A 139,764-nucleotide genomic window follows, 5' to 3' on the forward strand; every position below is an offset into this window, starting at 1 on the left:
ACACATATACACATATACACCTGGTATATACACCTGGTAACCTCCCCAGCGCTTAGAACAGTGCTTTACACGTAGTAAACGCTTAGTAAATATTATTATTATTGTTATTGTTATTATTATTAATGCAGTGAGGCCCGGAGGGCGAGTGCGGGGCGGAACTAATATTTCTGGGCCACATATGTACACCTGGTATATACACCTGATCACCTGGTAACCTCCCCAGCGCTTAGAACAGTGCTTTGCACGTCGTAAGCGCTTAGTTATTATTATTATTATTATTATTATTTTATTATTATTTTATTATTATTTTATTATTACAGTGAGGCCCGGAGGGCGAGTGCGGGGCGGAACCAGTGTTTCGGGGCCGCAGTTCCGGTCCGGACGGCCAGGCGGAAGTACCGCTCTGAGGAGAAGGCGGAAGCGGGAGGAAGATGGCGGCGGCGGCCCCGCCTGTGGTGCTGAAGCACCGTCGCAGCACGCTGGAACGGGTGGAGAAATTTATTTCCCCGCAGTATTTCACGGACTGCAACCTCCGGGGCAGGTAACGGGCCCGGGCGAGGTCGGGGCGGCCGCGCCAAGGAGGGCGGTCCGTCGCTGCCACCTTCCCTTCCGGTCGGGAAACCCAGCTCGCCTTCCGGGCCCCGTGTCAACCGCCACACTTTCCCAGAACCCCCCGGGGCTTGACATTCCAGGCCTAGGCATCCCCCTTTCCCCCGGGAAAAGCGGCTCCTTTTAATAATAATAGTAATAATAATAATAATGATGATAATGGCATTTATTAAGCGCTTACCATGTGCCCAGCGCCGAGAAGGTTACAAGGTGATCAGGTGGCCCCTCGTGGGGCTCACAGCCTTCATCCCCCTTTTCCAGATGAGGGAACTGAGGCCCGGAGAAGTGAAGTGACTTGCCCAAAGTCACACAGCTGACAACTGGTGGTTGACATGTTGCCAACTTGTACTTCCCAAGCGCTTAGTACACAGTAAGCGCTTAATAAATATGATTGATTGATTGATTGATTTCCTACTGAGCCACGCTGCCTAGGCCTCCCCCTTTCCCCCGGGAAAAGCGGCTCCTTTTAATAATAATAATAACATTTATTAAGCGCTTCCCATGTGCCAAGCGCTGAGAAGGTTACAAGCTGATCAGGTGACCCCTCGTGGGGCTCACAGTCTTCATCCCCCTTTTCCAGATGAGGGAACTGAGGCCCAGAGAAGTGAAGTGACTTGCCCAAAGTCACACAGCTGACAACTGGTGGTTGACATGTTGCCAACTTGTACTTCCCAAGCGCTTAGTACACAGTAAGCGTTCAATCAATCAATCAATCAATCGTATTTATTGAGCGCTTACTATGTGCAGAGCACTGTACTAAGCGCTTGGGAAGTACAAATTGGCATCACATAGAGACAGTCCCTACCCAATACGATTGATTGATTGATTGATTTCCTACTGAGCCACGCTGCCTAGGCCTCCCCCTATCCCCCGGGAAAAGCGGCTCCTTTTAATAATAATAATAATAATAATAATAACATTTATTAAGCGCCAAGCGCCGAGAAGGTTACAAGGTGATCAGGTGGCCCCTCGTGGGGCTCACAGTCTCCGTCCCCATTTTCCAGATGAGGGAACTGAGGCCCAGAGAAGTGAAGTGACTTGCCCAAAGTCACACAGCTGACAACTGGTTGACATGTTGCCAACTTGTACTTCCCAAGCGCTTAGTACAGTGCTCTGCACACAATAAGCGCTCAATAAATATGATTGATTGATTGATTTCCTACTGAGCCACACTGCCTAGGCCTCCCCCTTACCCCCGGGAAAAGCGGCTCCTTTTAATGATAATAGTAATAATAATGATGGCATTTATTAAACGCTTACCATGTGCCAAGTGCCGAGAAGGTTACAAGGTGATCAGGTGGCCCCTCGTGGGGCTCACAGTCTTCATCCCCATTTTCCAGATGAGGGAACTGAGGCCCAGGGAAGTGAAGTGACTTGCCCAAAGTCACACAGCTGACAATTGGTGGTAGACATGTTGCCAGCTTGTACTTCCCAAGCGCTTAGTACAGTGCTCTGCACACAGTAAGCGCTCAATAAATACAATTGATTGATTGATTGATTGATTGATTTCCTAGTGAGCCACACTGCCTAGGCCTCCCCCATATAGAGATGGTCCCTACCCAACAGTGGGCTCACAGTCTAGATGGGGGAGACAGACAACAAAACAAAACATACTAACAAAATAAAATAAATAGAATATGTACAAGTAAAATAGAGTAATAATAATAATGATATATAATATTATAGAGTAATAATATTAGAGTAATTAGAGTAATAATAACCAAAGCAGCAACGTAGCAGAGCACTGGACCAAGCGCTTGGAAAGTACAAGTTCCTGTATATATGTACATATTTATTAGTCTGTTAATTTTACTTATTTATATTTATTCTATTTTATTTGGTTTATATGTTTTGTTTTGTCATCTGTCTCCCCCTTCTAGACTGTGAGCCCGCTGTTGGGTAGGGACCGTCTCTATATGTTGCTAACTTGGACTTCCCAAGCGCTTAGTACAGTGCTCTGCACACAGTAAGCGCTCAATAAATACAAGGAAACTGAGACCCAGAGAAATAAAATGACTCATCCAAGGTCATCCACCAGGCAAGGGGTAGAGCGGGGATTAGAACCCAGGTTCCCTGAGGCCCCGGGCCCTGCTCTGTCCACTAGCTAGCTACTAGCTGAACTCCACCTCGAGGTGGCCCAGCTCTCCCGCCCCAGGAGATCTTCATCATCAACATCAGTGGTATTGATTGAGCACTTACCGTGTGCAGAGCACTGTACTAAGCGCTTGGGAGAGGGCAATACAACTCAACAGAGTTATTAGACATGTTCCCTGACCACAGCGAGCCGACAGTCTAGAGGGGAAAACAGGGTGAAGCGGGGAAGAAACCTAGAGACTGGGGATGAAAGTGGTTTCTAGGGACTCTGCCAAGAGAAGAGCTTAGAGAAGCAGCGTGGCTCAGTGGAAAGAGCCCGGGCTTTGGAGGCAGAGGTCATGGGTTCGAATCCCGGCTCCACCCCAAGTCTGCTGTGTGACCTTGGGCAAGTCACTTAACTTCTCTGAGCCTCAGTTACCTCATCTGTAAAAAGGGGGATTTAGACTGTGAGCCCCACGTGGGACACCTTGATCACATTGTATCCCCCCCCAGCGCTTAGAACAGTGCTTTGCACATAGTAAGCGCTTAACAAATGCCATCATTATTATTATTATTAGTGTGGGTGTCGATGTGAACAGGCAATGTAGAGGACCACTCGGCCTCGGCGGGAACTGGGATCAGGTTGGTGGGGTGGGCGGTGTCTGTTTGGCTCTGGTGTCCCTGAGTTGTGTGTGATCCCAGGCTATACGGAGCCAGCTGCCCGGTTACCTCCCTCTCCTACTTCCTGACCTCGAAACGAGTCCCCTACAGCCAGGCGATCCGGCAGGACTTCCTCCCGGCCCAGATCGGCGACTCTTTTGGCCCCACGTGAGTAGCCCAGACCATCCTGCTGGGAGGGAGGGCTGAAGCCTTAGCCCTGAGAGAAGCAGAGGGTCCCAGGTGGGCCCCCTCAGTCCACTATTTTGCCGGCTAGCCTAGAGCTAAGCATCTGAGGCTTTAGCTCGGCTCGGGGAAGTGGCGGCTGAGACTCTACCCTCTGGTCGTGCCTAGACGCGGGGGGCTCGGCTCTATGCAGAAGAGACTTGTGAGCATGGGACCTTAGTACATCAGAGGTCTGCACACCTGGGCCCTCCCTCTGGGCTCTGCAGCATGTTAAGAAGGGAGGGGAAAGGAAGAGGAGCAGAAGGCTAACTGCCCCCTGACCCCATCTGGGCTTCTCTGCTGCTACTCCTCCGTCCTGCTGTATGGGACTACTGCTCCCTAGAACCGCTGTTTCCCTGAGAGACCGCTCCCTGGGGACACCATTCCCTGGATCACCCCCCCCACACACCCCGGGAGAAATGTTTGTGTCTGTCATAGGTGGTACAGCTGCTGGTTCCGGGTGGAGCTGAATGTGCCCGAGGCCTGGGTGGGCCAGGAAGTTCACCTGCTCTGGGAGAGTGATGGAGAGGCCCTGGTGTGGCGGGACGGGCAGCCGGTGCAGGTGGGAGAGGCCAGCCCTCCTTCCTGGCTCGTCCTGAACATTTGGTCCCCTCAGGTGGCTCTGGGAAGACTGAGGGTTTGCGGGGTCCCTTCTATGCCTAGGCCTTCTATGGGCCCTTGGGCAGCACCCCCGTTTCTCCCCCTGGGAAACTGAAGCTAAGGAGTCGCAGGCCTGACCCTGCCAGCCTCAAATCTGGAGGTGGAGAGAGGTTTTCAGCTCCCAAAGGCAGCAAGACTGAAGAGCCCAATTGCAGAAAGTAATTAGGGTTGCGTATTCCCAATCCCACCCAATCCCCTCCTCTGGGTGTCTCCCATCCCCCAGCTGGGCCCCTCCCAGGTTGCGACTTCCCTTCCCCTTTGCAGGGGGGACTCCCCTCCACCTTAGTGTTTCCCCCTGCTTTGCTGCCTGGCCACTACCCTTTCTGGGCTCAGGTTTTCCTCGCCCCGACGACAGGCCAGTAAAGACAGCTGGGCAGCTGCACTTTGCCTAAGGGGAATGCTCCAGGGAACTTCACCAAATTGGCAGCTTCTAACTATCCATCTCAGTGGCCTAGGAGGCAATGGAGTACACCTGTTCTTGCTCCCTCCTCCTCCTCTTCTTCCTCATCCTCCTCCTTCTCCACCTCTTCCTCCTCTTCCTCTTTGTCCTCCTCTTCCTTTTCTCTCATCCTCCTCCTCTTTCCTCCTTTCTCCACCTCCTCCTTCTCTTCCTCCTCCTCGTCCTCCTCCTCTTCTTCCCTCCTCCTCCTCCCCCTCCCTCTTCTTACATCTCCTCATCTCACTTCCCTTCTTCTCTCCCCGTCCTCTTTCTCTCTCTCTCCTCCCTGGTCCTTCCTTGCTCCCTCTCTCCCCCATTGACTGTTAATAAAGTGTGCAGTAGTAGCAGCAGCAGTAATAATAATAATAATGGCATTTATTAAGCACTTACTATGTGCAAAGCACTGTTCTAAGCGCTGGGGAAGTTACAACGTGTTCAGGTTGTCCCTCGGGGGGCTCACAGCCTTAATCCCCATTTTACAGATGAGGGAACTGAGGCCCAGAGAAGTGAAGTGACTTGCCCAAAGTCACCCAGCTGACAATTGGCAGAGCCGGGATTTGAACCCGTGACCTCAGACTCCAAAGCCCGGGCTCTTTCCATTGAGCCACGCTGCTTCTCGCAGTAGTACTTCTCTCAGTAGTAATGGTAGTGGTAGCAATAATAGTAGGAGCAGCAGTAGTCAAGGTTTTTATGCACTGCCCACTGTGGGCAATGCGCCGCACTAAGTGGTTTGGGAAGTGCCCCAGAAGCGTCTCCCCCAGAGGCTCCCACTTTAAAGGGGAGCCTCTGAGCCGCCTCCTTTTCCCCGGGCCCCAAGATCAGGAGCAGGAGCCAGAAACAGCGAGAGTCCCCGAGGGCTGAGAACCCCTGGACTCCCTCTGCTCTGCCGGCTTCCCTGCCGGACACTTCGCAACCTGGTTTCTCCTCCTCCAGGGTTTGACCAAGACGGGCGAGAAGACCAGCTACATCCTGGCGGATCGGCTTGGGGAGCGTGATCCCCGGAGGTGGGGACCCGCTAAGCAGGAGGAGGCTGGGGGGCGGTCTGGATGCTTGGGACCGGGGCCGGGGGGGGGGACTTTGGGTCCTGACTTGGAAGGGAACACGATCTCTGGAGGCTGCCAAGTGGGGCTGGACTAGGGGATGGGGTGTGGCCACTCATGAACGGGGGGGGTCTTTGGGTCCTGGCCGTGACGGGCAGGTGGACAGATGGCTGCGAGGACTAAGGGGGGCACATTCCCGGGAGCCCCGTGCCCCAGCTGGATTCTTGCCCCCAACTCCCCTGGTGTCTGAGGCTCTGGCCCCGAGTCCTCCTCTCCTGGGATCTGAGCCTCTGGGCCCCGGGTCCTCCCCTCCTGGGGTCTGACCCCTGCCTCAGACCCTCCCCTCCCAGCAGCTGTGGACTATTCCCATTGAGAAGCAGCATGGCTCAGTGGAAAGAGCCCGGGCTTCGGAGTCGGAGGTCATGGGTTCAAATCCCGGCTCCGCCAGTTGTCAGCTGGGTGACTTTGGGCAAGTCACTTCACTTCTCTAGGCCTCAGTTACCTCATCTGTCAAATGGGGATGAAGATCTGATCACCTTGTAACCTCCCCAGCGCTTAGAACAGTGCTTTGCACATAGTAAGTGCTTAATAAATGCCATCATTATTATTATTATCTGGCTGTCTGGCCCCAGACCCTTCCCTCCCAGCATCTGACCCTCTGGCCCCGGATCCTCCCTCCCCACAGCATGTGACTCTGTGGTCCTGGGCCCTCCTCTCCACCCTCTAGCCTGACCCTGTACGTGGAAATGGCCTGCAGCGGGCTCTGTGGGGATGGCCAGGGCAGCCTGATCCAGCCCCCGGACCGCCACAAGAAGTTTGCCGTGAGCCGGGCCCAGCTGGCTGTATTCCATCGGGAAGTCCAGGAGCTCCTGATAGATCTGGAGACGCTGATGGACATGGCCGAGGTACCCACTGGAGTCGCTTCCCTGCCTCTGGGACCCGGAGGCCCGTGGCCATCTGCGTCTGGGAGCTTGGGGGGTTTGGAGCCTGGGCCTTCCTGGGGCCCAGGGTGATCCTTTTTGCCTGCTCTGAGGCCGGGTTCCTCCCTCCCATCAGCAGGAGCTCTTGGGCGAGTGACACCTTCACTGTCACAGCCTAAACGTCGGCAGGGCCTCCTCCCTCCCCCAGCTTCCCTCCTCCCTAGAGGAATCTGGCTACCCAGAGGCAGCCATGTGGCTGCGGTGGATGCCCGGAGTGGCCAGGGGCTGCCAGGCCTGAACCCCCATGACCGCGGCCTCCCCGCACAGTTCCTCGGGGAGGACAGCCAGCGTGGCTTCCAAGCCCTCTACGCCGCCAACCAAATAGTCAACGTGTGCCGCCCGTCAGAGCCGGACACCTGGGCCGAGGCCCGCTCCCTGGCCACCGCCGTCTTCCGTCAGCGCAACGGGGACAGCCAGCACACCATCCACGCCATGGGGCACTGCCACATCGACTCAGGTAGGGGTGTCGCTTGGCCCTTCTTCCATCCCCCTGCTCTTGGGAGACGAACCCGGGGACAGGCCGGGGGATGCTGGACCCATTAGCCAATAGCTCCTACCCTGAGGATCTTGGCCGTTTTATTCCCTCCCTCCCCTCCTCCAGGGGCACCTGCAGGGTGGGACGGGGGTGGCCGCAGGGCCTGGAGCAGGACGCTTTAGGAGAGCCTAGAACGCAAACCTGAGGAAAGGGACCCTTCCCTCTGGGGGGCCGTGGGGGAGGGGGGAGTCTCAAAACAGGAGAAATTCCCAGTTGTCTGGGATGTCTTAGGTTGGGTCTGGAGGGAGGGAATAGACAAGGTGACCTCTGAAGGCCCTGAAAGCCAGGGCAGGTGGGGAGGCAGACGGTTGGCCGGAGGGTTTGCGTGTCCCGTGTCCGGGACGGATGGACACTTGATTCCCGGGCTGAGCTCGGGGTGTGGGGTGCAGGGTACAAGATGTGGGTGCAGAGTGGAAGTAGAGAGGGAGGGAGAGTGCTCTGCACACAGTCAGCGCTCAATAAGTACGATTGAGTGAATGATTGAGAAGCATCGGGCTGGTGACTCTTAAGGGTCGCCTTGTGGCTGATGAAGGCCAGAGTTTAGCCTTGGCCCCGGGAAGGGGACTAACAGATAGGCCACCTGCACGTGACTCCCCAAAACCGTCTGCCCAGGAAGACCCCGCCGCTCCCAGCTGGAACTTACTGTGAGGACGCTGACTTGGGCTGGGGGGTCCAGAGCGGGCGGGGGCTGGTGGCATTTTTCATCCTTCCCCCGGTCCTCTCCCCTGCCCTCTAGCCTGGCTCTGGCCCTACGAGGAGACGATTGGGAAATGTGCCCGCAGCTGGGCGACCGTCATTCGGCTCATGGAGAGGAACCCGGAGTTCACATTCACTTGTTCCCAGGTGGGTCCCCTTGGGCTGCCGCTGGGGCTGCTGGGAACTGATGCTGTGGGCTCTACCCGGCCTGGGCTCCCGGTCTCGGGGAGGAAGGGCCTCCCAGGCGATGGCCCAGGTGGCCTGATCCCCTCTGAGAGCGATGCCAGAGAGGGGGCAAGGACTCCACCTCACTCTGTAGGTGCCTGTCTGCCCTGAGAGGACGTGGGAGGGTGCGAGGGCTGGGCTAGGGAAGAGAGAGTCGTGTGCAGATGCCCCCGAGGTTGGCTCGGGGCCCGGCCCCGTGGACGAGCTCCCCAGCCCCTCGCCCTTGGCTCCAGTGCCGGCCCACCCCATCCCTCCCGCAGGCTCAGCAGTTGGCATGGGTGAAGAGCGGCTATCCTGGGCTCTACAGCCATATCCAGGAGCGTGTGCGGCAGGGCCAGTTTGTGCTCGTCGGGGGCACCTGGGTGGAGATGGTAAGAGACTGGCACCACCTGGCAGCACCGTTATCTCATCGTTACCTTTTCTCCAAATCCCTCACCCCTCCTGCTCTCCGTTCCTCCCCGCAGATCCGGGTCCCACCTCTCTCCTCTCAGCAAGCATCTGATTGTTGACTAACCCCCTCCTTCCCCTGGATCTATCCGGGGTGCCCCAGCCAGCGCCCTTCCCCTGTGGGGCAGGCCCCTGGCCAGGGGTGCTTGGGACCTCGCTGAGTTTATCTGGGAGGGATGGGCACGGGCTCCCTGGCCCTGGGTCTCGTCGTCCTCCTTTGTTCCGTCCACCCCGGTGGGGCTGTGCTCAGAGGGGCCGGGGACCGGTTCTCCCCCAGGACGGGAACCTGCCCAGCGGGGAAGCCATGGTGCGCCAGTTCCTGCAGGGCCAGGCCTTCTTCCAGCAGGAGTTTGGAAGGATGTGCTCAGAGGTGGGTTCTCCGCCACCCCACGCTGTCTCTCCTCCCACCTCCCCTGGGCGCGGGCACGCAGTGCCACCGGTCTGGGCTCTGGGAAGCCTTGGGAGGCTTCGGCCTGGGCCTCGGCTGTTTGGGAGCCGTCAGGGTCGGGGGAGTCTCCGGGTCTCAGGATTCACCCCCGGTCCCTTCTCCCCTTCCCACCCCGCCCAGTTCTGGTTGCCCGACACATTTGGCTATTCAGCCCAGCTCCCCCAGATCATGAGCGGTTGTGGCATCCACCGCTTCCTCACGCAGAAGCTGAGCTGGAGCCTGGTCAACTCCTTCCCCGTAAGCCGGAGTCTGGGGGTGGGAGGGGGCCGGGGGAGCCGGGACTCGCTGCAGCCAGGGGAGGACTGGGGGCTGACATACGCACGCCTGATTTTAGGGGGACCCGGGCCACCCCCCTCTCAGCCTGAGGAGCGGCAGATGCTCTGGGTAAATGGCATCTCAGTGCCATGAACCCTTTTGCCCATTTGTTCCAGGAATAACCTTCCAACCGGGATTGGGGCTTCCTGTCATCCGGGACCTTGGGCCTGTCCCCCGGGGGTGGCCCACTGGGCCCCCAGGGTGGGAGGGACTGAGGCCTGTTTTCTCTCTCCCCACGTCCCCCTGCTCCGTGACAACACGTTGCTCTCCCCACTGTGCCCACGCTGCCCTTTCTGCCTATTCTGCCCTCTCTGCCCGGCAGCACCACACATTTTTCTGGGAAGGGCTGGATGGCTCCCGGGTGCTGGCGCACTTCCCCCCCGGGGACTCGTACGGGATGGAGGGCCGCGTGGAAGAGGTGAGCCAGGGGTGCGAGGCACTGTGGGTCGGGCCGGGGGCAGCCTCTGGGCACCGCTGAGGCAGGGAGGGAGGGCTGGGGGTCGGGGGGAAGCTGGGATCCAGTGGGCGCTTCCCCCAGGTGCTGAGAACCCTGAAGAACAACAGAGATAAGGGGCGGGTGAACCACAGTGCCTTCCTGTTCGGCTTTGGGGATGGGGGCGGCGGCCCCACGCAGACCATGCTGGATCGGCTGGAGCGGATCAAGGACACAGATGGGCTGCCCAGGTCGGAGGGGCTGGGCAGACATGAGGGCAGGAACCACGGGGCCTAGGAATGGCAGCGGGTGGGGGCGGGAGGCGGGCATCTCTGGGACTGGCATGACATCCTCCCTGCCCGCTCCCGGAAATGGGATTGGGGCGAGGGTCTGGGAACCAGAAGGTCACGGATTCCGCTCCGCCACTTGTTGGCTGTGTGACCTTGGGCAAGTCACTTTGCTTCTCTGGGCCTCAGTTCCCTCATCTGTAAAATGGGGATTAAGACCGTGAGCCCCGTGTGGGACAGGGACTGTGTCCGATCTAATTATCTTGTATCTACCCCAGTGCGTAGAACCGTGCCAGGCACATAGCGCTTAACAGATACTATAATAATTATTATTCTGATTATGCGCAGGGTGCAGTTCTCCAACCCGGAGCGTCTGTTCGCGGCGTTGGAGCGTGATTCGGGGCAGCTGTGCACCTGGGTCGGAGAGCTGTTTCTGGAGCTGCACAACGGCACCTACACAACCCAGGCTGAGGTCCGCGACAGAGGCTGGGGCGTGCTGTGATGGGGGGCCGCGGACCCCCCGGCCGGAGCATCGTGGGGATCCGGCCACCACTAGGAGAGGGGCCCGGGAGCCCGAAGGCGGGACGGAGGGGTGGGCCTGGGCTGCAGTTCTCACCCAGCCCCTCCCCGCCCCATTAATCCCGGGCACAGCTCAAGAAGGGGAACCGGGAGAGTGAGCAGATCCTGCATGACGTCGAGGTCCTCAGCTGTCTAGCCCTGGCGCGGGATAGCTCCTTCCGGTATCCTTCTGCGGAGCTGCAGCGACTCTGGCGGTAAAGTATTCCCTCCCGTGGCCCTGCCTGCCGCGGCCGGCCCCAAGGAACCGGATCGGAGTTGGGCCGAACCCGCCCGCTCTTCCCCCGTGGTCCGCGCAGGGCTGCCACCAGGCTGACGCAGAAAGCGGGCCCTGGCCAGATGGAGCAGGGGTCACTGCGTGTGTGTCTTCTTGATCCCAGGGTGGGAGGACTGGGGTGGGGAGCCCACGCTGTCCGGATTGGAGGCAGGAGGCGGCGCCCTCCGGTCCTCTGGGGGATCTGGGCCCCGCCACCTTCCTCACCACCTCTGACTCTTTGTCTCTTGGCCGACGGCCGCCAGGCTCCTGCTCCTGAATCAGTTCCACGATGTGGTGCCCGGCAGCTGCATCCAGCGGGTGGTGGAGGATGCCCTGAAGTTTTACGCAGGTGGGGGCCGGGGAAGGTTGGGGGACAGGCAGCCTACCGACCGCTCTCCCTGGTGCACTGGGCCTCCCGTGACGTCCCACCCTCGGGTCGGAGGGCAGAGACGAGAAGGGGGAATGCAAGAGGCTGGGGCCTAGCTGGCTGGGCTGGGGATTCAGGGTGCCTGGGCTCTTCCGATTTGGAAATTTGGGAGACTCACAGAGACCAGCCCCCTCTGTCCCCGGCCCCCTCCCAAGCCTGGGACAGTCAAAATGCAGACTGCCCGGAAGCTGGGGGATGGGCTGTATGATCTCCGGCCAAGTTTTAGGGATCCGAGAGTGCCCTCCGGTCTCCTCTTTGGTTCCTGGCCCTGTGGCTTCCCCAGGATTTCCCAGGCTCAGTGGGCATTCCTCACCTCCTCTGAGACTCTTAAGTCCTCTCCTCCCATCTCCCCCTCAGAGATTTTCCCCGCCAGACTCCCCCTCTCTCCTTCCTAGAGACTCACCATCTCCTCCCCACTGAGACTGGCCTTCTCCCCCTGCAGAGATCCGCCAGAGCAGCTCCGGCCTCCTGGGGGCTGCGGTGCAGTCCCTGTGTGGGCCACACCCCGGGGACGGAGACCGGGCCCCGGCCCAGAGCCTCCTCGTCCTCAACACGCTGCCCTGGGAGCGGACTGAGGTGGTGTCCTTGCCGGAGCCCGGTGGACCGGAACGTCTGGGTACGTGAGCACTGCCTGCCCGAGGCCTTTCCGGCTCTCCCAAAGCCAACTAAGATCCAGTGTTAGGGTTCGGGGCTGTGGGTGGGGTGTGTGGAAGCGGGGACGCCCTCACTTCATCCCCAACCTCAGCGGCATCGTGACCCGGTCCCCTAACCCCAGAGCCGGGTCCGGGCAGCCAGAAATCCGTCCCAGCCACTAGACCCTCCTCTCCCCTCTCCTCCGTCCAGCACTGGTGAAGGCACCCAGTTTGGGCTATGCCCCTGCCCCGGATCCCGGCCCCTGCCCGCCTCTCTGGTCTGTCCGCGTGGTGTCCGAGGTGAGTGTCTCCCCTCCGGGGGTCATTGAGAGACCCTCCCCATCCCTGTGGCCTCTGCTTCTCCCCTGCCCTGGTGGCATTTAGGTGGGAAGGATCAGGGATGCTAGCGAGGCCCGCAATTAGTCCCAGAGTGCCTTTTGTGAGCAGCGGGGGCATTGACCCACACCATCCTATGGGAATCTCTTCCGGGGGTCAGAAGGGGTCCGGGGGCTCTGGCTGCTTGGAGCGGAAAGTGGCCAGGAGTCTGGCTTCCCCCAACCCCCACCTCAACTCAGCTACTGCCATTGGTTCTGGGCCCCTGGGTTGAGCCTCCCCCTTGCCCTGCCCAGCGTCAGCCATGTGTAGTAGTAATGGTATTTATTAGGTGCGTACTGTGTGCAGGGCACTGTACTGAGTGCCAGAAGAAACCGTGCGTGTGTCCTGTCTGTCCCGCTCCCTTCCCTCCTCCAGGCTGACGGTTCCGTGAGGATGGAGAACGGCATTATCCGCGTGTGCCTGGACCGCACGGGACGTGTCACGTCCTTGGTTTTGGAGGCGTCGGAGAGGTCCCCGCCTCCCTCGGGGCCTGCCACTCCTGGGTCTCCCCGGCTCCCCTCCTCCCCACCCACCTACCCCGGGGCCCAGCCTCCTCTCGGCGCAGTATAGATTGGGATGAGCCCCTCGGGAGAAGTTGCCTTTGTGGCCTTGCCATGGGGCTGGGGTCTCCCCCTGCCTTTTCCCATTCCGGGGTCAGCTCTGGGGCATCTTGGAGGGCCCCTGGAAGTGGGGGGCGAGGAGTGGGAGAGCTTCCTGGCCCTGGTCTGGCCTGCTTCTCCCTCTCCTTTCCTTCCCCTTCGCAGCACTCTCTGTCCATAGCACCTTTCTAGTTTCAGATCCAGTTCAGTCTGTCCCGGCCGCCCCACCAGCCCCTGTCCCCCCGATTCCATCCCTCGGTCCCTGGGCTCCCCCGTCCCCCTGACCCTCCGTCCCTGCCCCCTGACCCCCTCCTTCCCGGGCCCTTCCAGAGAGACCCTGCCCGAGGGTGGCCTGGCCAACCAGTTTGTGCTGTTTGATGACGTGCCCCTCTACTGGGACGCCTGGGACGTGATGGATTATCACCTGGAGACCCGGTAGGAAGGAGGGACTGGAGGACTGGATGGGGAGTAAAGGAGGATGGCTCTCCCTCCCTCCACCCAGCCCCCTCTCCCCTGGATTGCAGAGGACTGGAGGGAGGGCAGACTGGAGGGAGGGTGAAGCCGGCTGCCGTTTACGGGCTTCTACTGGGGAAGGACCCCAGGGTGGGCTTAGTGGTGCTCTCCCAACAGCCCTTGGGAGCTGGTTAAGCCCTTCTTCCCCGCTTCCTTCCCGCCCTCGCCTCGCCACCCAATCCAGGAAACCGGTGACCCAATTGGCCCAGCCCCTGAAGGTGGGGAGCCCCGGGGGGCTCCGGGGCAGTGTCAGCTTCTCCCTGAGGCTCAGCGAGCGGAGTGTCATCACCCAAGAGGTGGTGCTGGATGCCAGGTGCCCCTACGTTCGCTTCCAGACCCAGGTACCGTGGCGGGGCCCCGGCCCCATCCCCAGCCTCCATCCCGCTGCCTGACCAGAGCCCCACCTCCACATCACACGGGGTCGGCCTGGGTTTGGGCCCGGGGAGAAATGGCCCTGGGTTTCACATCCCGAGATGTGGCCGCAGCCTGAGCTGTTTTGGGGATGGCGAGGGGGGCAGGGGCGGGGGCATCCCAGAGGAGCCGGGGAGATGCCGACCTCCATCAGCCCCCCTCAACTTCCCACCCCCCGCCCTGGCTAAAATGGGCCCCAAAGAGGGGAAGTCAAGTCCAGATGGAGAAGCAGCGTGGCTCAGTGGAAAGGGCTTTGGAGTCAGAGATCAGGGGTTCAAATCCCGGCTCTGCCAACTGCCAGCTACGTGACTTTGGGCAAGTCACTTCACTTCTCTGGGCCTCAGTTCCCTCATCTAGAAAATGGGGATTAAAACTGTGAGCCCCCTGTGGGACAACCTGGTCACCTTGTAACCTCCCCAGCGCTTAGAACAGTGCTTTGCACCTAGTAAGCACTTACCAAATACCATTATTATCCAGCCTAAACCTCCCACCTTTGTGTTGGCCTGGCCAGGCCCCGCTTCTCAACAGGCCACTCTCTACCCTGGCCTAGCCATAAGTCCCTGCTTCCTGGTGCCTCAGTTTCCCCAGCTAAGGGAACCTAGAAGCCGGGGCAGGACAACCTGCCCATTGGCCCTAGTGAGTGCTTTGTGGCTCAGGGCTCTGCCTTCCTTAGTATTGTGTGGCTAATGAGGGAGCAGGGGGTGGGGAGGAGAGTGGATCTGGGATTGGAGTAGGCCCACTGGGGACTCCCAATGCTTGGCTAGTGCCGGCTCTGATTTGAGCCAGAGGCCCCGGGGCTGGGCCCATGGTTTTCCCGACCAGAATGGGCCTGTAGCCAGAAGGATGGCCCTGTTTAGTTCATTCATTCATTCCTTCAATTCATGCAATCGTATTTATTGAGCACTTACTGTGTGCAGAGCACTGTACTAAGCGCTTGGGAAGTACAAGTCAGCAACACATAAGCCCACAGTCTAGAAGGGGGAGACAGACAACAAAACAAAACATGTAGACAGGTGTCAAAATCGTCAGAACAAATAGAAGTAAAGGTATATGGACATCAACAGAATAAATAGAATAATAGACATGTATGAGTAAAAAGAGTAATAAATCTGTACAAATATATACACAAGTGCTGTGGGGAGGGGAAGGAGGTAGGGCCGGGGGGATGGGGAGGAGGAGAAGAAAAAAATAATAATGGCATTTATTAAGTGCTTACTATGTGCAATGCACTGTTCTAAGTGCTGGGGAGGTTACAAGGTGATCAGGTTGTCCCTGATTGGGGGGCTCACAGTCTTAGTCCCCATTTTACAGATGAGGTAACTGAGGCCCAGAGAAGTGAAGTGACTTGCCCAAAGTCACCCAGCTGACAATTAGCGGAGCCGGGATTTAAACCCATGACCTCTGACTCCAAAGCCCGGGCTCTTTCCACTGAGCCACGCTGCTTCTCTAGTGCGGTGTGTGCGTTGAGGCGGCGGGGACCAGAACCATTTGCCCCAGGTCCAGACCAGGCTGTGTGTCGGGGGGCCGGCTGTCCCCGGGGGTTCCCACGGCTCCTCCGGGCATCCTGGCTTCCAGGTGGACTGGCACGAGGCCCACAAGTTCCTGAAAGTAGAGTTTCCAGCCCGGGTCCGGAGCCCGCAGGCCACCTACGAGATCCAGTTTGGCCACCTGCAGCGGCCGACACACTTCAACACCTCCTGGGACTGGGCTCGCTTCGAGGTGGGTGGTCGGCGCCCCCGCCTCCCTGTCCCCACCTTTCCCATCTCCTCCCCCCACTGCTCCTGACGCACTTCAGCGCCTCCCGGGACTGGGCTTGTTTCAGTGTGAGTAGTCTGTGCCGCTCTCCTCCCCATCCCTGCCCTCCTCTCCACCTCCTGGGCCCCCATCAAGGTGGGCGGCCCCAAGGCCCTCCCTGTCATGGAAATCCGGTAGAGCAGGAGGAGGGGAGGCGCGGGGAAGGGCGAAAGAGCTGGCGGATGCAGGGAGCAGGGCCAGGAGTTTTGGAGCAGAATAGAGCTGTCCACGTCTCTCCCACCCGAGGTGTGGGCCCACCGCTGGATGGACCTGGCCGAGCATGGCTTTGGGCTGGCGCTGCTCAACGACTGCAAATACGGGGCCTCCGCCCACCGCAACGTCCTCAGCCTCTCTCTGTGAGTCGAGACCGACTGACTGGTCTGTGGGGGTCCGGGGGCAGGCGAGGAGGGAGCATGCTGGCCCAGGTGGAGAGCTAAGGAGGAGGGGCTTGTTGAATGGGGAGAAGGCCGAGGGGAACCAGGGAGATGGGATCAGGGCAGGAGGCTCTGAGGAAGCTGCCTGCTTTGGGCAGGGAGAGAGGGCATTTGCTTTTGAGCCCTACTTTGGGCCAAACCCATTTTTTGGAGACACTGCCCTCAACAGTGGTGCTGGGCGAGTGGTAAAGGCTAAGATCCCAGCTCCTGTCGACACATCACTGCTGTCTTCCCCCTTGGTCGGACTGTTTCCATCTTGAAGAGTGAGGCTCCCCAGCTATGAGGCTGGAGGGAGAAAGGGGGTTTTCCTGACGTGATCCCCAGCCAGCCAGAGCCAGCTCCTGGGTGGGCAGGAGGAAGGGGCAGCCCATATGACCCCCGCCCCCCACCCCTTTCTGGGACTGCACCGAACCACTGCCTGTCCAGTGCCTGGGGGCCCAACCCGGCCGAGGACCGAGAGCAGATGAATCGGTTGCAGCCGGGGAAGGTCTTGGTGATCCCTGGGCTCAGCCTGCGCTTTGTAGAGGCTTGTTTAAGTCAGTCTGGTGGCATTGAATCTCTGTGGGCACAGAGAAGGAAGCTGCTTTCCCTTCCCCTACCCCATCCCCGGTGGCTGGGTACCCCAGTCCTGGGTGGGACCCCCGCCGGGGGAAGTGGTCCTGGGCCTGAAGAACAGGACTACGGTTGCCCTCCCTTTCCCTCTCCTTCCCCTTCCTCCTCAGCCTGAGAGCACCTAAAGCCCCCGACCCCACAGCAGACATGGGGCACCATCGGTTTACCTACGCAGCCATGCCGCATACAGGTGAGTGGCCGGGGCCCGGGCCAGGTGGGGAAAACCCCATCCCCGCATGGGGATAGGAGGAGGGAGAGAGGGAGTCAGGGAAGGAGGGGCGGGGGAGACGCTGAGCTCCGAGGCGGCAGCTGGGTCCAGGGCCCCTGCTGGTACGGGGACAGGGTGGGGGCAGCCCCAGGTCTCTCTCCACAAGCCTGGGCCATCCACCCCACCCAGGTTCCTTCCAGGATGCCGGGGTCATCCAGGCTGCTTACAACCTCAACTTCCCCCTTCACGTGGCGCCGGCCGGGCCCACCCCCTGCCCGCCCTGGAGTGCTTTCTCCGTCTCTTCGCCCGCCGTGGTGCTGGAGACCATCAAACTGGCAAGTGTGGGAGGGCCAGAGCCTCAGAGGTGCCCACCGATGCCCCGGCAGGGCTCACGGGGGAGAAGCCGGGGTGGGAACCTGGCGCTCCCCGGGGTCCCCCTCCCTTCATCCCCACCACAAAGGCCAACAGCCTGGGCTTCCTGCCTCTGGTGCATTCAGAGGACCGACCCAATCTGCGCCTCTCTCTGGGGCTGACCTGCAGTCTGAGGGCTGGGGCAGTGGGAAGGGAGGGTCCAGCAGGTGGTGACCTGGGTCCCCACCCCTCCCCTCGGTGGTGGGCTCTCCGTTCCCCAGGCTGAAGCGGAGGCGGAGCCCGATGCCTGGCCCGGTGCGCTGGTGCTGCGCCTCTACGAGTCCCACGGCAGCTCGGTGGTCACCTGGCTCCGGACCCCACTCCCGCTGCAAGAGGCTGTTCTGTGAGTGTGGGCCTGGCTGGGGTGTGGGGAAATGGGGCCTCGGGGGCTTCCCAAAACAGCCGCCCTCTCTGGGCATCTCTCCCTGTCCAGCTGTGACCTCCTGGAGCGCCCGGCCCCCGGTCGGCCCCTGCCCGTGGAGGGCTGTGGCCTGAAGCTGTCCTTCTCCCCCTTCCAAATCCTGACGGTGCGCCTCACCCTGCAGCCAGCGGCCCCTCGGTCCTGACTTCCAGGCAGCAACGGGCCGGGAATAGACCAGCCTGCTCCACGGCCTCTCCAGCCGGGGCAAGGGGGAGTCCTGCTCTGTTTTCTGGAGAAAACAGCAGTGAGCTCGGGGCAGCTCCAGGCGCTGCTGGGGAGCCGGACCCCCTCCCTGCTTCCCGGAAGACGCCGTGACTTCCAGCCCAGCCCAAGGTATGGGGGCCTACCAGGATCTGAGTCGTCACTCTTCTTCCCCCAGGGCCTCCATCCCAACTCCAGGGGCAGCTGGGCCCCTCCCCAAGATGGCAGGGGGCCGTGGGCACAGCTCAGTCCAATAAAGCAGTTATTTGGTAGCTCTCTCCCCTTCCCCTGAGTACCAGTAAAGCTGGGCCGGGGGTGGGGCATAGGGAGGGGAAAAATAACAGGTGCTGACTCGGAGCAGGAGACTCGTTTGGAGAACTGGGCTCTGCTCTTAATCCCTGTCCCTCATAATCAGAACAGACAGAGCAGGAAGATGGTCCACGCTGGTGGAAGACAGACAGTGCGAGAGAGCCACAGCGGGCTCGAATGAGCAGAGCAGGGGGAGACTGGGCCAGCCCCACACCGACTCCCTCCCAACACCCCCCGTGTGTATTCCACCTACCTGTGGGTCTTCCCTTTAACCAGCACAGCCCAGGCCCCCAGCCCTCTGATCTGCCCTCTGTGCCAGCTGATTCCAGACAGCTGTTGCGGCTGCCCCAGGGAGCACGAGAGGGGAGGAGGGGGCACAGGCCCGCTTCAGAAAAACTTTATTGTCGGTATTAAAAATAGAGCAGGGTCCCGCAGGGGCAGCAGAGCATGGCAGCGCACATCGGCGAAGAGGAACCCAAAAACCTCAGCAAGAAGAGGGTGCCGTTTCCTGGGCCCGAGGCTCCAGCCAGCCCCTCCTGACCTGAGCCACGAGAGCCCAGCACACGGCTACACGTTTAGGGCAGTCCAGAATAAGAGCAGAAAGCTGCGGCCATAGAGGGACTTAGTCCTGCCAGGAGCCAAGATGAGGGGAAGGGAAGCCTCAAGGGGTGTCGCGGGGAGGGGAGCCCTGGGTGCAGGCACTTTCGGCAGTCATCTCCCACCCCCTACTTTAGGAGGAGGAGTGAAGGCAGAGTAGGCAGCACGAGACAGTAGCAGGGGGTGGATGGGGACCCCACAGCCCAACACCCCCTGGCACAACCGCCAACCCGCGGGGGATCGGGCGGGGAGGGGCTTCCGCCAGCCCCCTTGCTCCAGCCCACATCTCACGTGCTTGGCGAGGTTCAGGCTGGCACCGTGCCCATCACGGGGGGCAGCGAGGGTGGGCAGAGCAGTTCGTTAGCTTTCTCCTTTTTGGGTTTTCGACGCCTGACGGCTGAGCCTAAAAGAGAAGAGGCGGGAGAAAGTGAATGGGGCGTGGGGCTCCGGGAACTTGGCACACAGAGGTAAGGAGGCAGGGGCGAGCTGGCCTCCGTCCCCTAAATCGGCAATCCTGTACCCCCCCTTTCCCACACTGAGATCTCCTTAAGCCCCCCACAAGTGGAGACCCCACCCCGGAGGGCTGACCAGTTTCCCCACAGGCCCCGCTCCGCCCCCACCTCCCAGCTGCCCACCCTGTGGGGGCCCCGCCCCAGAAAGTTCCAGAATAAACTTCCACACTCAGCCCCTTCCCTCTCCACCTTCCCAGTGTAGGCTAATGGAAGGCAGAAGGGGGTTTAGAACGGGAGGAGTGGGAGGCCCAGAGAATCATGCCTTTCCTGCTGAAGCCAACAGGAGTCTGCCTGGTCCAGGCTCCAGCCATCGGGCAGGAGAACGCCCCCACCATCCAAGCCAAGGGGGACAGCCCATCCTTTGGGAATCTCCAGGCGGGAGCCGGGAGAGCAGCTCTGGAGCAGGAGAGGAGAGGGTGTCTCCAGGTGGACCCCCCCACCCAAGCGGAACACCTACCTGAATCCCGGCGTGGCCGTGGTGGTACCCTCTCCCCGGTGGCCAAACTGTCTTCGGGGGCAGTTGGTTTCCTCCGGCTTCTGGTCCGGATTCTCGCCTCTTCCACCCGCTCCTCGGGCCCCGGCGTCCCAGTGCCGACCGTCTCCTTCCGCGGCTTCCTGCTCGAGCGTCGACCTGCCTTGGGGTCGTTTCTACGACGGGTGGGTTCCGTGTCCTGGACCCAGGGGAGTGGTCGTCAGCCTGGCCCTGCCTCAGTGCCCCAGTGCCGGATGCTGGGCACAACTGATTGGGCGGGTGAGGTTTGGAGTGGGGTGGATACCCGGGGTCACGGGGAGCCTACCTCTGCGTCGGTGGTGTTGGGGTCAGGCCTGGCTTTCCCCTTGGGGCGACTCCCTCGGCGTTTCTTTCCTGCAGGATGCAAAGGACAGTGGCCAGCTGTACTCACACGGGTTCAGCGGGTCAGCTCAGTCCTGGCTCAGTCCAACTGGTCCTCCCCCAAGCCTCTGGGCAACCTAGCCAGCCCCCAGGACGGACGGGGAAGCCCGACTCCTTGGTTCATTCATTCATTCAATAGCGCTTACTGTGTGCAGAGCACTGTACTAAGTGCTTAGTGCTGTACTTGGTTAAGGATCAAAGGTCCCCGGCACCAGAGACTCTCACTGCCCCAGTGCCCGCTCCCTTTACCACCACGCTTACCCAAAATCCCTCTAGGGAACGAACACTAGCTCACCTTTGGGGGCCAGGGGCCCAGGATCGCCCTGCGGGGAAGCAAGCACACATTCAAATCCCAGCCTCATCCATCACCCTGATCCCCCCGACCCCCGGGTTCACTCCCTTGCCCTCTAGGGGCCCAGCTTCCCCCTCCAGCCCCCACCAGGGCCATGCCCCTCGTCCCACCCTCCCCGCAGCGCGGCTCCTACGTAAAACCAGATGGTTCTGCCGTGGCTGTCCCGCAGCGAGCTCATGCCGGGCACGGAGTAGCAGCGCAGCCAGGTGTGGAAAGCAGCGAACTCATCCTCTTCCTCTGTGCCATAGCCCTTGCCCCCTGGGGACCGGGGGTGGGGTGGCTTAGGGCCTGGGGCAGCTCGCTCAGCCCTGCTCTCTCCCGCTTTACCTCCTCCCATCCCAACCCTGACCAGGGGTAGCCCGCCTCCCCGCACGGCTCAGGAAACGAAGCGGTCGGTGGGGCAACGCAGAGCCAGCTCCCTCCCTTTCCTCCTCCCCCCGCCTGTGCCAAGGCAGAGGCCCTCACCCAGGTGAGTCACCTCCATGGGCACCGTGTGGCACAGCTCCAGCAGGTCTGGGTTCTGCAGCTTGGCCTTCACCTTCTGACTCAGGGTCAGCTCCGAACTCTGGCCGGGAGAAGGGGGAGACTGAGCAGCTGCCTCCCTGTTGCCCCCCACCCTCACCAAGGGGCACCCTCCATGGTGGTCTCCTCCTCCTCCTCTCACCCACCCGCCCGGGCACCAGGCTCACCAGCCTGCGTTGCCGCAGGGCCTCCAGCACGGTGCGGGCCTTCTCAAAGGGTGGGATCCTCAGCCTAGCAAGAGGTCAGCGGTGGGGGGAATGGTGGAGCTGGGTTCAAATCCAGCCCAGAAAGTGCAGCTCCCCGTCCCTCCCTCTGCTGGGGTCTCAGGGCCGAGCCGCGGTTCCCCGCACCCCTCCGGCCGGCAGACGAGGGACCCCGGCCGCTCACCGGTACAGGATCTCTGCCCGCAGGTAGTTGCCAATACCATTAAAGAATCTCTGGTCCAGCAGGGCCTCGCAGATGGGCTTGTTGAAGACCTTGTCTTCCAGGTTCTGGAGTACATTCTCCCTGCGGGGGTGAGGGTGGGCAGGCTCAGGAGAGACAGGTACCACCCTCCTCCCTCCTCTCACCCCCACCTAGCCCCTGGCACAGAAAAGCCAGATTCCTCTTCTCCTGGCAACACGCAAAGGAATCAGCCCTGCAGCGGGTCTTCATAATGAAACTACAAAATTATAGGATGAAATTAGCTTTAATTCCATTCGTTCTGTCGATTTTGACCCGTCTACGTGTTTTGTTTTGTCGTCTGTCTCCCCCCTTCCAGCCTGTGAACCCGTTGTTGGGTAGGGACCGTCTCTAGATGTTACCGACTTGTACTTCCCAAGCGCTTAGTACAGTGCTCTGCACACAGTAAGCGCTCAATAAATACGATTGAAGGAATGAACTACGCTGATTCAATCCCAGGCGCTCCAAGGGATTCCCTTCAGGGAGAGAACGCCGAGGGGCGTGTGACTTTGGGCAAGTCACTTAACTTCTCTGGGCCTCAGTGACCTCATCTGTAAAATGGGGATTAAAACTGTGAGCCCCCCGTGGGACCACCTGATCACCTTGTAACCTCCCCAGCGCCTAGAACAGTGCTTTGCACATAGTAAGCGCTTAACAAATGCCATTATTATTATTATTATTATTAGAAGCAGGCTTGGGGACGCAACAGGAAGAGCCCAAACCTCCTAAGACTGTAAAATCCTTGAGAGCAAGGGGCATGTCCTCTACTGTGTGTCCCTATGGGCTTAGCTCAGTGCTCTGCACACAGTGGGCACCCCGTAAATATGGATGATGGATACAACCAGCACAGGCTCTTGTCACCCTCTCTGATAAAGAATGAACCTCTCGGCCCAGGTTCCCATAATAATAATAATGATGATGGCATCTGTTAAGCGCTTACTACGTGCAAAGCACTGTTCTAAGCGCTGGGTGGGATACAAGGTGATCAGGTTGTCCCACGGGGGGCTCACAGTCTCAATCCCCATTTGACAGATGAGGGAACTGAGGCTGCGAAGTGAAGTGACTTGTCCAGCGTCACACAGCAGACATGCGGCGGAGCCGGGATTCGAACCCACGATCTCTGAGTCCAAAGCCCGTGGGCGGGGGGCTGCTGAGTCCTGGAGGACAGCTTAGGGGTCAGCACCACGTCCGCATGATCCTGGCCCACAGGGGTCAACACCACCCTCTTTAATCGCTGGGCCCCAGGGCCCACACACGTGGGGAGGGTCAGCGGAGCGTGCGTGCCCTAAAGAGGGGCAGCCCCCCACCCTACCTACTGAGCCCCCCACTGAGCATGACTCAGTGGAAACAGCCCGGGCTTTGGAGCCAGAGGTCATGGGTTCAAATCCCAGCTCTGCCAATTGTCAGCTGTGTGACTTTGGGCAAGTCACTTCACTTCTGTGGGCCTCAGTTCCCTCATCTGTAAAATGGGGATGAAGCCTGTGGGCCCCCCGTGGGACAACCTTGTAACCTCCCCAGCGCTTAGAACAGTGCTTTGCACATAGTAAGCGCTACCTCATCTGTCAAATGGGGATGAAGACTGGGAGCCCCCCTGTGGGACAACCTGATCACCTTGTAACCTCCCCAGCGCTTAGAACAGTGCTTGGCACATAGTAAGCGCTACCTCATCTGTAAAATGGGGATGAAGACTGGGAGCCCCCTGTGGGACAACCTGATCACCTTGTAACCTCCCCAGCGCTTAGAACAGTGCTTTGCATATAGTAAGCACTACCTCATCTGTAAAATGGGGATGAAGACTGGGAGGCCCCCATGGGCCAACCTGATCACCTTCCTTCAATCGTATTTATTGAGCGCTTACTGTGTGCAGAGCACTGTACTAAGCGCTTGACCTTGTAACCTTCCCAGCGCTTAGAACAGTGCGTGGCACATAGTAAGCACTACCTCATCTGTAAAATGGGGATGAAGACTGGGAGCCCCCGGTGGGACAACCTGATCACCTGGTAACCTCCCCAGCGCTTAGAACAGTGCGTGGCACATAGTAAGCGCTTAACCAAAGGCCATCATTTTTTTTTTTTACCTAAACTTCTGGTACTCCTGGAGGACGCAGGGCCCGCGGCCCGCCTGCCAGGTCCCCTGGACCTCCCAGCGGCCGAAGCGGCGGACGTCCACGAAGCAGAGGGCGCGGCGGCAGGGGCCTGCCGTGTAGAAGCGCAGGTGAGCGTGCCGGGGCAGGGCATCGGCCGGGACCAGTCGGAAGGAGCCGGACATGCCGAAGCGGAACACCAGGTCCGTGGGGCCGGTCCCGGTCAGCGGGGTGAGGGTCAGCTTCACCTCCTTGCCACGCGACGCAGCCGAGATGCAGTAGGAGCTGCTGCAGAAGGGCACCTCGGGATTGCGGCTGACGGACGACTTCTCCACCGGCCCCGTGAACACCAGGCCCCGGCACGCCTCGTTGACGAAGCGGCCGGCCAGGTACAGCTCGGGGCCCTCGGGCATCCTGCGGGCAGGGGAGCTGGGCACCGACGGACGGAACGACGGGTCCAGTGGCGACGGGCTCCGGCGGCTGGAACGAGAAGTCCAGTGGCGAGGGGCTCTGGGGAGGCAGCTCACTTCGCACCTTTGGGCCTCCGTTTCCTCATCTGTAAAACGGGCATTCAATCCTTGGGCCCACTGGGAGCCCCCTAATAAGTATAATCAGTCACACGGCACGCATTAGAAGCCAGGTCCTTTTGCTTCCCAGGCCCGTGCTCTATCCACTAGGCCACACTGTTCTCCCAAACTAGGGTTGCTGAACATCATCATCAACATCATCATCAATCGTATTTATTGAGCGCATACTAAACTCTTAACTGAAGAGTTAAGAGAGGACACCTACCAACTTGAAACTCGCTAGGCACCAAGAGAAGCAGCGTGGCTCAGTGGAAAGAGCCCGGGCTTTGGAGTCAGAGGTCATGGGTTCAAATCCCGGCTCCTCCAAGGGTCAGCTGTGTGACTTTGGGGAAGTCACTTCACTTCTCTGGGCCTCGGTTCCCTCATCTGGAAAAATCAATCAATCAATTGTACTTATTGAGCACTTACTGTGTGCAGAGCACTGTACTAAGCGCTTGGGAAGTACAAGTCGGCAACACATAGAGACAGTCCCTACCCAACAGCGGGCTCACAGTCTAGAAATGAAGACTGTGAGCCCCACCGTGGGACAACCTGATCACCTTGTAACCTCCCCAGCGCTTAGAACAGTGCTTTGCACATAGTAAGAGCTTAATACATGCCATTATTTTTATTACTATTATTATAAAAATTACGGTATTTGTTAGGCTCTTACCACATGCCAAGCACTGTTCTAAGCGCTGGGGTAGATATAATAATAATAATAATAATGATGGGATTTGTTAAGCGCTTACTATGTGCAAAGCACTGTTCTAAGCACTGGGGAGGTTACAAGATGATCAGGTTGTCCCACGGGGGGGCTCACAGCCTTCATCCCCATTTTACAGATGAGGTAACTGAGGCCCAGAAAAGTTAAGTGACTTGGCCGAAGCCACACAGCTGACAAGTGGAGGAGCCGGGATTTGAACTCTGACCTCTGACTCCAAAGCCCATGCTCTTTCCACGGAGCCACACTGCTTCTCTATTATTTATTTAATAATTATAATATTTCTATTTAATATTAAATTAACATTGAATTATTTTTAATATTTATGTAATATTTCTTGAGCACTTACTGTGTGCAGAGCACTGTACTAAGCGCTTGGGAAAGTACAATATAGCAATAAAGAGAGACAATCCCTGCCCACAACGAACTCACGGTCTAGAGGAGGGGAGACAGACATCAGTACAAGTAAACAGGCATTGATAGAAAAAAGTAAAATTACAGATATAAACATAAGTGGCGTGGGGCGGAGAGACTGAAGGGTGACACAGAAGGTAGTGTGGGAGATGAGGAAAAGCGGGGCTTAGTCTGGGAAGGCCTCCTGGAGGAGGTACACCTTCAGTAGGGCTTTGAAGGGACACACACATATTTATATAAATATATATATATAATAATAGTAATAATGGCATTTGTTAAGCGCTTACTATGTGCAAAACACTGTTCTAAGCGCTGAAGCCCTGTTCTAATATAACGACGGTATTTGTTAAGCACTTACTATGTGCCAGGCACTGTAGTAAGCACTCAATTCAGAAATCATCGTGGAACACCTTGGCATTAAGACCGATAAGAAAACAGAAAGAAATGAGGAGATACTTTTTTTTAAAATTTAATTTAATTATTTTTTAGAAAAAAATCAGACATGAATTTCCCCCATTTTCCCTAGTACCTATGATGGCGGTTAAACAAATGTGAAAAGTACAAAGAGTAAGTGGAAATTCCATAGGCAAAAGATTTAAAATGAGTTCATACTGCCAAAAGAGATTAAGGGCTAAAAATATGAATTAAGCCTTTTAGGGTTTTAAAGATCCATCCAGCTTTTACGCCCTCCCCTCCCAACCTAAAAGAAACAACTAAATTGAAATCTTAAAGACTGGGACTTTTCTTCACATTTTCACTGTCAAATTTCACTTGGAGCTTTGTGAATCAATCTTAATTCCGCCACGATTGGTTGTTAATTTTGTGCATTTGGGTTACGAATGAGCATTTCTGCTGATGACCAGAGGGAAAACGACGCAGACATGGAAGGCTTGCTCAATTTTTATAAGCTTACCAATATTTGTTTTGTGGGAGCCAATTTGTACTTCCCAAGCGCTTAGTACAGTGCTCTGCACATAGTAGGCGCTCAATAAATACGATTGATGATGATGATGATGGGAGTCCTTTTCTCCAAGGAGCCTGGAGTTCTGGGGTAGCTCTTATAAATTTTTGCCTATCTTTTCCTTCTGTCATTGTGTCTGTGTCCCAGACTGAGCCCCCTTTTTCTTCTCCCCCATCCCATCCTCCCTGCCCTACCTCCTTCCCCTCCCCACAGCACCTGTATATATATATTTGTACAGATTTAATACTCTATTTATTTTACTTGTACATATTTACTATTTTGTCAGTGATGTGCATCTAGCTTTACTTCTATTTATTCTGATGACGACACTTGACACACTTTATTTTACTTGTTTTATTTTATTTCACTTTATTTTTTATTTTATTTTATTTTTATTTTATTTTACTTTATTTTTTATTTTATTTTATTTTTCTTTTATTTTACTTTATTTTTTATTTTATTTTATTTTTATTTTATTTCACTATTTTTTATTTTATTTTATTTTATTTATTCCACTTTATTTTTTATTTTATTTTATTTTTATTTTATTTCACTTTATTTTTTATTTTATTTTATTTTTATTTTATTTCACTTTATTTTTTATTTTATTTTATTTTTTATTTTATTTTTATTTTATTTCACTTTATTTTTTATTTTATTTTATTTTTATTTTATTTCACTTTATTTTTTATTTTATTTTATTTTTATTTTATTTCACTTTATTTTTTATTTTATTTTTTTTATTTCACTTTATTTTTTATTTTATTTTTATTTTATTTCCCATTATTTTTTATTTTATTTTATTTTTATTTTATTTCACATTATTTTTTTTTATTTTATTTCACTTTATTTTTTATTTTACTTTATTTTTTATTTTATTTTTATTTTATTTTATTTTACTTTATTTTACTTGTTCATATTTACTATTCTATTTATTTTATTTTGTTAATATATTTTGTCTTGCTGTCTGTCTCCCCCTTCTAGACTGTGAGCCCGTTGTTGGGTAGGGACCGTCTCTCTATGTTGCCAGCCTGTACTTCCCAAGCGCTTAGTACAGTGCTCTGCACACGGCAAGCGCTCAGTAAATACGGTCGAATGAATGAATAGTAAGCACTGGAGTGGATACAAGCAGATCGAGTTGGACACAGTCCCCGTCCCTTGTGGGGCTCACAGTTTCAATCCCCATTTTACAGATGAGGAAAGTGAGGCCCAGGAAAATAAAGGCCCATGGTCACACAGCAGGCAAAGTGGCCGAGGCGGAATTAGAACCCATGACCTTCTGATTCTCCCAGGCCTGTGCTTTATCCACTACACTTTATAGAGAGAGAGAAGCAGCGTGGCTTAGTCAATTCAATCGTATTTATTGAGCGCTTACTGTGTGCACAGCACTGGACTAAGCGCTTGGGGAGTACAACTCCAGGAGGCCTTCCCAGACTTATAATAATAATAATAATAATAATGGCATTTGTTAAGCGCTTACTATGTGCAAAGCACTGTTCTAAGCACTGGGGGATAGCCTCCTTCCCCTCCCCTACAGCACCTGTATATATGTTTGTACAGATTTATTACTCTATTTATTTTACTTGGACATATTTACTATTCTATTTTATTTTGTTAATATGTTTTGTTTTGTTGTCTGTCTCCCCCTTCCAGACTGTGAGCCCGGCATTGGGTAGGGGCCGTCTCTAGATGTTGCCAACTTGGACTTCCCAAGCGCTTAGTCCAGTGCTCCGCACACAGTAGGCGCTCAATAAATATGATTGAATGAAGTCGGCAACATATAGAGACGGTCCCTACCCAACGATGGGCTCAGTCTTGAAGCTTATCACTAGGGGTTTAGTGGTAAAATCCCAAATTTGGGAGTGAGAGATCATGGATTCTAATCCCCACTCCCTCACATGTCAGCTGGGTGACTTTGGGCAAGTCACTTCACTTCTCTGGGCCACAGTTCCCTCATCTGCAAAATGGGGAGGAAGACTGTGAGCCCCCCGTAGGACAACCTCATCACCTTATAATAGTAATAATAATGGCATTTATTAAGCGCTTACTATGTGCAAAGCACTGTTCTAAGCGCTGGGGAGGTGACAAGGTGATCAGGTTGTCCCACAGTCTTAATCCCCATTTTACAGATGAGGGAACTGAGGCCCAGAGAAGTGAAACGACTTGCTCGAAGTCACACAACTGACAAGTGGCAGAGCCGGAATTTGAACCCGTGGCCTCTGACTCCAAAGCCCGGGCTATTTTCCATTTAGCCACGCTGCTTCTCTAGTAATAATAATAATAAATAATGATGGCATTTATTAAGCGCTTACTATGTGCAAAGCACAGTTCATTCATTCATTCAATCGTATTTATTGAGCGCTTACTGTGTGCGGAGCACTGTACTAAGCGCTTGGGAAGTCCAAGTTGGCAACATATAGAGACGGTCCCTACCCAACAGCGGGCTCAGTCTAGAAGGGGGAGACAGACAACACCACAAAACATATTAACAAAATAAAATAAATAGAATAGAATAAATATGTACAAATAAAATAGAGTAATAAATATGTACAACCATGTATACCTAGAGAAGCAGCGTGGCTCAGTGGAAAGGAGCCCGGGCTTTGGAGTCAGAGATCATGGGTTCAAACTCCGGCTCCGCCAACTGTCAGCTGTGTGACCCTAGGCAAGTCACTTCACTTCTCTGGGCCTCAGTTCCCTCATCTGTAAAATGGGGATGAAGACTTAGTAAGCGCTTAGTACAGTGCTCTGCACACAGTAAGCGCTCTATAAATACGATTGAATGAAAGGACTGTGAGCCCCCCGTGGGACAACCGGATCACCTTGTAACCTCCCCAGCACTTAGAACAGTGCTTTTTTTATAGCATTTATTAAGCGCTTACTATGTGCAAAGCACTGTTCTAAGCGCTGGAGAGGTTACAAGGTGATCCGGTTGTCCCACATGGGGCTCACAGTCTTAATCCCCATTTTACACATAGTAAGCGCTTAACAAATGCCATTATTATTATTATTATTATTATTATCATTATTATATAGCGCTGGGGGATGGTTACAAGGTGATCAGGTTGCCCCACATGGGGCTCACAGTCTTAATCCCCATTTTACACATAGTAAGCGCTTAACAAATGCCATCGTCATCATCATCATTATTATTATTATATAGCGCTGGGGGATGGTTACAAGGTGATCAGGTTGTCCCACGGGGGAGGGGGGGGGGGCTCCCAGTCTTCATCCCCATTTCACAGATGAGGGAACTGAGGCCCAGAAAGGTGAAGCGACTTGCCCCCAGTCGCCCAGCTAAGTGGCAGAGCCGGGATTTGAACCCGTGACTTCTGACTCCAAAGCCCGGGCTCTTTTCCACTGAGCCACAATGCTTCCCTAGCATCTCCCCCAGCGCTTGGCACATAGTAAGCGCTTAAGAAATACCGTCATCACTATTAGGCTATTGTCCCTCTCCCTCCCTTCCTCCCTCCTTCCCTCCGGGCATGCGCAGTACCTGCACTCCGCTCGCGCTCCGGCTGGCAGTCCTAAAAAGTAGGACTTCCGGTGGGGGGGGCTGAGGGCCGGCTCGGCCCCAAGGCCTGCTGGGAGTTGTAGTTCCTCACCGGCCCCGGCACCCCCGATTGGCTCAGGGAGCGGCCGTGACGTCATGGGGGGCCGCGCGCAGGCGCGCCTGGGGGCGGCCGGCCTATAACGGGCGGCCTAAGAGTGGGAGGGAGGTGATAATACTAATAATGATGGCATTTATTAAGCGCTTACTATGTTCTAAGCGCAATAATAATGGCATTTATTAAACGCTTACTATGTGCAAAGCACTGTTCTAAGCGCAATAATAATGGCATTTAAGCGCTTACTATGTGCAAAGCACTGTTTTAAGCGCAATAATAATAATAATGGCCTTCGTTAAGCGCTTACTATGTTCAAATCACTGTTTTAAGCGCAATAATAATATTGGCATTTATTAAAAGCTTACTATGTGCAAATCACTGTTCTAAGCGCAATAATAATAATAATGGCCTTTGTTAAGCGCTTACTATGTGCAAAGCACTGTTCTAAGCACAATAATAATAATAATGGCATTTATTAAGCGCTTACTATGTGCAAAGCACTGTTCTAAGCGCAATAATAATAATGGCATTTAAGTGCTTACTATGTGCAAAGCACTAGTCTAAGCGCAATAATAATAATAATGGCATTTATTAAGCGCTTACTGTGTGCAAAGCACTGTTCTAAGCACAATAATAATAATATTGGCATTTATTAAGCGCTTACTATGTGCAAAGCACTGTTCTAAGCGGAATAATAATAATAATGGCATGTATTAAGCGCTTGCTATGCAAAGCACTGTTCTAAGCGCAATAATAATGGCATTTATTAAGCACTTGCTATGTGCAAGGCACTGTTCTAAGCGCAATAATAATAATGGCATTTATTAAGGGCTTACTATGTGCAAAGCACTGTTCTAAGCGCAATAATAATAATAATAATAATGGCATTTGTTAAGCGCTTACTATGTGCAAAGCACTGTTCTAAGCACAATAATAATAATGGCATTTATTAAGCGCTTACTATGTGCAAAGCACTGTTCTAAGCGCAATAATAATGGCATTTATTAAGCGCTTATTATGTGCAAAGCACTGTTCTAAGCGCTGGGGGATACAAGGTAATCAGGTTGTCCCACGGGGGGGGGGGGGGGGGGGGCTCACAGGCTTCATCCCCATTTTACAGATGAGGAAACTGAGGCCCGGAGAAGTGAAGTGACTGGCCAAAAGTCACACAGCCGACAGTTGGCGGAGCTGGGATTTGAACCCATGACCTCTGACACGTGCTTGATACATACTGAGCACTTAAATACCACAATTGTTCCTTCTTTCCATTCCCTTTACCTGCCTCTTCTCCACTGAGTCTGCTCCTGTCTCCTGAGGCTGACATAACATCACACTCTCCAGCTGCCATGAGGCAGTAGACCAGTTGGGAGTTGTTGGAGTGAGGTGGGCGATCACAGGAGCAGAACCCCTTCCCCACAAGCACCACAGATGGTACAGCAGCTCGTTTGGGCAAGTAAGTAAATCAGCAGAGAGTGGCAGGCTTGGCTGGCCATGCACTTGACTCCAAGGCCAAGAGTGTCTGCACAGGAAACACAAGCAGCAACAATATGCATGTGTGTTGTGTGTGTGTATATTTTTAACCTCCCTCTGCAGCTGTTTAGTTTTTACGGTACAAAGGAATACAAACAATAGTGTTTCAGATATAGCTTATAAGAATTTCTGAATATTAAATCGCGTAATTTCTCCCCCTGCAGCTCTTTGGTTTTTATGGTATGAAGGAATACAAACAATAGAGTGTTTCAGATAGAGCTTATAAGAATTTCTGAATATTAAATCGCGTAATTTCTGCACATGGAATTTCTCATCTCCCCAAAGTGTACCCTAGTCTTTCCCACCCGTCCCAGAAACCTACTGATTTTCCATCCACTGACCGAGAGCATCGGGGAACCAAAGGCCAGTTCTGGATTTAACTGAAATTCTTACTTCCCCCGGGCTCTCGGATAATTATAATAATAATAATAATAATAATGATGATGGCATTTATAGAGCACAGGCTTTGGAGTCAGAGGTCATGGGTTCAAATCCCAGCTCTGCCAACTGTCAGCTGTGTGACTTTGGGCAAGTCACTTCACTTCTCTGGGCCTCAGTTCCCTCATCTGTAAAATGGGGATGAAAACTGTGAGCCCCCCACGGGACAACCTGATCACCTTGTAACCTCCCCAGCACTTAGAACAGTGCTTTGCACATAGTAAGTGCCTAACAAATACCATCATCATTATTATTATTATTATTAAGCGCTTACTATGTGCAAAGCACTGTTCTAAGCGCTGGGATGTGCACACTGGTGTTGCTGCTTGGAAAATTAAATTTCAATTTATTGAGTATCCCCAGGTGATTCTGAAGCACGAAAATGTCAGAACAGAAGCAACACAAGCCTGGAAAAACTATAGTTCCTTCCCTGGGGGTACTTAATCTAACCGAGCCTTCCACTCAGGCTACCTTACGCCCACTCCTTAGCCTGCAAACATCAAGAAAACTGAAGAGGGCCACATTAAGCCTGTCTGACTTTAAAAGAAAAACTATTTGAGGGAGGTGGGGGGAGGTCAAACATGGACAGTCTCTTTTCTCCCTCCAAAAGTAGGGACACTTCATGAGTACTTTCAAATGACCCAGAAGCCCTGTTCCCTGAACAGTGAGACAGGTTGACGGTTGAGGTTGTCAGCTGTGTGACTTTGGGTAAGTCACTTAACTTCTCTGAGCCTCAGTTCCCTCATGTGTAAAATGGGGATTAAGACTGTGAGCCCCAAGTGGGACAACCTGATTACCTTGTTTCCCCCCCGCCTCTCAGAACAGTGCTTGGCACATAATAAGCATTTAATAAATACCATCATTATTATTATTATTAAATACCGCTGGTCTAAAGGGGGCCGGAAACCAAGACTCTCACACAGTCACCTGGAAACGCATGCCGCACACCTGCCCACGAAGCCATCAGTACTTTTCTCTCCCTTTGACCCACTTTATTTGTTTGGCTTCTGAGAAAATACACAAAATACAGATAGCAACCGGTGCGGATGGGAAAGGCACGCAGAGGCCAGAACTGCCATTCATAAGGTCCCGGGGGCTGAGCTGGACCCCAGGGGAGGAGGAGGGAAAACGGAATTTGGCTCAGGGAAGGGGGAGAGGTAACTGGAATCTTGCAAGGGGAGAAGGGAGGCAGAGATGAGGAATTCTAGACAAGGAGGGTGAGCAGGTCTTGAGGGGGTCTTCCCCTCCATCCCAAAGTGTGAGAAGAGGGGAACTGTGGAGGAAGTGGGATCAGGACCCTGGGAAGGGGAGGAACCGCCAAGCCGACAGGCACCACCCTCGTGGCGAGGACTCGGATCACAGACGTATTCCTTGTACCGTCACAGCCCGCGGCTTCCAGGTCCCTCAGCTGAGCGAGTTCATCAGGGCCTGGGCCTGCTTCAGTTCTGAAAGTGAGGGGGCCGGGGGGGTTGAAGGTCAGGCATGGAGTGCCACCGAGTGTGGGGAAACCACAGGTGGGTGGGGACACTCTAGACTGTAAGCTCCATCAGGGGACACGGTCCAACAGCTCCGTTGTACCGAACGCTCTCAAGCTCTGCGCGCAGTTACCACGCGATAAATACCGATGACGATGATGAGCGGGGGCTCCCGGTCCCCTCACCTGTTAAGAGCACTCGGAATTTGTCCGCCGACACGGTTAGGGCGATGGGCTCTGGCCCGCCTTGCCCTCCGCCCCGCACATCCAGTCGCAGATGAACCAGGGGCTCGTCGACGTGGCGGAGCACACTGGAACTGAGTGTGTAGTCCACTCGCCAGCCCACACCCTCCAGGCGGTTCACTGCGGGGGAACAGAAGCTTGCACGGCCCCCGGCCCCCAAAATAGGCGGCCCCCGGGGGAAGTCTCCCGTCTCCCACAGGGGTGGTCACTTGGGGGTGGAGGCGGAGAGGTTCTCCCAAGGCCTCCTCAACTGAGGTTACCCAGACCCAAGCTTCTCTCCCCTCCCGGCCCTCGGGGGTGGACTTACATCTCAGGCTGCAGGCCCGCAGGCTGTCCTGTAAGGGGCTTTGCTTCTCTTCATAACTCCGACATAAAGCCGTGGCGTGCTCTAAGGGGCCGATGGCAGAGTTAGGCAAACGGACTCCAACCCTGGAGCTGGAAGAGCACCATCCCCGAGGGAGAAACACCGGGCCCCCGAAGTTGCAGAGGCCCATTTCACGGATGGGGACACAGGTCAGGGAAACGACTCGCTCAAGACTACTCCGCACGTCGGCGGGAGCGTCAGGTTCGGACACCAGCGTCGGTCACCCTGGGTTTTGGGGAAAGCGGGAGTGGGGCGGGAGGGGTCTGGGGAGAGACGCCAGTGGGGAATCCCAGACTCCGTCACCGTGTCTGGTCTTGGCAGCGGATTTCTGGCCTGGGATCCACCTCAAATTAAGTCTGGGGACTGCGGGGTCCAGATCTGAGGGAGCAGGACCCTATTTCTCTAGGGCAGGACCCTAGAGAAGCAGCGTGGCTAGAGAAGCAGCGTGGCTCAGTGGAAACAGCATGGGCTTTGGAGTCAGAGGTAATGGGTTCAAATCCCAGCTCCGCCAGTTATCAGCTGTGTGACTTTGGGCAAATCACTTAACTTCTCTGCGCCTCAGTTACCTCATCTGTAAAATGGGGGTTGACTGTGAGCCCCGCGTGGGACAATCTGATCACCTTGTAACTTCCCCAGTGCTTAGAGCAGTGCTTTGCACATAGTAAGCGCTTAATAAATGCCATCATCATCATTTTGAGCAGTGGGATTGTGTGTAAACAATGCATCTCTGAGTATCCCAGCAACTTGCAGAGTGCGTCTGTTGTTATATTGTGCTCTTCCAAGGGCTTAGTACAGTGCTTTGCACACAACGGGCTCTCAATAAATATGACTGAATGAACTTGCAGAGTAACTACCTGTGGGTTATGACACCCTTCTGGCCCATGAAAGCCCACAACACTTGGGCCCAAGTCCCTCCTACCTCAGTCTGCGCCGGCCTGCCTTGTGTTTTCACCGAGTCGGGTCCACCCGGGACACCCAGTCGCCTCTCCCCCAACCTTTCCAACCCATAACGCTTCCGCCCCCCCGGACCTTTGGGCAGCCCCAGCTGCTGCAGCTCGCTGGACAGAGACTCGCCGTCCACATTGTGCTTGGCGGCGCTGGACAGGATGAAGCTCAGGACGGCCACGGTAGCCTTCACATCTCCAGACTCTGGAGCGGGGGAGATTGTCCGGAGTCAGGGTCAAACCAGGGCTGGCTGAAGGACTGGGGGGCCTCAGACCACAGCTGGGGCGTCCACCTCGGAGTCTGGTTGCCAAGGAGGACGCCGACGCGGCAGATGTTAAATGATTTCCCTCTCCCGGACCCCCTCCACCTTGGGGAGTGCTTTTCCGAAAAGACGTGCACTCACCAAACTTGGCGTCTGCTGTCAGCTTCAGGACTTTCTCATACTGCAAGAGAAAGAGAATAAATCATGCCTTGCCCATACCTCACGGGGGGCTTCTAGTTTACGAAGGGAGAACAGCTACTGAATCCCCATTTGGTAGATGAGGAAACTGAGGCACAGTAAGCGCTTCCATATGCTCCAACTTAGCCGCCTCAGTTCCTGGGCTTCAGGAACTGGGAAGCAGCATGGACTAGTGGAAGGAGCCTGGGCGTTGGAGGACCCGCCCCTTGCCTGCTGGGTGACCTTGGACAAGTCACTTCACTTCTCTGAGAAGCAGCGTGGCTCAGTGGAAAGAGCCTGGGCTTTGGAGTCAGAGGTCAACGGTTCAAACACTGGCTCCGCCAATTGTCAGCTGTGTGGCTTTGGGCAAGTCACTTACCTTCTCTGGGCCTCAGTTCCCTCATCTGTCAAATGGGGATTAAGACTGTGAGCCCCCCGTGGGACAACCTCATCACCTTGTAACCTCCCCAGTGCTTAGAACAGTGCTTTGCACATAGTAAGTGCTTAATAAATGCCATCATCATTATTATTATTATCCTCTGTGCCTCAGGGTCCTCATCTACCAAATGGGGATTCAGTAGCTGTTCTCCCTTCTTAAACTAGAAGCCCCCTGTGAGACAGGGACTTGGCACATAGTAAGCGCCTTAGAAGTACCATAATTTGTATTATTATTATCCCCAGCTAATAACTTCAGTTATCTTTCCCAATCCTCTTTTCTCCAGGAGGGTCCCAGGCTGCTTCAGGGAATCTGGGGAGGGGATTAGCGGCTCGGGGTCAAATCCCATTTGGAGACAAATCCTGGGGTCTGGCAATAAATACGATTGATAATGATGATGATGATGGTGGGTGTGGTGGGAGGTGCCAGGCATGCCTCTCCAGACTGAGAGCTCATCTTGCCGTGGCACTTGTCCTCCAACTCTGTTGCATTGTACGCCTCTCCTTCCCCTTCATCCCCCCAGCCTTACCTCCTTCCCCTCCCCACAGCACCTGTATATATGTGTATATGTTTGTACATATTTATTACTCTATTTATTTTACTTGTACATATCTATTCTATTTATTTTCTTTTGTTAATATGTTTGGTTTTGTTCTCTTTCTCCCCCTTCTAGACTGTGAGCCCACTGTTGGGTAGGGACTGTCTCTATATGTTGCCAACTTGGACTTCCCAAGTGCTTAGCACAGTGCTCTGCACACAGTAAGCGCTCAATAAATACGATTGATTGATTTAATCAATCGTATTTATTGAGCGTCTACTGTGTGAAAAGCACAGTACCAAGTGCTTGGGAGAGTACAACATAACAACAGGCACAGTACAGTGCTAAGCACATAGCAAACGCTCAATAAATAATGATGATCTTAGAGAAGCAGCGTGGCACAGTGGAAAGAGCCCGGGCTTTGGAGTCAGAGGTCATGGGTTCAAATCCCAGCTCTGCCAATTGTCAGCTGTGTGACTTTGGACAAGTCCCTTTAACTTCTCTGTTGCCTCAGTGACCTCATCTGTAAAATGGAGATTAAGACTGTGAGCCCCCCGTGGGACAACCTGATCACCTTGTAACCTCTCCAGCGCTTAGAACAGTGCTTTGCACATAGTAAGCGTCTATTAAATTCATTCATTCATTCAATTGTATTTATTGAGCGCTTGCTGTGTGCAGAGCACTGTACTAAGCGCTTGGGAAGTACAAGTTGGCAACATCTAGAGACGATCCTACCCAACAGCGGGCTCACAGTCTAGATGCCATTATTATTATCTTAGCTAGCTGGGTTTGCGCCCCTCTACATCCAGGAAGGGGAGGGAGAGAGATTGGAGACCCAGGGGAAGGTATCTATCTATATCTATTCTATTATCTATTACATTATAAATAGAATATCTATTCTATTTATTTTATTTTGTTACATATCTATTCTATTTATTTTATTTTGTTAGTATGTTTGGTTTTGTTCTCTGTCTCCCCCTTTCAGACTGTGAGCCCACTGCTGGGTAGGGACCGTCTCTATATGTTGCCAACTTGGACTTCCCAAGCGTTTAGTCCAGTGCTCTGCACACAGTAAGTGCTCAATAAATATGATTGATTGATTGATTGATTGGAGAGAAAAACCTTCCACTTACGTCAATCCCCTGCCCCAGCAAATCCTTCAGCACCTGCGTGCAGATCAGCTTCAGTTTCACGGAGGACTGGAAGAGAAGATGCCAACGGAAACACGGTCAGATGCCACCCAAAGTCCCTCCCCAAGGCCCCAAACCAGGCAAGGGCAGTCATCATCATCATCATCATCATCAATCGTATTTATTGAGCGCTTACTATGTGCAGAGCACTGTACTAAGCGCTTGGGAAGTACAAATTGGCAACATATAGACAGTCCCTACCCAACAGTGGGCTCACAGTCTAAAAGGGGGAGACAGAGAGCAAAATCAAACATACTAACAAAATAAAATAAATAGAATAGATATGTACAAGTAAAATAAATAGAGTAATAAATATGTACAGTCGCAAACCCCTTCTGTGTCCTTACCCTCCCAGTTTCACCCAGGGTCCCCTTTCCTTCAGCTCCCTCTCTCCCCTGCATCACCTCGACTCAATCCCTTTGCTCTACACCACCCCCCTGCCCCACAGCCCTTCTGTAAATATCTATAATTCCATTTATTTATAGTGATGCCTGTTCACTTGTTTTAATGTCCATCTCCCCCGCTTCTAGACTGTAAGGCCGGTGTGGGCAGGGATCGCCTCTATTGCTGAACGGTACTTTCCAGGCGCCTGGTACAGTGCTCTGCACACGGCAGGCGCTTAATAAATAGGATTGAACGAGTGACTGATTGAATGAAAACCCAAGGGACTCAACGATCTTCGCCAAAGTGCTGATCTCCGCCAGGACCCAGTCGGGACAGTCCAAGTCTCCGCAGAACCGGAACCTCTGCCGGGGGAAGAAAGAGACGAAGAGAAGTTGTGGGTTCAGGGATGGTCAGCCTCGAGGATGAGGGCGTTGGGGCGGGGGAGACTCAGTAACCCCTCCAGCCTGGTGGATGATAGTAATAATAATGATGGTATTTGTTGAGCTCTTACTTTAATAATAGTAATAATGGTATAATAATAATAATGATGATGATGGTATTTGTTGAGCTCTTACTTTAATAATAATGGTATTTGTTGAGTGCTTGCTTTAATAATAATAATAATGGTATAATAATAATAATGATGATGGTATTTGTTGAGCTCTTACTTTAATAATAATGGTATTTGTTGAGTGCTTACTTTAATAATAATAATAATGGTATAATAATAATAATGATGATGGTATTTGTTGAGCACTTACTTTAATAATAATGGTATTTGTTGAGTGCTTACTTTAATAATAATAATAATGGTATAATAATGATGATGGTATTTGCTGAGCGCTTACTTTAATAATAATGGTATTTGTTGAGTGCTTACTTTAATAATAATAATAATGGCATAATAATAATAATGATGATGGTATTTGCTGAGCGCTTACTTTAATAATAATGGTATTTGTTGAGCTCTTATTTTATTATTATTAGTAGTAGTAATAATAATAATGGCATTTATTAAGCATTTGCTATGTGCCAAGCACTGTTCTAAGCACTGGGGAGGTTACAAGGTGATCAGGTTGTCCCGCATGGGGCTCACGGGCTTCATCCCAATTTTCCAGATGAGGTCACTGAGGCCCAGAGAATAATAATAATAATCATAATGATGGCATTTGTTAAGCGCTTACTATATGCCAAGCACTGTTCTACGCGCTGGGTGGGGGGATATAAGGTAATCAGGTTGTCCCACGTGGGGCTCACAGGCTTCATCCCAATTTTCCAGATGAGGTCACTGAGGCCCAGATAATAATAATAATAATAATAATAATAATAATGATGATGGCATTTGTTAAGCACCTACTATATGCCAAGCACTGTTCTACGTGCTGGGTGGGGGTGGGGGGGTGGGGATATAAGGTAATCGGGTTGTCCCACGTGGGGCTCACAGGCTTCATCCCCATTTCACAGATGAGGGAACTAAGGCCCAGAGAAGTGAAGTGACTTGCCCAAAGTCACACAGCTGACAAGGGGCGGAGGCGGGATTAGAACCCACGCCCTCTGACCCCCAAGCCCGGGCTGTTTCCGACTTGTACTTCCCAAGCGCTTAATACAGTGCCCTGCACACGGTAAGCGCTCAATATAACTGAATGAATGAATAGTGACCAGCCGGCTACAGAACCAGAAGGCACAGGCCGAGGTTGCAGCAGGAGGGATTAGAGAAGCAGCGTGGCTCAGTAGAAAGAGCCTGGGTTTGGGAGTCAGAGGTCATGGGTTCGAATCCTGACTCCACCACTTGTCAGCTGTGTGGGCAAGTCACATCAATCAATCAATCGTATTTATTGAGCGCTTACTGTGTGCAGAGCACTGTACTAAGTGCTTGGGAAGTACAAGTTGGCAACATATAGAGACAGTCCCTACCCACCAGTGGGCTCACAGTCTAGAAGGGGGAGACAGAGAACAAAACCAAACATATTAACAAAATAAAATAAATAGAATAGATATGTACAAGTAAAATAAATAGAGTAACAAATACATACAAACATATATACATATATACACTTATCTTCTCTGGGCCTCAGTTACCTCATCTGTAAAATGGGTATTAAGACTGTGAGACCCACGTGGGACAACCCTGATCACCTTGTATCCCCTCCCGCGCTTAGAACAGTGCTTGGCACACAGTAAGCGCTTAGCCCGTTGTTGGATAGGGACCGTCTCTATATGTTGCCAACTTTCATTCATTCATTCAACCGTATTTATTGGGCGCTTACTGTGTGCAGAGCACTGTACTAAGCGCTTGGGAAGTACAAGTTGGCAACATATAGAGATGGTCCCTACCCAACAGCGGGCTAACATACAAGTTGGCAACATATAGAGACGGTCCCTACCCAACAGCAGGCTGACTTGTACTTCCCAAGCGCTTAGTACAGTGCTCTGCACACAGTAAGCGCTCAATAAATACGGCTGAATGAACAAATACCACCATTATTATTACTGGGGTTAGAAGGGCACGCCGTTAAGCGGCCTGCACCGAAGCGCTTAGTACAGTGCTCTGCACACAATAAGCGCTCAATAAATACGATTGGCTTTAACCAAGCTTTCTAGACTGTGAGCCCGTTGTTGGGTAGGGATTGTCTCTGTTGCTGAATTGTACTCTTCAAGCGCTTAGTACAGTGCTCTGCACACAGTAATCGCTCAGTAAATACAATTGAAAGAAATGAATTTAAGCCAAAGCTTAGTGCACAGTAAGTGCTTAACAAAGCAGACCCCTAAGACTGAATCAGGGTATTGGTTCAGCGCTTACGACGCGCCGGGCACTGTACTAAGCGCTGGGGTGCTTAGAAGCACATCGGGGCACTTTGTAATCCCTGATCACTTTGTAACCTCCCCATTCATTCATTCAATCGTATTTATTGAGCGCTTACTGTGTGCAGGGCACCGTACTATGCGCTTGGGAAGTACAAGTTGGCAACATCTAGAGACGGTCCCTACCCACCAGTGGGCTCAGCGCTTCGCACATAGTAATGAATCAATCAGGCTCAGTGCTTCGCACATAGTAAGTGCTTAATCAATCATCATCATCATCATCATCAATCGTATTTATTGAGCGCTTACTATGCGCAGAGCACTGTACTAAGCGCTTGGGAAGTACAAGTTGGCAACATCTAGAGACAGCCAATCAATCAATCAATCGTATTTATTGAGCGCTTACTGTGCGCAGAGCACTGTACTCAGCGCTTGGGAAGTCCAAGTTGGCAACATCTAGAGACAGGCCCTACCCAACAGTGGGCTCACAGTCTAAAAGGGGGAGACGGAGAACAAAACCAAACATACTAACAAAATAAAATAAATAGAATGGATATGTACAAGTAAAATACATAAATAGAGTAATAAATATGTACAAACATCTATACATAGATACAGGTGCTGTGGGGAAGGGAAGGAGGTAAGATGGGGGGATGAGGGGGAGAGGAAGGAAGGGGCTAAGTAAGTGGTTAATAATGCCATCATTATTATATTATAATAATATATATTATCATATGTATTGTATAATAATACAATATTATTATATTGGACCCGACCATTGAAGCCTCCCCCCAGCATCCCCTCCCCACTTACTGACCCCGGGGTGACCTCACCATGGTGCCCGGCCGACTGCGCCTGCGCCAACGACCAGGCCGCTCCGTGGAACGGCGGGGCCCGGCACGTGACCCGGCCCCCTGACACGTGACCCGCCCTTCCCCGGCACATGTCCCACCCTCCCTGGGCACGTGATCTGGCCCGCCGACCAATCGCCTCTCTTCCTCCTCCCACGGCGACCCTCCCCTGACACGTGACCCGCCCTCCCCCGGGCACGTGACCGGGCCCGCCGACCAATCGCCTCTCTTCCTCCTCCCCCGGCCGCGAGGCGTCCCGTCGCCAGGGAAACCCACCGGCCCTCCCTAATGTTCATTCATTCATTCATTCAATCATTCATTCATCCCATCGTATTTATTGAGCGCTTACTGTGTGCAGAGCACTGGACTAAGCGCTTAGGGAAGTACAAGTTGGCAACATATAGAGACGTTCAGTCAATTAATCAATCAATCGTATTTATTGAGCGCTTCCTGTGTGCAGAGCACTGGACTAAGCACTTGGGAAGTACAAGTTGGCAACATCTAGAGATTGTCAATCAATTAATCAATCAATCGTATTTATTGAGCGCTTACTGTGTGCAGAGCACTGGACTAAGCGCTTGGGAAGTACAAGTTGGCAACATCTAGAGACCTTCAATCAATCAATCAATCAATCAGTCATATTTATTGAGCAGTTACTGTGTGCAGAGCACTGTACTAAGCTCTTGGGAAGTACAAGTTGGCAATATCTAGAGACGGTCAATCAATCAATCAATCGTATTTATTGAGTGCTTACTGTGTGCAGAGCACTGTACTAAGCGCTTGGGAACTACAAGTTGGCAACATATAGAGACGGTCAATCAATCAATCGTATTTATTGAGCGCTTACTGTGTGCAGAGCACTGTACTAAGCGCTTGGGAAGTACAAGTTGGCAACATCTAGAGACGGTCAATCAATCAATCGTATTTATTGAGCGCTTACTGTCATACCTCCTTCCCTTCCCCACAGCACCTGTATATATGTATATATGCTTGTACAAATTTATTACTCTATTTTACTTGTACATATCTATTCTATTTATTTTATTTTGTTAATATGTTTGGTTTTGTTCTCTGTCTTCCCCTTCTAGACTGTGAGCCCACTGTTGGGTAGGGACTGTCTCTATGTGTTGCCAACTTGTACTTCCCAAGCACTTAGTCCAGTGCTCTGCACACAGTAAGCGCTCAATAAATACGATTGATCGATCGACCATCTCTATATGTTGCCAACTTGTACTTCCCAAGAACTTAGTACAGTGCTCTGCAATCAATCAATCGTATTTATTGAGCGCTTACTGTGTGCAGAGCACTGGACTAAGCGCTTGGGAAGTACAAGTTGGCAACACATAGAGACAGTCCCTACCCAACAGTGGGCTCACAGTCTAGAAGGGGAAGACAGAGAACAAAACCAAACATATTAACAAAATAAAATAAATAGAATAGATACGCACAAGTAAAATAAATAGAGTAATAAATATGTACTAACATATATACATAAAGTGCTGTGGGGAAGGGAAGGAGGTATGACAGTAAGCGCTCAATAAATACGATTGATTGACTGATTGACCGTCTCTAGATGTTGCCAACTTGTACTTCCCAAGTGCTTAGTCCAGTGCTCTGCACACAGTAAGCGCTCAATACGATTGAATGAATGAATGAATCTGCCCCTCCAGCCCCAGGAAGGGTCTGAGAATACCCTCTACCCTGCCAGTGGAACTGGTGGCTCCCAGGGCTAGCCCATTTAGTCCACCACGAGCCCAATATTTGAGTCCCACAACATGAGCAGTTACAGCAACAGGAGAGGATAGTGTATTCTCCTGCCTCTCCCTCTGTACCCTCTTCTCGCACCGCACAACACAACAGCCAAAAAACCTTACTCTACTTTTCAAATCAGTGCTATTTAGTGAGGCCATAATGCAAGTACAGCCCTAAGTGCTTGGGATAATACACTGTACTCTACCTTTCAAATCAGTGATATTTATTGAGGCCGTACTGTAAGTATGGCACTAAATGCTTGGGATAATAATCAATCAATCGTATTTATTGAGCGCTTACTGTGTGCAGAGCACTGTACTAAGCGCTTGGGAAGTACAAGTTGGCAACATATGGAGACAGTCCCTACCCAACAGTGGGCTCACAGTCTAAAAGATAATACACTGCAACAGAAATTTCTAGGGTATTTTCTATGCACTTACTCTGTGCTGGGCACTGTACTAAGTGCCGGGGTAGATACCTGGTACTCAGGTTAGACAAAATCCATGTCCCACATGGGGCTGGGTCTTAATCTCCATTTTACAGATTAGGTAACTAAGGCCCAGAGAAGTTAAGTGACTTGTCCAGGGTCACAGCAGACATGTGGCAGAGCTAGGATTAGAATCCAGTTCTTTCTCACTCCCAGACTTGTCCTCTATCCCTTAGGTCACACCACTTCTCTTGGGCAAAGTAAAGTAGATAAGTAAATTACTGGTTGGAGAAACACAGTTTAGACATAGGCATTGTGTCGTGGGGAATACCTGTGAGTACTAAAGTGTTGGAGGAGGCTGGGACTCACATGCCATAGTGAAGTACCTTGTCCATAATAAATGCTTAAAATTTCATAATTATGAGATTAATCAGGTTAGAGGTCCTGAACAGGTCTGCCAGATAAGGAGAGGGAGGATGTGAGGAAGGGGTTGATGATGGAAGTGAGACATAGTGGGTAGATTGGCAGTAGACCAAAGTGGGGGAAAGGAGTGAAGGGATGAGGAAGAAGAGTTGATTGAGTGATTTAAAGTTTGCTTTAGCAGCCAGTGGAAGAGTGTGCACAGTGATATTCTAGAAAAGCGATCGGGCCTGCAAAGTGATAGATAGACTGCAGAGAGGGAGGTTAGTGAGGAGACTGATGTAGTAGTTGAGATTGGATAGAGAAGAAAGGAGGATTCTCTAAATGGTGAAGGTAAAGTGGTGTTAAGGAGCACGGCCTAGGGGAAAGAGCATGGGCCTGGGGGTCGAGACCTGGGCTCTAAACCTGGCTCCACCATTTACCTGGGAAGTTGCTTCGTTTTTTTTTTCAGTGCCTCAGTTCCCTCATCTGTAAAATAGAGATTCAATACCTGTTCTTTCCTTGTGAGCCCCACGTGGGACCAGATGATCTTGTATGGTAATAATAATAATAGCATTTATTAAGAGCTTACTATGTGCAAAGCACTGTTCTAAGCACTGGGGAGATTATGAGGTGAACAGGTTGTCCCACAGAGGGCTCACACTCTTCATCCCCATTTTACAGATGAGGCAACTGAGGCACAGAGAAGTGAAATGACTTGCCCAAAGTCACACAGCTGACAAGTGGCATAGCTGGGATTAGAACCTCTGACCTCTGCCTCCAAAGCCTGGGCTCTTTCCACTGAGCCACACTGCTTCTCATGGTATTTGTTAAGTGCTTACTATGTCAGATTCTATTAAACACTGCTGTATATACACACACACACACAAGCTAGTCAGGTTGGACACAGCCCATGTCCCACATGGGACTCAAAATCTTGATCTACATTTTACAGGTGAGATAGCTGAAGCAAAGTGAAGTGATTTGCCCAAAGTAACAGCAGACAAGTGGCAGAGCCAGGATTAGAACCTAGGTCCTTCTGAGTCCCAGGCCTGTGCTGTATCCCCTATGCTTAATGTAGTATTTGGGCATCTACTAAGTGCTCAACAAGAAGCAGGCTTGGACTTCTGGTGTTGATACTCCCTCCATGCTGTCTTTAGCAGCTTGCCAATTTAACTTGGTCATTGGAATAAGTAAGAAAATGAGATCAGAATGAGACCTTGCTACCCTATCAGCAGTTAGATACTAGAGGAAGAACATATTAGCCCCAACTCCTAAGCCATAATGATGACTGATACTGATTTTTTGAGCTACTTTATTGTTCTTTTACACGGAAGGAGGAGAAGTGCTGTCAGGGAAAGCAGGAACAATGCTGCTTTGCCCCTTGTGATTGAGGAGGAGAAGGAGAAGGAGGAGGCCCCCGCTGCAGGCCGCAGCCACCATGGTAGCCACCACCAGCCCCAGCTCTGTTGGTCCTGAGGAGAGGAGAGAAAGGGAACAATTAGGGCTAGAGCCAGGGATTGGGTAGGTCCAGCTGGTGCCCTTGGTACCTTTAGAGGTTTGAGTGGTGATCACTGGTTTTGCTATGTTCTTCTCAGGCCAGTGCAAGGGGCCCAGCAGGATGTCCGCTTCTGTAGGCCGGGGAAGAGAGAGAGAGAGAGAGAGAGAGGGAGAGAAACTAGGGATGGGTAACCTTCTGCCTTAGGGCTCCATAGAGCTTCCACAACTTCTGAGTGCTTACCAGGAGAAGTCACATGTCTCTGGTGCCTTCCTGACTTCCTGCCTTTGGGGCCAAGTTTCCTGTCCTGTCGGATGAGTTTGCAGTTCCCTGTCTCACAGCAGCTGCAGATGGTACTGGGGCCCTCCACTGGAGTCCAGCTGGAACAAAAAGGGGAACAGTCACCCCCAGGGCAGTTGTGACCCCCCACTCCTCAGCCGGGTCATCCTAGGAACTCACCCATCAGCTGCTCGGTCATAGGAACAGGCTTTGTTCAGGGCATCGGGGGTCTGGGCAGTAGCGGTCACTTTCAGGTGGCAGGTGATGAAGATCTAGAGGGAGAGAGAGGTTCGAACTACCCAGGACTACCGAGTCTGGCCTAGACTGAGAAAAGAGACTCACCTGGTTCCCCAGCTCTCCGGCAAAGCGGAACACATCCACCGTGAAGCGCAGGGTGTCCTGTTGAAGTCTGGGGGAGAGGAATGCCGAGGAGACCTCATCCCATCTCCCGTCCACCAGGCACCTGGAAACGGGGACCAGGGTCAGGCCAGCTGGCTCCAGTTTCTCACTCAACCCCTCTCCCAGGGACTGCGGCCCTTACCCGTTGAAGTCAATGATCCTGTATTGAGGGGTGGAAGCCTTGTCTGGTGTTGAGGTGGCTACACAGTGGTCAATAAAGAGCCTGAGTGGCACATGGTGGCCGGTCTGGACATCAGCTTGGATGTGGAGGATTTCCCCCAGCTGGAAGGACAGGGATCTCCTCTCCATGCTCCAGTCATCTGGAATATACCCACCCACTCCATGATCAGAACATGGCCCGTGGTCTCCTCTTCCTCCCTTCCCCAGGACCACCCACTTACCAGCCATGAGGCGCAGGGAGAAGCCCAACCTCTCCTCCGCCCATATTGTGGAGCGGAAGGGAATCCAGGTGGGCCGGATGGCTCTGATGCTCACATTGTCCTTCCTGGGGGGAGGAGGGGGAAAAAAGGCAGGGGCTGAGCTGGATCCTGGGGCAGGGTGGGCCAGGCCCCCTGGGCTTGGGGCAGTCACTCACCTGGGGTAGCGGCACTCGATGGGGATGGACACTGGGTTGGTCCTCATTATAAGGGGGTTCTGGGCTGGGCTTGGGGTGTAGTAGAGGATGGTTCTGTAGATTAGGGAATCCGCTGTCATCTGGAAGAGGCCAAGGAGAGTGTCTTGAATCATGCTCAGGTGAGAGCTTTTAGAGAGAGTTGACTTACCTCTGCTACTTGCTCCCAACTCAGCATCCCTAAGGGATATTTCCCAGTAGCTCCTCATGGGACATGGACTGTGTCCATCCTGATTAGTATATTAGTACTAATCTTAGTACTAGTTGATTAATACAGTACATGGCACATAGTAAACATGAGTACCATTAAAAAAAAAAAAAAAGGCTCTCAGGAAGACAGCCACTATAGCTGCCTCCTTTAGGAAGTGTTAGTTTCCCCCACAGCAGGTTGGAAGACTACACTAACCCTCATGAAGAAGCCCACAGGGGAGATAAAGGACCCGTTGTTCTGGACAGAATACCCAGTGACTGTACAGCCTCTGGGATCAACTAACCAAGTGCCCACCCTTTTGAGTCAAACTGGTCACAGTAGGATCACTGTAAGGTCAAGGACTTCACCCTTCAAGTCTGTTATTTATTTATTTTACTTGTACATATCTATTCTATTTATTTTATTTTGTTAGTATGTTTGGTTTTGTTCTGTCTCCCCCTTTTAGACTGTGAGTCCACTGTTGGGTAGGGACTGTCTCTATATGTTGCCAACTTGTACTTCCCAAGTACTTAGTACAGTGCTCTGCACACAGTAAGCACTCAATAAATACGATTGATTGATTGATTGATTGCTATCAACTTCTCAGTAAGCCGGTCTCCAGATTCTCTCCCTTCCAGAGCAGGGCAGCCAACGGCTGCTGAGTTGTATCCAGGTAGGCTCTCAGCTTGTTTCCCCACTAAGGGAGGCATGCAGTAGGAAGGAGACTACGCAAGTACATTTCCTCCACCAGGCCCTGGTCTCAGCCTCACCTGCAGCTCTGTGCCACACTCATGGAGCCCAATCTCAAAGGTGACAGTGGTATCCATGGGGTCAGAGTCCATAGGGGGACAGGCAGCCAGGCCCAGCGTCACGTCCTCAGCCCGGACCAGCCGTCCGGTCCCGAACAGGTCCCTCTGCACGGTCACCACCAGCAGAGTCTCCTCACAGCGCACAGCCACGGCCGGTGGTGGGGTCTGCCCCAAATCCCGCTGAGCCCAAGGGAAGGGGCTTTCAGGGAACCCATGGGGGTCAACACGGCACCCCTGCCATACCACCCAGAAGAGAAGAACGGCCTGCAGTCGGCCCTGGAGCCCCATGTCGTTGTCTGCCTCGCTGCTACAGGCCAACCATCCATACTGCCCCTTCCCCTGGGGCCTTTATACCCACCAACTGACTCGCTTACCCCTCATCACACCTGTCTCCACCTCAGCTTCATTGCTCCTCCAGCTCCAGGCAGCCTGGTGCAGAGGAGGGGAAGGGTGGAGAAGCAGGAGAAATTGCTCTCACCTGCAGGATCACTGTCCCTGATTGAACCTACACCTCTAGCCCTGATCTCTCTCCCTCTCTGCAGTCTCGCAATTCCTCTTGCCTTCAAGACATCTCTCTGCCTGTTTTCTCATCTGTAAGATAGTAATTCAATCCCAGTGCTCCCTCCTATTTAGACTATGAATCCCATGTGGGACAGGGACTATGTCTGAGTAGGTTAGCTCGGATCTAGCCCAGCACTTAGAACATTGCTTGGCACACAGTACGTGCTGAGCAAATGCCGCAGTAATAAAATAGTGAGAACCCGTTTGTAGGAGCTGAGAGTCCTAATGGTTGGCACGAGGCTACTTGTATTTTCTGGTCCTGACCAGTTACGTTCCCCGCCGGGGCACAGAGCACGATGAAGGTGGACAGACGGGCAGGAGTGCAGGACAGTGGCACATGCATGCCAAAAGTTTTTATTCGAAAGACCCATTTATGGCCAAAATGACCACAACAGAGTGCCAGTTTTCAAAAATAATAATAATACTATTAGTGTGGTATGTATTAAGCCCTTCTTACAGACTAAGCTCTGGGGTAGATACAAAGTGATCAAATCAGGCCCAGACTGTGTCCCACAGGGCTCACAGTCTAAGACGGAAGGTGAGTAAGGGGTTGAGACACAGAGAGGTTCAGTGATTTGCCGAAGATCACCCAGCAGGCCAGTGACAGAGCTGAGATAGGGACTAGAACCAGGGTCTCCTAGGAATCAGAGTGAGGGAGAGAATATACTTGGTATGGGCAGGGAACATGTCTACCAACTGTGCTGTATTATACTCTCCCAAGAGCTCAGTCCAGTGCTCTGCATGCAGTAAGCACTCCATTAATACCATTAATTGACTGATTGACTGATAAAATCAACGAGGTAGGGGGAGCGTCCTAGTTCAAAGATGTGCACATAAGTGCTACATGGGATGAAGGGATGGTGGGGTGAATAGCCAAGTTCTTGGGTGATGCGGAAATCCTGGGATGGTGGCCATAGGTGGGGAATAGGTTGGAGATAAGAGAGTTTAATCGGGAAAAGCTTCCTGAAGGACATATGATTTTAGAAGGACTTTGCAGGTGAGGAGAGCAGTGCTGTGCCAGATATGAAGGGGGAGAGATTTCCCGGCAAGAGGATGTCATGTGCAGAGCACTGTGCTGAGCGCTTGGGAGAGTACATGATAACAGAGTTGGCAGACACATTCCCTACCCACAGTGAGATTACAGTCTAGCTGGGGAGGGCTATTAATATATAAAAAAAATTACAGACAGGTACATAAGTGCCGTGGGGCTGAGTGGGTGCACATCAAATACAAAGGGACGCAGAAGGGAGTGGGAGAAGAAGGGAAGGCCTCCTGGAAGAGATATACCTTCAAATTGATTGATATGAGAGCTCAGACTAGTCCTTGAGGCTAGAGGAAGCCACGACCCCAATCACTCAAACAGTGGCATTTATTGAGACCCTCCTATAATAATAATAATTGTGGTATTTGTTAAGTGCTTATTATGTGCCCATCACTGAACTGAGCGCTGGAGTAGATATAAAGTAATTGGGTTGGCACAGTTCCTCTCCCTCACAGGACTCCCAATCTTAATCCCCATTTTACAGGTGAGATAACTGAAGCCCAGACAAGATAAGCGACTTGCCCAGGGTCACACAGCAGACAAGTGGCAGAGCCGGGATTAGAACCCAGCTCCTTCTGAATCCCAGGCCTGTTCTGTATCCACTAGGCCATGCTACTTCTCTACTATGCGCAAAGCACTGTACTAAGTGCTTGGATAAGTACAAGCGAGGTAGAAGATAGGATCTCTGACTATAGGGAGCTTATAATACCATCCCTCCAGCCCCACGCCTTACAATCTGCTGCCCCCAACCCGCTCATCCATCCTCTGACAAAGGGGCTTCAAAATGTTCTGCTATCTCAGTACAGCCAAGCTGTGCTCAGGGCCAAGAATATCCTGATTTCCCTGCACCATGCAGATAGATTGGCTTTTTAGCATCTTTACTGGCCCACATGCTCCCCGTCCCTTCCCGCACCCTTCCACGTCCCAACTTTGCCCCATAATAATGGCATTTATTAAGCACTTACTATGTGCAAAGCACTGTTCTAAGTGCTGGGGAGGTTACAAGGTGATCAGGTTGCCCCACGGGGGGCTCCCAGTCTTCATCCCCATTTTACAGATGAGGTAACAGGCACAGAGAAGCTAAGTGACTTGCCCAAAGTCACACAGTTGACAATTGGCGGAGCCGGGATTCGAACCCATGAACTCTGACTCCAAAGCCCGGGTTCTTTCCACTGAGCCACGCTGCTTCCCCTGCCCCATGGCAGGGAGCCCCCAGGAACTTGGAAAGGACCCACCCCGTGCAGTGGGGATATCCACTCTGACTTTAGTCTCCTTATTCCTCCACAATGCCTGATTTCTTTCGCCCCTCCTCGGCCTTATTTCCCCTGGAGGCATAGATATTGGTATTGTTGAGCACTTACTACGTGCCTGGTGGCCTCAAGGTTCTCCGTGGAGACGCTTTTGCAGTTGGCTGAGACAGGGCCACTTCTCAGACCTGGGGCAAAAATAGAATCAGGGGGCCCTATCCTGAAGGAGCTCATGATCCAACACCCCATCAAGCATGAACATGAGCCCCTCGATGCAGTAATGGCCAGAGTGGGTTGAAGAGGAGGTGTGGATTGACCCAGTGGATTGGTGAGTTGTGGTGGGGGGCAATCAGGGAAGGCTTCCTGGAGGAATTGTCAGGGGCCAGTTTGGAGAGGGATGCGAAGAACAGGGAGCCTACTCCTTGCGTGGCCATTTTCCCCTTTTTCTCTGCTTTCCCCAGGGATGAGGACCAATGGGTAGCCGTCCCCATTTTGTTCAGGTTCAACCTCCTCCTTCCCTCTGAGCCCCGAGATCTGGTCAAGTGCCTGGCCTGAGAGTGGAGGATACCTGGATCCAGAAATCCATTTCTTCATTCATTCAATTCATTCATTCATTCAATCATATTTATTGAGCACTTACTGTGTACAGAGCACTGTGCTAAGCGCTTGGGAGAGTACATTACAACAATAAACAGTCACATCCCCTGCCCACAGTGAGTTTACAGTCTGTGGAGGGGAGACAGACATCAATACGAATAAATAAAATAAAATGACAGATATGTATATAAGTGCCGTGGGTCTGGGAGCGGGATGAGGAGTAAAGGGAGCAAGTCGGGGCAATGCAGAAGGGAGTGGGTTAGTCGGGGAAGGCCTCTTTAGAGGAGATGTGCTTTCAATAAGGCTTTGAAGGTGGGGAGGGCAATTGTCTGTCAGATTTGAGGAGGGAGGGTGATACAGGCCAGATCGATGCACAGTGAGAAGGTTAGCACTAGAGGAGCGAAGTTTGCGGGCTGAGTTGTAGGAGAGAAGCGAGGTGAGGTAGGAGGGGGCAAGGTGACGGAGAGTTTTAAAGCCAATGGTGAGGATTTTTTGTTTGATGCAGGGGTGGATGGGCAACCACTGGAGATTTTTGTGGAGCAGAGCTATATGTCCTAAACATATCTCGACTCTTCCTGTCAGTTCGGCAGCTCAGGTACGGCACCCCAGTCCATCTGGTTCTGGGAAGAGAGTGCCACAGCTCCAGAGCAGTTTTGGGAGCCAGGGTTAGGGGCTGAGGGAGAAGGTGGGTATTTCTGAGACCCCCTCTGTGTCCAGGAGGATTCAACCATGACATCACTGTGTCACGGTGCCAGCGGATGTAGCTTTCTTGGTCACAGTCAAGGAAGGGTAGAGCAGAGCAACCCGAGGAATCAATCAACCAGTCTTTGGTATTTATTGAGCATTTACAAGGTGCAGAGCACTGTACTAAACCCTTGGGAGAGTACAACAGAACAAGCAGACACGTTCCCTGCCCGCAGTGAGCTTACAGTCCAGAGGAGGAAACGGAAACAAACCCCCAAGCGAGAACTGGGGAGCATGGAGGCTAAAGGGACAGTTTTCAGGTTTTTCTCCCTGCTCTGGCAGACCCAGGGCCCCACTCTGAATGTCTCCACTGTAGCTGCTGCTAGGTTTTCTGCCCTCCTCCTCTCCAATTGGGTGACAGAGAGGGGGTGTCTTCCCCTGGCCTTGGCTCCCAGCTGGTGGGGGAAACCCCTGAGGTGGCATGATTAGTAAAGCTTGGCAAAGGAAGGATTAGAACTCATGACCCTTATGTTTCCCTGGTTCTCACTCACCATCTCCAAATTCAGAGGCATCCCCATGTCCCTCTACCCCCTAAGGACGCCCTCCCACTAGGCAGTAATAATGACAGTGCCCAAGGCACTGTCTCAAATCAATAATAATGTTGGTATTGTTAAGCACTTACTATGTGCCAAGCACTGTTCTAAGCGCAGGTGTAGATACAAGGTAATCAGGTTTTCCCTCGTAGGGCTCACAGTCTTAATCCCCATTTTACAGATGAGGTAACTGAGGCACAGAGAAGTTAAGTGACTTGCCCAAAGTCACACAGCAGGCAAGTGGCAGAACTGGGATTAGAACCCAAGCGCTTAGTGCAGTGCTCTGCACACAGTAAGTGCTCAATAAATACAATTGAATGAATTGAATGAATGATCCCATGACCTCTGATTCCCAAGCCCCGGCTCTTTCCACTAAGCCACGCTGCTTCTCTATAATAATCATGGTTCAATAATAATCACAGTCTGTTAAGTCCTTATTATAGACCAAGTACTAAGTGCTGGGGTAGATACAAAAGTCCCCCATAGGCTCAAAGACTAAGTAGGAGGGAGAATAGGTATTTAATCCCCATAGGTTAAGTGACTTGCCCAAGGACACACAACCAGCAAGTGGCAGAACTAGGGTAATGCTCAGTCCATGTCTCCCCCCTCCTCAAAAGCCACCAACTGTTCCCCAGTCACCTCTGTGGCCAAACTCCTTATCATTGGCTTTAAGGCACTTAATCGGCAGTCTCCATCCTACCTAACCTTATCTGCTTCGGACATGTTAAGTTTGAGATGACAGGAAGACATCCAAGTAGAGGTGTCTACTATATCCCAAACTACTTACTCGGCTTCTCCGACACCAACCTATTCTCTGTACCTCACTCATTTATCCAATCCCTTTTCCATGTTCTTTCTCCCTTAGGTCTGGAAAATCCTCCTCCTACCTTCGCAACCTTCCTAGGGAAACTCTCATCTTTAAGATTTAGGGCAGCAGGGTGGAGTGGATAGCACAGGCCTAGGAGTTCGAAGAGCATGGGTTCTAAGCCCAGCTCTGCCACTTGAATGCTGTGTGACCTTGGGCAAGTCACTTCACCAGGCCTCACTTACCTCCTCTGTAAAATGGGGATTATGACTGAGCCCCACATGGGACAACTTACCTACAATCTGCCCCAGCACTTAGAACAGTGCCTGGTACATAGTAAATGCTTATAGTTATCTCCCAGAGTCTTCCCTAAGCCCTATCTGCCTTCACCTCTGTACCTATTATGCAGTTGACTGTGCATGCTTTACTCATACCCCACTCCCACAGCACTTATATCTATATCCTCTACTATTTTCAGATCTGTCTGGCCCTGTAAACTGTCCCAACTCTGTGGGTAGGGAGCATATCTACCAACTCTGTTTTGCACTTCTCCACCCTCTTAGTGCAGTGCTCAGCAAATACATTTTACTGTGGTGCAGGAAGGTGGTGGGGCGGGGGGGGGGCCTGTGGAGTCAGAAGAAGAGAATTTTATCCCAGCTGAAGGAGGTACCCAAGGTCATGGCTCAAACAGGCCCACCCACACAAGCTAAATTCTGACTCCTGCAGCAGCTGAGGCAGGAACAAGCTGGCGGAAAGGAATCCAGATGCTTGTAGTCTGAAGTTTTTAAAAAATTGCTTTTATTTAACATCTAGGTGTAGATTCAAGGAGAAGAAAAACAATCCACAAGACAGGGGCAAGAGCACAGCTAGGGCACATAAAAGGCTCCCGGCAACAGGAGGAGGGGAAAGGAGGGGACTTGAGTGGGAAGGAGTTAGAACAGCCCACACAGAGAAGAGGGGCAGAGCCTCAACTAGGGTCCACTTCGCTGTCTGGGTGATGTCTGCAGCAAGTCTCAGGAGAACAGTAGGCCCCCTCAGCCATTCTTTGGGGCAGAGGAGCAAGAGGCCAGAGGCAGACTTTTCCCGCTAGGAGCTTCACCTGGAGCCTCAGATCCTTGTGTCTGAGGAAGGGGTATCTGACCTTCCTGGTCCTGTGGGAAGAAGAGGGTCAACATTCGGCTGAGGCTCATGGGAGGCAGGTAGGTCCCGAAGTAGTGAGGTATGGCTTAGTTGAGGTGGGAAATATTGGAGCAGGAGAGCCCAAAAGTATTGTTTGAGAATACCCGGGTAGAATTGGAACTGGCCAGCTTTAGCCCCAGGGAGCTCTGGAAGAATCTTTCCCTGAGACATCTGGTCTGGTCTAGAGCATGCAGGAAGACTGAGGTGAGGAAGGACTATGGTAACAGGAATATGTGGGTGCTATGGCAGCCAGGGAGGTTGAGACCAGATTTCTTGCCCCCGAGAGAATACCCACCCCTCCACACATAACCCTTTCTCCAATCCTTCGGTTCCACCTGCAGGCCCTTTGGCTGGAGTGACTTACATCCTCAGCGGTGAGGAGAAATCCCAGGTTGTCCGCTGCTAAGGCATGCCCGCCATTCCCCTCCTCTCTGGGGGGTTCAAAGCCCTGGTTTTCCAGTTCGAAGGTCTGCCTGTGGACATTCACTTCGTGCAGGGGGGAGAAAACTCCTCGGTTCCAGTAGCCAAACATCCTGGTCCTTAGACACTGGTGGGAGAAGGAGGAGGAGGAGAAGAGACCCAGGAAGGATGGGGAATGTGGTAGATCGGGGTCATAAGTCCCTCTAGACTATATGCTTCTTGAAGGTAGGAAACATGCCTATCATATCTGTTATATTGTACTCTTCGAAGTGCTTAGTGCAGTGCACCCAGTAAGCACTCAGTAACTATGATTGGTTGGGAAGGCATCCCCTGACTCCATCATCCCTCTGTGGATGCTCAGAGCTACTGTACAATGGCCCCATGACTTTTAGGTGATCACTGCCCCGCAACAGCCAATGCTCAAAGTTGTGGAACCCAGGAATCCTTAAGCCCCTGTGTCAGGAAAGCATCTGTAAAAGGAGAACCAAGCTGCCATGTCGCTGGGCTAGGGCCTATGAGGAGCTGGTGTTTTGTTCTCCCCTACCCCTGTGGCCACCCAACCCAGGATGGGACTCTTACCAGGGCTACGATGATCATGAAGGTGAGGAACAGGAGGGAAATCACAATGAGTCCTATGGTGGAGCCAGATAAACCTTGGTACTTGGGCAGGGAACTCATCCTTTCACCTGTGGGAGAGATAGCCTGCTTGAAACTGCTGCTGGGCCCATGGCCAAACCCCAGTTATATGGTGGAAGTCGGGGGGGTGGGGGCGGGAAGTCTCCCTCCAAAGGGGATTTGGAATCCACACCCCAAGGAAGGGTATTTCCCCCCTTCATTACCCTTCCCTCTGCAGTCCCCTAGCTTCCTGGACTCTTCTCAGAGTCCAACAAGAGAACTGGCCGTGTCCCACCCCCCTCCCCAGGACATACACCCCCCAACACCCGTTGTTCTGCAGGACATACCTGCTATCTGGAAAGACCTGGGGTCCACCTGGAAGTCTGAGCCAGCAAAGTGATAGTCTAGAGCGATGGAGTCCGCCAGCGTATGCAGAAGGTCCTTGGTGTTGGGCAGTGGGTCTTGGAAAACCAGTGTCCCCATGCAGATCAGAGAGCCACCCCTGTGGGAAGAGCAGCAGTTTCACACCTTACTACCCCTCAATTTGAGACTCCTGATGAAGATACTTGCCTGACAGGAGATTATTTTGTAAAGAGATGGGAAATCAGGGAGGGTTAGCCTTTCCCCAAGGCTAGAACCATGCCTGGACACAGGGGAAGGAAACCCTCATCTTGGTTTGCCCCTCCCAACCCGGTTCTAGAAGCCTTCCTGCCCAGGTACGGGGCACACCTGGCTTCCAGGCAGCTTCTGTCCCTGCACTCCACAGTCTGGGTTGGAGCCGGTGGTATTTAAGCCCTGACTGTGTGCAGAGCACTGGGCTAAGTGTTTGGGAAAGGACATGATCCCATGGGGGCTTAAGTCCTCTCTCAGAGGAGGGCTGGGCCAGAGACCAGTCAGCAATGCAGTTGCAGGACAGTGGCTACTCACAGGAAGTCTTCCACCATCACTTGCAGAAGGCTGCTATAGGAACTCAACACACGCATCACCTGGAAAGAGGAGGACGATAATAATAATAACGGCATTTGTTAAGCTCTTACTATGTGCCAAGCACTATTCTAAGCACTGGGGTAGACACAAGGTAATCTGGGTGTCCCATGTGGGGCTCACAGACTTCATCCCTATTTTACAGATGAGGGAACTGAGACCTAGAAGAGTTAAATGCCTTGCCCAAAGTCACACAGCTGACACTTGGAAGGAGCGGGATTAGAACCCACGACCTCTGACTCCCAAGCCCAAGCTCTTTCCACTAAGCCATGCTACAAGGAACAATCACCACCCATATTAAGAATAGAATATTTGTACTGATGTCTGCCTCTCCCTCTAGACAGTCAGCTCATGACAGGCAGGGAACGTGTCTGCTCCTTCTGTTGTATCATACTCTCATTCATTCAATCGTATTTATTGGGTGCTTACTGTGTGCAGAGCACTGTACTAAGCGCTTGGGAAGTACAAGTTTGCAACATATAGAGATGGTCCCTACCCAACAATGGGCTCACAGCCTAGAGACGGGCTCACAGTCTCCTAAGCTATTGCAACAGTGCTCTGCTCAGCACTCAAATACCATTGATTCATCCTACAGTGCTCGGCTTCTGTGTGCCAAGCACTGTACTACGCACTTCATCATCATCATCAATCGTATTTGAGCACTTACTATGTGCAGAGCACTGTACTAAGCACTTGGGAAGTACAAATTGGCAACATATAGAGACAGTCCCTACCCAACAGTGGGGTCACAGTCTAAAAGGGGGAAACAGAGAACAAAACCAAACATACTAACAAAATAAAATAAATAGAATAGATATGTACAAATATAAATAGAGTAAAAAATATGTACAAACATATATACAGGTTACGCACTTAGGAGAGTAGAATAATTGACACATTCCCTGTTCCCAGGGGCAAGGACTGGTCATTAGGCTTTGCTTAGTGCATTATGGACAAGATACCTGCTTCATCAGAGGCTCAGCACTGGGCTTATTTGGGAGGGTAGCTACCCAACATCAAGCAGCATGGCCTAGTGGAGAGGACACAGGCTTGGGAGTCAAAGGACCTGGGTTCTAATCCCAGCTCTGTCAGTTGACTGCTGTGTTACCTTGGTAAAGTCACAACTTCTCTGGGCTTCAGTTACCTCACCTGTAAAATGGGGATTAAGGTTAGCAATAATAATTGTAGTATTTGTTATGTGCTTACCGTGTACTAGCCACCGTACTAAACACTGGACACAGTTCCTGTCCCACATGGAGCTCAGTCTCAATCCCCATTTTACAGATGAGGTAATTAAGGCACAGAGAAGCGAAGTGACTTTCCCAAGGTCACACAGCAGACAAGTGGAAGAGCCCCAGGTGGGACATGGGCTGTGTCCAACCTGATTAGCTTGTAGCTACCCTAGTGCCTGGCATAGTAAGTGTATAAATGCCATTTAAAAAGTCATATTTGAGTCCTTAACTGTGCAAAGCACTGTATTTAGTTCCTGTGTTTGTGGGCAGGGAATGTATTTATCAACTGTATATTGCAGACTGTGAGCCCATTGTTGGGTAGGGACCATCTCTATATGATGCCAACTTGTACTTCCCAAGAACTTAGTACAGTGCTCTGCACACAGTAAGTGCTCAATAAATACGATTGAATGAATGTATATTGTATTCTTCCAAACACTTCTACTACTACTACTAATAATAATAATAATGGTATTTGTTAAGTGTTTACTATGTGCCAGGTACTGTACCAAGTGTTGGGGTGGATACAAGCAGCTCAGGTTGGACACAGTCTCTGTCCCATGAGGGGCTCATAGTCTCAATTCCCATTATACAGGTGAGGTAACTGAGGTCCAGAGAAGTTAAGCGATTTTCCCAAGGTCACAACAGACAAGTGGCAGAGCCAGGATTAGAACCCATGACCTTCTGACTCTCAGGCTTGTGCTCCATTCACTACAGCATGCTGCTTCTCTAGTACAGTGCACTGCTCACAGTAAGTGTGCCAAATCCATTGATTGAGTATACAATATAAACACAGTTATCATCAGGGTTAAGGCAGGCAAGCACCAGGGGGCCCAAATCATAGCCCCACTCCCGTACAGGATCAATCAATTGTATTTATTGAGCACTTACTGTGTGCAGAGCACTGTACTAAGCGCTTGGGAAGTACAAGTTGGCAACATATAGAGACAGTCCCTACCCATCCGTGGGCTCACAGTCTAAAAGAAAATAATGACATTTATTAAGCTCTTACTATGTGCAAAGCACTGTTCTAAGTGCTGGGGAGGTTACAAGGGGATCAGGTTGTCCCACGGTGGGGCTCACAGTCTTCATCCCCATTTTCCAGATGGGGGAACCGAGGCCCAGAGAAGTGAAGTGACTTGCCCGAAGTCACCCAGCTTACCCTTGGCGAAGCCGGGATTTGAGCCCATGACCTCTGACTCCAAAGACCGGGCTCTTTCCACTGAGCCACGCTGGTAGTCAAATGGTAGTCAAATTCTATATGTTGCCGATTTGTACTTTCCCCGGTGTTTAGTCTAGTGCTCTACCCACAGTAAGTGCTCAATAAATATGATTGAATGAATGAATCCCTGGGGACCACCCATACAGACCAGCTCGGAGAGGTCCCGGGAGAGCCCCTGGTGTTCCGAGGAAGAGCGAGTCAGCAGCTGCTCCTTAAACCTCCGGTTGGTGACCAGGAAGGAGATGGGGACCTCTTGCAGGGTGAGCTTGGTATCTGGAGGGAAAGAGGTGGGAAGGAATGGGGATGACTCGGAGTTGAGAGGGAAGTGGGGGGGCATGGACGGGGACCATGCTGCCTCCGAAATGCTGGAGCTTACCAGCCACAGTGAGAAAGCGCAGGTCCACAGAGTAGTTGGCGAGCCTCTTTAGCTTCTGCAAGATCAGGTCTGTGTTGATCAAGGTCAGAGAATGGACGACGACCTCCCCCTGGACTGCCAAGTCTCCCTGGACGTCCCTGCAGGACAGAACCATGATTACTGACCCTCAACTGGCCTAGGGGCAGCCTTAGCAAATGTCTGAGCGTTTACTCTGGGCGGAACACATGCTATACACTTGGTTGAGGGGAAAGACACCATCCCTGACCTCAAGGAGCTTACAGTCGTGGGCGGGGGGCGGGGGTGGGGGGAAGCGAGGAAGGGAGAAGACACCAAAATAAGTGGCAATAGGGGAAACAGTATAATGAACTGGACATAAGTGCTGAGACAATTTATTAAAGTTTATTAATTTATGTATATAAGTGTCTGTCTCCCCCTCTAGACTGTGAGCTTATTGTGGGCAGGAATATATCTGTTATATTGTGCTCTCCCAAATGCTTAATACAGTGCTTTGCACACAATATGACAGTGAATGAACAGGTAGATAATAGTAATAATGGCATTTATTAAGCACTTACTATGTGCAAAGCACTGTTTTAAGCGCTGGGTTACAAGGTGATCAGGTTGTCTCACAGGGGGCTCACAATCTTAATCCCCATTTTACAGATCAATCGTATTTATTGAGCGCTTACTGTGTGCAGAGCACTGTACTAAGCGCTTGGGAAGTACAAGTTGGCAACATATAGAAACGGTCCCTACCCAACAGTGGGCTCACAGTCTAGAAGGGGGAGACAGAGAACAAAACAAAACATATTAGCAAAATAAAATAGGATATGTACAAGTTAGAGTAATAAATTACTGTAATCTGTAACAGAATTAATCTGTAATAATTTATAATTATTTGTATATTATATATAATTTATAATTAATCTGTAATGTCACAGATGAGGTAACAGAAAAGTTAAGTGACTTGCCCAAAGTCACACAGCTGACAATTGGCAGAGATAGATGTAGCATGGCTCAGTGGAAAGAGCCCGGGCTTTGGAGTCAGAGTTCATGGGCTCAAATCCCGGCTCCGCCAATTGTCAGCTGTGTGACTTTGGGCAAGTCACTTCACTTCTCTGTGCCTCAGTTCCCTCATCTGTAAAATGGGGATTAAGACTGTGAGCCCCACGTGGGACAACCTGATCACCTTGTACCCTCTCCAGCGCTTAGAACAGTGCTTTGCACATAGTAAGCGCTTAATAAATACCATTATTATTATTATTATTATTATGTAGCAGTAGGGAGGGGACAAGAGGTCATTCAAACAAGGCCTCCGGGAAGAGGGGTGATTTTACAATTATAATAATGATAGTTTTTGTTGGGCACTTAGTGTGTGCCAATCACTGTACTATGTGCTGGGGTAGATACAAGGTAATCAGGTCCTACACAGGGCTCACAGTCCAAATAGGTAGATCACCACATCTTGCTGATGTGGGAACTGAGGCAGGGAAGTTAAGTGACTTGCCCAAACTCACACAACGGGTATGTGGTAGAACTGGGATTCAAACTCAGTTCCTCTGACTCCTGAGGCCGGTGCTCTTTCCGGTAGGCCATGATGTTTCACATGAGAGCAGTGGTCTGCTAGATGTGAATGCAGAGGGAATATATATATATATATATATATATATATATATATATATATATATATATGTGTGTGTGTGTGTGTGTGTGTGTGTGTGTGTGTGTGTGTGTGTGTGTGTGTGTGTGAAGGAAGGGCTGAGGCAGGAGGGGAGTGTGAGGTGCAGCGAAGAGCAAGATAGCTGAAACATAGTGCCTTAAAACATAGTGAAGAGTTTCTGCTTGAAAGTCTCATTTTTGCTGGAATGGGGGTGAGCCACTTATCAGCTGCGTGACTGGGCAAGTCACTTAACTTCTCTGGACTTCAGTTCCCTCATCTCTAAAATGGGGATTAGTACTGTGAGCCCCACGTGGGACAACCTGCTCACCTTGTATCTACCCCAGCACTTAGAACGGTGCTTTGCACATAGTAAGAGCTTAATAAATGCCATCATTATTATTTAGGCCGTAACTGAACGCTGGTCTGCTTCTGAGGCTGGGGCAAAGGGGCTTCTTGCTGCTGTTAGAGATGGCCACACTCTGTGCCTGCCCTCTACTTTCAAGAGCAGCTCAAAGAGACAGCCCAGCCCCAGGGCAGGGCAGTGATGCGGCCATGGGCCGTTAGCTAAGCCCTCAGCTGGACCCAGTGCTTAGAACAGTGCTTTGCACATAGTAAGCGCTTAATAAATGCCATTATTATTAGTCTTCCCAGACAAACCCACTTTTCCCCCCCATCTCCCACTCTTTTTTTGCAACACCCCAACTTGCTCCCTTTGCTCTTCCCCCACCATCCCAGCCCCAAATCACTTGTGTATATATCTGTAATTTTATTTATTTGTATTAATGCCTGTTAATTTGTATTGATGTCTCTCACCCCTCTAGACTCTAAGCTTGTTGTGAGCAGGAATTGTCACTCTTATATTGTACTTTCCCACTTAATACAGTGCTTTGCACACAGTAAGCGCTTAATAAGAGAAACAGCATGGCTCAGTGGAAAGAGCGTGGGCTTGGGAGCCAGAGGTTCTAATCCCAGCTCCACCACAGGTCTGCTGTGTGACCTTGGGCAAGTCACTTAGCTTCTCTGAGCCTCAGTTACCTCACCTGTAAAATGGAGGTGAAGACTGAGCCCCACGTGGGACAACCTGCTCACCTTGTAACCCCCCAGCGCGTAGAGCAGTGCTTGGCACATAGTAAGTGCTTAACAATTGCTGCTATTATTATTATTATTAATAATAAATACGATTGGATGAATGACTGACCTCAGGTTCCGGGATCTGGTAGTAATTTACCAGGTCTTAGAGCACCATCCTGTGGCCATTGAAAATTTTCGGGGAGCCGGCCTGGGATGCATTGAGGCGGCCACCCCAGCATTTTTACTGGCTTGCCCGTCAGAGGCAGAATCCTGGAGACTGAGCCCATCAGTGGATTTTGTTGAGTATTTATTGTGTGCAAAGCACTGCACTAAGCACTTAGGGGAATCCATGGGGGAGAAGGGACCATGGGGTGAGGGGGGAGACAGACTAGAATCCCCTTTCAGATGCCCTTTCTTACTCACTCATGCCAAGCACTGGGCTACTTACAAGATAATCAGATCCCACATGGGGCTCACAGTCTAAAATAGGTGAGAGGACAGGTTTTGGAGCCCAATTTTACAGTTGAGGTAACAGGCACAGACAGCTTAAATGATTTGCCCCAAGTCACAGAACAGACAAATGGCAGAGCCAGGATTAGAAACCTGGGTCTTTTGACTCCCTGGATCCTGCTCTTTCCACTAGGCTATGCCGCTCCATTAAACCTGACTAGAGTTTGGGGGTGGCTGTGAGCTCTCACCAGGCAGGGATCATATTTACCTACGCCATAGTGTAATTTCCTAAGCACTTAGTTCTAGGCTCTACATTCGGTGAGCACTCAAAGACCATTTATTAATAAATAGGAGGTGTGAGGAGAGTCCTTACCTGAGGCTGTTGATGAAGAATGTCTCCACAGGATACAGCAGGCCCACAGAGTACACCACCTGCATTTAAGAGTGGAGCTTGAGAACCAGAGCTAAGGCCAAGTCAGAACCATAAAGGATTGGAAGAAAGGCCCCATGCCTCAGGTCAGCAAGTCTCCAGGCTACCTTTCAGGGCAGGAAGATCCTCAGGCAATTTAAATAACTGGTAATAATTTGGGGTACTCTTTGATCATTGCTTACTACATGCCAAGCCGTGAATTAAGTAGTGGGGCAGATACAAGAGAGTCAAGCCATACATTTCCAGTGCCACATGAATATCTCTGTCTCAGGGGAGAGAGAACAGGTATTATAGGAGAGAACAGGTGTTTGTTGTTGTGCTGTATTCTCCCAGGTGCTTAGTACCTCCCCCTCTCCATCCCCCTGCCCCACCTCCTTCCCTTCCCCACAGCACCTGTATATATGTTTGTTTGTATTTATTACTCTATTTTACTTGTACATATCTGTTCTATTTATTTTATTTTGTTAATATGTTTTGTTCTCTGTCTCCCCATCCTAGACTGTGAGCCCACTGTTGGGTAGGGACCGTCTCTATATGTTGCCAACTTGTACTTCCCAAGCACTTAGTACAGTGCTCTGCACACAGTAAGCGCTCAAATACGATTGATTGATAGTACAGTGCTTTGCACTCAATAAGTGATTGAATGAATTGCATCCCCACTTTATAGATGAAGAAACTGAGGTAATTTGCCTGAGGTCACACAGCAGACAAGTGGCAAAGCTGGGGTTAGAACCCAGGTCCTCTCACTCCTCGGCAGTGGTAGCACACTTCAGATGCTCCCTGGTATTGGGGAGGGAGATGTATAATTTACTCTTTCCATGAGTCTTAGTGGCTCTGGGAACAGGGCTGAGGGAAGCACCCATCACTTCTCTGACCTCAACCATACAGTTCCTGGTGGGAATTTTAAGGTCACCAAAAGCCAATTTAACATAGGTCTGAGGGATAGAGGAGAGAAAAACACCCACCTGGTACTTCAGATGGGCTAGGGGGCTTTGGTGGTCTTTCACCCCAAGGGCCGCAGCAGAGCTGAGCCTCAGGGCAATGAAGAACACAGGCAGAATCTCCGGCTCCAGGTTTCCCAAGCCGTAGCCTAATAATAATGGTACTTGTTAGGGGCTTATGTACCAAGAACTGGGGTAGATAGATAATCAGGGTGAACATAGTCCCTGTCCTGCATGGAGCTCACCATCGACCTAGGAGGGAGTAGGATTCAATCTCCATTTTACACATAAGGACTCAGAGGCACAGAGAAGTGAAGTGGCTTGTCCAAGGTCCCACAACAAGCAAATTGTAGTGCTGGGATCAGAACCCAGGTCTATGCTCTTTCCACTAGACCACATTGCTTCTCAACCTGTGGGAAGAGTCAGCAAGGAGCTACCTGTGTTCTGCTCTGGACTGGCATGGACTGGTTGGATACCCAACCCTGGAGGGAGAGGTCTGTTTCTAGGGGGAGGGGGGCAGGAGAGTCAAGGGCTGTCTCCAGGAGAGGGGCCAGCTACCTTCTGCAGTCCCTCACCCTCCTCACCATTTGACTTCAGGGAGGCCAAGTCCACCCTCCAGGAAAAATAGGTGTCCATCTTCTCCTGGACCATGGTGACGATAGTGCGGATGAGGGTTGAGCTGCTGGGCACCTGGTCTTCCTGGAACTCCACCTCACTCTGGACTGTGATGGACCCATTCCTGGAAACCGGAGAGAGGCTGTGTAACTGCAGCCGTGCTGGGGGAGAAGTCCCAACCAATTGCCCCGAGCAGCACTCCTGCTCTGGGCTGACGATGAGGGTATTGGTTAAATACTTACTATCTGCCAAGCACTGGAGTAGATACAAAGTAATCAAGTTGTCCCATGTAGGGTTTAGTCCTAATCCCCATTTTGCAGATGAGGTAACTGAGGCACAGAGAAGGTGACTTGCCCAAAGTCACATAGCTGATAAGTGGCAGAGCCGGGATTAGAACCCATGACCTCTGACTCCCAAGACTGGATGGGGGCAACAGCAGGAACTGCTCAAGAGAGGTTGTCCCACTTTGAGCCACTGCATCATAAGCATAGGCTCTCATCCCTGCATGCTGCATTTGGGTTCTAGAGGGAGAGGTGTGAGAATAAGGTTTGGGGGTGGGGGGTGGGGGAGGAGAGAGACACAGAGACAGAGAGAGACAGAGAGTGGATTGAGTGCCTTAAGCCTGAGGTCAGGAGTTTCTGCTTGAAGTGATATTATATTAGAATGGTATTTATTAAGTGTTTAATATGTCAATAAGTGCTGGAGTAGCTTAGAACAGTGCTTGGCACATAGGAAGCAGTTAAATACTATTATTATAAGCAAGCTTCAGACTTCCAGGTAGGATTTGTTTTTTGGGTTTTTTTTTAAATGGTATCTGTCAAGCACTTAATAGGAGTCAAACACTGTTCTAAGCACTGGGATAGATATGAATCAGGCTGTATACAGACTGAAACTTCCCCCACTGTGAAGGTCAGCTAGCTAGTAGTTTGGGGAGATTGGACACTGATTTGAGTCCTCCCGACTCTTCAACCACAGATCCAGGGTGATCAGGAAGCAGGATTCGTTCTTGGCTCTGTCTCACTTAGGTGGGTCTCCTCCCTTTACACCTTGACAGCCAGTTGATGAGTAGTCTCTCAACAAACTCTTCTTTAGCTTAGCTAAAGAAGTTTAGCTGCCTTCAGGGGGAGGTGGAAAGATTCCCAGGGGTCAAAAGATGATTTCCTCTTTCAGGAATCAGGAGACCAGCAGGGCCAGAGAGCTAAAGTAGAATGGGTTTTCCCCATCTGGTGGAAAAAAAAAAGCTAGAGTCTGGCTGTTTTTCCTTCTCAACTGGCTACTCAGTCACCTGTTAGTAAGCCAATAGTGATCTAGGATCTAAGCTCATTTTTTATGGCAAGTCCAGTAGGTATGATGCAAGAAGACTCTGGTTATTATCAGATGTTGTAGGCTGTCAAGGGAAACATTATCTATTTCCTGTCCTGGGCTTCTCATGCTCTGGCACTAAAGATAGCATGCATTAAAAAAATACAAAATAAAAGAGAGAGAGACAGATTTTAGTTCTAGCCACTGTTGCTGTTTGTTAGACAAAAGGATGTTCTAATCCCAGTTCCTTACTATCTAGTCTTCCATATCTGTTTTGCAAAGATTTGCTAGCCAAAACACCCAGGTTGATTTTGCAGTTATGTCCCACATTTAGTTGAAGCATTTTTGGGGAAAAGCTGGGAGAGGGAGTCCTATTTTTCTTGATTGTGAAATATCTAGCAAGCAGGGTTCCATCAGTATGGGTTTGTTTTTTTTTTCTTTAGCCCAACAAGTATTTCATCCCTTGAGATTAGTGAGACCTTCCCAGGTGGGGTCTGGGGTCTCTTTGCATCTGTTGCAGACAGCCCCGTTCCCCTTGGCAAATGGAAGGGATGGGTAAGGATACCATCTTCTGACACCCTTCCCAATCCCCCACGTTGGAGAGGGAAAACTTACAAGAAGCCGAGGATGTTGATCTTGTGGAAGCCCTTCAAGGAGAACAGCATCTTCCGTAGCTAGAAGAAACACAGAGATACATGTGGGCTAGTGAATCTAAGGAACAGAAAACCCACCATACTCAGAGCTGGGGGGTGGGGGTGGGGAGGTAATCAAGAACCAGTAAGCAGAATGATAATTTTGATATTTGCTAAGTGCTTACTATGTGCTAAGCACTGTACCAAATGCTGGGGTAAATGAGATAATCAAGTCCTACAGTGGAGCTCAGAATCTAAGTAGGAAGGAGAATAGGTATTGCACCCCCCTTTTTGCAGATCAGGGAACAGAGAAGCAAAGTGACTCACCCAAGGTGATGCAGCAAAGTGACAAAGCTGGATTAGAACCCGGGTCCTGACTCCTAGGCTGGTGCTCTTTCTTGTAGGCCATGGTTCTCCTCAGTGAAGGGGAGAATGGGAAGGATCCGGGAGTTCCCATATCCAGCAGCCACCACTGTGTTTCACGGAGTGCCCCACCGAAGTTGTGAGCAAGGCGGGAAGTGATACTCACTGTTAGAGTGACTTCGGTCTTCAGTCTCCTGTAGGTGACCGAGTATTCATCCTCCAGGGGCTCGGTGAAAGCAATACCAGTCAGACGAAACTGCAGAGGGAGGGTGGGCAAGACAGCCAGTGGAGGAAAATACCCAGGCTCTTGTCCCAGAGGGCCCTTCTTGAGAGGTGGCACATACCCCTTTGACACAGGCTTTAGAACAGGATGTGCTTCAGTCCTAGCAGATGGTGGCCGGGTCAGCCCCGCTGGACTGGGACCCTCCTTTGGGCTCCAGCCTGGGGCTCCCGATGACGGGCTTGGTGGAGAGGCAGAGGAGAGCAGCCCTCTAGGAGTACCTGTGTCAGCTGGGGTCATGGGGGCCAGGATCTCTCTGGAGGGCAGAAAGCTGGCATCGGTCGGAGGCGTGGGTTGGTCACTAGCTCTCACAGATGCTAGTAGAGAGGTTGTGGTCCCCCTGACCAAGGAGGGGTGGACGAGAGCAGCCTTGCTTGGAGTCAGCTCTGCGGAGGAGACGGTGGGGGCAGCACGGGGAATAGGCAGAGCCACAGCCCCTTCACTGGTAACCGGGCCCTTCTTATCCAGGGAGAGAGGTTCTTGCTCACCTGATGGAGGGCCCAATTCCAGCCTTCTCCCTTCAAGGGAATCAGATTGCTCAGTTCCCTCTCCTCTGGGAGACTCACCCGCTACCTCGGCACCTACCTGAAGGGGCGGGAAGTCGTGGAACACTTCCTTTGTGAGGCTGGAGCCAGCAACAGGGGGCAGGTTGAGTGAAGGTGGGGATGAGAGCACAACGGTAGACAAGGAGGAGCCTGGAGTCTGGGGCTCAGGGATGGAGGCGGCCCACTGGCCTGTTGTTGCAGGACCCTTGAGATCAGAGTGAGGGGAGAGACTGGAATCCGGGGCCTGCCAGGGCTTGGGCAGAGCCGAAGCGATCAGCAGCCTTGCCATCTGACTGGGTTCCCATCCAGTTACCGTGGTGGGGCCGGTAGCTCTGAACTGGGTTGAAAGCATAGGGACGGTGACTGGTAGTGGAAGGTCAGTGGATGGGAAAGTCGACTCAGGAGGGTTAGCTGGATGGCCACTTACTCCTGTTGGGGAGTCCTGGGTGTCAGTGCCCACCGAGGGCACCGGGGAAGGGATGCTTGGCTTAGTCAATGAGGCTGAATGCTTGGGGGTCCCAGGGGGCAAAGCTGCGTCCGGCGTTGTCAGAGCTCTTCTACTTAGGGCCAGCTGCCCCAAAGAGGCCTGCAGAAGCCTTGGTTTAGTCCAGAGGAAAGGTGCCAACTGGGTTGGCACATTTCCTGTAGCCTTGGCTAGGGGCCCTGGAGAACCAATTGGACTTTCCACTGTCCCAGAAGTTGCACGGTCCCCTGCAGGCTTCAGAAAGCTGGGACCACGAGTTTTGTCCGTGTCTTCCACAGAGGGGTGTAGACGCTTCTCAGGGGCTGTCGTAGCTGACACGGTTCCATCCTTGGGTTGGAGAGTGTGGTGCAGCTGCCTTTCTGGAATGGCTGGTGGTATTTCTACAGACCAAGTAGCAGTTTTTTGTCCAGGGGTGAGAGGAGCTGGAGTTTCAGGTGTCTGTCGCCCTGGGCCAAGTTTCCTTTCTCCTGGTTCTTGGCCCTCAGCTGAACTAGTTGAGTCCCCTTGGGGGAGACTGGTGGGCAAGGTGTTAGAAACCAAGGTGACTCTGGTTTTAGAGTCAATCCCCAGGCTGGGGGTTTGGGGCTGCCCAAGAAGAGAGTTCTCAGTGGGGGATGCTGAATGAGGCAGATGCATTCCAGGGGAAGAGCTAGCATAGAGCCAGCCACCAGCAGCAGTGGATGGAGTCTGGTTAGAGCCATCACCAGGCAGCTGAGGAGTGTGGATCTCAAGGTCTCCAGGAACTGCAGTCTCATGGGCTTCTCTTGACTTAGCCGAGATCTTTGCTGGGTCATCTACCCTGGCCGTCAGGTCCAGAGAGGGTGTTGTAGACACAGCCTGCGGCCCACGAGTAGGCACATTAACAGTCAAATGCTTAGGGTCAGATGTCTCCTGGCCACTCTGGGAGGGAGTCTCAAGCGTCTGCAAGTCACCAGGGTCAGCAGAGAGGGCCAAGGCAGTCACAACAGCTGGGACTGCAGCTTTGACTCTGCTCACACTCTTCAGGTGGCTCAGCCCAGAAGGACCTGGGGGGGTCCCCACTGCCTTAGGGAGAATGGGAGAAGTGCCAAGGGAGGTTGTTGGGAATTCTGCCCTTGGAAAGAGGGCCATGTCACCAGCCGGATGGGGAAGAGGTTTTGCAGTGCTGGCCAGTGATCTGGATGATGTCCTTTGCAAGCCAAGGCTGAAGCTGGAGAGACCAAGGGGAAGGCCAGGGGTAGTAGCAGCTAGGGTTGGGGGGCTGGAAGGCTCAGCCAGACTGGTGGGCTGCTGGGAATCCCTGTGAGGAAAGACACCTGAGCCCAGGCTCTCATCGGCTGGATTGTAGACGGGGCCCAGCTCCTGGCCAGACAGGGTCACAGGCAGAGAAGAGCTCAAGGGTGTCGAGGAGGGAAGAGCCTGGTTCGGGATTCCAGTGGGATCCAGGAAAGAGTTGGATGTTTTGGAGGCCAGCAGCTTCAGAGAGACACCAGGAACATCACTGGGGTCTGGGGGGCTGGCAGCTGGGACAGAAGCTCCTAACCCAAGTTCATTCATCCCTGTTACATCATTCCTCTTCGCAGGTGGAAGCCCAGGGCCAGTCACCATGGAGACAGCTGTGCTGGGAGGACATGCTTTCCCAAGGGGCATATAGGAAGAATAGGAGTCCCTGCCGGCCCTGCCTCTGGTGTTTGGACGCCTGGTCCTTGGCTCGAGGCTTCGGGAAGTCATGGCGGAGGGGTGAACTAGACTTCCTGATGTTAAGTCATCTGAAGGGTAGGGAGTGGGAGCGGCTGTGTCTTCTTGCTGGGTCAAAGACAGGGGTGTGGGAAGGATGTGAGAAGAGTGAGCATCTGTTCCTGTTGGCCTGTCAGTTGCCATGGCTTCAGTAGACCCCCAGAAAGGCTGGTTGTGGGTCCCTGGCTCCCCTGAACTCACTGCTGGATTGGCCCATTCGGGCAGCACCGTGGGGCTCATATGAGTGGGGCTGGACGGGGCACCCAGAAGTGGGGCTGTGGCCACCCCAAGGTGGTCAGGACTTAATCTGCCTACCTTGGCTTCAACTTGGGATCCAGGCTGGGATCCCAGGAGTTGTCCATTTCCGGTAGACAGCCGCCTGGACAGAGCTCCTGCTTCAGTCCAAGCCTGGAGTGACAGGACTGTGTTAAGCTCCAGGGCTCCAGCCTGGCCTTCAACCTTACCCTTTTGGGAAGCCTCGGACCCAGAGTCCAGTGTGCCCTGTTCTGTAAAGAGATAGAGTAGAGAACTCAGCTTTTTATCCTTCCTCAGAGAGGCTTGCTTCCCTTGGGTACTGGAGGCCAGCTGAGGCCTTTGGTGGCCTGTGGATGACTCCTCTCTCCAGTCTGCATGGCTCTTGGTCTCCAGAGAGGGGTGAGAGGGAGGAAGGCCAGAACTGGTCTCTGAACCACATGGGCTAGCCAAGCCTCGGGGGCTCCTGGAAGGTCGAGGGATGGGGTCACTGACTCTTCTGAGCATCAGGCCTTTAGATTCTCCCGTTCCAGTTGGATCCCGGTGAGGGAAGAGGGGCGGGCTGATGCTAGGACTGTACAAAGTAGAGGGCGGAGTGGACGAGCTATGGTTGGAGAGAGCCCATCTGGGCAACGAGGCAGGAGATATCCAGCTAGAGACTGCTGAGGTACGGCCCCCAGAATGTGTTACGTGGCTGGTCAGAAGACAGAGGGTGATGGCCAAGAGGCCGCAGGCTGCTACGGGCAAGAGGACCGGCCATCGACTTCTCTGGGCTGCTGGCAGTTCCTCTCCTCTCCTTCTCAAGGGATCTGTGGGAGAGTCTTCATTTGGAGGGGCAGGGGGCTGGTCTGGAGGGTCAGCTCCAGCCCCTAAGCTTGGCCAGAGGGAATGAATCATGGCGGTCAGCTCAGCTGTGAGATTAAGAACAGACAAAGTCATCACAGACCTTCCTGGGGACCAGGACGCTATCATCGTGGAGACCAGATCCCATCTGTGTATTCACAGAACCAGCTGGCATTCCCATAAAATGGGGTACCCACCCCAAGATGGGCAACTTATGCTAGAAAGACCCACCCAACTCCTTCACTGATGAGTGTTTAATCACCTGTGGCACATTCCCCCAGCCAATAGCAAGCTGTAGCCTGTCACCTGACTTCCTGTGTTTCTCACTAGCCCAGGCCTGCCCCTCACCACCTTTTTGGTCTGTTTTCCTCTTGCCTCCAAGGACATGGCCTTACAGATATTAAGCTCAGAAAGTTTAACTGAACTCCTCAATAACACCCACCCTTCTCTGTTTTTCCAATCCTGAAGTGTTGGCATCATGCTGCCCTCCTTGCTTTTACTTTACATTGTCAGTCAGCCATTAAATTCTGGCAGATTTCCTCAACACTTCCTGCACCTCCACTTCCTCCCTGAACAGCCAGCATTCTGATCCAGGTGCTTGGCAGATTCCAATTGGGCTAGTGCAGCAGCCTGCTCACTAGTTTCCCTGCCTTGTTCATTTTCCCCCCAAATATCCTGCATTCATCTCACCTCCCTTCCAAAGCCTCAGGTTACTTCTCTCAACATCAAACAGGAACTGCTGATCTTCACCCTCTAGCCCCTTTATCATCTTTCCTCCCACTCTTCCTTCCTTTTAAGAGCTGTTCATTAGGATTAACTCATCTTTCCCACCTTTACCCCCTTGCTCAAGCCCCACCCCCCACTCCCAGTCTCCAGCATTCTTTTGAAGTCTCACCTTAATAATAATAATAATGATGGTATTTGTTAAGCCCTTACAAAGCACTGTTCTAAGCTCTGGGGAGGTTACAAGGTGATCAGGTTGTCTCATGGAGGGCTCACAGTTTTAATCCCCATTTTACAGATGAGGTAGACACAGAGAAGTTAAGTGACTTGCCCAAAGTCACACAGCTGACAGTTGGTGGAGCTAGGATTTGAACCCATGACCTGACTCCAAAGCCCATGCTGCTTCTAGTAGGCTTTCCCTTATTACTCACACCCTTCCCCACTTAGCACTTTTGCATCTTCAAAACTTGCTTTTCCTTACCTGTAACTTATTTTAGTGTGTCTGCCTTTCTATATTCATTCAATTGTATTTGAGCACTTACTGTGTGGAGAGTATATATGAACTCCTTTGAGGGCAGCAATCATGTCTACTAGCTGTTGTTCTCTTCCAATCTTTTAGGACAGTACTCTGCACAAGAGCAGGTACTCACTAGCTACTAGTGATGGATCAGGGCCAGGAAAGCAGGAGTCTCCACTTAACTCCAGCCTGATTCCTGTTTGGGTATTCATACACACTGACCTTTCACTTTGGGGCCTGCAGCAGCCATGTACAGCCACAGTGTCTTTAAACCATTTCCCTGTATCCACCCACCAGGTGTTCACACTCAGAGGGGTGAGGAAGCCAGAGCACAGGTGGATGAATGCTCCAGGGAATTGGTCAATTTGGAGAAGGAAGAGAAAGAGACCCCACACACACACACACAAAAAGAGCAGGAGAAGGGAATTCTCAGCTCCCAGAATTAGTGTTGGAGCACAGATTCCTCAAGGGTAGAGACCAGTTCACCCTTCTTTTTGATGTGATTAAGGGCCAAGTACAGAGGCCTGCCCAGGGTGCCCAGCAAATCCTGTTGAAAGTAAAAAATCGTTGGTGTCAGGCTAGAGGAGAAACCCAACTCCTTGAAGGTAGTCCTTAGGCTCCAGTCACATCCAGTATGGACAACCCTCCCAGTCCCCTTGACTTTAAGCAGAACCTTATTGGCCCATTCATCATGTTTTTGAGCACTTACTGCATGCAGAGGACTGTACTAACCACTTGGAAGAGTACAATAGCATATATAGGCAGAATCTCTGCCCTCATGAGGATTACAATTCTAGTTCCCTCTCTCTCCCAGACTAGACCCACCCTTCTAGAGAATACAAACACCACATACTCCTCACTCTAGGCCCTTGCCCAACCTTACCTGACCACTTCTTATCAGTCATCCAAAAGAAGAGCAACAGAGGAAGACCTAGCTGCCTCCGTCCTTTTATCCCAATGCCAGCCCTGCCCCTGCTGGGCCCCACACGGCCCATCAACCCAACCCACCCATCTCCAGCTGCAGCTGCTTCCTCTGTGATCCCAGCCGGCAGAGAGGCAGCTGAGAGCCTTTTCTTGATAGGCGGGCAGGGCAGGGCAGGCTGCAGGAGAAGGTCCATGCTCCATCCTGCCCAGGGAAATGGGGAGTGGGGTTGGGGGTTGAGGGGGGTGGTCTGTTTCTGAGTGGATGGGCCTCTGACCCTCTCACAACCAACCCCAAGTCCACAGGGGCAGAGACCTGGGTGGTTAAATCTTGGCCTGGGGGGATTGCCAGGCCAGCCCTGATCCTCTTCCCCCAACCTCTGACAGGGTTAGGAAGCCCCAAGACTCCTCGGGGGCTGCAAGAGGCTGTGAACAGAACAACTTGACCTCTGACACCCAGACATTTCTCCCTCCTTCCCTACTCGGCTTCCCAGTCTTCATCTTGTTTGGTCTCCTGCCCCAAATCACAAGCTCCCCTTACTCTTTTTTCCATAACCGCTATAGGGGGCCAGAAGGGTCTGCCCCATCTCATAACAGAAATACTTGGAGGGCAGAGACCCCAACTTTCTGTGCATCTCCGGCAACCTCTGAGAGAAGCAGCGTGGCTCAGTGGAAAGAGCACGGGCTTTGGAGTCAGAGGTCATAGGCTCAAAACCCGGGTCTGCCATTTGTCAGCTGTGTGACTTTGGGCAAGTCACTTAACTTCTCTGTGTCTCTGTTATCTCATCTGTAAAATGGGGATTGAGACTGTGAGCCCCCTGTGGGACAACCTGATCACCTTGTAACCTCCCCAGTGCTTAGAACAGTGCTTTGCACATAGTAAGCCCTTAATAAATGCCATCAAAAAAAAAAACAGCGGCCCCCAGTAAGGCTCACAAAAAAGGGCCATCATAGGTAGGGGGTAGATACACTTGCTGGCAGAGTGGTATGGGCTGCCTAGCGGGGAATGAAGCTTGCGGCCCCCAACCCTAGTTTGCCATTAAAGAATGTTAATAGTATGTCCCCAGGTGCCCACTACCCCCCAGTCCTTCCATCCAACCCGGCGTTCAGTTCTCCTCCTCTGAGCTGAGGTCTGGGGACACTCTCCATTCTGAGGAAGAACCGGAGGTTGGGGAGACTGGCGGGTGTTTGGCCCTAAGCCCAGAGATGGCCAAGAAAAGCCCCTGGGTGATTTCCACAACTGGAAGGGGAATTCCAGTCGACCCTGACGGCTCCCCTCTTCTCCTGGGATGTCTTATCACCTCCTCTAGAGGCAAGGGAACTGAGGGGGTTGAGGAAGCAGATCAACAGCCCCTTCCCCTCCACCCTCACCCCCTTCCAGCCCCCACCCGGGTCCCAGATCTGCTAGTGACTTGTGGGAATGTGAGGAGTGGACAGATCCTCAGCGCAGCCCCGTGGATAAAGCACAGGCTTGGAAGACACAGGGCCTGGATTCTAATCCTGGCTCCACCACTTGCCTGCTGTGTGAGCTTAGGCAAATCACCTACTTCTCTGTGCTTCAGTTTCCTCAACTGCAAAATGGAGCTTCAATACCTGTACTCCCTCCTTAGACTTTGAGCCCCATGAGACAGGGGTTGTATTCTTCTATTCTATTCTAGAGCTTAGTACAGTGCTTGACACATAGTAAATGCTCAGAGAAGCAGCGTGGCTCAATGGAAAGAGCACAGGCTTTGGATTCAGAGGTCATGGGTTCAAATCCCTGCTCCGCCAATTGTCAGCTGTGTGACTTTGGGCAACTTCTCTGTGCCTCAGTTACCTCACCTGTAAAATGGGGATTGAGACTGTGAACCCCCCGTGGGACAACCTGATCACCTTGTAGCCTCCCCAGTGCTTAGTAAGTGCTTAATAAATGCCATCGTTATTATTAACAAATACCATAAAAAAAAGGGACACTAACCCTGGGGCAGACTTGGCACCCTGATATCGCGCAATCTGCCTCCCTCCACAAATCCAGCCCAGATCAAAAACAAACCAAGACACTTTTTAATTGTGGTACAGCACCTTGTGAGGGACAAGGCGGTAGGACAGGGGGCCGGTGCACTCTTACAAAACATTAAATAAAGTGAACAACCATTTTTCCCTTAGGAACTGTACAAAATTACATTAGGTGCACACACACAGGTTTCTGAATAGCTTTGCAATGCTATACAGAAATTTTGCAGGGCTGGGGCTAGCCCTGTGCCCATCAGCAGGACACGAACCTCTTTCCTTATCGATGCAGCAAAAAGAACCTGCAAGACGGAGTTCAAAGGTGAGGGCTTGGGGGAGGGAGTCTGACTCAAATAAATACTACTCATAGTGGGGATTGGGGTCTTCTGCTGCCCTTCCCGCCGAGTCCAGTTTGGTGAGGTCCCACAGGTTCCTGGGAGACTTTGGGGGCCTCTGGGCCCTGGCCTCTCTCCTGCCAATTGTCGCAGGAAGGTCATATCCTGCCCTCAAGAGTCTTTGCTGTGTCCCTGCCCAGAGGAATAGCAGGGGCAATGGAAAATATGACTGCTGTCTGTTTCTCCTCAGGCTTAGTGGCATTGAAACAGGGTACCTGGTCTGGCTGCTGCCCCCCCACCCCACCACACCCCATTCCCCTGGGCACTTCCCTGCAGGGTCCAAGTTGAGGCAGGGTTGAATTTTGACGTCGTGTCACCCTGAGGAGACTGAACTGATTTCAGGAGGGTTAAATCAGCTTCTGTTGGGGGGGGCCTCTCTGCACCCCAGGTCCACTGTGCCTCCATAGCTCCCTACCAGGGAAAACAACTCTCAGTGACTCTCAAACAGAATAAATTAGGAAAATCCTGGCCACAAACACTCATGGGTGCATGTGCACACACACACGCGCCAAATGGTAGTTCACTAGCAGCTCCTTATAAAGGTAAATGACGATCGCTTCCCCACAGGTCTCAGTTCCGTCTCCGTCGATCTCGGGACGTTAGCAAGTGGCTTTTCTTCTTCGTTGCCCATCGACAAGCGGGAAGGAAGAGGTAACCACTGCCTGGTGTAGTCTGGCCCCGATGTCGGCGAGGAGAGAGGATGGCAGGGGAGGGCAGGACAGGCCGAGGAGAAGCCAAAGATTGGGGTGGGATGCGGGGAGATCAGGAGCAGACGAACTAGGGTGCCAGATGATTTGGGGAATACCCAAAGTGGGCTTGGCACTCAGGCGGGAGGGCTTGTGCCCAGTTCTGTTTGTTTCCCCTAATTTTACACCCCACCTAAAAACCTGAACTTGAGTTGGTTCATGTAACTGGCTTTCTGCTCTGTTAGTTTTGTCACCTTTGCTGTGTCGTGATCATTTTTCCTGGTGCTGACTCTTGGTTTCATGACAGATATTGGGGAAATGAATTTGGTCTCCATATCCACACCTTTTAGGGAAAACTGCCAGGATGGTTCTTGTTCGCTTCAAAAGGGTGAGGCTATGTGGTCTAGTGTAAATACCATGGGACTGGACATCGGGGGACCTGGATTCTAGTCCCAGCTCTGCCACTTTGCTTTGTGACCTTAGGCTAGTTGCATCACTTTTCTGGGCCTGTTTCCTCATCTGCAAAATGGGGACAAAATACCCAATCTTCCTCCCCCAAGGCTGTGAGGCCCAGGTGGGTCAGGGACCATGTCTGACCTTATATCTACCCCAGGGCTTAGCACAGTGCTTGGCACAGAGTAAGCATATAATAAATGTCACAATGATTCAAAACCACAGCGGGAAGTATGCTGGTTGTCCTCCCTACTGGTTAGGGATGGACTTCTGATGTCCCCACCTTCCTGCAAGCTGGGGCGAGCTACCAGGCAGCCCCGGATCAAGTGCTGAGTATCCCGGGGGTGACGGACACCCATCTGTGTTGGCTCGGTCGAGACTTTCCCGTTCAAATACCGGAGCTGGACATGCTGTCCCTGGGGGGCCACGGAGGGCCGACCCCGGGAGAGCATGAGCCACCAGTGAGGTGAAGAGCTGAAGAAGGGATTTGGGGCACCTGGGTGGGCTCCCCTGCCCTGGTCACTCATCCACCTCCAGCCACCCCTTCCTGTAGTCCTGCGGGATCTTGCAGCGGACAACCTCATACCGTCTTCAGACGGTTCCTGTGCCTCCGGTGCAACAGCAGCATCATGCCCCGATACCAGGCCTCCGACACATCGCTCTCCTCGTACAGATGCCAGATCTGCTTTCCCACCAGAGCCGGGTAGGTGGCGGGGGGAGGAGTCGGCTTGCTCCTGGGGCCCGCTGGCTGGAAACCCTCCCCAGCCAGTGCCGGGCACTTCCTTGTGCCCTTCTTGCCCACGGGTAGGGCTGCCCTGAGTATCCGGGCCGGCCGCTGGATCCTCTGGAACTTGATGCGGACCATGGCACTGCATAGGCGGGAAGTGCTCCGGATCTGGCTGACACCTTTGCGGGTTTTAGCAGCCCGGAAGCCCAGCCTGGTGCCAGGGCTCTCTTGGTTGAGTGGCCCCCTCCTCTGGGGCCGGAGGGCCTTTCGTGGGGGCCGGAGGCTCCTTGTCCCACCCTCAGATCTTCCCAGGGAAGCCCAGCGGGGCTGGAGTTTTCCTCTTCTTCTTGATCTTGAGGGCCCGGGTTTCGGGGACTGATGGAGCTGGGCCCTGGCCCTCTTCTCCTGGCTGGATGCTAGCTAGTGGGGCTGCAGAGGCCTCAGCTCTGGGAATCTCCTGGTTCGGGCCTCCTGGGAAGAGAAAACCAGGGGGATGAGGAAGACTGGCCCCCTTCCCCTACTCACAGCTCCAACCAGTGCTCCCTCCCCAGGAACTGGAAGTCAGCAGGCCCCCGCTACCCTCATGACCATCTTTGGGGTAGAGCTAAGGGGCAACTAGCTGCCCATCCACTGTCTGCGAGAGTCCTGAAAGAAAATCTGTTAGGGTTCCCTGGAGAGTGGAGGTTGGCTCCTATAGCTCTGGGGATGGGCCTCTGACCCCCTCGGGGGCTTGGGGCCTGATGCGGAGGTGGTGACTCGGAACAAGTCTCCACGAGGAAGGTGGGGTGGGGTAGCAAGACGCTTCCCATCTGCTCTCTGCTCTCCCTCCCTCCCTCCCAGGTACAGCACAAAGAACTGGGGCCTCCCCCACCCTCCTGTCTGCCCCAGAGCAGGAGGGGGTGTGGAAGAGAGTGGAGCATATTTGTTCAAAAGAACAGATACCTACTTGGAGGCGCGCTGGCCAGCCTGTGAACACGAACCTGTAAAAAAATAAACTTAGGGGTAATTATTTGGAGAAAGAAACCAAGTCCTCCAGACCCTTGATCCCAGGGGGTGCAGGGAGGGAGGCTGGTGGGAGCTATGGAGGGAGGAGCGGTTAGCATTTGCCAGCTTCCAGGATTGAGCCGAAAGTGGGGAAGACCCCCTTTCCCCACCCCAGCCTGTAAATTTGTTGCCGGCAGGGATTGTGTCTACCTATCTCCCAAGCGCTGAGTGCATTTCTGTACATGGCTCAGTGGAAAGAGCACGGGCTTTGGAGTCAGAGATCATGGGTTCAAATCCCGGCTCTGCCAATTACCGGCTGTGTGACTTTGGGCAAGTCACTTAACTTCTCTGTGCCTCAGTTCCCTCATCTGTAAAATGGGGGTTAAGACTGTGAGCCCCTCGTGGGACAACCTGATCACCATGTAACCTCCCCAGCGCTTAGAACAATGCTTTGCACATAGTAAGTGTTTAATAAATGCTATCATTGTTATTATTATTACATAAAGTGCTCAATAAATAGTTGATTGATTGATTAACCTCTAGGGGGCAGCCCAGGCTGCTCCACCCCTGCCCCATCAGCTGAAACCTGATGGGAGGCTCACCATGAACCTCGGGGTGCCCTGAGTTTGGGGTGGAGGGACCCAGATTTGGATATCCTATGACTCGGTTGGGGTTTGGGGAGGCTGCTCCTTCACCTCAGAGGACAGTAGGAGGGTGGCTGGGGACAGAACCCTCTCCACACATTTTCCCCTCATCCGCTTAGTGATTTACATAGGATTTTGCCCTTTCTTACGTAGACTTGGTCCACTCTTTGTCTCCCCCCTCACTAACCTCCCTGCAAATGGCCAGTCCAGGCAGATTTTGGCTCCTGGAAAGGCCCACAGCAGCGAATTTGGTGAGTGAGCACTTTTCCAAGTTGCCTGGGCCCCAGTGTTCCTGAGCTTCGGACTGTGAAACAGAGGCTGGCTCTTTCTTGCTCTGTTCAGTGGATTAGTGTGATTGATTGAGACCCATGAAGTAGTTTTGTTCAACCACAGGCTGAACGGGACGCACAACTCAGTACCAGACTCCTTCAGAGACGCCCCCATGTCTGTCCCCAGCTCAGACCCTGTGCCCTCCCTGAAACTGGTCTCCAGTCTGCTCCTCTTCGCCAGCTTCGTCTGATTCCTCTTCCTTCTCCCCAGCCCCTACTGCCAAAGGGTCCAAAGATCCAACTACACATCACCTCTCATCCACTCTGAGGGGCCTACCTGCTTGAAAACCCTCTTCTCCCCCATTTGATATGACAGGGGACTCCCACAAACCCAAGCAAATTGAAACTACTCTGAAATAAAGTGACTTCAGTAGTCCAAAGTTACTAAAGGTAACTTAGAAGCCTGAACGACAGGCCTCAAACCAAATGGTTAACGGTTGACCAAATTCCCAGAATCCTTTATCATTTGCCATGGATGGAGGGACCATCTAACATGCCCAGCCACTTAGCCAAGCAGATCTGAGGGAATAGTGGAGGATACCCCCCATTTCACCCCCCACTTCTGCTCCCACATAAGAAAAAGGGTCGGTAAGGAGGATTTCACCTTAGGGGAGTTTCTTGGTCATCATTTGTGACCCTCTCCTGATTCTTCCTGGCTTGTCCTGTGAGGAAGGAAGGTGGCCGGAAAGAGTGGTCCACCATGAATTGACAGGTGGGCAATAGTCCAGAGTTCAGCCCCACGGTGGAGGTGAGTTTTGGCCAAGCCCTTGGCCTCAAGCCAAAGCATCTCAGAGAACAGTTCCTTACTGATCTAGGAAAGGGAATGAGTCTGGCACCCAGGACTTCTATCAATTCCACTCCCGGGACCGTTTCCTTGGGGAAGGAGGCCAGGAAGAACCCTGGGAGAACAAGAGGAGACTCCCAAGAAGGGGGGAATCCAGCCCTCTCAGCCAACCAGCCTCGGGGCTGAGATTTGAACTGGATTCATTGAAGAAAACTAATTTTGGGACCATCAAGTTTATGGGAACCTAGATTAGAGCACGGTTGGGAGGCTGGAGATGTCCGACAAGGGGGGAACCCCTGGTGACCCTCACGGTTACTGGATAAGGAGACACACGAGATGTCACATGTGTTATGAGGGGAACAAAGCCTGATATAAAGTTGCATCTGCCAGTTTGTTCAAGTATATGTTTCTCCAGAGGGGCATCCCTGACAACCCCCAGCCCTCAATGCCTTGCTCCAGAGCCTTTTGCAGACCCTGTAAAAACAGGTACCGTTTCTTAGCTGTGGAACTTGGCCGCAGGCCCAAGGCAGATGAAGGCTGGTTCTGAAAAATAAACACAGTGGGCATAAAGGTGTCTGTTGTCGTATCGGTGTCGTCCAGGGGAAACCAGCTGAAAAATGGACTCCAGTATAAAACTGGGTTACTGGCCACCCTACTGTCTACTAGGACCTGCTAGGCCTGGGGGGAGATACAAGGATAGAAGGAGAGCGGGGTTCAGATCGAAGGAAGAAGGGATAGAGAGGAGGAAGAGAAAAGAAGAGGTACTCCATCACTTCTTTCTCCTACGTATCCGATCTTTTAACACCCTGCAGCTCACACTCTTCTTTCCTCCCAAGTTCACCATCCCATTGGCCTTGTACTCATCTCTCCCACTTCCAACCACTGGTTCACACCCTTCCTCCTGCTTGGAATCCCCTCCCCACTTCAAATCCTCCAGACCACAGCTCCCTTCAACTTTGGAGCCCTCCTGAAACCCCTCCTCCTCCGGGAGGCTTTCCCCGATTCATCTTTCTTCTTCCCAAGTCACATCCTGCCTGTTACTGCCTTTGCACTTTTGCTCTCACAAACTCTTGCTATTCTCCTGTTCTCACCTCCTCCAGGCCTTCCCATACTGAGCCCCCTCCTTCCTCTCCCCCTCCCCGCCACCCCCCCACTTTACCTCCTTCCCCTCCCCACAGCACCTGTATATATGTATATATGTTTGTATGTATTTATTACTCTATTAATTTTATTTGTACATATTTATTCTATTTATTTTATTTTGTTAATATGTTTTGTTTTGTTCTCTGTCTCCCCCTTCCAGACTGTGAGCCCACTGTTGGGTAGGGACTGTCTCTATATGTTGCCAACTTGTACTTCCCAAGCGCTTCGTACAGTGCTCTGCACACAGTAAGCGCTCAATAAATACGATTGAATGAATGAATGAATGAATGAATATCAATTGAAATACACTATTTGAGCCTCCACCCTTCTGCATCTCCTGCCCACACTGGGCCTCTGTTTCTCTACTTTTCCAATGAGGAGCATGGTTAAAAGGGAGGAAAGGAATGGCACGTCCCAACGGATCACCCTCTTCCAGCTGCGAGGAGGAAGTTGTCCCAGCCAGACCCCAAATCCAGACCCACCCAGGGTCGGGAACCCTTCTCTCCTCTCCCTGCCCTCTTATCTCTCCCCTGTTAGGGAGGGTGCCTTCTCCCTTTATTATAGTCTCCTGAGCACTTAGAACAGGCTCTTGACCCAGTAGGCACTCAGTAAACATAGTTGAATGAAAAGAGTAATGGGAAGAGGGGCAGCTATTAGGACCACTGGCCCCATTCATTCATTCATTCATTCAATCATATTTATTGAGCACTTACTGTGTGCAGAGCACTGTACTAAGCTCTTGGGAAGTACAAGTTGGCAACGTATAGAGACAGTCCCTACCCAACAGTGGGCTCACAGTCTAGAAGGGGGAGATGGAGAACAAAACAAAACATATTAACAAAATAAAATAGAATAAATATGTACAAATAAAATAAATAAATAGAGTAACAAATACGTACAAACATATATACATATATACCAGGAACCAGCCCATCCTGGAACTGGGTTAGGCCACCACCGCAGCCGTAACTAGAGGGCTTCTCCCTTCCACCAGGAGGGAGGGAGCAGAGTTAGTGACCCATCTCTGGATTGTGTGGCTGTGGTAGGGGCCTTACTGTTTTCAGTCTGATTACCTCCTCAGTACTCTGTAAGCCTTAAACAAATTCCATTACCAGTAGGGTCTTGTGTATATAGCTGTAATCCATACTATAGTCAACGATTTATTCTAATTACCCTTTTATACTTATTTCCCCCATTAGAGAGAGAGCTCCTCATGAGCAGGAAATGCGTCTCTCTCTGCTGTTGGATTTTCCTAAATGCCTAGTAGGATGCACGACACTCAGTAGGTGCTCAGTAAATACCAGGACCCTCACGACCCCCGCACCCCCAGAAGCAGATTGAAAGTCAACGCAACCCATCCCCACTTCCCACAACACTCCCACTATGTTTCCAAATGCTGGTTCGTCAACTCCAGCTCTGCTCTAACAATAGTAATAATAATTACTATTATTATTATGATATTTGCTAAGTGCTTACTATGTGCCAAGCACCGTTCTAAGTGCTGGGGTGGATGAAAGCAAATCGAGTTGGACACTGTGCCTTCCTACTTGGGACTCACAGTCTCAATCCCCATTTTACAGATGAGGGAACTGAAGCACAGAGAAGTGAAGTGACTTGCCCAAGGTCACACAGCAGACAAGTTATGGAGTCAGGATTAGAACCCATGAAGTTCTGACTCCCAGGATGCTCTTATCCGCTATGGCCATGGTGCTTCTCTATTGTTTCTTCCCCACAAAGACCTCCATCCACTGGAAGGCCCCACCCCTGAAATGCTGGTCACCTAGTCTGGGCCTTGGGTTACCCTCCTCTAACCAACAATGTCAAGGACTCTGGGATTCCAGCCCAAACCCCCGTAACTCCGCTCTGGTTCTTGAAAGGTACTAAATGTGATCTCAGGGGGAAAAAAAATCCCAAGTGTCCCATTCTCAGCCTTTCTCTGCACTGTCTTTACAGCCAGCTTTCCATTGCCCAGAGATGACCTGGATCTTAGACTCCCCCAGGGGAGGGTTCATGTCAACTAAGTGGAAAGATCATGGGCCCGCGAAATCTGAGTTCTAATCCCAGCTCCTCCAATTGTCGGCTATGTCACCTTGGGTAAATCACTTAATTTCTCTGGGCCTGTTTCCTCGTCTGTAAAATGGGGATTCAATGCCTGCATTTCCTCCCCCAGACTGTGAACCCTACATGGGAGAGATTGTATCGTCGAAGCGATTTAGTACAATCCAGGATACGTATGCTCTTGATCCCTTGCCCCTCTGATTTCTTTTTTTCTTCCAACTATTTGGCCATTCCTTTGTCCTTTAAACTCTGCCAAAGCTGGGCCAGGGGACAAAGCGGGTGAGAACCTCAAATCCAATCCACCTGGTTCCTGGTGAGCAGCTCGGGTGAAAATCTGGGTAGGGAAGAATGAGGATTCTGGGTTATCTACAGATTTCAGTTATCCATGCTCTTCCTGCCCCAAGACCATGGACTATGTAGGGCAATGCTCAGTAACCCAGGACTCTTCTGCTCCATAGCCAGCGCCTCACGGCAAGCCAATGCAGAAACAAGAGAAGCAGCACAGGCCTGGGAGTTGGAAGGACCTGGGTTCTAATCCTGGCTCCCCTACTTTACTGCTGGGTGACCTTGGGCAAATCACTTCTCTGTCCCTCAATTACCTCATCTATAAAATGGGGATTAAGACTGTGAGCCCCAAGTGGGACAAGGATTGTATCCCACCCGATTAGCTTGTTCTACCCCAGTACTTAGAACGGTGCTTGGCACATAGTAGAGGCTTAACAAATACCATAAAAAAACTCAACCAAATAAACAAACATTCTCCTGTCAGGATGGAAACTTGCGTGAAACCCGCTGAGGGTAGTGTTACCCAAAATAGGGGATTGCTCACCCTAAGGGACTGAGTCTAGGTTGCCTAATGTCCTCCCAACAGTTGACAGGAGGGCCGTTCCCAGGCCCTAGAGGATGCTGTGTAGAAAAAGAGGAACTCCAGGGGATGACCCTTGGGAGCAAGTCATGCACACACATGAGCCACACATACACACATGCAGGCAAATGCATGTATCTGCACATCCCCAAATGACCAGGTCAGTTCTTCTTGACCTAGAGCCCAGCCAATCTTCCAAGGCCGGCAGCAAGGAAGGGGGAACTTCGAGTTGGAGGAAAGTGGCAGGGTGGGACCACCAAATGTCTGTTCTACGCAACATCTGGATTTGCTCGGCTCTGAAGGGAAGGAAGTCATGAGAGAGGAGGCCAAAAGGGGGCTGGCTGGTCAGGGGCGGTGGGGGCGGAGAGTGGCAGTCCCTCCCCTGGCACCTGGAAGTGGCGAGGGGGTGGTGTGGGAAAAGAAGGGAGGAGCTAGCAGAAGGGAAGGATGGAAATGGCTCAGATGCAAACCAGGTATGGAAGGTTTCCTGAGCGGGCTAGCTGGGGGGAATCTGGCAGTGTGACCCCATCTCAGGATTTGTCCATGGCTTTCCTGAGGCCAGGGATCCTCCCCCTCCGCCCCCTGCCCCAACCCCCAAAGCCTGGCAGGCAGACCCTATAAATGCATGGGCCCATCGACACTTTGACCTGGCACAAACCCCCGTCACCACCTGCTTCCCTGTCTCTGTAAGCCATGAGATTTCCCCTCTCTGGCAGCCCCCAGTCCCCCAGCCCCGTGGACCCCATTTCCCCATCTACTCTAAAGAAAGGAAAATAGGAAAGAAAGAGGTATTGGTTTCATTTATTTTGAGGCCCCCGTCACCCAGGCAATGCAGTGGTGCTGGGTTGGTGCTTTCAGCAAGCTGGAACGGGGCTGGGCCGGGGCAGCCTGGGCAGGGAAGTCCTTGAGAAATAGCAGCAAGCCAAGCTAGGTAGGGGCGTTCCCTCGGGGGCCGCCGCCCCTCGCCCTGGATCCAGATACTCTGTAACCTAACCAAGGACTGAGTCACCAAAGAGGCGTCCCACCCATCACCCCAGCCCAAAACCACCTGGCCCCCAACCCGCTCGGTCTTGGGCTTGGCAGGAAACTGAGGACGTGGGGGCAGGTTGAGGGGAGGGAGTGGCCCAGGCTGAAGAAGAGATGGCCCCGGGAAGCCTCCGAAGGCATCTTGGGAGGAGAGTGGCTCCCCATCCAGTGAGCCCTGAACAAGATAAATGGCTTCAGGCTGCAGTGAGAGGGAGCTGGGGTAGACGTCCCAGTTAAACACCAGATCAAGCTTCCCGGGCAGTGTGGGAAGTCCCCATCCTGGAGCTGTTTGTAAAGAGAAGCAGCTCAACCTAGTAGAAAGAGGCCAGGTCTAGAGTCAGGCCACCTGGGTTCTAATCCCGGCTCTGCCACCTGCCTGCCGTGAGACCAGGGGAAAGTCACTGAAGTTCTCTGGGCCTCAGTTACCTCATATGCAAAAAGAGGATTAGGACTGTGAGCCCCCCGTGGGACAACCTGATCACCTTGTAACCTCCCCAACACTTAGAACAGTGCTTTGCACATAGCGAGTGCTTAATAAATACTATTAAAAAAACCGTTCTCCTCGGCATAAAGGAGATTCTATAATCGTTCTCCCTCTCCACTAAACCGAGAGCCCCGTTTGGGCTGGGAACTGGGTCCAATCTGAATATCCTGCACCTGCCCCAGCATTTAACACAGAGCTTGGCACAAAAGAAGACACCCCCCTGGTGGGGTTGTCCTTACGGTGGTGGTCTCAGGGGTGGCGACGGGGCCCGGGTCTCTGGTTTGGGCTTAGAGCTCTATTCTTCTGGGTTGGGGTCGATCACTGGGCACAAGGACCGTTTTTTTCATGTTTAGATTGACAACCTACTGGAGACGTTTGTGTGTCTCCCCCGTCAGAGCTCTTTGAGGGCAGGGAATGCGTCCCTTTGCTATTCCGTACTTATCGCATGACCTAGGGGCACCCAGTGGATGTTCAATAAAGTTGCTACTACTACAGAGCCCCTTGCCCCTAATCCTGTAGCCCAGAGACCTCCCCCTCAACCGCAGGCAGCTGCCTCAGGCACCCCCACCTTTCTGGCCGAACACTCTCGGAATCTGACAGCAGTTTCCTTTTGCTTCTATCTTGACCTCCCTCCTGCCTCTCGGGGTCTAGTCCCATCTCCAAGCATCTCCTCCTCGGGATCCCCCTTCCACCTTTCCCTTTCCCCCCATCCTCGGCCCTGGATCCCTGGATGAAATTGTAGCAAGGGAGATTTAGGTAAGACCTAAGGAAGAACTTCCTGGAGGGGAGGGATCCAAAGCCAGGGAAGAGGAGGAACAGGGGAAGTTGGGGACCCTTCTTCCTTAGAAGCAGTGTGCCCCAGTGGTCTAGACTATAAGCTTGTTGTGGGTGGGGGTGGGGGGAACATGTGTATCAACTCTGTTGTACTGTACTCTCTCCCAAGTGCTTAGTACAGTGCTCTGCATACAGTGAGTGCTCAGTGAATACCACTGATTGTTAGACTGATTGAAAGAGCACGGGCTTGGACGTCAGAGCTGTCCACATCCCGGCTCCGCCACCAGCCTGCTGGGTGGCCATGGGCAAGTCACTTCACTTCTCTGGGCCTTTTTCCTCATCTGTAATATGCGGCTTCAGTTCCTGTTCTCCTTCCTACTTGGACCAAGAACCCCAGCGCTTAGTACAGTGCTTAGCGGACAGTGAGGGCTTAACAAACGCCAGGACTATTACCTCACAGTCCAGGAGCTCCTGCTGTCCCCTCGCCATCCTGGAACTTGGGGTTGGGGCAGGGTGCAAGGGCACACTCACTGAGCTGCTGCTGGACGCAGTTGTGCCACTGCAGGCCCAGGAGGTCGGGGTAGATGTCGGGCAGCTGTTTCAGAGCCAGCAGCTTCAGCATGCGGGACGTGCAGCCATGCAGCTCCAGGTCCCTGAGAAGCCTCTCTTCGGTCAGCGTGGTAGGCCGCAGTTCCACCCTGTGCTCCTGCAGGACATGGTCCACTGAGGCCCCGGCCAGGTCGGGGAACAACTTCTCCTTCACCAGGTAGATGGGGATGAAGATGGCGCCCGCCCGGACCACGTGGGGGAAGGGGCAGTGGCGGGTGGCCAGAAAGGTGTCCAGCTGGGCCAGCAGCTGGCTCAGCAGGCCCTTCACCCCTTCGTAGCCCAGCCAGATGGCCTGGCCCCGTGAAGACTTCTGGGGGTCGGAGGCCCGGGCCCCGTTCTTGACCCTGGGTGGGGGGGACGTGGGCCCTTCCCGGGGCTGGGGCTCTGCCAGTCGCAGCCACTGCTGCAGCAGCTCCGGGGACGAGCGTGCCACGAAGCAGGCGATGGCTCTGCACAGGGAGAGGTGCAGTCCGGTAAAGCGCTGCTCGGAGGAGCTAGGCGGGGAGGGGGCCTCGGCCGGCTCCGGGGGCCCCGGGGGCGACCCGGGGGGCGCCGGGGCCGCCTCCGAAGGCACCAGGTTGAAGCAGGTCACTTGCAGGGGCAGGGGCTGGATGCTGGGCCGGGGCAGGAGCCGGAGGCTGCTGGTCCGGGGTGGGGCCGCGGCCGAGGGGGCTCTACCCCGGTCTCCACCCGACGGGGTGGGCTTCAGAATCTTGAACTTGTGGAACATGAAGGCCACTGAGCTGTGGAAGCCGCCCCCAACTGGGGTGGTCATCTCTGGGGCAGCTGCGGTGGCCTCAGGGGCGGCGGGCGGGACCTGGAGCTCCGGCTCGGGCCGGGCCTCAGGCCCCTGTCCTTCTGGGTTGGAATCAGCCACTGGGCATGTGTCCTGGCTCTGCCCTGTGCCGGCCTCCGATGGCCGCTTCTTCAGGCTCAGGTCCAACGCCACCTCAACTCTGCCACCGAAGCCCTCACCCGCTGCCTTCCCCTTGGGGGCCTCGGCCTTGGGCAGTGGAGGTGGTTGGCTGTCTGGCCCCTGCCCAGCCTCCTCGCCCTCCGCCCTCTGGTCTCTCCCATCCCAGACACCCCCGGGGGCGGCTAGCACCGTCCCCTGGGTCTCAGGGGCCCGTGTGAGTCGGGAGGGCCGGGGCCTAACCGCGGGGCAGGGGGCAGACGCCGGCTCTCCCGGTGGCCGGGCCTTGGCCAAGGGCAGTTCGGCTGTTTTCTCGGGCCCTGTGTCCAGGTAGTCGCGGTAGGGGGCCAGGCTGAAGACGTTGTGGATGACGGGCATCGGCGGAGAGCAGGGGGGCGGGGCGGCATCATCTGCCTGTTTCGGGAGCTGCCACCTCTCCCTGGAGAACGCGGGCGGCTGGGGAGGCGGTCCAGGCCCTCCAATGCTGGTCTGGCACAGGGCCTCCCCCTGCCCGAGGGAGGCGGGAAGGGGTGGGATGGGGCTGTCGGGGATGACGATGGGTACACTGAGTGGGGGTTCCTCCCGGTGGCAACCGGGCCCCTTCCCGTCCCCCTCCAGCAGCCGAACGCTCCCCCCTCTGCCGGGGCTCAGGAGGTAGCAGGGGGGGTCCCCCGGAGGCAGGGCCTCCGGGAGCCTCCCGGTCCCCCGCTGGGTCCGGCTGCCATGCTGCACCGGCTGGAAGGCGCTATGCAGGCTGGTACAGTCCTTGAGCAAGGGCACGCCGGGGGCAGCCTCGGCGGCTGGAGGCGAGCTGTAAAGGGCGGGGTCGCGGAGGCCAAAAGTGAAGCCGTGGGCCGGCGCGGGGAGGTCCAGCCGGCACCCAGAAGCAGGTGGCAGTTCGGGGTCTCCCCGGGTGGACCCTCTGGTCTTCATCGCCGGAGAGAACATGGGCAGGGAGCCGAAGCGGTAGGCCGAGGGCTCCGGTCCGGCGGGCGGGTAGGGGACCCGGATGGCTGGCTGCCTCAGGTAGGGGCTGGCCAAGGCCCGGACCTCCCCGTTCCCCGAATAGCCGTAGCCCGGGTAGCCAGCCGGGGCCTGCGGGGCCAGTACCGAACCATTGGGCTTCTCCGGGTGCGGGCTTCCAGGGGGGAATGGCAACGGCTGCTCGTGGGGTGCCAAAGGGTAATGAGCGGACGACCTCTCTGGGAACACAGATACCGGAGGTGGTGCCAGGGGGCTAGCAGGGAATGGGTGCCTTTTGGCCCAGGAGCCTGGGGTCGGGCTGTCGGGTGCCTCTGCCCCCTTTTTCTGGCCCCCATAGGCGGCCGGGTGCTTGGCATCCAGAAAGCTGGTGCTATGCGCTACCCGGTAGTTCTCCAGAGCCACCTGGAACGGGGAGAAGCCTCCAGGGGTGGAGGCCGGCTCCCTGGCCTGGCTGCCTGCCCCCTGGGGCAGGGACAGGGGCAGGGGAAGGAAACCAGCCTCCAGAGGCCGGGTTTTCTTGGGCCCGGTGGAAAGGGCCCCACAGGGTAGGTTGCCCGAGTGGAGCAGGGGTGCCGAGGAGGTTGGGAGAGCCCAGTCCACGTCCGGGGGCCTCTTGGTCCCGCTGTCAGCCGGGGCACCCAGTGTCACGCATGCCTGCTGCCCACAGCCCGGCTCCAGGTAGCAGAGTGGGTTCCTGTACATGGGCTTGGGTGCCGCCAGCGGGGCACAGACAGAGGGTGGCGGAGGGCCACCTTCCTCCAGGGTCTTCTGGTTGGGGAAAGCGGGCCCCCGGCTGGACTGGAGCCGGTCGTGATGGCTCAGGTGGCTCACCCACTTCTCCCGGGTCAGGAGCAGGTCCCTTACCACGTGGTCCTTGCCCTTCTCGGTGCCCGTGCTCCTCAGGGCAGCCTCCAGGTGCTCGGTCTCACGGCGGTAGAGCAGGCAGTTCATCAGCATCCCGTCAGCCCGCAGCGGCTGGCTGGCGTAGGGGCCGTAGGCCGAGGCTGGGCTCCATGGGGCATGGGACTCCGGGACAACCTCGGGCCCTGGTAGTGGGTAGGTGAAATAGGTGCCCTTGTAGCTGAAGTGGCCACCGCTGGGGTGGCCAGGGAGGGCACCGGACTTGCACAAGGTAGCGGGCAGCCCGTGCCCAGCCTCAGTCTCTAGGCGGGGCATTTTGCCGTACATCACGGGGTCCAGGGGCCCCAGTGGATGCTTCCCGGCCATTACAGGGGAGACTCTTCTTTGGGGCCAGAGCCTGGCTCAGACCGTGCCTGCTGGCTGCCCTGGAAACAGAAACGAGAGACACGACTCAGTGGGACCCTGATCCAGCCGGGGACATCGGCATGCGGGAAGAGGGCGAGAGATCCCAGGAGGTCCAGGACATGAAACTCCACAGCAGCATCTGCTTGGTGGAGGAAGAGGAAATGCCCCCTCCCTCCCCTCCAGCCTCCACACCGTGATCCTGTCCCGAGGCTTCTCCGGCTGGATCAGGGAGATGGGAGGCCATTTCCACCTAAGCTGTCCTCCAAGTTCTCCTCCTACAACCCAGCTTGCACCCTTCACTCCTCTAATACTACCCTTCCCACTGTACTTCCATCTCGTCTATCTCGCCGCCGACCCCTTGCCCATGTTCTATCTCCGGCCTAGAACGCCCTTCCTCTTCATATCCAGACAGTGACCCTTCCCCTCTTCAAAGTCTTATTGAAGGCACACCTCCTCCAAGAGGGCTTCCCTGACAGCCCTCCTTTCCTCTTCTCCCACTCCTTTCTGCGTTGCCCAAACTCGATCCCTTTATTCATCGCCCCTCCCAGCCCCACAGCTGTAATTTGTTCACATTAACGTCTGTCTTCCCTTCTAGACTGTAAGCTTGTTGTGGGCAGGGAATGTATCTGTTTATTGTTGTAATGTACTCTCCCAAGTGCTTAGAACAGTGTTCGTCACACAGTAAGCGCTCAATAAATACGACTGAATGAATAAATGAATGAATGAATGACTTCTCAGCATCTCCCTCTCCAGGCTCTCCACCAGGACCGTTCCTCTCCTGGGTCTCCATCTCGGGGAGTCATCCCTGCCTGTGCCCCCGAGGTAGGAGAGGGACCTTCTGGGATTTGAAGGAGTGGGAAGGTTGGGGTGGTGGTTGTGGGTGGTTCCCACAGAAGGGATTAACAAGAGTGGAGCCCCAGTGTGTGCCACCCCCTGACCTCTCTGGGCTTTTCAGGGACACTGGCCTCCTGACCCGGGGGTCATTCCCGAAACTCCCGGCGGAGAACACAGACTGCCCTGTGGAAACCAGGGCAGCTTCCTGGCTTCTGCAGGCCCACTCTGGCCCCGACTCTTGCTCAGGGGAAGAAGTGTACAGGGACCAGGTTATATCAACCAAAACCACAATCTCCTGCAAGATCCCTTCCCCAACAGTGGTGTCTGTTCCGAATGTGGCCCTCCAACCCTCAGAATAGGGACGAGGGAGCCCCGGGGTACAAATGGCCCAGATTCCGGGGGCCAAGGCTACAGGCCAGGTGGCACACAAACGGAATAGTCCTTCGCCTCCAGGGGGGTTCCCCTGGGACCCCTCGGCTTCATCTCTCCTGCCCCGGGCCCCATCGGACTATGAACGCTTGGTAACCATTAACCCACCGAGCCCCTGAGACTCCCACGGGGAGGGGTTCCTCCGCCACCCGCCAATGACACGCAGACACCTCGGGGCCTCGCCATGGCCGTTTGGGGCAGGAAGTGACGCGGGAGCCGGGGGAGGGGTATGTGCCACCCCTCATCTGGGCTCTTTTTGGCGGTTCCCCCGCCTCCAGCCCTCTTGCCTCACCATCAACCCCCCCTCTGGCCCCTCAACACCTTCCCCAGATGCACACTTGGCCCCATCGAGATGGTAAAGAGAGAAAAGAGGTCTCGACCACCCCCAGGGGTTGAAGAGACGGCGAAGCCGCCGCCACCGCAGCACCCGTGGGTCAGAGCAGAGCGGCTGGGGACAGCGACAACGGCAGCAGCTTCCTTTCCCCAGGAAGCCACGTGCAGCGCCCACTTCCTCCACAGAATAATAGGGCAATTGTTCGAGGAGGCTTCTGGCGGCTGGGCCAGATCCCAGCTCTCCGCCACCGGGGCCCCAGGAGGACACCGGGGTCAGGAGTTTGAAGAGATGGCAGCCTTGTAGCCCCCACCCTTCTCTGCCCCTGGAGAACACCTCTGCCAGCTCCGGGCTGGGGCTCGGGCACAGCCAGGCTTCCACTCACCAAGTGGGCCCTGGGGTCCAGGTAGGGGAAGTGGAGCAGTTTGAGGGCTAGAAGGTCCTGGAAAAACGCCTCATGGAAGCTTCAAAGTCCACCTCCCGGTTCCCCTCCCCTGAAGTTCCTGAAAACTCACCTCCCTTCCTTCTGCTGGGCTCAGGGAGGCATGGCAACCCTGAGAGGAATTCCAGCGGGCCCGGGGCCAAGGATTTCAGCTAGAGAACTCTGGCAGCAGAGGTGGCAGAGGCTTCTGCCCAAGGATCAGAGGAGCTTTGAGCCAATTAAGTTTCCCAGTTTCTGCCCCCCCCGGCCCGACCCCCACCCAAGGGACAGGTTACCACCCCTTCCCCCCATAAGGGGAGGTGGAAAGCCCAAGAGAACCCTATCCTGAGCTGCTTCCTGTCAGCCTGGGGGACCAAGCTGCCTCCTTCCCAGAAATAATCCATGGGGACTGGGTTTGAACTGGATCCAGAATGACAGTTGGGGGCAAGGAACCTGGCAGGGGGGGGAGAGAAGGCTCTATGACGACAAAGAAGGGGTCACCTGCATTGTTGAGGCATTAGAATCTCATAAGAACCAAACCAATTAGGGGGCGGGGGTCGCAGAGAGGGAGGGAGAGGAAGGAAGGGATGGAGGGAGGAGGGCAAGGGGTTTGAAAGAGTGAGGTTACTGTGAATCCCAGGTGGGACAGGGATGATGTCCCTGAATCCCATGTATCTACCCCAGTGCTTAATACAGTGCTTGGCACATAATAAGTGCGTCACAATCCCCACTGTGGTTATTATTATCAGGTTTCTCGAATGGGAGTCGGGAGGAAGCTTCTGACAGGAGCGATGGAGATGCCAAATCTCCTCTATCCAGTGGCTTATTATTCAAAAGCTCTTTGGGACCCTGAGAAAATGTATGTTCTCTTTCGGGGCCTAAAACTTGGCAGAGTTGAGTCCCTGGAGAGGTGCTTGGAGCAAAAAGCAGACTTCTCCATCCCGTTCTCGCTAGTCTCCAAACCACTCAGTTTGCCTTCTTCCCAGGTCAGAAACAGAACACGTCATCCCAGGCATAAACTGTCCGGTTCCAGGGCCTAACTGCCCAGTTCTCCTTTCACTATACTTCCAGCGTGGCTCAGCGGAAAGAGCCCGGGCTTTGGAGTCAGAGGTCATGGGTTCAAATTCCGGCTCCACCACGTCTTTAAACTGTACCAAAATCCAGTTAACCCAGGGAGGCCAAGACCAAGAATTCCTCCTTCCATCATAAACTCATAACTGCAGGGATTCTATGAATGAGGTAGGATCCATTCCTGACTAAACCACCTTAGCTTTTTTTTTTAACGGTATTTTGAAGTAGCCATGAAGTAGCGTGGCTCAGTGGAAAGAGCCTGGGCTTTGGAGTCAGAGGTCATGGGTTCAAATCCTGGCTCCGCCAATTGTCAGCTGTGTGACTTTGGGCAAGTTACTTAACTTCTCTGCACCTCAGTTACCTCATCTGTAAAATGGGGATTGACTATGAGCCCCCTGTGGGACAACCTGATCACCTTGTAATCTCCCTAGCGCTTAGAACAGTGCTTTGCACATAGTAAGTGCTTAATAAATGCTATCATTATTATTATTATTACTTCCTCCAGTCCAGCCTGGGCCATTCGCAATACACAGAGAACCCTGCCACTGGCCATCCCCGTGCCCTGGGCCGCCCTCTCTCCTGGAGCCATGCTCTGGGAATCGGGAGACCTGGGTTCTAGTCCCCACTCTTCCTGAAGCCAGCTAATTTGGGTGGAGACTGCACGCCCCCCCTTGACATGCTGCACCTCTTCCTGCCTATTTGCTCATGGCACTCCTTGCCCCAGCAGGAGCAAAACTGGCATGGAGGAGAGAGTGTTAATGCCACTATTATCAATTCCTGTGCCCAGGACCAAGGCTCATCTGTGGTCCCCGAGGGAGACTTCGGCAATTCTCCCCAGCCCTGTCTCCCACCCACTCTCTCATCATCTCTTTTGAGACAAAATATAACCATTCCCACCAGGAATATCGAGTTCGGGAGAGAAGACTGATACATTTTTCACAGGAATGTCATGTCCGTTCCAGCTCTAGAAAAAAAAGAGACCAGTCTCCAGCGATTGCATCTGCAGGAAGTCAAGGAGGGGAGGGAGTCAGCGGGGGGAATTCCTGAATAAATCTCAACACGTGCAGATCTTCTGAGAAAAGCTGAGATCTCTTCCAAACACCGATGGGGGCGGGAGCTTAGTGGGGGGGCGGTTGTGAAAAAAAGAACTTTCCCTTTCTTGAAAGAGCCTGGGCCAAGGAGCCAGAGGACTTGGGTTCCAATGCCAATTCCACCACTCTACTGCTTGTGTGACCTTGAACAGGTCACTTAACTTCTCTATGCCTCAGTTTCCTAAACTATAAAATGGGGATTCAATACCTATTCTCCCTCCTACACAGACTGTGAGCCTCACAGTGGGTCAGGGATTGTGTCCAACCTGATTAACTTGCTTCTGCCCCAGGGCTTAGAACAGAGTTTGACACATGCTAATCACTTAACTACCACAATTACTAATACTTTGAAGGATGCCTCCCCAGGCCCCCCAAAAATGGGTGAACAGCAGGACAGTATACAGTCTTCAGTGGGTTATTTATGGCCTGATGGTCCACCCCTTTCTTCAGGCTCTTTGCTTTACCGTTCTCTGAGCCTCTCCTAGCAGGCAAGGGAAATAAAAGATGAAACTTAAATCCATCTATTTGGCTCTACCTGGTGGGAGAGGAGATTGAAACTGATAGACCAAATGAACGCCAGAGGATTTCAGTTATCCAGGCTCTCCCCGGCCCCTATAACTCTGAATTAATTACTCTGGCAATAATTGTGGGATTTGTTAAGCCCTTATTCTGTGCCAAGCACTGGGGTAAATGCTTAGTACTGAGAGCAGACACAGTCCGTCTCACCTGGGGCTCACAGTCTAAGAGAAAGAATAGGTATTAAATCTCCATTTTCCAGTTAACAGGCCCAGAGAGGTGAGGTGATTTGTCCAAGGTCACACAGCAGGAAAGTAACAGAGCCGGAATTAGAACGCAGGTCATTTAACTCCAAACTCAAACTCTTTCCACTAGGCCGGGCTGATTCTCTTATTTTGCTGAAGTTTGTGGGTGGTCCTTTGGGTAAGAGCAGAACAAACCCCCGCTAAGCCCGTGTTTCTGTTCCCCCAGAGACCCTGGATCAACGGGATATGGGAATTGGCCAGACTCTGACTGCTCTTCCCAAGAATCACTAGGCCAGCGATGGGGCCCAGCCTAGGGCAGGGGGTTTCCCAGTCCTTGCACAAGCTGGGTGTTCTGACTCCACAACCTCCCTCTGAAAGTCAATCAGTGGAGGAAGCCAAACCCCAGAGAGCCACAAAAGCTCTGGCTCACAGAAAGAGAGGAGGAGTTTGTCCATGTTTTTCCCTCGTCCCCTCGCTCTACAGCAGGAGCCCAGGAGAGAGAACCTGGAACGCTTACTTATCCCTAAATCCGGTACTCTTTCAGATGCTTCCTCTTTAGATGACACCTGGGCACTCCTACAGCATCCCCTTTCTGTGCCAAATGGATCATCTCAAAAGATCCTGGATGAAGGGGAGGGGGGCAGGCGGTGTGGCTTAGTAGGAAAAGCATGAGGAATCAGAATACTGGGGTTCTAGTTCCAAATCTGCCACTTGCCTGCTAGGTGATCTTGGGCAAGACACTTCTCTACACTGTAAGCTCCGTCAGGGCAGGCCTTGGGTCTGCCAACCCTACTGAACTCTCTCAGGGGCTCAGTACAGCGCTCTGCACACAGTAAGCACTCAATAAATGTCATCGATGGATTGAATGAGTCTCTGTGCCTTAAGTTTCCTCATCTGTAAAATGGGGGTGATAAAATTGCCTGCCCTCCTTCTCAGACTGGGACCCCCAAGGTGATACTGAGATGGGTCCTTGATCCTGTTATCTTTTATCTATCTACGCTTCCACTTAATAAGCATTATTCTTATTAAGAAACAAAAGGTCAGAGAGCAGGGGGATTAGGGGGATATGGGAAGTGCTTGTCGGTTAAAAGAGTCCCCAAATCAGGCAAAATTCTATGTTCTTAGTGCAGGCTCTTCCCCCATCCTACTTTGGGTCTATACTCCTCTAGACTACCAGCTCCTTGTACGCAGGGAACGTGTCTATCAACTCTGTGGTATTGTACTTTCCCCAGTGCTCAGTACAATGCCATGCACACAATAAATACCACTGATTGCCTGACAACATCTGGACTCACAACCCTCTGAGGAAGGAAGATGGAAGTAAGATTTTTTATTGCTCCAGAAGGTGGAGGGGCAGAAAAAGAAGTCCCTTTGACGACCAATCATTCCCTCCCCTGTCTCCCAGCCCCTGCTCCTCCAGGAGCCGGAGGAGCTCCTGATGTGTCTTCTCAGGGCTGAAAGTCCACCTTGATTAATGACTGCATCAGCCTCCTCGCTGAGCTCCCTGCCTCCTGTCTCTTCCCACTCTAATCTGTACTTTACTCTGCTGCCCCGATCACTTTTCTACAAAAAATGTTCAGTCCGTGTTTCCCCACTCCTCAGGAACCTGCAGTGTTGCCCATCCACTTCTGCATCAAACAAAAACTCCTCACCACTGGCGTCAAAGCACTGAATCCCCTTGCCCCCTCCTACCTCACCTCATAACTCTCCTATTGCGATGCAGCCTGCATATTTCGCTCCTCTAATGCCACCCTACTCCCTGTACCTCGATCCCTTCTACTCACTCTCGCTCACATCCTCCCTCAGGCCTGGGCTGCCCTCCCTCCTCATACCATTACTCTCTCCACCTTCAAACCCTCACTTGGAACATCTCCTCCAAGAGGCCTTCCCCAACTAAACCCTTATTTCCCCTACTCCCTCTCCCCTCTGAGTTGCCCCTGCACCTAAATTTGTACTCTGTATTTCACCGGCCCTCAGCTCCACATCACTTGGGTACCTGTCCTTAATGTATTTCTTTCTCCCTCACTCTGTAAGCTCCTTTTGGGCAGGAAAGGGGGTCTACCCACTCTTTTTATATTGGGTACCTGTCCTTAATGTATTTCTTTCTCCCTCTCTCTGTAAGCTCCTTTTGGGCAGGAAAGGGGTCCACTCACTCTTTTTATATTGTACTCTACAACGCGATGGATCGACTCCGGGTTCTTTCCCGACCAGAAAGCATTGGTCACACGCTCTGCTCCCCAAGGCCCGGGTTGCAGAGGAGGGGGATAGAACCGGGGGCGGACCCGTGCCAACCCTCCACCCTCTCCCCAGGGACTCAGTGACTTCAGTGTCTCCTTCCAACTGGCTGGCAGCTGTCCCCAGAGGCCCCGGGCCTGGACAATGACCGCCTTTCATCCCTGCGGGCCGGCTATCTCCCCCCGGGGCCGGCTCTCTCGTAGTGGCAGCAGTCTGGGCCAGGAGGTCGCCTGGCCTTCCCACCCACACATTCATTCATTCATTCATTCATTCAATCGTATTTATTGAGCGCTTACTGTGCGTAGAGCACTGTACTAAGCGCTTGGAAAGTCCAAGTTGGCAACATATAGAGACGGTCCCTACCCAACCGCGGGCTCACAGTCTAGAAGGGGGAGACAGAGATCAAAACAAAACACATTAACAAAATAAATAGAATAAATACGCACAAATAAAATAAATAGAGTAATAGATAGGTACAAACATATACACACAGCACCCCACTGCCCGGCACACACAGACACACGGCCCATCTGCACGCTCGGGTGCAAGGTTGGCACCCCCTCATTCAATCAATCGTATTTCCTGAGCGCTTACTATGTGCAGACTGCTGTACTAAGCGCTAGGCAAGTACAGTACAGCAATAAAGAGACAATCCCCGTCTACAACTGGCTCACGGTCTGGGCGGCGGGGAGGCAGACTTCAGCGCAACTAAAACGGGCATCAGTATAAACAGAATTATAGGTATATGCTTAAGTGCTGTGGGGTGGGCGGACATCAGTGCGAGTAAAACGGGCATCAGTATAAACAAATAGAATTACAGATACAACCATAAGTGATGTAGGGAGGGGGAGCTGAGGAATAGTGGGGCTGAGTTTGGGCACTGAGGCATTGCCAGGGTGCCCACCGATGGCTGCCAGCGTGCCATCTATCACCACCGGGTGCGACCGATCGAGGCCGGAGAGCTTTTGTTTTGGAGGGGGGCTCTCCGCTGCTGGATCCCCTTATTGCTCTCCGGTCCCTGCCCGCCCTGGCAAGCCGGGCACGAGGTCCCCGAGCCTGGCACCCCGCGCAGGGCAGCCCCGGGGGATCCCACGCCTCCGGACCCTCCCCAGCCCCCAGGCCCGCCCGGGAGAGAAGCCCCCCGCCCAGCGTGGCTCAGTGGAAAAAACCCGGGCTTTGGAGTCGGAGGTCATGGGTTCAAATCCCGACTCCACCACTTGTCAACTGTGTGGCTTTGGGCAAGTCACTTAACTTCTCTGGGCCTCGGTTACCTCCTCTGTAAAATGGGGATGAAGACTGTGAGCCCCACGTGGGACAACCTGATCACCTTGCATTCCCCCCAGCGCTGAGAACAGTGCTTTGTACATAGTAAGCGCTTAACCAATGCCATCATTATTATTGAAATGGGGATGAAGACTGTGAGCCCCACGTGGGACAATCTGATCACCCTGTATCCCCCCAGAGCTTAGAACAGTGCTTCGCACATAATAAGCGCTTAACAAATACCATTATTATTATTATTATTATTATTCTCTGAGCTTCAGCTCCCTCCTCTGTAAAATGGGGGTGAAGACTGTGAGCCCCACGTGGGACAATCTGATCACCTTGTATCCCCCCCCCCAGCTTAGAACAGTGCTTCGCACATAGTAAGCGCTTAACAAATATCATTATTATTATTATTATTATTATTATTATTATTACTATCTGAGCTTCAGCTCCCTCCTCTGTAAAATGGGGATGAAGACTGTGGGCCCCACGTACAGTGCTCTGCACATAGTAAGTGCTCAATAAATACGATTGATGATGACAACCTGATCACCTTGTATCCCCCCAGCGCTTAGAACAGTGCTTTGCACATAGCCCTTAACAAATACCATCATTATTATTATTATTCTCTGAGCCTCAGCTCCCTCCTCTGTAAAACGGGGATGAAGACTGTGAGCCCCGCGTGGGACAAGCTGATCACCTTGTATCCCCCCCAGCGCTTAGAACAGTGCTTTGCACATAGTAAGCGCTTAACAAATGCCATCATTATCATTGAAATGGGGATGAAGACTGTGAGCCCCACGTGGGACAATCAGATCACCTTGTATCCCCCATCCCAGAGCTTAGAACAGTGCTTCGCACATAGTAAGCGCTTAACAAATGCCATCATCATCATCAACATTATTATGATTATTCCCCCCGCCACCGGCCATGCGGGCTACGCACCCTGTTCGTCGGTCCCGGACGCCTGGGTCCCGGCTCGGGCGGGATAGGGGAGGGGGGTCGAGCGTTATTCCGGGGTCCCGCTCTCCGGCTGCATCCAGAGGCCGGGCTGGCAAGGACCCCCGACCCCCGGACCCCGGGGATCCTCGTCCTCCCCGAGGCACGTGGCCCCGGCTTCCACGCGGCGACCCGCAGCCAAAGTCCAGCAGAAAATCCCCAAGCCCCCCCCGGCCCGGCTCTCCAGGCCCCGGACCTGGAGGGGCGGTCCTGCCCCGGGGAAGCAGAGCCCCCCGCCCTCAAAGAAAGCCAGCCCCCCCGGATCCGAAACCGGCCAACTTTCCCTGCCGCGCGGGCCTAGGGACCGTCCGGCCTGGGGCCGGGGTCAAACGGGGCGGAGCTTGGGCCCCCCAAGGGGACCCCAAGGCAGAAACGCTCCGGGGGGGCCCCGCGGAGACCCCCGAGCCGGGCATCCGCCCCTCTGCGGGTCCTTGCCCGGATCCATCCCCTGCCATCTGATGCAACAACCCCGGAGACAAAGCCTGCGCTTCCTCTGCCAGTCCTTGGCTCCTTCTACCTGGGGGAGGGGCGGGGGGTCCCCCCCGGGAGGCCCCCTCCCCCAAAGCCACAACCCAACTCGGCTCCACCTTGCACCCCCAAACTCCAAATGCAACTCCAATGCACCCCAACCCCAGGGAGGTGGGCATTTATTTACCTGTAGCCCCCAATGGCTAGGCCGGCGACCTCTCCCTCCTCCGGCCGCTGACCCCTGGCTCATCTTCCAGATCCTCCTGGCCAGAGTTTTTTTTTTATTCTTTTTGGAAGGGGTCCTGGGATGGGGAGGGGTCGGAGATTTGGGGGAGGGGGTGCCCCCAAAGAGGAAGGGGGTGGGGGAGATGCTTGCGAGACTCGGGGAGCCGAGCTCTCTCTGTGCCTGACTCTCGCCGGGGCTGCCCGGGGCGTGTGTGGGCGTGTACGAGTGTGAGTTTGTGTGTAGTGTGTGTGTGTGTGTGTGTGTGTGTGTGTGTGTGACTGTGCCTCTAATTCCCTGGGAGGTGGGCTCTGCTAATCCGGGGCTCCGGAGCTGGGGGTCAGAAGGTCATGGGTTCTGGTAATAATAATAATAATAATAATGATGATGATGATGGCATTTATTAAGCGCTTACTATGTGCAAACCACTGTTCTAAGCGCTGGGGGGTTTACAAGGTGATCCCGGCTCCCCTCCCTTGTCTGCTGTACTTTAGCGAGACAATAAATGAGGGTGGCGTTTATTAAGCGCTTACTATGTGCAAAACCCTATTCTAAGCGCTGGGGAGTTTACAAGGTGATCCCGGCTCCCCTCCCTTGTCTGCTGTACTTTAGCGAGGCTTAATGAATGGTGGTGGCGTTTATTAAGCGCTTACTATGTGCAAAGCCCTATTCTAAGCCCTGGGGAGTTTACAAGGTGATCCCGGCTCCCCTCCCTTGTCTGCTGTACTTTAGCGAGGCTTAATAAATGAGGGTGGCGTTTATTAAGCGCTTACTATGTGCAAAGCACTTACTAAGCGCTATGGAGTTTATAAGGCGATCCCGGCTCCCCTCCCTTACCTGCTGTTTAATCTGGAGCAAGCCACTTAGCGAGGCTTAGTAAATGATGATGGCGTTTATTAAGCGCTATGTGCAAAGCCCTGTTCTAAGCGCTGGGGAGATTACAAGGTGATCCCGGCTCCCCACCCTTGTCTGCTGTTTGATCAGGGGCAAGCCACGTTAGCGAGGCTTAATAAATGATGATGGCGTTTATTAAGAGTTTACTATGTGCAAAGCCCTGTCTTAAGAGCTGGAGAGGTTACAAAGCGATCAGGTTGTCCCGCGGGGGGCTCACAGTCTTTAATCCTCATTTTACAGATGAGGGAACTGAGGCCCAGAGAATAATAATAATAATAATAATGGCATTTATTAAGCGCTTACTATGTGCAAAGCACTGTTCTAAGCGCGGGGGAGGTTACAAAGTGATCAGGTTGTCCCAAGGGGGGGCTCACAGTCTTAATCCCCATTTTACAGATGAGGGAACTGAGGCACAGAGAAGTGAAGTGACTTGCCCAAAGTCACACAGCTGACAAATGGGGGAGCTGGGATTTGAACCCATGACCTCTGACTCCAAAGCCCGGACCCTTTCCACTGACCTCGTCCTCACCTGTCCCGCCGTCGACCCCCGGCCCACGTCCTCCCCCTGGCCTGGAATGCCCTCCCTCCACACATCCGCCAAGCTAGCTCTCTTCCTCCCTTCAAAGCCCTACTGAGAGCTCACCTCCTCCAGGAGGCCTTCCCAGACTGAGCCCCCTCCTTCCTCTCCCCCTCTTCCCCCTCCCCATCCCCCCGCCTTACCTCCGTCCCCTCCCCACAGCACCTGTATCTATGTATATATGTTTGTACATATTTATTACTCTATTTTTTTATTTTACTTGTACATATTTATTCTATTTATTTTATTTGGTTTATATGTTTTGTTTTGTTGTCTGTCTCCCCCTTCTAGACTGTGAGCCCGTTGTTGGGTAGGGATCGTCTCTATATGTTGCCAACTTGTACTTCCCAAGCACTTAGTTTAGTGCTCTGCACACAGTAAGCGCTCAATAAATACAATTGAATGAATGAATGCTTTGCACATAGTAAGCGCTTAACAAATTCCATCATTATTATTATTATTGTCTGCTCTTTGACCTGGGGCAAGTCACTTCAGCGTGGCATAATGGAAAGAGCACGGCCTTGGGAGTCAGAGGTCATGGGTTCTAATTCTGGCTCCACCACTTATCAGATGTGGGACTTTGGGCAAGTTACTTAACTTCTCTGGAACTCAGTTACCTCATCTGTAAAATAGGGATTAAGACTGTGAGCCCACGTGGGACAACCCGATTACCTTGTATCTACCCCCAGCGCTTAGAACAGTGCTTGGCACATAGTAAGTGCTTAACAAATACCATCATGAGTATTATTATTATTTTTGCCTCAGTTCCCTCATCTGTAAAATGGGGATAGACTGTGAGCCCCATGTGGGACAGAGCCTGTGTCCAGTGCAATTTGCTTGTATGCACCCCAGTGCTTAGTTCAGTGCCAGGCACATAGAAAGTGTTTTGTGTCTACACCGGCGTTTAGTACGGTGCTTTGCACATGGTAAGTGCTTAACAAATACCATGATTTTTAAAAAAAATTAGTAGTAGCAATAGCAGTAGTACTAGAAGTAGTAGTAGTGATAGTAGCTCTAGTAGTTAAAGTAGTAGTAATGCTATTTTCTTAGCAATGAAGTAAAAAGAAAGCACTGCTCTAAACACAAGTAGAGCAAGTAAGTGGTAAGTAGCTAAATGGGCTTGGGAGTCAAAGGTCTTGGGTTCTAATCCTGGCTCCACCACTTATCAGATGTGGGACTTTGGGCAAGTTACTTAACTTCCCTGGGACTCAGTTACCTCATCTGTAAAATAGGGATTAAGACTGTGAGCCCACGTGGGACAACCCGATTACGATTACTTTGTATCTACCCCCAGCTCTTAGAACAGTGCTTTGCACATAGTAAGCGCTTAATAAATGCCATTATTATTATTATTAAAGCTCTGTCCCTGTCCCAATCAGGGTTCCCGATCTAAATTGTCCCTTTCCCTCTCTCAGGTTCCCCCTTCCCTCCTTCCCCCCCACCATGCTGCCTCTGGCTGTTCTGGGGAAGGATGGTGGTGAAGGAAAAAAAACCCCTCCTTTGGGCAGAGATGTGGACCCCAGGAGGGCTAAGCAGGTGATGGCTAATCCCAGCCCACCAGAAGGGCTCCTCAGTAACACTCCAGAGCCCAGTTTGGGGGGTTCACCCGGCCTGGGATGGGGGCGGGTTCAGCAAAACTTGAGTAACTGCGAAGAATGGAGGCATTCCTGAGTGTGGCTCCTGGAACCTGCACAGCCAGGGTGACCCAAGGCCTTGGAGAATCTCCTCTGGGCATTGACTGCTCTCTGGATGCCATATCTGTGAAAGGCAGAGAGGGCTGGCTGGACAGCAGAAGGAAATTGGAGCCAGCGCTCAGTTATCCAGGACCTTGCAAAATAGCAATCCAATAATAATTCACAAACATGTGGATCATTTATGGATTATCTTGTATTAACAGGAGAAGGATAGGCAAGAACCAGGGAGTAATCCGGGCTTGGATGACATCCTCTGAACAGGTTGGACACATTTTCTCAGAGCCATGCCTTGGGATATAGGGAAAGGGGCAGATGTATAAACTGACAAGGCGCACCCTTTCACTCACCTAAGCTCTTTTACCGCTAGCACCCCATCCCCCTTGCTCAACTGCTGAACCTGCCGTCACCAAACCACCAGGACAAAAGGAGCAGTGTGGCCTAGTGGATGGAGCACAGGACTGGGAGTCAGAAGGACCTGGGTTCTAATCCTGGCTCTGCCACTTGTCTGCTGCGTGACCTTGGGAAAGTCATTTCATTTCTCTGTGACTCAGTTACCTCACCTGTAAAATGGGGATTAGGACTGTAAACCCCATGTGGGTCATGGACTGTGTTCAACCTGATTATCTTGTGTCTACCCCAGCACTTAGTACAGTGCTTAGCACATAGTAAGCACTTAACAAATATAAGAAAATGCAGGGGGAGAGGTTGGGGCTTAGCCAGAAGTAACTCAGTGCAACTGGGACCTGAGGTCAGGCTAGGGGATGATGATGATGGTATTTGTTAAATGCTTACTATGCACTATGCGTTGGGATAGATGCAAGGTTATCAGGTTGTGCCACGAGGGGCTCACAGTCTTAATCCCCATTTTACAGATGAGGTAACTGAAGCATAGAGATGTGAAGTGACTTGCCCAAAGTCCCACAGCTGACAAGTGGCGTAGCCAGGATTAGAACCCACAACCTCTGACTCCCAAGCCCATGCTCCTGCCACTAAGCCACACTGCTTTTCGTATTTCTGGGCTTATGACAACAGGCTCCCCAGTCAGAAGCAACCCTGGCCTCATCTCCCAGTCTTAAACTATTGCGCTACCTGCTTCTCAATCTGCAAAAACGCAAACAGACAAGTCGCCTAAACCAACATCAGAGACCCCTAAAGCACACTCTCTCTCTGTTCTTTCTCCTTCTGGTCCTTCCCCCACTTTGCTTTCCCTCAAGGTCCCTCCCACTATCTCCCTTCTCCTCCATCCTCCCCAGGGTTCTCCTCAGATGTATTGAGCCTGAGGCCACTGTACTGGGCCTCCTACCTATGTCCATCAACTGTCCCAGGGTCTCACCCCTTTTGGGGGTCTTACTTGCAGGGGGCCGAATGAGATGACTCTCAGTTTCTTTCCAGCTCTGTTTTCCATCCACTTCATTTTAGCCATTAGCTTCAATCCCTTGCCCCGACCTCATTACCTTTTCACCTGAACCCCTAAAACCCAAATCAAAAGAGATGACTTCAGCTCCTCCCCTTTCCTCTCCAAACCCTTGGCTGGGGCTGCAAAAGGGTGGGGAAATGGCCAATGGACAAGCATGCAGAGGGAAGAGAAGCCAAGGGGCCTAGAACAATCAATTAATCAATCAATGGGATTTATTGAGTGCTTACTTTGTGCAGACCGCTATACTAAGTGCTCGGGAGAGTAGATTAGAATCGGTAGACCTGATCCCTGCCTCCAAGGAGCTTACGGTCTAGTGGGAGTGGCAGATATTAAAATAAATTACAGGAAGGGAAATGAAGCAATCAGGTATAAGGCTATGGACAAAATTGCTGTGAGGGTGGGTCATCAACTTCTGCATGAATGAAAATTGTCTGATTAAGGCATGGATAAGAGTCACGTTCCTGCAGCCCTGACCCCCATGTCTGAGAAAACCTAGCTGGGATTCCTAGATGAAGAGAAGTTTGACATGAGGCCTCAGAGTTTGGGTGGTGAGATGAACCCTAGTTCCTGCCCTACAATCTGACAGCCAGCAAGCTCCCCAGCCTCCCTATCACCAGCCTGGGGGTCAGAGAACCTGGGTTCTAATCCCCGCTCCACCACTTGTCTGCTGTGTGACCTTGGACGAGTCACAACTTCTCTGGGCTTCAATTTCCTCCTCTATAAAAAGGGGATTCAAAACTTCTTCCCCTTCTACTTAGGCTGTGAGTCTCATGTGGGTCAGGGATTGTGTGTAATCTGAATATCCTGTATCTACCCCAATACTTAATACAATACTTGGCACATAATAAGCCTTTAACAAATAGCATAGTTATCATTATTAAGATTGTTATTATTGCAGTAGGGATGGAGTAGAGGAACTGGGCCATTGTGGGGGAGGTAGGTCACGCCTCACAACCCCCTGAAGTGGCAGTGGACCTTCAGACGATCTTCTGAGGCAGGGCCCAAGAAGTGCACACCTGGGGTTTCGCCAGATCCTTGAGGCCGCAGTTGTAAAGACTGGGCCTCTTCCCTGTCCCAGCCCGATTGTGGCTTGCAGAACTCTGGGGAGGGAAGCAAGTCCAGAAGCAGATGGCCTTGTGCTACATCTTAGGAAAAATGCTTCTATGGAGAGGCCAAAGGAGGCTGGGAAAGAGGCACCCCAGATGGGAGGCTGCAAGTAGAGGCCAATCCTTGAGGGAGCAGCAGGCAAGGACAACAGACTCTGCGAACTCAATCCGGGAGGGCACGGTCCTCTGCTCTGCAGAAGGCTCCGGCTGAGGCAGGAGCCAATGCCAGACTCAACGAGGGGACCAAAGGGAGAACAACAGATCCTGGACGAGGGTCCCTTCCAAGCATTCCCTGAGTGGGAGGGGGTTTCAAATGTGTCTGGAGTGAATGTGGATTGAAGGAAGAGGAGTCTCTCTTTCTCTCGATGTCTTGAATGCCACATCCTGCTTGTTTCCCCACGGGGTGTCGGCGCCCCCGCCCCCAAGCCCCCACACCTTGGAGGCAATCACTGGATTGTGGCCTGCAGCCCCCCAAAACCTTTCTCAGCACCCCCAGCCCCCTTCAACCCTTTTCCCGCCTTCTATGTCTGCTGAAGGACAGCTTCTTGAGCAGCTATCTTACCTCCACTGGGACAACTGCAGTAATAATAATAAAAATTGGGGGCATTTGTTTAGGGCTTACTATGTGCCAAGCACCATGGTAGACAAAATAGCAGTAGATTAGACAAAAGTATTTACCCACATGGGGCTCACAGACTAAACAGGATGGAGAACAGTTTTTAATCTCCATTTTTCCTGATGAGGAAACTGGGGCACCAAGAAGTTAAAGTGACTTGCTCAATGTCATAGAGCAGACAAGGGGTGGAGCGGTGATCAGAACCCAGGTCTTCTGAGTCCCAGGCTCTCGTTCTTTCCACTAGGTCACACTGTTTTTCAGCCACTTCTCATTAGGAAGAAGGGAGGCAGGGAACAAAGAATAAAGAGGAGGAATTATATCCTGTGCAGGACCCCTAGATGGGGTCCCAGGGTGGAGACATCCCCTGACTTAGCCCTGGCCTGCGGAGAAGCTGGTCTCCTCACCAGAAAAACCATCAGGTCACTTTCCCTGTACCACCAGGGTGACCAGTGGGAGATGAGACCCCTTCCAGAAGGACAGTTCAGCAGAGGACTTAGGACAAGAGCCAGTCCCACCCTGGCTGGACCGGCCGTTTTTACACACTTTCCAGCCCTGGTATATGGCTTACTCCTCTTGAGCAGTCCACATTATCAGCTTTGACAGGGTGGCTATCCTCCCCCCGCAGGGCAGTTTGGCTTGATTATCTCCTAAGAGGAAGAAGGCCAGAACCACCCTTGCTCAGCAGTCTGGAAGACCCCTTCCCCTGACCAGTGGTGAGTTCAGCAGGAAGTCATTCAATATTCGCCAACCAAGAGGGGCCAGGGGTTTAGGGAGCCGCAGGCTTCCCCAACAAAATGAGCCCCCAAACAGGTAGCAATCAGTAAAGAGTATTTATTGAGTGCCTAATGTAGGCAAAATGGCTGCACTAAGTGCTTGGAAGAGTAGTAGACAGGCTCCCTGACCTCGAGGAGCTGACAATCTGGTCGGAGAGGCAGACGCTAAAATAAATTATGATTATGAAGAAGTGGAGATTATAACAGCAACTCCCCAAATGATAGCCAGCCCCTTCAACCACAAATTCTGCAAATGGGAACAAGCCTCCCTGTCTTACATACACCAGCATGCCCACCTAGTCTGCCCCTTTGCCATGCTTTGGATCCTGCTGATCCCTTTTTGGATCCCTTTTTGGGCAGGGGGGGCTGGGCCCTGAGGGGAGGGACTATGAGCCTTCAGGTTCTTGTTGTCCCCCAGCTCGAACAGAACTCTGCTTTTTATAGCTTTCTGGACCCCTCTCAGGTTCTCAGTTCTGGCGCTTCTGCCCGTCCCCAAGACTTTGAGAACAGAGACTTTTTTATGGTATTCATTGAGTGCTTACTGTGCACTTTTATTGCTGTAATGTACTTTCCCAAGAACTTAGTACAGTGCTCTGCACACTGTAAGCGCTCAATAAGCAGCGTGGCTCAGTGGGAAGAGCACAGGTTTTGGAGTCAGAGGTCATGGGTTCAAATCCCGGCACCGCCAATTGTCAGCTGTGTGACTTTGGGCAAGTCACTTCACTTCGTGCCTCAGTTCCCTCATCTGTAAAATGGGGATTAAGATTGTGAGCCCCCCGTGGGACAACTTGATCACCTTGTAACCTCACCAGCGCTTAGAACAGTGCTTTGCAGATAGTAAGCGCTTAATAAATGCCATTATTGTTATTATTATAAATATGATTGAATGAACGAATGAATGAATGCACCAGGCACTGAACTAAACACTAGAGTAGATAAAAGATAATCAGCTGGACACAGACCATGTCCTGCATAGGGTTTACAGCTTTAATCCCCATTTTGCAGATGAGGTAACTGAGGCATAGAGAAGTAAAGTGACTTGCCCAAGGTCACACATGAGGCAAGTAATGGAGCGGGGATTAGAACCCCTGTCTTCTGAGTCCCAGGCCTACGTCTTTCCATTAGGCCACACTCTTTATCTAATGTCTTACAAATGTCTAATGTTAGTGTCTACTAAATCTCTCCAGCTCTTTGTACAGTGTTCTGCACACAGAAAGAGCTCAATACAAATCACTGATGGATTGATTCCCTTTATTGTCCCATGGCTAGTGTTTGGTTTTCAGGATCCCTGTCTGGTCAAGGTGGAACACATCAAAAATTATTTCTTTCTCTTTAGACAGAGGACAGACTGATACACACACACTCTCTCTCTCTCTCTCTCTCTCTCTCTCTCTCTCTCTCTCTCTCTCTCTCTCTCTCTTTTTCTCATCCTCTGTGGGAAAAATCTCCATGAGGCCTCTCTTGCCCCTAAGGATTTGACCAGTGATCTGCGTAGACTCCAATCTAACCCTAGAGACTCATAGCTGCTTCAGTAGAAACACCTCACTCCATGTTTAATAACAACACAAACCAGGCCATCCTGTACCAATCTTTCATCTGCTGCATCCTAACTTTCCCAAATCCCCAAATGAAGGAGACTTTGGGATTAAATTGAAAGGGCAAGGAGCTGGGAGTTAGAGACTGAGGTTCTAGTCCCTGCTGTGTGACCTTGAGAAAAAATATTTAATCTCTCTGGGTCTCGGTTTCCTCCTCTGGAAGATGGGGATAGCAATGTCAGCCTCTTCCTCACAGGGATGTTATGATGATAGAATGAGATAACTGATATAAAGCATTTTGGAAAAATAAAAGTGCTATTAAAAAAAGAAGGTATTATTATTGTGTCTTTCAAACGATAACATCGAATCCCTGCTGTGTGCAGAGCACTTCAGTAAGTGCTTGGGAGAAAAATAGCATCAGTGGCATTCAATAAATGCTAATAATAATTATGGTATTGTTAAATGCTTAATATGGTGCCAAGCACTGTGGTAGATACAGTGTGATCACATTAGACACATTAGCCCTGTTCCACGTGATGCTCACAATCTAAGAGGGAGAACGGGTATTGAACTCCCATTTTATAGATGAAGAAACTGAGGCACAGAGAAGTGAAGTGACTTGCCTTAGGTCACACAACTGGTAGGCGTCAGAGTCAGAATTATAACGTCTCCTTACTCCCAGGCCCATGCCTTTCCCACTAGGCCACAGTGGTTCTCTACTACTACTGGTACTAGTAGACGTGTTCCCTCTCCTCAAGGAGCTCTGAGCGTCTCTGCCAGGGTGTCTGTCTACACCTCTGTGGGAGTGCGGGTTTCTATCTTTCTGTCACTGTTTTTAACACACAGATTTTTCTCTCTTCCCCTGCCCTCCCATGTGCTTGAGCCACTGGCTGTGAACTCTGCAAGCCCCATCCTCTAGAAATCTCTCCCCACAATTCATTTTGGTCTTGGGAAGTGTCCAGGGGAAGTGGTTTGGGAGCTCGAAATCCCTGCAGTGAGATGCAAATGCTGGACTCAGCTCCCTTTGTTCAGTGGAAGGCCCCTTCCCAGGTTACAAGGGAGAGAAGAGCCTCTGCTCCTCACCTCATCCACCCCTCACCCCACGTCAGGTGCCCCCAGAGAAGCCCTGGCTGGGTAAATGAGAACAAACTACTGGCCAGCTAGAAGTCCTGTGGCTCTGCTCCTGCCTGTGATGTAGCCTCTTTCTCCTTCCCAGCCCAGAGTTTTGCAGGTTAGCTCCTTCATCCATGAGGTATTCTGCTATTCAGGCTTTACCTGAAGCAGAAGGGAGCTGGGTTAGCTGCAAGGCAGAGTTACCAAGAGAGGCAGCAAAGTCTCCACTCTGCCTAGTAATAATTGTGGTATTATAATAATAATAATTTTAATTTCAATTATAATAATTTCTCTGTCCCACAAGGGGCTCAGTCTAAAGGGGAGAAAGAATAGGTACTGAATCCCCATTTTGCAGATGAGGAAATGGAGGCACAGAGAAATTAGGTAAATTGTAGAACTGGGATTAGAACCCAGGTCCTCCAAATCCCAGGCCCATGCTTTTTCCAATAGGCCATTCAGCTTCCAATAGTTGCCCTTGCAACTACTGAGTAACACAATCCACATTTTCATAGACACACAAACATGCACACACACAAATTCATTCTCACATACTCCCCTTAAGACTGTGAGCTCCATGAGGGACAGGGACTCTCTGCCACTTTTCTGTGTACAAATTTTTTGTACACAATTTTGTGTACTATGATTTTTGTGTATCTACCCCAGGGCTTAGTATAGTGCTTGGCACATTGTAAGCTATTAACAAATGCTGTCCCACATGGTGCTCTCTCAGTCTGAATCCCCATTTTACAGATGAGGTAACTGAGGCCCAGAGAAGTCAAGTACCTTGACCAAGGTCACACAGCAGACAAGTGGCAGAGTGGGGATTAGAACTCAAGTCCTCTGATTCCTAGGCCCATGTTCTTTTCACTAGGCCATGCTGCTTCTCAACTCTTATCTTAACCCTAGTCCCCTCTGGGAGGGTTTGAAACCAAATATCAGTATTTGGTGTTTATTGATGATCAAGATTTTTGACCCTGCCCATTTTTTGATCCAGTAATTCTAGGTTCTGAGGCATTTGAATTTCAGCGTTCATTTTCATTCATCGCCCCTCACAGCCCAGAGAGGCAGAGAATATAATACTCCTCTTAAAATTTGGAAAATTTGGAAAGAAAAAAGCTCCAAGAATGAAGTGATTTGCAGAGGATCCCATAGCTTGGCTCTGGGTTTCCATTAATCAATCAATACTATTGATTGATTATCTACTGTGTGCAGAGCATACAGTTCCCTTAACATCCTGGGACTATGATGCAAGGAGTCCCTTCTTCTCCCGCAGGAAGGATGAGGAGCTATTGACAAGGTGAGGGCAGGGAGGCAGCTGCTTCTGGAGCAGTCACTGTGGCAATGATGGTGAACTCTGAACAGTGAGGAGTCTGAAACTGTACTCCTCTAGCCACAGGGCCCCATCCTTCTTGCCTTTACTGTTGTCCTTGTCTTCTGTATTGTTTTGCGCTTCATCTTTCCTTATATGTCTGCCGTCATATAATACTGTCTCCAAAGTATTCTTAGATCCTTGAGGGCCAGGGACCCTGTTTAATACTCACCCATGTAGTGTTTTCCCCAGCACTTGATTCTCTTCGTATACTCTTGCTACTAGAGCACTGTACTAAGCCACAGAGGGAGTTCCAAAGAGATAAAAGTCATGATCCCTGCCCTCAGGAAGTTAACACCCAATAATCATCAAAGATATTTATTGAGTGCTTATCAGATCTCCTCTAAGAGGTCTACCAAGACTAAGCCTTGTGTCCCCTCCCTGATCTCCCCTCTGGGTCACCTATTCATTCATTCAATTGTATTTATTGAGCGCTTACTGTGTGCAGAGCACTGTACTAAGCGCTTAGCAATGTATTACTAATAATAATAAGCGCTAAGCACTGTACTATTACTAATAATAACTAACCACTTAGCACTGTAGTAAGTGCACACAGTTGGTGTGCACTCCTTAAATACTTTGTTATTCAACCCAGCCCCACAGCACTTATGTACATGTCCTTACCTTCTACTATTTCCCTTACTGACAACTTATTTTAGTGTCTGTTTTCCCCTGTAGACTGTAAGCAACTGGTGGGAAGATATCCCATCTACCAACACAGTTGTTTGTTCCCTCCCAAGCACTTGGTAAAGGGCACTGCACATAGTGAGCACTCAAGAAATACCATCAATTGATAGATTGATTGGATGCAGGGCACTATATTAAGCTTTTTGGAGAATACAATACAGCGCACTAGAGTACAAGAGCCTGGTAAGCAGGGAATGTCTTTACTTCTGATGTACTGCCCACAAACTCAGGTCAGTACATTTCATCCAGTGGGTACTAAATAAATACCACTACGTACAATTTAATGGGTTTCCCTAGAATTCAAGTCTCCCAGTTCAGCTCTATCACCACTGGCCTAACGAAGAAGGTCTTTTGGGTCAAAGGAGGTTGGGGCCAATGGGGAGGAATTCCCCATTCTACAGGAAGAGTTCTCTCTTCTGGCCCAGTGATCTGGATTTTATCTCCAGTGATGAGTTGGCAGCCAGTGAACTTTAAATCTTCTCCATCCAGGCAGGGCATCTTGGCACGACCTTGTTACTGAGTCATGGCCCCATGGGTAACTCCCCTGAGCATCATTCTAGCTGGGGTATAAGCTTCTTAAGGGCAGAGGCTCTGATTTCTACCATCCTGCTGAGTTTAGTGCCAAACATATTATGGATGCCTAACACACTTCATTATCCAAGGATTATTCCCCAAATCCCTAAGAAGCAATGTAGCCTAGTAGAAAGAGTACAGGCCCAAGAGTCGGAGGACCTGGGTTCTAATCCCGGGTCTGCCACTTACCTGCTGTACGATCTTGGGCAAGTCACTTCACTTCTATGTGCCTCAGTTCCCTCATCTGCAAAATGGAGAATCAATACCTGTTCTCCCTCCTGCCTAAACTGCGAGCCCCATGTGGGACCTGATTATCTTATATCTACCCCAGACCTTAGAACAGTGCTTGGCACATAGAAAGTGCTTAACAAATACCAGGGTTATTAATTTAAGAGCTACATTTCAGTCCTGCCAAAGTCAGGAAACTAGCTATTATGGAGGAGGCTAATGGGGTTTGGCTTTATGTCTCCAATGCATATAAATTGCCTAGAAGTTTTTTGAACGAAGAGCTTATAGAAGAGATAGATATTGCATGGAGTAGTGGATAGAGCATGGGCCTGGGGGGGTCAGAAGGTCATGGGTTCTAATCCCTGCTCTGCCATTTGTCTACTGTGTGACCTTGGGCAAGTCACTTCACTTGTCTGTGCCTCAGTCACCTCATCTGTAAAACGGGGATCAAGACTGTGAGCTCCACAATGGACAGGGACTGTGTCCATCCCGATTTGCTGGTATCCACCCCAGCACTTCGTACAGTAGCTGGCACACAGTAAGCACTTAACAAATATCACAATTATTATATTATACAGAGATATATATATTATAATATATAAATATGTTCTGATTCTTTCTTTCTTTCTATACAGATATATATATATATATATATATATTATATTATACAGATAAAGCAACCAAATTCACCAATCATGAATTTAGGAGGGTGGGGCCAGAAGACTAAGACCAGGTTTTGATGTATAAGGCTGGATTCTGGTCCTCCTCCAAGAAGCCTAATAAGAATAATAATGGTATTTGTTAAGTATTTACTATGTGCCAAGTTCTGGGGTAGGTAACATGAAAACATATGATAACATATAACATATGAGAAGCAGCGTGGCTATGAGAAGCAGCATGGCTCAGTGGAAAGAGCACGGGCTTGGGAGTAAGAGATCATGGGTTCAAATCCCGGCTCCGCCACTTGTCAGCTGTGTGACTTTGGGCAAGTCACTTCTCTGTGCCTCAGTTACCTCAACTGTAAAATGGGGATTAAGACTGTGAGCCCCATATGGGACAATCTGATCACCTTGTATCCTCCCCAGCACTTAGAACAGTGCTTTGCACATAGTAAGCACTTAAATACCAAAATTATTATTATATGATCTGAGCAGACCCAATCTCTGTCCCACATGAGACTCTAGTCTAAGGTGGAGGGAGAACAAGTATTCTCTTATCCCCATTGTACAGATGAAGTTCAGAGAAGTTAAATGACTTACCCAAAGGTATGCAACATTCCACCAGGCTACGCAGCTCCCACTAGGCTTCTCTTAACTTCCCTGATGGGTTCACAACACCTTATATATAGGTAGAGCAAACCAACAGTCATTCTTAGCACACATGCATTTCAATCCTATCCTCAGTATTATGTACTTAGGTTTATTTATTCATGCCGGCAATTATTGATTCAGCTATTTCACTCGGACACATTTGCAGGACTCCTGTTATAATCTTGTTCTTTCTCATGCTCCCACTTAATGTAAATAATTTCCATCGCTTTGTTTCCCGTATTAGATTGTAAGCTCCTTGTGGGCAGGGAATGTGCCCTTTGTTCTGGAGCACTCTCCCCGAGGGCTTGGTACAGAACCCAGGATGGACTCAGTAAGGCTTATTATCCACTGATTGATTAATTGGGTAACGTGTGTAGTCTTCATAAAAATAATAATGGCATTTATTAAGTGCTTACTATGTGCAAAGCACTGTTCAAAGCGCTGGGGAGGTTACAAGGTTATCAGGTTGTCCCACAGGGAGCTCACAGTCTTAATCCCCATTTTACAGATGAGAGAACTGAGGCCCAGAGAACTTAAGTGACTTGCCCAAAGTCACACAGCTGACAATTGGCAGAGGCGGGATTTGAACTCATGACCTATGACTCCAAAGCCCGGGCTCTTTTCCACTGAGCCACGCTGCTTTTCACGAAACCTGAGAATGAAAGGCAGAGCACCAGCCCTTCGGACTCACAACAAAACAGACAGATTTCTTCCCAGATAGTAGGGTCCTGCCTGGCCCTGGATAAGGGATTCCATATTCTGAGTGAGTCAAGGATTGGGGTTCGCCAATAATAATAATAATAATAATAATAATAATAATAATGGCATTTATTAAGCACTTACTATGTGCAAAGCACTGTTCTAAGCGCTGTGGAGATTACAAGGTGATCAGGTTGTCCCACAGGGGGCTCACAGTCTTAGTCCCCATTTTACAGATGAGGTAACTGAGGCACAGAGGAGTTAAGTGACTTGCCCAAAGTCACACAGCTGACAATTGGCGGAGCCAGAATTTGAACCCACAACCTCTGACTCCAAAGCCCATGCTCTTTCCACTGAGCCTGGACGAGAGATGGGTTTGATATGAGCGGAGGGTCAGCCCGGTGTCAGGACTTGCGTAGAAGAGGCAGAAGGCACCGTCCCTGCCCCCAAGCATTGGGTAGCATTCATTCAATCATTTATTGAGCGCATACTGTGTGCTGAGCACTGTACCAAGCGCTTGCGAGAGTCCAATACAACAAGAAACAGACACAATGTCCACAACGAGATTACAGTCTAGAGGACGAGCTTATAGTATAGCGGGTGTTGGAATCCGGGGTGCCACAGTTGGGAGACCCCATCCAAAGCTGTCAGGCAGGAGGACTGACCCCTGGGATTGAGCGGAAGGAATTAGGGGATACTCGGGACTGCTGGAGGTTGGGACGAAGGGGTAGAATCTGGGAGCTGGAGGTCAGAAAAGAGGAAAGAATCAGAACATAGGTTCCCTTGACAGTGGCAGCGGTTCAACCCAGGGTTTTCTGGGGTGCCTGCAGCGATTTGGTTCCAGTGGGCTACACATCCCCCTCTCCTTTCTCACCCCACTGTCACCACCTCACCCACTTGAAGCCTCCTCGCCGGCCCATCAGAACCCAAGGAAGACAGGACACAGAGGTTGGGCTGGATCACCGCGAGAGTCAATCCTATGCTACCCTAGATTCTCCAGGGGACCTAGGCCCTTGGAAGCCTCATGGCTTAGTGGAAAGAACACAGGACGGGGAGCCGGGAGACCTGGGTTCTGATCCCACCTCCACCACACACCTGCTGTGTGAACTTGTACAAGTCTCTTAATTTTTCTGTGCCTCAGTTACCTCATCTGTAAAATGAGGATTAAATAGCTGTTCTCCCCCCTCCTTAGACTGTGAGCCCTATGTAGGAGAGGGACTGTATCTGACCTGATTATCTGGTATCCACCCCAGTGCTTAGCACCAGGCTTGGCACACTATAATTACTTAACAGATACCATAGTTATTATTCACCCCTCATTCACCCCTCACATCCAAGCCATCACCAAAAACTGCAGGTCTCAACTCCGCAACATTGCCAAGATCCGCCCTTTCCTCTCCATCCAAACAGCTACCCTGCTTGTTCAAGCTCTCATCCTATCCTATCTGTACTACTGCACCAGCCTTCTCTCTGATCTCCCATCCTCGTCTCTCTCCCCACTTCAATCCATACTTCATGCCGCTGCCCGGATTGTCTTTGTCCAGAAACACTCTGGGCATGTTACTCCCCTCCTCAAAAATCTCCAGTGGCTACCAATCAATCTGCGCATCAGGCAGAAACTCCTCACCCTCGGCTTCAAGGCTGTCCATCACCTCGTCCCCTCCTACTTCACCTCCCTTCTCTCCTTCTCTAGCCCAGCCCGCACCCTCCACTCCTCTGCCGCTAATCTCCTCACCGTGCCTCGTTCTTGCCTGTCCCGCCATCGACCACCGGCCCACGTCATCCCCCTGGCCTGGAATGCCTTCCCTCTGCCCATCCACCAAGCTAGCTCTCTTCCTCCCTTCAAGTCCCTACTGAGAGCTCACCTCCTCCAGGAGGCCTTCCCAGACTGAGCCCCCTCCTTCCTCTCCCCCTTCGTCCCCCTCTCCATCCCCCCGCCTTACCTCCTTCCCTTCCCCACAGCACCTGTATATATGTATATATGTTTGTACATATTTATTACTCTATTTATTTTACTTGTACATATCTATTCTATTTATTTTATTTTGTTAGTATGTTTGGTTTTGTTCTCTGACTCCCCCTTCTAGACTGTGAGCCCACTGTTGGGTAGGGACCGTCTCAGTGTGTTGCCAACTTGTGCTTCCCAAGTGCTTAGTACAGTGTTCTGCACACAGTAAGTGCTCAATAAATACGATTGATTGATTGATTGATTGATTAGCGGGGGGCCGGGGAGGAGGAGAACGGAAGGGTGTCAGGGGTTCTCCGACAGCTGCTCGCTAGGCTTCGTTCCCTTTCGTTACCGTGGCAGCTCCACCTTACTCCAGATCCCATAACATCCAAGGGTGAACAAAGACGGTGATTAATTCCGTCTGCCCCCCGCCCCCAACGGAGCCCAGGAGGAAACCAGCTGGCGGCTCGTCAGAAACTGGAGCCTCTTGCATCACCCGTGCCCGCCCCGCGTCCCTCTGGTCTCCTCAGCTTCTCGTCCAGCTCCCCGCTGCTATTTGCGAAGTGTAGAAGGGCCAGGGAGGAGCCATGGTTCCTGAAGGCAGGGTCCTGTCCCTCAACGGTCCCACTGGGGTTTCTGTCACTTTGTGAGCGTTACTGGGAAATGCCACGTTGGCTGAGGAAGGTTAGGGAGTGTGGACCCTGAGAAAAACATCCCCAGCCGGGGCTGGTACCCAGGTTTTCCCAGGGACTTGACCGGGGAAGGACTCCTTAAATGTGTTGCGGTCGGGGGCCACGTAGCCTGCCCACCTTGCTCCTGGATGGGTGATCCTGAGGCCTTTCCCCCTCAGCTGGACCCATTATTGAACTGGTCAGGCTTCCTTAATACAGTGCTCTGCACACAGTAAGCGCTCAATAAGTACAATTGAATGACCTGAGAATCAACAGGGCGCAGTGGAAAGGACACAAACCTGGGAGTTAAAGGACCTGGGTTCTAATCCCAGCCCCGCCACTTGTCCTTCGGGCAACTCGCTTAACTTTCTGCCTCTCAGTTACCTTATTGGTAAAATCAAGATTAAAACCGTGAGTGTCCTCTGGGACATGAACTGTGTCCACTCTTGATTATCTTGTATCTACTACAGTGCCTGGCACATAGTAAGAGCTTAATTAATACTATCTAACCCCCCCCCCCGCTGAAAAATTTGACTTCCTCCTACCTCTGTCCCTGCTTCCTCCTCTATCTCCACTCCCTTTCACTTCTGTCTTTTTTTTTAGTGGTATTGGTTAAACACTTACTATATAATAATGATGGCATTTGTTAAGCGCTTACTATGTGCAGAGCACTGTTCTAAGGGCTTAGCACTGTTCTAAGTGCTGACAGGCCCTGTTCCAAGGGCTAGGGTAGATACAAGCTAATTAGCAATAGTCCATGACCCAGAAGGGGCTCACAGTCTCAATCTCCATTTTACAGGTGAGGGAACAGAGACACAGAGAGGTTAAGTGACTTGCCCAAGGTCACACAGTACACAAGTAGTGGAGGGGGGATTAGAACCCAGGTCCTCTGACTCCCAGGACAAAGCTCTTTCCTTAAGGAAAGAAAGGCTAAAGGAGGATCAGATCAGAGACAACGCTTCTCTGTCCCTACCCTCTACCAACATTCACTTACCCAAGCTACATAACCTGAACGTGGAGACAGCGGTGTCTCGTGCCACCTTCAGAGCTAAATGAGGATCTCATTCTCCCCAAATCTTGGTGACTACGAGAGATGCTAGAGGAAGAGGACACCAGGCTGGAAGGAGGGCAACTCACTGAGCCAACTGGGCACGGCCAGCCATGGGTACCCAGGTCAGGAATCAATCGATCAATGGTACTTATTGAGCATTTTGTGCAGAGCACTGTGTCAAGGACTTGGGAGAGTACAATACAGGAAATAGTTGGATTGGCATTTCGGGTGCAGTGGTGATGGGTAATTAAAACTGGGGTGTGTAGGAGCTCTGGGAGGGTATGTGAGCGGTGTCAAGGGGAAGGATTGCCTCACTCTGATTCCCCAAAGGAGCGGCTCTAATTGGTCCTCTGGGCCCAGGTAATGATGTAAACTCCCCAAGCAGGAGAGTACGGAAGCCAGGGTGAGAGAGGGTAAGAAGGAGGGGAAAGGGCAAGAGAAGCAGAGGGGACCCAGTAGCAGTAGAGATAACTATATTTTTTGAGCATCCACTGACTGTAGTGCATTGTGCTAAGCGCTCTGGGAAGTATTCCAGAAGCGCATGACACGTTCCCGGCCCACAAGGAGCTTCCCTCCAATAGCAGGGGGCTCACACTCTCCCAGAGCAAGGCGGAAGCTTTCTAATTGGTGGAGGGCTGGGGCCCAGCAGGGCAGGAGGCAGATGACACACTTTCTCCAGGCAGGCCTGGGGAGAATGAAGTGGTCTCATCTCTCATCTCTCTCATCACCAACCCCTTGCTCTTTCTGGAGCTCCCTGCCCCTTCACATCTGGCAGATCACTACTCTCTCCAACTTCAAAACCTTTCTGAAATCACACCTCCTCCCGGAGGCCGTTACTGATTAATCTCTCATCTCCCCAAACTATTTCCCTCCCTACCGTCACCTTTGTATTTGAGTCCATACCCTGTAAGCACTTAGGTACTTACTCCACCCCAGAGCACATCTGTATATATTTTTAGACTCCCTGTAATTTATTTGAATGTCTGTCTCCCTGGTTTATAATCCGGCAGGGAGCGTGTCTACTTGCTTTACTGTACTATCCCAAATGCTTAGTTTAGTGCTCTGCACAAAATAAATGTTTCATAAAGGTCACTGATTGATGGACTGACTGATTAATTGATTGGCTATAGAAAAGCTATGTGCAACTGAGGTTACCTGCTGGGAATACAGGCTTATTCTGGAAGGACACCTCAAATGGAAAATCCTTCCTTTGTTCTGAATGTTTAAGAGACAGGGAAGTCAGGGAAGCGGGCCATAGTCCCCAGAGGCAGAGCTGGGGCCTATGGAATCATAAACTACCAGTCCTTCCTTAGCATTGCTCTGGGAATCAGGACAGGAATCAGGACCCCAGCATAATAAACTTCTTGACAGAAAACATTTCAGATCTTTCAGTCCCAACTCTGTCCCCCCTTCCACCCTGCTGAACTCAGTGTCACAGAGCTCCCAACACGCCTGGGCAGGAGCTGTCAATCACAAGGATCCCAAGTCAACCCGGAGGCTCGCACAAAGAAACATAGTCTTGCACTCCTACAAACCTGTGGGTATCACCCGTGCTGAAGCTGGGCATGCCCAGTGAGGGATTCCTGCCTTTGGAGAACTAACCTTGGTTGGTGGTTTTCCCGTTAGAGAGCTGCCATGCCCCAGTGGAAGGAGGGGGCTTGGGGAAGTGGGTGAGGGGGTTGCCCACACGAAACTGCTCCCATAGGGTGGAGATCCCCTATTCACAGCTGGGACCACTGCTCCCTTCATACCCCAACCCTGTCTCTGCCCACAAAGCTTCAAATTAGCCCAGAATTGACCAAATCCTGTCTTCTAAGGAGAAAGATGATCTGGGCTCTACATCAGACCTGAGCTGTACCAGAAGAGTGTTGCAGCTGACTCTGGAATCCTGTCTAGAAGAAACCCAATCTCCAGTTTTCCCAAACCTTGGCCTTTTCCCCCACTGGTGGGAACAGCTCCCAACCCAGTCCCTGGGAGTCACTGGCAGGAAGCTGACAGCGGGAAAACTGTTGCAACAACTATAAGTGACAGTTTTTTGTTTTCTGCCTCTCACTTTTGATATAAGGCACTTGTCAAAGAAAATTTTGCGGACTCTGCCTGTTGTTCAAGCAGGTATATCTATTTCTACTAGTGCTAGTAGGGAACGGTGGCCAGCCAAAACCAGCTCAGCTCCAAATAATGCAAAGTTTCCTCATATACAGTCAGTACAGCATCTGAGCTTCGCTGGTGATCAGAGAGCAGGATATAAACTCCAAGACAGGAGGCCCTAAATTTCTACTTGGGTTAATTGCCTGGCCCTGCCTGGTTCTCCTCATTATGGAGGTCAGGTGGGCAAATACCACTGATAAGCCGGCCAGGGGTCCTGACCTTACTAAGGGAGGAAAGGCTCCATCCTGTCTCAAGACCTTGACGTGCCAATCTCTGATAAGGCAGACACCTGGCAGGATGAACAAAGCAGGGGTGGATTTGTGGTGTGCCCACCTTGACTAAATAGCAGCTGGGCCAGACAAAATGGAGTCCAGACCTAAAGGCCCGTCACACTTCATCCCTTGGTATTCTACCATTCCTAGGGACCTTAGTCACAGGAGTTACTCTTGTTCACTTAAGATGGTTATGAGGTGATTGAGCAGGCCTAGAGGCAAAACAATTCAGAGGGAATGGTCAGAGAGAGAAAGGACAAATGCAAGGCTCTGATTACCGTGTTTCCACACTTTCAAAGAAGAGGCAGAGAAGCTTGGGGACGATAGATCTCTGCGATATGCTGCAGTCAAGCTACTGAATCATCCAGTGTTGCCTAATGGAGAGAACTCAGGGCTGGGAGTCAGAAGACCTAAATTCTGATCCTAGCTCTGCTGCTTGCCTGCTGTGTGGCCTTGGCCAAATCAGTTCACTTCTCTAGGCCTCTGTTTCCTCATCCGTAAAATGGGGATAAAATACCTATTCTCCATATTCCCATTTTTTAAATGGCATTTGTTAAGTGCTTACTACGTGCTAGACACTGTAGTAAGTACTGGAGGTAGATACAAGTTAATCAAATTGAACGAAGTCCACATCCCACATGGGGCTCACTGTCTGAATTTCTATTTTACAGATAAGGGAACTGAGGCACAGAGAAGTTAAAGTGACTTGCCCAAGGTCACACAGTGAACAAGGGGTGGAGAAGGGTTTAGAACCCAGGTCCTCCAACTCCCAGGCCTGTGCGCTATCCACTGGGCCACATTGCTGATTTTTGACCACGAACCTCATGTGGGACGGACAGTGCGTCCTAAGTGATTATCTTGTCTCTACCCCAGTCCTTGGCACAGAGTCTTTGCTTAACAAAGCCCATTATTACAATTATTTGAATCTCCTCATATTCCAGCTCTTCCCTTCTTTTTCCACTCTTCCTCCCCAGAAGCTTCCACTGTTTTCTTTCCTGGTGAATCACTGTTTTCCTGCCCTAATGCAGTATGATGCAATCCCGGGCCTCTCTGTGACAGGGTGAGTTTGGGGAGCACACATGCTCGAAATTAAGACCATCTGTATATCACTCTTCCTCCAATTAATTCAATAATTAGCAACTCATTCAGGACGTCTGCCAGCAAGTTGCTCCCACAGCCCTGGGTCTCAGGGGGCCCTGGGCCCCAAGTTGCTTGGACACCCATCCCTTGGGTGGACTGGTCTGGTCCCCAAGGAAAGGGACCTTTCTGGCCCAGGGTATCCCATGCTGGGAGAGTCAACCCTAGTCTCCCATCATGCATAAATGCCATCATTATTATATTACTCTATTTATTTTGCTTGTACATATTTACTATTCTATTTTATTTTGTTAATATGTTTTGTTGTCTGTCTCCCCCTTCTAGACTGTGAGCCCGCTGTTGGGTAGGGACAGTCTCTATATGTTGCCGACTTGTACTTCCCAAGTGTTTAGTACAGTGCTCTGCACACAGAAAGCGCTCAATAAATACGATTGAATGAATACACTGCTAACCAGGTGGTTTCACTGCAGCCTGGGATTATAATAGCTCAGGAGTCTCATCAATTTTATTATCCACTCCACAAAACCCATGTTTGCTGTTAAAGTGCTTCTTCCCTTCACCACGCAGGGTAGAGCATTTCATTCATTGTCACATTTATTGAGTGCTTACTGTGTGCAAAACACTGTACTAAGCACTTGGAAACTAGGCAACATATAGAGACGGTCCCTACCCAACAACGGGATCACAGTCTAGAAGGGGGAGACAGACAATAAAACAAAACATGTAGACAGGTGAAACAAAACATGTAGACAGGTGAAGTCAGAAGAGAGGGGTTTTAGTCCCAGCTCAGCTCCCAGCCTGCTGTGAGACTCCAGGCAAGTCATTTAACCTCTCTGGGCTTCGATTTCCTCATTTGCAAAATAGGGATAAAAATACATGCTTCGCCCTACCCCCACAGGAGGATAAAATGAGATCACTGATGCGAAAGTTCTTTGAAAAGACAAAGACTGCTCCACAAATTTAAGGGAGAAGCAGCGGGACCTAGTGGAAAGAACAAGAGGCCAGAATTCAGAGGACCTGGGTTTCAATCCTGGCTCTGTCACATTTCTGCATTGTGAGCTTGGACAAGTCACTTCACTTTTCTGTGCCCCAGTCTGTAAGCTCCTTGAGGGCAGAGATCATATGAACCAACTCCACTGTATTGTATTTTTCCAAGCGCTCAGTACAGTTCTCTTTACACAGTAAGAGCCCGATAAATACCTTTGATTGATTGACTCTTCTTTAACTGTGAGCACCGTGTGGGTCAGGGATGTAACTATCCCAGCCCTTAAAAAAAGTGTCATAAAAAATGTTCCATCATTTCAGCATTCCAGGAAGGAGCTGAAATCACGGGAGACCAAACCCCTTTCCTTGAGTTCTGGCCCAAGGACACATTTTCTGAGGTGTGGGGAGGTGACCTATTTTTCATCAGCCTAGGGTAGGGATCAGTCAGTCAATCAATAAGTGATATTTTTTGAGTGCTTTCTGTGTGCACTTGGGAGAGTACAATATAGCACAGTTGGTAGACATGTTTCTGGCCTGCAACTAGGTTATATTCTACAGGGGGAGACAGACATTAATATAAATTACGGATATGTACGTAAGTGCCGTGGGGCTGAGGAAGTAGTAGTAGTGGTGGTGGTAGTAGTAGTAGACAAGCAGTGAAACCATCTGGGCTTAGGGGATCTCCAGGGGTTTTTCCCCGTGAGTTTGATTCTCATGCCGATCCTTGCCTTGACATCCCACCAATCATCCAGATGGTGTGGCCTTCCAACCTAATAGCTCTCTGGGCTTCCTCCTGCCCAGTGGATCATGGAGTGCTCAGAAGTTAGAATTGGGATTTGGGAAGACCTGGACACTTGAATTATCATTGCTGATGCCAGGTCAATCTTCAACCATTCGGTCGAGTTACAGAAATACAGCTTGTTCTGGGTAAACTAAAATTCAGAGATTATCCCAAATTGCCATCTACTTGGTACTTTCTGGGAGTGTGGGATTTGGGGTCCCTCAGTGGGTGCATGGATGTCTTCTGCTCTGCCCCCATCTTCAAAAACATCTTGTTTCCAAAATTCTCAAGCAAAGCCCATGCTGGGATCTTCCTGTTCTATAACCCCTGGAAAGAGGGCCATTTTAAATGGTATTTATTAAGTGCTTACTATGTGCAGGCACTGTTGGGGTAGATACAAGATAATCAGGTCGGACACAGTCCACATGAGGCTCAGAGTCTTCATCGCCATTTTACAGATGAGGTAAGAGGCACAGAGAAGTGAAGTGACTTGACCAAGGTCACACAGCAGACAAGTGGGGTAGTAGGAATTAGAACACAAGTCCTCTAACTCCCAGGCCTATGCTTTCTCCACTAGACCATGCTACTTTTCAGCTCCACTCCAACCCTCCCCCAGGTTGAAGGAACTCTTAAGATGAAGATAGTATCAATCAGGTCTTTGAGGAAAAAAAAAAACAGCCCCGGGGGATGGAGAGACAATCGATCAATCAGTGGTATTAATTGAGTGTTAACTGTGCACAGAGCATAAGACAATCGATCAATCAGTGGTATTAATTGAGTGTTAACTGTATACAGAGCATTGTACTTAGCACTTGGGAGAGTAATACTGATAATAATGTTGGTATTTGTTAATTGTTTACGAGGTGCCAAGCACTGTTCTAAGTGCTGAGGTAGATACAAGGTTCTCAGGTTGAAATAATCCCTGTTCCATGTGGGGCTCACAGTCTTAATCCCCATTTTACAGGTGAGGGAACTGAGGCAAAAAGTGAAGTGATTTGCCCAAACTGTGTACAGAACATTGTACTTAGCACTTGGGAAAGTAATACTGATAATAATGTTGGTATTTGTTAATTGCTTATGAGGTGTCAAGCACTGTTCTAAGTGCTGAGGTAGATACAAGGTTCTCATGTTGACACAGTCCCTGCTCCATGTGGGGCTCACAGTCTTAATCCTCATTTTACAGGTGAGGGAACTGAGGCAAAAAGTGAAGTGATTTGCCCAAGGTCACCCTAGACAAGTGGCAGGGTCACATTAGAACCCAGGTCCTTTTGTTTCCCAGGTCCGTGCTCCATCCAATTCGCCACACTACTTCTCAACACAATAGAGTTTTAGTCCCAGCTCAGCTCCCAGCCTGCTGTGAGACTCCAGGCAAGTCATTTAACCTCTCTGGGCTTCAATTTCCTCATTTGTAAAATAGGAATAAAACCCACAGTCAGTTTTTACAGTCTAGAGGGAGAGACCTGGGGAATGGGACTGTCTAAAGATGTAGGGGGCAGCTCGGGTCTTCCCCGTACGATCAATCAGTCCATCAATCAGAAAAGCAGCGTGGCTCAGTGGGAACGAGCCCGGGCTTTGGAGTCAGAGGTTGTGGGTTCGAATCCCAACTCCACCACATGTCTGCTGTGTGACCTTGGGCAAGTCACTTCACTACTCTGAGCCTCAGTTCCCTCATCTGTAAAATGGGGATTGACTGTGAGCCCCACGTGGGACAACCTGATCACCTTGTATCCTCCCCCCAGCGCTTAGAACAGTGCTTTGCACATAGTAAGCGCTTAACAAATGCCATTATTATTTGACTTGTACTTCCCAAGCACTTAGTACAGTGCTCTGCACACAGTAAGCGCTTAATAAATACGATTGATTGATCGATCTATCAATCTTGAGTGCTTCCCCTGTGCTGAACAAAGAACTAAGTACTTGGGAGAGTACAGTTGTGTTTATAGTCACGATTTTTGCCCTCAAGGAGCTAGTCGGGGCATGGCTCAGTGGAAAGAGTGCGGGCTTGGGAGTCCGAGGTCATGGGTTCGAATCCCACTCTGCCACTTGTCAGCTGTGTGACCTTGGCCAAGCCACTTAACTTCTTTGTGCCTCAGTTATCTCATCTGTAAATGGGGATTAAGACTGTGAGCCCCAAGTGGGACAACCTGATCACCTTGTATCCCCCCAGCGCTTAGAACAGTGCTTTGCACATAGTAAACACTTAAATACCACTATTATTATTATGATTATTATTAGACAGACACTAAAATAAATTACGGGAAGTGGGAGGCAACAGTGTTTAATAAGTGCTCCCAGGGTGGCATCCAAGTGTCTAGGTGACATGGAAGTGCTGTAGTAGTAATAGCCCCTGGGAGTGGGGAAATGAATAAATCAGGGAAAGCCTTCAGGAAGAGATGCAATTGTATAAAGGCTTTGAAGATGGGGACAGTGAAGATTCTTTCATTCATTCTTATTTATTGAGCGCTTACTGTGTGCAGAGCACTGTACTAAGCACTTGGGAAGTACAAGTTGGCAACATATAGAGACGGTCCCTACCCAACAAGGGGCTCACAGTCTAGAAGATCTGCCATCTCTACCTAGAAGGCCCGACACCTCAAATTTAGCATGTCCAAAACGGAACTCCTCATCTTCCCACCCAAACCCTGTCCTCCCCATTACTTTCCCATCACTGTAGACAGCATCACCATCCTTCCTGTCCCCCTCTAGACTTTAAGTTTCTTCTAGGCAGGGAATGTGTCTGCTATATTGTTATATTATACTCTCCCAAAAGCTTAATACAATATACTGCATACCATAAGCACTCAATAAATATGATTGACTGATAAACACATAATCTTGGCATTATCCTTGACTCATCTCAGGAGGCCTTCCCAGAATGAGCCCCTTCTTTCCTCTCCCCCTCGTCCCCCTCTCCGTCCCCCCATCTTACCTCCTTCCCTTCCCCACAGCACCTGTATATATGTATATATGTTTGTACATATTTATTACTCTGTTTATTTATTTATTCTACTTGTACATATCTATTCTATTTATTTTATTTTGTTAGTATGTTTGGTTTTGTTCTCTGTTTCCCCCTTTTAGACTGTGAGCCCACTGTTGGGTAGGGACTGTCTCTATATGTTGCCAATTTGTACTTCCCAAGCACTTAGTACAGTGCTCTGCACGTAGTAAGCGCTCAACAAATACTATTGATGATGATGATCTCTCTCATTCGACCCACATTCACTCTGTCACCAAATCCTGTGGGTTCTACCTTCACAATGCTGATAAAATCTGCCCTTTCCCCTCCAGCCAAACTGGTACCAGGCTGATCCAAGCACTTATCCTATCCCACCTTGACTGCTGCATCAGCCTCCTCACTGACCTCCCTGCTTCCCGTCGTTCCCTTTTCCAGTCCATACTTCACTCTGCTTGGTTTATGGGGTCAAGGGGTGGGCCCTGAAGACTGTAAGTTCCTTGTGGGCAGGGATCACATCTACCAACTCTGATGTATTGTACTCTCCCAAGCATTTAGCAATGGGCTATGCCCACAGTAAGAGCTCAATAAATACCACTGATAGATTGTTCGATGGGCAGAGCCAAAGATTCCCAGGGACTCTCCCCTCCAGAAGTGGTGAAGACGGGGCCACCGCCAGGTCCCACCCACCCCCCAAGCTGTGACCATTACTGTGGTTTTGTGCAGCAGGACCTGCTGATTAAATCTTAGCCCTGCAGCTTAGCTTTGGCACTGCCCACTTAATGAAGAGCTTGGAGGGCTGGGACTGGACCAGGACAGGCCAGAGTCTCTGTGACCAGTCAACAGCTTGGGCCAAGGAATTCACTTGGCTTCCAAACACCCCACAGAGTCAAGAAACTCTGGGAGTCTCAGCAATGACCATTTTGTGAGGACACCCCTCCATGATCACCCATGGCCCTCAGACTTCACTTGGAAAAACTCTGCTCGGACCACTCAGAGTTAATAACAGTAACGATGGCATTTGTGAAACACTTACTGTGTGCCAAGTGCTGTGCTAACAGTTGGGGTAAATCCAAGACAATGAGGTCAGACACTGTCCCCATCCCACCCAGGGCTCAAGAACCAAGTGGGAGGGAGAACACGGAGTGGAAGAGAAGCAGAGTGGCCTAGTGGAAAGAGCCCAAGTCTGGGAGTCAATGAACCTGGATTCTAATCCCAGCTCCACCATTTATCTGCTGTGTGATTTGGGGCAAATCACTTCACTTCTCTGGGCCTCAGTTACCCCATCTGTAAAACAGAGATTGAGACTGAGCCCTGTGTGTCCAACCCGATTTGTTTGTATCCAACCCGGAGCTTAGTACAGTGCCTGGCACATAGTAAGTGCTTAACAAATATTACAGTTATTATTATTCTCTTCAAAGTATTATTAAGGTCACATCTCCAAGAGGCCTTCCCCAATTAAACCTTCTTTTCACCGGCTAGCACTCCCTTCTGCATCGTCTATGCACTTGGATCTGTGATTTGTGGACATTCAATATTCACTCCATCCTCAACCCCGCAGCACTTATGTAACGTATCTTTAAATTATATATTATAAAGTACTAATTAATTCACGCTAATATCTGTCTCCCCCTCTAAGACTATCTGTCTCCCCCTCTAAGCTCATTAAGGGCAGGGAACATGTCTGCTAATTCTGTTGTATTGTTTTCTCACAAGTACTTAGTACAGTGCTCTGCATGAAGTAAGCCCTCAGTAAATACAATTGGTGGATTTATTTCTTCGACTGTGGGCCTTATGTGCAACCTGATGATCTTGTATCTACGCCAGCATTTAGTGGAGTGTTTGGCACATAGTAAGTGCTTAACAAATACCGCAATTATAATTAAGAGTGTCAACGAGGATGGGGAGTAGCTGTAGAGGGGAGTAAGGAAGAGCGGAGTGGGGGCCTTTGGACTGCTGAAGGAAGCTGGTTTGCCAGGCCCTTCTGGGAGCTCTCTTTGCCAGGGATAGAGCACTGGCTAGGCATTACGGAACTGGGAAAGGTTACAAGGAAATGGGACTGTTGGAGAAGATCCGCGAGATGTCAGGATGTGTAATATCCCCTGTCCAAACTGGCTTCGCCAGACATCTAGGGTCCCTGGGGCAAGGCAGGGAGGCCAAACAGTCACTTTTCCCTCCCAAGAGGGACTCAGAGCCCGGAGAGACTGCATGCCCCCCACCTCCTCCATGGAGCCTTCCCAGAATCGCCCCTCCTGCTTTCCCTCTCTCCAACAGCCTTGAAGCCCTCTGGCAGCTGGCTGTCTACTTACCCAGCAGTTACTGCTTCTGTCCGTTGGGTTTGAGTTATTTTCAACGTGTCTCTGAGCTTTGGCCCTTGGTGATTTGAGTCTGTCCTGCCTCTCCCAACCGGGATCTGCCTCCAGGGTAGATGCCCAGGTCGGGGTCTTCCCTGACTGCCCTTGGGGCCTGCTTACCTCCTGAGCCAGGCCTGCAGCTAAGCTAACAAGGCAGCGGGGAGGAGGGGGCAAATGAAGGATGACTGAGGGTTCTACTGGTCCTCTGGCTACCTCAGTGCTTCAAGCTGGTCAGGCATTGGGCAATTCCTAAATAACTGGACCAGAACAGGCCAGAGCCCTTGTGACTCAGTCAGCAGCTGGGGCCAAATGGCTCACCTGACTCCTCTAGCTCCCAAAAGGAAAGCAGAATCACCTGATGGATAGAGCCCAGGCCTAGAAGTCAAAAGGACCTAGGTTCTAATCCTGGCTCTACCACTTTTCTCCTGTGTGACCTTGGGCAAATCACTTCACTTCTCTGTGCCTCAGTTCCCCCATCTGTAAAATGGGGATTAAGACTGTGACCCTCATGTGGGACATGTGTCCAACATGATTAGCTTGTGTCTACTCCAGAGTTTAGTGCAGTGCCTGGAACATAGTAAGTAAGGGCCTCAGTTACCTCATCTGTAAAACGGGGATTAAGAGTGTGAGCCCCATGCTGCTTAACTAGCATCTATCCCAGTGCATAGAACAGTGCTTGGCATATAACAAGCTCTTAAATACCTTAGTTATTATTTTTATTACTCTTGCCTTCTGCTGTCAAGTCATCTCCAACCCCTAGCAACTCTATGGACACATCTCTCCCAGAACCCCTACCTCCATCTGCAAACGTTCTGGTAGAATAACCACAGAGTTTTCTTGGTAAAAATAAAGACGTGGTTTACCATTACCTTCTTCTGCCCAGTAAGCTTGAGTCTCCACTCTCGATTCTCTCCCGTGCCGCTGCTGCCCAGCACAGGTGAGTTTTGATTTGTAGCAGATTGCCTTCCACTCGATAGCCACTGACCAAGCTAGGACTGGAATGGGCATGCCTCTGCTTGACTCTCCCTCCTGTAGCTGAGACTGGTCGTGTACTGGAAATTCTCCAGGTGCGATCCTGAGAGGCTTTATTACTCTAACCCCCTTCAATGCCTTACTGGAGGCACATCTCCAAGAGGCCTTCCTTGCCTAAGCTCTCCTTTCCTCTTCTCAAACTGCCTTCTCCGTGGCCCTGATTCGCTCCCTCTATTTATCCCTCTGTCCCCACCCCAGAGCACTTATGTACAAGGATACATATTAATGTCTGTCATTCAGTCGTATTTATTAAGCACTTAGTGTGTGCAGAACACTGTACTACTACTACTACTAATGGCATTTGTTAATCAATCAATCATGTTTATTGAGCGCTTACTGTGTGCAGAGCACTGGACTAAGCGCTTGGGAAGTACAAGTTGGCAACATATAGAGACGGTCCCTACCCATAAGTGGGCTCACAGTCTAGAACGCTTACTATGTGCAAAGCACTGTACTAAGCACTGGGGAGGATATAAGGTGATCAGGTTGTCCCACGTGAGTGAGGCTCACAGTCTGTATGTTGCCAACTTGTACTTCCCAAACACTTAGTGCAGTGCTCTGCATACAGTAAGTGCTCAATAAATATGATTGAATGAATGAATAAATCCCCATTTTCCAGATGAGGTAACTGAGGCCCAGAGAAGTCAAGTAACTTGCCCATAGTCACACAGCTGACAATTGGCAGAGCCAGGATTTGAACCCATGACCTCTGACTCCCAAGCCCGTGCTCTTTCCACTGAGCCACACTGCTTCTCTGGCTTCTGGCTGGTTGCACTGCCCTCTGATATCCCTCAGGCCACCTGTGTCTCTACCCCGCTAGCCCAGGATTGTGCTGGAAGAAATGAGCATACTGGTCATAAAGGAGTCCTGTACCAAATCCATACCAAACAGGGGACAGTGGGAGACCAGACTGTCCACTGTAAAACTGGACCAATGACCACCCCCTCCCCAATCCTCATTCTGTATTGTGCTTTCCCAAGTGCTTAGTACAGTGCTCTGCACACAGTAGGTGCTCAATAAATACTTTTGATTCATTGAGTGAAAGAAACAGCATTGCTTAGTGGATAGAGCCCGGCCTGGAAGTCAGAAGGACTTGGGTTCTAATCCCGGCCCCGCCACTTGTCTGCTGCATGACCTTGGGCAGGTCACTTCGTTTCTCTGGGCTTCAGTTATCTCATCTGTAAAATGTGGATTAAGAATGTAAGCCCCATGTGGGATGGGGACTGTGTCCAACCTGGTTAACTTGTACCTACCCAACAGCATGGATCAGTGGAAAGAGCCCCGGCTTTGGAGTCAGAGGTCATCGGTTCAAATCCCGGCTCCGCCACTTGTCAGCTGTGTGACTTTGGGCAAGTCACTTCACTTCTCTGGGCCTCAGTTCACTCATCTGTAAAATGGGGATTAAGACTGTGAGCCCCCCGTGGGACAACCTGATCACCTTGTAAACTCCCCAGCGCTTAGAACAGTGCTTTGCACATAGTAAGTGCTTAATAAATGCCATCATTAACAGTGCTTTGCACATAGTAAGTGCTTAACAAATGCCATTATTATTATTATTGTTACCCCAAATCTTAGAACACTGCTTGGCCCATAGTAAATGCTTAACAAATACCATTATCTCCCCATCTTCAAGGACTTCCTCCTCCTCCTCCAGGAAATTTTCCCCTATTAAATTTTTCTTCTCCCCAGTGACACCCTGCAACTATCTTCTCTTAGTGCTAATATAGAGTAAGCAGTGGGTCAGTGAATATCAATGAATATCAATATCAATCAGGGATCAATGATCCCTGCTCTTCTGTGCCACCTCAGCACTGCATTTTTGTAGGTATCGATTTACATACTCAATTACTGGAGCACTCCTTCCTCATCTGTGTAAATTGTTGCATTTGCCAGGTCTTTGTGGGCAAGAATTGTGTCTCCTCCATCTATTGTACTCTCCCAAGTGCTTAATACAGTGCTCAGCACGCAGTAAGTGCTCAACATCTCCATCTCTATCTACCTAGGCTCAGGCCCCTGCTCACCCCCAAGGCAGAAATCAAAATGCAAGTTAGAGGCTGAGTGGGTTTTCAAATGACATCCGCAAAAGATGAGAACTTTCAGAGTCAGAAAATTCGGCTATCACAGTCCGAAGAAGGCAAAGGGTTTGCCTTTTTATTAAACAAAGTAGAAGACAACTGTTGACCCACCCCTGCCTGCCCTCACTCACTGGCTCTTGCATAAAAACAGGCACTTAAGAGGAGAAACTAGTGACAGTAGGAATGCTAGTCTGGTTCTTGGGGCTCTTGGGTACCTGCTACTGTGTCACTCGCCTGCCCTGAGTCAACCAGTCAAAAATATTTTAATAATAATAATGACGATGGTATTTATTAAGCGCTTACTGTGTGCAAAACGCTTTTCTAAGCTCTGGGGAGGTTACAAGGTGCTCAGGTTGTCCCACGGGGGGGCTCACAGTTTTAATCCCCATTTTACAGATGAGGTAACTGAGGCAAAGAGAAGCTAAGTGACTTGCCCAAAGTCATACAGCTGACAGAGCCGGGATTTGAACCCATGACCTCTGACTCCAAAGCCTGTGCTCTTTCCACTGAGCCATGCTGCTTCTCAAAAAAAGAAAATAACAATGGCATTGTTAAGCACTTCCTATGTGCAAAGCACTGTTCTAAGTGCTGAGGAGGATACAAGGTGATCAGGTTGTCCCACGTGGAACTCACAGTCTTAATCCCCATTTTACAGATGAGGTAACGGAGGCACAGAGAGGTTAAATAACTTGCCCAAAGTCACACAGTTGACAATTGGCGGAGGAGGGATTTGAACCCATGACCTCTGACTCCAAAGCCCGTGCTCTTTCCATTGGGCCACTCTTTCTGAGCACTTACTTTGTACTGAGCACTGTACTAAGCCCTTAAGAGAGTAAATACAATAGTTAGAAGACACGATCCCTGCCCTCAAGAAACATACAGTCTAGTGTCCTAGTGGAAAGAGCACAGGCCTGGGAGTAAGAGGACCTGGGTTCTAATCCCAGCTCTGCCACATTCCTGCTGTGTGACCATGAGCAAGTCACTTACCTTATCTGTGCCTCAGTTTCCTCTTCTGCAAAATGGGGATTCAATACCTGTTCTCCCTCTTAATTACACTGTAAGTCCCATGCAGGACTTAATTATCTTGTATCTACCCCAGCACTTAATAATAATAATAATAATAATGGCATTTGTTAAGCACTTACTATGTGCCAAGCACTGTTCTAAGCGCTGGGGTAGAAACAAGGTAATTAGGTTGTCCCACGTGGGGCTCACAGTCTTAATCTCCGTTTTGTAGATGAGGTAACTGAGGCACAAAGAAGTGAAGTGACTTGCCCAAAGTCACCCAGCTGACCAGTGGTGGAGCTGGGATTTGAACCCACAACCTCTGACCCCCAAGCCTGTGCTCTTTCCATTAAGCCACGCTGCTTTTCAGTACAGTGCTTGGCACATAATAATAATAATGATAATAGTATTTTAGTAATGGCATTTTCCACCGTGCAAAGGCAAGGTGGAAGGAACAGATAGTATGCACTTAATAAATACCACAGTTATTATTATTACTGGTAGGGGAGACCATTTTCAGAGAGAAGAAAAAGAAAAAAAATGAGTAACTGCTTAAATAATGGTTTGTGTAAATTGTTATGTATTTATGATATGTACCGAAGAGCTTTGGCCGGCTGTCTCACATCAACCTTAAGGACTTTGATATTCACCCCATCCTAGCAACAAGCACATATCTGTCTAACCCCACCCCCACTATTTTTTTTAACTCCTTAAACACAGAAATTATATCTACTTAACTCTATTGTACTGTACTCTCCCAAGAGCTTATTACAGTGCTCTGCACACAGAAGCACTCAATAAATACCATCGATTGATTGATTGGGGAATACCCTCCCCTTTAAGGTGGGGCAGGGCTTGTGTCTGATTTAATAATGATGGTTTTTGTTAAGCGCTTATTATGTGCTAAGCACTCTTCTAAACACTGGGGTAGATTCAAGGTTATCAGGTTGTCCCACGTGGGGCTCACAGTCTCAATCCCCATTTTACAGATGAGGGAACTGAAGCACAAAGAAGTGAAGTGATTTGCCCAAAGTTACACAGCTGTTAAGTGGCAGAGCCGGGATTAGAAACCATGACAACTGACTCCCAAACCTGGGCTCTTTCCACTAAGGCGCGCTGCTTTTTCCCCAGTGTTCGGAGAAGCAGCATGGCTCAGTGGAAAGAGCCCGGGCTTTGGAGTCAGAGGTCATGGGTTCAAATCCCGGCTCTGCCAATTGTCAGCTGGGTGACTTTGGGCAAGTCACTTCACTTCTCTGGGCCTCAGTTCCCTCACCTGTTAAATGGGGATGAAGACTGTGAGCCCCCCGTGGGACAACCTGATCACCCTGTAACCTCCCCAGCGCATAGAACAGTGCTTTGCACATAGTAAGTGCTTAATAAATGCCATCATTATTATTATAGTAAACACTTAATAAATGCCATTATATTATTATTTGGTTCATAGTAAAATTGTTTTCCAGGGACACTCAATAATAATAATAATATTAAAAGCAATAAATTGTATTTATTGAGTGCTTACTATGTGCACAGCACTAAGCACTTGGGAAAGCACAGTAAAAGAGCACTGGTAATATTCGCTAAGAACTGACTATGGACCAAGTGCAGGAGTAGTTTCAAGATAATCAGGGCAAGCACGATTCCCATCTCTCATGGGGTTCACCGCCTAAGTAGGAGAGAAAGCAGATATTAAATCCCCATTTTACAGATGAGGAAATGGAGGCCCAGAGAAGTTGGACTTGCCCAAGGTCACACAGCCGGAAAGTGGCAGAGCTGGTTTTAGAACGGAGATTCTCTTGATTCCCTTGCCCATTCTCTTTCCACTAGATCTCTCTGCTTCTCCCAGTGGGCCGAGCTCTGCTGTTTATAGACGGTGAGCCCTCCAAGGGGCAAATATCATGGTTAATTCCCACCTGTGTATTCTTTCCCAGTGTTTACTACAGTGTTCATTCTCAGTCTCCTTCATGGGCTCCTCCTCTACCTCCCACCCCCCTAACCAAGGTTCAGTTCTGGGTCCCCTTCTATTCTCCATCTCCATCCACTCCCTTGGAAAACTCATTAGCTCCTATGGCTTCAACTATCACCTCTGTGTGTATGATACCCAAATCTACAGCTCCAGCCCAGATCTCTCACCCTCTCTGCAGTCTCACATTTCCTGCTGCCTGCAAGACATCTCTACTTGGATGTCCTACCGTCACCTCGGCTTAACTTGTCCGAAACAGAACTCCTTAGCTTCCCATCCAAACCCCGCCCTCCTCCTGACTTTCCCATCATGTAGGTGACACCACCATCCTTACCACCTCACAAGCCCATAACTTGATCCATCACTAAATCCTGTCAGTCCCCCCTTCATAACATGGCTAAAATCTGCCTTTTCCTCTCCATCCAAACTATTGAGAAGCAGCGTGGCTCAGTGGAAAGAGCCCGGGCTTTGGAGTCAGAGGTCATGGGTTCAAATCCCCGCTCCGCCAACTGTCAGCTGTGTGACTTTGGACAAGGCACTTAACTTCTCTGTGCCTCAGTTACCTCATCTGTAAAATGGGATTTAAAACTGTGAGCCCCCTGTGGGACAACTTGATCACCTTGTAACCTCCCCAGTGCTTAGAAAAGTGCTCTTTGCACATAGTAAGCACTTAACAAATACCATCATCATTATTACCACATTAATACAATCACTCATTCTATCCCGCCTGGATTACTGCTTCAGTCTCCTTGCTTTCCCCACTCCAGTCGATACTTCACTCTCCTGCCTGGATCAGTTTTCTAAAAAAAGTTCAGAACATGTTTCCCCACTCCTCAAGAAACTCCTATGTTTGTAAATATTTATTACTCTATTTATTTATTTATTTTACTTGTACATATCTATTCTATTTATTTTATTTTGTTAGTATGTTTGGTTTTGTCTCCCCCTTTTAGACTGTGAGCCCACTGTTGGGTAGGGACTGTCTCTATATGTTGCCAATTTGTACTTCCCAAGCGCTTAGTACAGTGCTCTGCACACAGTAAGCGCTCAATAAATATGATTGATGATGATGATGATGATGATTTCGTATCTTCCTCAGCGCTTTGCAGTGTGCTTGGCATATAGTTAGTGCTTAACAAATACCGCAAGTATTATTAGGGGCCCTGCCATGCACCTTCAGTTTCTCAGCAAAGTTAATTTTCTTGTTGGGGCTGCCATGTTGGGCTCCAAATCCTTTCACAGGGAGTCTTTCTAGAGAAGTTTGCTATAGGAGCCAAAGGTTACCAAATCCTTGGGTCAAAGTGCAGAATTTTCCCTGTAGGTATGTGCATACATTTCCCTGCACATAAATGAAGATGCAGATTCATTAGGATTTACAGTGGTTCATAAGTCTTCTTACAGAGATATCCAGGAAACGAGCCAGTGATTTTTCACTTCAATGATCTAGAAGGTATCTTGTCTCCCAAGCTTTCTCTTCTCCAGGCTAAACAGACCCAATTTCTCTTACTTTTCCTCTCAGGACCCATTTTCCATTTTGTGCTTTTTTTTCCTTTTCCAGTGGCTGCTGTTTTGGAAGTCTTCTCCTAATAGTCTATAGTCCCGTAGTGTTTTAATCCCCAAACATTTACTATTTGCAAAGCTCTGGGGTTGATATAATCAGGTCAGCACAGTCCCTGTCCCATTCAGGGGTCACAGTCTAAGAAGGAGAGAGACCAGGGCTCAAAACCCCATTTTCCAGATGAGGAAAAGGAGGCCCAGAGAAGTAAAGTGACTTGTCTAAGGTCATACAGTAGGAGAGTGGCGAAGCCAGGATTAGAACACAGGTCCCCTGACTTTGGGCCTGGGATCTTGCCACCAGGCCACGCTACACCTTGTGATCTACCTGGTCCACGGTAGAGGGAGGGAGCACCTGTAGTAAGGCTCACGGTCTAAGAGAGCGGGTGAACAAGAACTTTTACCGCCATTTTACAGAGAAGGAAACAAGCACAGTGACTTCTCCAAGGTCACACAGCCGGCAAATGGCAGAGCTGGAATCAGAAGCCAGTTTTCCTGACTCCCAGTCCCTTCTCTTTCCACTGCCCACACTCTCCTCTTCTGCCTATCCAGCCAAGTCTCTAGGGTGGCAGTGTGGCTTAAGGGAAAGGGCATAAAACTGGCAGTCAGGAGACCCAGGTTCTAATCTCGGTGACACCACTAGCCTGCTGTGTGATCTTGGGAAAAGTGTTTTGCTTCTCTGGGTCTCAATTTCCTCACCTCTAAAATGGGGATTCAGTACCCGTTCTCTCTCCTTTTTAGACTGTGAGTCCCATGTTGGGCAGGGACTGTGTCGGATTTTGTTTCTACCCCAGTGCCTAGCACGTAGGCAGTGTTTAATAAATGCCCTCATTGTTATTATCTCTACCCAGAGTCCTCTCCGCATAATGGCTCGACCCTGCCTTATCTCATTCTCTCCCCTCCAGACTACAGCAGGGCCTTGGTTTCCCTGACCCTGAGGTCCCTCCCTTCCTTGCCACCCTGGAGGTTGGGCTGGGCACATTGACTGCAGGAAAGAGAAGGGGGCGGCGGATGGGGTCGATTTTGGAATATGCGAAGTTGCCAAGGAGTGTTGTGTTTCCGCAGGGTCTGCCAGCTGCAGCTCGGTCAATGGGCCTTGAGTTCGAGAACCCAAAAGCCAGGAGATGGACACGAGGAGCCCCCGGTCGGATCCCAGCTGCTTCTCAGGGTGTGCCTGGGCCCATCCCACCTTGTCAGAACAGGAGGGCCACTGGGGGCTTCAGAAAGATCATCACAACAGCTTCCCCGCACCCCACCCTCCCCACGGTCCCCAGGGGAGCCTTTTATGGAACGCTCTATCCTTCTCCCAATGGATATACAGAGCAACCCGGCTGGGGCCAGGGGATGGCTGGGCCTGGGGCTAATGAGGACCATGATGTAACTCCCAGACTGCCTTGCAGAAGGCCGAGCCACCAGGCTGAAGCACTTTCCTTACACTTGTTTACCTAGTCGGCGGGCGTCGAGTGACTCCCTGCTCTTGTGTTACTCCTTCAGAACTCCTCCTCCTTCCTCCCCCCCACCACCCTCCCTGGGGCCTTCCTTCCTCCCCTTCCCTTAGCCCCCCTGGGCTTGGCATCCGACTCTGCCCCACACTGGCTCAGCAGCAAGGGAGGGCATGAGAGGGGGCACTTGGGCTCTGACAAGAGGCCACTGGGATGCCAGAGGCTGGACCGCAGGAGTTTGGGCTTCCAAGGGCTGAGTGGGTCCCCACCTTTACTACTAATAATAATGATGGCATTTATTAAGCGCAGGGGAGGTTACAAGGTGATCAGGTTGTCCCATGGGGGGCTCACAGTCTTCATCCCCATTAGACAGATGAGGTAACTAAGGCACAGAGAAGTTAAGTGACTTGCCCAAAGTCACACAGCTGACAATTGGCGGAGCCGGAATTTGAACCCATGACCTCCGACTCTGAAGCCCGGGCTCTTTCCACTGAGCCATGCTGCTTCTCTGATACATCATCATACCAGCGCTTAAAACAGTGCTTTGCACATAGTAAGTGTTTAATAAATGCCATTATTATTACTATTAATAGTAACTGTGGTATTTGCTAAGTGCTTACTAAGTGCCAAGCACTGTACTACCCACTGGGTTAGATACAAGATCATCAGATTGGACCCAATCTCTGTCCAGTATGGGGCTCATAGTCTTAATTGTTATATTGTATTTTCCCAAGAGCTTAGTACAGTTCTCTGCACACAGTAAGCACTCAATAAATACGATTGAATAAATGAATGAATGAATGAGGGAGACCAGGGAAAATCCCCATTTTCTAGAAGAGGAAATGGAAGCCCAGGGAAGTGAAGTGACTTGCCCAAGATCAACTAGCAGGAAAATGGTAAAGCCAGGATTAGAACCCAGGTCTCTTGACTTTGGGCTTGGGCTTTTTCCATAAGGTCAAGCTGCTTCTCGTGACCTTAGGTCCATGATATAGGGAGGGAGGGAGAACCTGAGAAGGGCAGGACAGGGCCGGACAGGGCAGGGAAGGGTCTAACCCTTTTTCTGGCTCTCCAGCAGGCTGGCAGGCCCCGGGCTAGGGCCAGACAGAACTGGGGCATCATCCCTCTTTGGAAAAATGACCCCAGCAGCCCAAGTGGAAGCTGCAATTTGGGGAGACTGGGAAAGTTTGGGTGACTCTGACCACCCACCCGCTGTCATTCAGTCAGTGGTATTTATTGAGCACTTACTGTGTATAAAGCATAGTACTAAGCATCCCCCAAGTACAATAGAGTTTTTTTATGGTACTTGTTAAGCACTCACTTTGTGCCAAGCGCTGTTCTAAGAATTGGGATAGATACAAGA

General features: G+C 51.3%; 6 protein-coding genes and 1 non-coding gene across 12 annotated transcripts; 1 reads left to right on the plus strand and 6 right to left on the minus strand.

Moving 5' to 3' along the window:
• Nucleotides 1-4,288: 4,288 nt before the first annotated feature.
• On the plus strand, nt 4,289-18,230 carry MAN2C1 (mannosidase alpha class 2C member 1). Its single transcript, XM_038766967.1, has 24 exons — nt 4,289-4,382; nt 5,597-5,667; nt 6,431-6,608; nt 6,951-7,140; nt 7,955-8,061; nt 8,400-8,510; nt 8,864-8,956; nt 9,155-9,271; nt 9,672-9,767; nt 9,888-10,033; nt 10,418-10,541; nt 10,721-10,842; nt 11,165-11,250; nt 11,771-11,944; nt 12,172-12,260; nt 12,711-12,805; nt 13,265-13,369; nt 13,632-13,788; nt 15,434-15,577; nt 15,899-16,008; nt 16,809-16,888; nt 17,096-17,241; nt 17,539-17,660; nt 17,751-18,230. The coding sequence occupies exons 3-24, from the start codon at nt 6,450-6,452 to the stop codon at nt 17,881-17,883; spliced, it is 2,706 nt and encodes a 901-aa protein (XP_038622895.1). The 5' UTR covers nt 4,289-4,382; nt 5,597-5,667; nt 6,431-6,449; the 3' UTR covers nt 17,884-18,230.
• A 399-nt stretch (nt 18,231-18,629) lies between these two features.
• NEIL1 (nei like DNA glycosylase 1) lies at nt 18,630-24,217 on the minus strand. Of its 2 annotated transcripts, XM_038766969.1 has the most exons (8): nt 23,642-24,217; nt 21,511-21,630; nt 21,291-21,354; nt 21,067-21,166; nt 20,735-20,859; nt 20,155-20,222; nt 19,815-20,028; nt 18,630-19,248 (listed from the first exon to the last, which is right to left on the minus strand). In XM_038766969.1, the coding sequence occupies exons 1-8, from the start codon at nt 24,058-24,060 to the stop codon at nt 19,171-19,173; spliced, it is 1,188 nt and encodes a 395-aa protein (XP_038622897.1). In that variant the 5' UTR covers nt 24,061-24,217; the 3' UTR covers nt 18,630-19,170. The 2 variants fall into 2 exon arrangements, with proteins under 2 accessions (XP_038622897.1, XP_038622898.1); XM_038766970.1 differs by lacking the exon at nt 20,735-20,859.
• An 8,641-nt stretch (nt 24,218-32,858) lies between these two features.
• COMMD4 (COMM domain containing 4) lies at nt 32,859-41,575 on the minus strand. Its single transcript, XM_038767210.1, has 8 exons — nt 41,537-41,575; nt 38,192-38,263; nt 37,461-37,526; nt 35,318-35,357; nt 34,999-35,118; nt 33,913-33,993; nt 33,549-33,725; nt 32,859-33,333 (listed from the first exon to the last, which is right to left on the minus strand). The coding sequence occupies exons 1-8, from the start codon at nt 41,537-41,539 to the stop codon at nt 33,293-33,295; spliced, it is 600 nt and encodes a 199-aa protein (XP_038623138.1). The 5' UTR covers nt 41,540-41,575; the 3' UTR covers nt 32,859-33,292.
• Nucleotides 41,576-45,446: 3,871 nt separating this feature from the next.
• On the minus strand, nt 45,447-48,226 carry LOC119946005 (zona pellucida sperm-binding protein 3-like). Its single transcript, XM_038767357.1, has 8 exons — nt 47,900-48,226; nt 46,904-47,022; nt 46,710-46,813; nt 46,451-46,628; nt 46,252-46,372; nt 46,090-46,181; nt 45,874-46,010; nt 45,447-45,763 (listed from the first exon to the last, which is right to left on the minus strand). Exons 1-8 carry the CDS (start codon nt 48,224-48,226, stop codon nt 45,459-45,461), a joined length of 1,383 nt encoding a protein of 460 aa, XP_038623285.1. The 3' UTR covers nt 45,447-45,458.
• Nucleotides 48,227-54,243: 6,017 nt separating this feature from the next.
• On the minus strand, nt 54,244-73,224 carry LOC119945974 (nascent polypeptide-associated complex subunit alpha, muscle-specific form-like). Its single transcript, XM_038767302.1, has 13 exons — nt 73,203-73,224; nt 67,126-71,147; nt 66,580-66,638; nt 64,632-64,786; nt 64,072-64,196; nt 63,050-63,108; nt 59,496-59,632; nt 59,268-59,392; nt 56,609-56,667; nt 56,029-56,183; nt 55,646-55,752; nt 55,011-55,193; nt 54,244-54,618 (listed from the first exon to the last, which is right to left on the minus strand). Exons 1-13 carry the CDS (start codon nt 73,222-73,224, stop codon nt 54,502-54,504), a joined length of 5,325 nt encoding a protein of 1,774 aa, XP_038623230.1. The 3' UTR covers nt 54,244-54,501.
• Nucleotides 73,225-77,883: 4,659 nt separating this feature from the next.
• Nucleotides 77,884-92,515, minus strand: C26H15orf39 (chromosome 26 C15orf39 homolog). 5 transcript variants are annotated; one of them, XM_038767293.1, is made up of 4 exons: nt 92,463-92,515; nt 87,113-90,373; nt 78,437-78,470; nt 77,884-77,961 (listed from the first exon to the last, which is right to left on the minus strand). In XM_038767293.1, exons 2-4 carry the CDS (start codon nt 90,312-90,314, stop codon nt 77,931-77,933), a joined length of 3,267 nt encoding a protein of 1,088 aa, XP_038623221.1. In that variant the 5' UTR covers nt 90,315-90,373; nt 92,463-92,515; the 3' UTR covers nt 77,884-77,930. The 5 variants fall into 5 exon arrangements, with proteins under 5 accessions (XP_038623221.1, XP_038623217.1, XP_038623222.1 ...); XM_038767289.1 differs by having other exon boundaries at nt 77,909-77,961; nt 87,035-90,373; XM_038767294.1 differs by lacking the exons at nt 77,884-77,961; nt 78,437-78,470 and adding an exon at nt 85,128-85,286.
• A 37,768-nt stretch (nt 92,516-130,283) lies between these two features.
• Nucleotides 130,284-130,421, minus strand: LOC119946262. Its single transcript, XR_005456368.1, has one exon. It is a non-coding gene; the product is annotated as a small nucleolar RNA SNORA7 (small nucleolar RNA).
• Nucleotides 130,422-139,764: the final 9,343 nt, after the last annotated feature.

This window comes from Tachyglossus aculeatus, chromosome 26 (genome assembly GCF_015852505.1).
Source record: "Tachyglossus aculeatus isolate mTacAcu1 chromosome 26, mTacAcu1.pri, whole genome shotgun sequence".
Taxonomy (NCBI): Eukaryota; Metazoa; Chordata; class Mammalia; order Monotremata; family Tachyglossidae; genus Tachyglossus; species Tachyglossus aculeatus.

Excerpts from the sequence above, each read along its gene's own strand:
- LOC119946005 (XM_038767357.1), bottom strand. The coding sequence starts at position 48,226 with ATGGGGCTCCAGGGCCGACTGCAGGCCGTTCTTCTCTTCTGGGTGGTA. Across the intron at positions 46,629-46,709 it reads CTCCCTGCGCCTCATGGCTG|ATGACTGGAGCATGGAGAGG; the intron begins GTAAGTGGGTGG and ends GGTATATTCCAG. Across the intron at positions 46,182-46,251 it reads CCGGAGAGCTGGGGAACCAG|ATCTTCATCACCTGCCACCT; the intron begins GTGAGTCTCTTT and ends CTCTCCCTCTAG.
- MAN2C1 (XM_038766967.1), top strand. The coding sequence starts at position 6,450 with ATGGCCTGCAGCGGGCTCTGTGGGGATGGCCAGGGCAGCCTGATCCAG. Across the intron at positions 10,034-10,417 it reads GACACAGATGGGCTGCCCAG|GGTGCAGTTCTCCAACCCGG; the intron begins GTCGGAGGGGCT and ends GATTATGCGCAG. Across the intron at positions 15,578-15,898 it reads GGGACTGGGCTCGCTTCGAG|GTGTGGGCCCACCGCTGGAT; the intron begins GTGGGTGGTCGG and ends CTCCCACCCGAG.
- NEIL1 (XM_038766969.1), bottom strand. The coding sequence starts at position 24,060 with ATGCCCGAGGGCCCCGAGCTGTACCTGGCCGGCCGCTTCGTCAACGAG. Across the intron at positions 21,631-23,641 it reads CAGGAGTACCAGAAGTTTAG|GGAGAATGTACTCCAGAACC; the intron begins GTAAAAAAAAAA and ends TCACCCCCGCAG. Across the intron at positions 20,223-20,734 it reads GCAGAACCATCTGGTTTTAC|GAAAGAAACGCCGAGGGAGT; the intron begins GTAGGAGCCGCG and ends TGCATCCTGCAG.
- COMMD4 (XM_038767210.1), bottom strand. Across the intron at positions 37,527-38,191 it reads TCAGCACTTTGGCGAAGATC|TCCTCCGTGAAACTGAAGCT; the intron begins GTTGAGTCCCTT and ends CTTCTCTTCCAG. Across the intron at positions 33,726-33,912 it reads GCGGGCCTGCAGCCTGAGAT|TGAACCGCCTGGAGGGTGTG; the intron begins GTAAGTCCACCC and ends GTTCCCCCGCAG.
- LOC119945974 (XM_038767302.1), bottom strand. The coding sequence starts at position 73,224 with ATGACTGATAAGAAGTGGTCAG. Across the intron at positions 56,668-59,267 it reads CCCGGGACCTCTCCGAGCTG|GTGATGCGTGTGTTGAGTTC; the intron begins GTCTGTATGGGT and ends TCCTCTTTCCAG. Across the intron at positions 56,184-56,608 it reads GTGATGGTGGAAGACTTCCT|GGGTGGCTCTCTGATCTGCA; the intron begins GTGAGTAGCCAC and ends CTCTTCCCACAG.
- C26H15orf39 (XM_038767289.1), bottom strand. The coding sequence starts at position 90,314 with ATGGCCGGGAAGCATCCACTGGGGCCCCTGGACCCCGTGATGTACGGC.